We start from the raw sequence: 127,186 nt of genomic DNA on the forward strand, positions 1-127,186 counted from the left end.
GGTGGTCATAGTTTGCCAGTCTGGGTTGTTTTGTTTTCTGAGAGGACAAATCCCCCTGCTGCATGCTAAACACATGTGTGGTCACCGACAGGAACAAGCCTTCAGTGGAAAATATGGACAGTCCCATCAGGAAGAAAAGGGACCGGGTGCTGGTGGCTCACACCCGCCGTCTTATCTGTTCAGGAGGCTGAGATCCGAGGATCAGGGTTTGGAGCCAGCCCAGGCAGGAAAGCCCATGAGACCCTCCAATAAGCCTCCCCCAAACCGGGAGTGCAGCCTAGCGCCTGGGCTCTGACAGCGGTGTGTCCCATGATCCAGGCCCACTGCCTGTGCCAAGAAGATGCACCATAAACACCGGCCTGCAGCGGAAAGGACGTCACCACTGCAACTCCTCGTCTGTTCAGCCATTGCCATCAGCGCCACCTTCCAGTGGAGGGAGCCCTCTGCCCTGCCTGCCCTGCCATGCTGCGCCGGGCCACCCCTGGGTGCACATGCTTCCAGCCCAGAGACACCAGAGACACCAGAAGCAGGTGCCACACACCAGCCTGGGAGTGCGTGGGGCAGGGGGAGTGGGCAGCAGAACTTCCGAAGCCCCTCTCATTCCCTTTGCAAACCCACGCCAGTAGCCCTAGGCTTTCAGGAAGGGGACATGAACCTTCTCTGTCTTCAGCATTGCGACAATAAAAGGTCATTTATTCTTCCTTTCTTCCTTTCTCTTTCTTTCTTTCTTTCTTTCTTTCTTTCTTTCTTTCTTTCTTTCTTTCTTTCTTTCTTTCTTTCTTCTTCTTCTTTAGTACATGTTGCCCCGTTACATGCTTTGAGTCCAGGAACTTCGAGCCCTGCTTCCCGGGATCTGTTTAAGAGGAGCCCAGCAGCAGCTGGCGTGGTGGCTCCCACCGGTCATCCTAGCTTCTCAGGAGGCTGAGATCTGAGGATCATGGTTCAAAGCCAGCTGGGGCACTAAAGACTAGAAAATGGGAAGTGGGGCTGTGGTACCAGCGGTGGGGCGGTAGCCTTGAGCTGAAGAGCTCAGGGACAACACCCATGCCCAGAGTTTAAGCCCCAGGATTCCCTCCTCCCCCCAAAAAAGACTGGAGTTACTGTCTAGGGATGGGAGGCCTCTGGGAGATGGAGGGGTCGGCCCCACAGAGCTGGGGGGGAGATGAACAGCAGTGCTCAGAAATACTGCGCAGTGGCTTGTGTCCCTGGGCAGTAGCCACTGCCACTGGACACTAGCCACTGCGCTGGATGATTCTCTTGGCACCCAGCGCTCCAGCCAGTGCTAAGTGGTAATTCTCACAGTACCCCACACTTAGGCAGGGCCATCAGCCCGTGGTGAATGATACCTCTCACAGTAGCCCCCCCAGAGCCAGTGACAAGGTTCACAGCGCAGGCACAGCCCGCCCTGCAGGCCGCGCCCTGGTCATGGATGACCTCCACAGCTGGCTGCACGCTCTCAGCAAGGCCGCTGCGCGTTCCGCCCTCCAGGCCACTGTGGAGGAGATCCTGGAGCCCCTGTGGGAGGAAGCTCTGTCCCCAGCCTGGGAACAGGCCTCAGCACCCCGCCCGGGCCTGGCCCTGCCTCTTCCCGGAGACAGGAAGTGGGAGACGGGCCGGGACCCGTGAGCCCCAAGGGAGACCACTAAGCTCCTGGAGCCCTGGGTGCTCAGGGGACATCACGCGTGTGCAGAATGGGGCCATGCGATCCGTTCTTGTCCATTACTGTGAGTCAGCCTGGCCTCCTCTTCACTCACTCATTCCCTCCCTCCCTCAGTCCCTCCTTCACTCACTCATTCCCTCACTCACTCATTCCCTCCTTCCCTCCCTCACTCGTTTACTCATTCCCTCACTCCCTCATTCCCTCCTTCACTCACTCATTCATTTATTCACTCACTCATTCCCTCCTTCATTCACTCTCTCATTCATTCACTCACTCCTTCCCTCCCTCACTCGTTTACTCATCCTCTCCCTCCCTCATTCCCTCCTTCACTCACTCACTCGTTTACTCATTCACTCACTCACTCATTCCCTCACTCCCTCATTCCCTCCTTCACTCACTCATTCATTTATTCACTCACTCATTCCCTCCTTCACTCACTCACTCGTTTACTCATTCCCTTACTCCCTCATTCCCTCCTTCACTCACTCATTCATTTATTCACTCACTCATTCCCTCCTTCACTCACTCACTCGTTTACTCATTCACTCCCTCACTCGTTTACTCATTCACTCACTCACTCATTCATTCACTCACTCATTCCCTCCCTCCCTCCCTCACTCATTTACTCATTCACTCACTCACTCATTCATTCACTCACTCTTTATTTATTCACTCACTCATTCATTCACTCACTCATTCCCTCCCTCACTCTCTCGTTTACTCATTCACTCACTCACTCATTCATTCACTCACTCACTCATTTATTCATTCACTCATTCCCTCCCTCACTCATTCCCTCACTCACTCATTCCCTCATTCCCTCCCTCCCTCACTCACTCATTTATTCATTCACTCACTCACTCATTCATTCACTCACTCATTCATTTATTCATTCATTCATTCCCTCACTCACTCATTCCCTCCCTCCCTCACTCATTTATTCATTCCCTCACTCATTCATTCCCTCACTCATTCATTCCCTCACTCACTCATTCCCTCACTCACTCATTCCCTCCCTCCCTCACTCGTTTATTCATTCACTCATTCACTCACTCATTCATTTATTCATTCACTCATTCCCTTATTCATTCCCTCACTCATTCACTCACTCACTCATTCATTCATTCACTCATTTACTCATTCATTCACTCATTCACTCACTCATTCTCTCACTCTTTCATTCACTTATTCATTTATTCACTCATTCCCTCATTCATTCACTCATTCACTCACTCTTTCATTCACTTATTCATTCATTCACTCATTCACTCATTCCCTCATTCCCTCATTCATTCACTCACTCACTCACTCACTCATTCTGAGAGCCGAGCAGGCTACTCAGAGTTGCCCGGAGGCCCACTTCCTGCCTGCTGGCTGGAGTCCTGTCCACAAAAACATCCACACCGACCCCTGGAGCCTGGCATACGCTGTGCAGCAGGGCACAGGGCACTGGGGCAGCTGGGGCACCAGCTTTACCAGGGAATGATGCTGGGTACCCCGTGGTCTTGGGGGCCCCAAAAGTTCAGCTTACGCTTCTGTTCATTCATCTGATGATCTGAAAAATGCTTAATCAGTCCAAAAGCAAAAATAAGAATTACCAGATGCCAGTGGCTTGTGCTTGTAATCCTGGCTACTCAGGAGGCTGAGATCTGAGGAATGAGGGCAAGAAAGTCTGAGATTCTCATCTCCAATTAACTACTGAAAAGGCTGGAAGCAGAGCAGAGACTCAAGTGGTAGAGCACTAATGTTGAGCAAAAAAGCTCAGGCACAGTGCCCAGGCCACAAGTTCAAGATCCAGTACCAATACACACACACACACACACACACACACACACACACACACACTTTATAAATGAAGGCTTGAATGTGTGTGTACGTGCATGTACACATGCACACGCATCCATAGGTGGATGTGATCTGGGAATTTATACTCAGGACACAGCTGGAGGGAACCTGCAATGACCTGGATGCCTGCGTCCCCTCAGTTCCTACGGAGAGGTCAGCCCTTGACCTCTCATGCGATGGCATCTGGCGAAGATGCCTTTGGGGGATAATTAGGTCAGAGAAGGACCGGAAGAGGAGCCTCTCATGGTGGATTAGTACCCTGATAAGAAGAGGAAGTCTCCTCTCCACCTCCTTCAAGATAGCTGGGAGAGATGGTGTGGGCCTAGCAGAAGGGTGTTGGCTGGAAGCCTGGAAGCCTGGAAGCCTGGAAGCTGCCAGACCAGAACCCACCCTGCAGGCCAGTTGACCTAGGCCTCTGGTCTGGGGGGCCAATGTCTTCTGTGGGTTCCACTACCCAGTTCTTGGTACTTTTCACAGCACCCTGAGCAGACCAGATGTGAGCTGGTGTGCCCTTAAGGGAGGCCAAGTTGGCAGTGTCTAACAAGGCCAACTGTCTAGCCTCCAGGCTCAGCAAGGGCCTGCATGAGGGCCTCTACCTGGCATTGTTTACCATAGCCTGACGTGCACACAGCCCATGTTTCTATCCCCAAGGTTTCATGGTACCCATTGCCATGCACAAACCCAGTGCCGATGGCCTGTGACCACGACAGAGAAAAAGGAGGAGGAATCAAGATGGCGGAGTTAAGCAGAGCCCCCTCTGATCAAACAGAAGAAAGGGCCTCTGGCCGAGACCTCCACTTCCAGAGAACACACCAAACAAATGAGGAACCACGAGAGCTTGGTTACTGTCCAAGAAGATTCAAACTAAGCATCTACAAGAGGGGAGAAAGGAGAGGAACTGACGCAGCTCCAGCTCCAGCTCCCGCCCCAGCTGAGACCAGAACAGGCAGCCACAGCAAGGCGTGAGAACCCCATTTCAGAGAGAAAACTCATACAGCAGGTGGAGACACATTGGCCGGGCCTCCAGGCACTACCCCAGGAGCAGATGGTCAGACATGGGGGGCTCTAACTGCTGGCCAATCCCTGACACCAGCACGGATGAACCCCAGAGAGAGAGGAGAGTCCCTGCGGGGCTTGAGCCCAGGAATGGCCTTGTCAAGAAGCTCTCAGTGAGTCCCCAATGCTGGGAGCAGACGTAGGGACTCTAACCTGGGAAGGGGGTGGGTCTCTAATGCTGAGAGCAGATATGTGGGGACTCTAACCTGGGAAGGGGGTGGGTCTCTAATGCTGAGAGCAGATATGTGGGGGCTCTAACCTGGGAAGGGGGTGGATCTCTAATGCTGGGAGCAGATATGGGGCTCTAACCTGGGAATGGGGCCTGCCCATCCCTAATGAGCCAGGAAACAGGGAACGGTTTCTGTGGGGCTTGGGCCTACGAACACCCGTGCCCGGAAGCTCTCTCGGTGGGTCACTGACACTGCAAGCAGACACAGAAGAGGCCAATGCCCCAGAAAGGCCTCAGGGGGACAAGTCGGTGGGACAGATAGGCAAGGGATCTCCATGACAGGACCGCTAACCTCGGAGGAGACACAGCCATACTGCCGATGATGATCTACAAAGTTACCACAGCCCAGACCTCAAGCTCTACTACAGAGCAATGCTACAGACACTGCTTGGACCTGACATAAAACTAGACCTGAAATCAGTGGAACAGAATAGAAGACCCAGAAATAAAGCCAGCTGTTTACAATTAGCCGACATTTGATAAGGAAGCCAAAAATATACAGTGGAAAAATGCTTCTTCAATAATTGGTGTTGTGGGGCTGGGAGTTTAGCCTAGTGGTTAAAGTGCTTGCCTAGCATGCACGAAGACCCGGGTTCGATTCCTCAGTACCACATACATAGAAAAAAGCCGGAAATGGTGCTGAGGCTCAAGTGGTAGAGCTCTAGCCTTGAGAAAGTCCAAGGACAGTGCTCAGGCCCTGAGCTCAAGCCCAGGACTGCCAAAAAAAAAATGGTGTTGGAAAATCTGGGCATCCATGTACAGAAAAGTAGAAGCGGATCCCTGTTTGACACTAACAACTCAAAGCAGATCAAAGACCCCAATGTCAGACCTGAAAGACGGGATAGGAGAAACTTTTAGAACTTAGAGGCATACGCAGAAACTTCTTGAAAAGGTCCAGGGACACCACAGATAGGAGAGTTGAAAATGGGATTACATCAAACTAAAACGTTTCCATACAACAAAGGGCATAGTTACTAAACTAGAAAGACTGCAGACTGTGAGATCTACCAGCAACACATCTGACAAAGGCCTAATGTCCAAATTAAATGACTTGCTGAAGAAAGTAAGCCGCCAAACTAATAAACCAATCACTAACTGAGCAAAGGAGCTTCAGAGAGACTTTTCAGAAGAAAAGGTAAACATGGAAAAGAAGGGGCTGGCTGTGTGGCCTAGTGGTAGAGTGTTCACCTAGCATGCACAAAGCCCTGGGTTTGGTTCCTCGGAACCACAGGCATAGAAAAAAACAGAAGTGGTACTGTGGCTCAAGTGGTAGAGGACTAGCTTTGAGCAAAAAGTGTCCAAGGACAGTGCCTAGGCCCTAAATTCAAGCCCCAGAACAAAAAAAAAGAGGAAATGCTCATCATCCCTGGCCATAAAGGAAATGTAAATCAGAACAACTCTGAGATTCCATCTCACCCATTAGATTGGTCAACATTGCGACGTGGAACAACAAATGTTGGTGGGGATGTGGAGAAAAAGAAACCGTATTGCACTGTTGGTGAGAATGTAAATTAGTACAACTACTCTGGACAGCAGACTGGAGGTTCTTCAAAAAAACTCAACCGAGACCTTCTCTACACCCAGCCACGCCACTCCTGGGAATCTAGCCTGAGCTTCACAAGCCAGGATATGATCTGGACACCTGCACAGCCATGTTCATCACTGCACTATTCACAAGACCCAAGTTCTGGAAACAGCCCAGGTGCCACACAATAGATGGATGGATCTAAAAGAATGCGGTATTTATATACAGTGACATTTTCCGTCATTAGAAAGAATAATATTATATTGTTTGCAGAGAAATGGGTGAACCTAGAACAAATCCAGTACATATAGTCTCTCATATGTGGAAGCTACATCTAACCTTCACAGAGCCATGATGAATTAAGTATACAGGACTCTAGGCATTCATACACAGTGAGACCAACGGCAGACATTCTTAGGGGAGGAGCACAAAGGCACAATGCCTCTGTGCTCCTGATCATATAAAATCGTCTTTAACAAAGTTCACACCAGGAAATGGAAACAAGAAGGTTTTGTACTTTTCTTTTCTTTTGTCTACATCTAGGCTAGCCACAGATCTAGAACACCACCTGGGATCCCTTTTCCTCTCTCTCTCTCTCTCTCTCTCTCTCTCTCTCTCTCTCTTCTCTCTCTCTCTCTCTCTTTCTCTCTCTCTCTCTCTCCTCAGTACCTGAAGCTTTGTCTCATTGGCTAGTGTTCTGCCAACAGAGCCATGCAAACACAGCTTTGGCTATTCCTTTTCTTTTCTTTGTTTTTTCTTCTATGATTGACCTCCCCTCCCCCCCAAAACCTATTATCTTTGTGATTATTGTTCTTAATGTACTATGTGAAGCTATTTCTTTTCTCTCTTTTTTTTCCCCTTTATGGTTTATCTCATGTTGTTAACTGCATCTGACTTTGTTTATTGTATATATGTTTATTTGTTTCTTTGAAATAGGGAAAGGAAAGAGAAAAGCAAGATGATTGGGAGGGGGTGGACGGAGGGAAAGTGGAAGAAAAACAAAAGAAGGGGTATCAATGTTCAAGAAGTAATGCACCTGCTACCTGATGAATGTAACTGAAACCCTCTGTATGTTACCCCAATAATAAAATACACTTTAAATAACCTAAGCCAGCCCCACAAAGAATTCCTGATAGGGATTTTGTACATACATTTGCTGGTACTGGCTCTTGAGCTCAGTTCCTGTGTGCTACCCCTGGGCTAGCACTTTACCACATGAGTCACAGCTCCCCTTTTGTGGGTTTGTTTTTTTTCTGTTTAATTGAAAATAAGATTCTCATAGACTTTCTTGCCCAGGTTGGTTTTGAATCACGATCCTCAGATCTCAGCCTCCTGAGCAGCTAGGATTACAAGTATGAGCCGCCAGTACTGAGCTCAGGAGGAATTTTTTTAACCCTTCTTGAACTAAGATCAGTATCATCACATTCTACGTGCTTCTCTTCCTTTCAGTGAGCCTAGAGACATCAGACAGGACTACCACTCTTATACTCAATCAGGTGGCAAGAACTGGTAGTCCTAGAGTGGAATTTGTATCAGGGGTTCAGGCTCTACTTCCCAGCCTAAGGGCCGGGCCGTGGTCACTTCAGAGCTATCCTGGCTGAGAACTGAGAAGCAAAGCAACGCCAAGGCCCTCACTGGGGCCTGGACACTTCCTTTTCGGGGGCCTCTGACTACGGGAGGGAATGATATTTCTCCTTCCTCCCTCAGCTTCCCTTCCTAGACGAGGCCCTCCAGGGTGTCTGTCGTATGTGTGGCCTTAGGCCCTGGCTCTGTGCCTAGCATCGGTTGCAGGACTTGAACAAGAAAGGGTTACTCCAGTACAGCCAGACCTGAAACCAGGGTGTCTCCCCTCAAGGTGCCCAGGAAGTCTGCTGTCTGTCTGTCTGTCTATCTGTCTGTCTTCAATGGAAAACTGGTGGCTGCTGGTGTCCCTTGGCTCGAGTTTCAGGGCTCCACTTCTGCCTGCAAGGCGGGTCTCCCCCTCTGTGCTCGCCCGGTGCCGTGGCACATCCGTGCCTCTTCCCTCTTCCTAAGAATGCCAGACATACTCCAGTTAAGGCTCAACCCAACACACCAGGTTCTCATTTCAAGTAAAAGACTTGCTTATGCTATTTTTAGGTGCCAGGTGGTCATGAACTTGGGGTCCCATCCTGGGCACCCTTTTTTCATTCAGCCACCCATGCCGACCACCACCCATGAGGGCAGAACCTCAGGGCTTCACCCGGCCACTCTGGCTTGGTAGGAAGAGCAGAGGAACCAAAGTGCACAGGCTGCACCAGTGGCAGGAGGGCTGGCAAGCCCACAACACTGCGCCTGTCCTCTATGGGATGGTCCCTTCCTGCCACCATTCCTGGCATCTCAGCTGATTCAGGACAGGACAAGGAAATTCCTGTGCACCTGGGAACTGCTGGGGTAGGGCCCGGACAGCTCAGCCTGGGGCTGCCCCATGGCGCCGAGTCAGCACAGAGGCTCCTCCCCTTGGTGACGCTCACGGGGGCCCCAGACCCAGGGCGGATGAGCATTTGAGGACTGAAGCACAGGAAGGGGCAGTCCACTTCCTCCTGCCCATTCAGTAACTGACGAAGCCCGCTGACAGAACATTACCTGGAAATATGCCTGTCCTGCAGTGGTGCCCAGTCACTGCCCAACCACAAAGCCCCGATCCCAAGGTCAGGCCCACTCGTGGACCCTTGGACACAGGCAGTCTGGCACAGCCGTCAGCCGCTGTGCGTCCACCTGGGCTCTGATATTTAGCCATTTTAAAGCTATTGTGTCTTAATCAGCCACCAGCTCACACCTACAATTCGACCTACTCAGGAGGCTGAGATCTGAGGCTCCAGGTTCAAAGACAGCCCTCGCAGGAAAGTCTGATGCTCTTACATCCAGTTAACCGGCGAAAAGAAGTAGGAGAGATGCGGCTCAAGGAAGCAGAAAGACCTAAGGGACAGTGCCCAGGCCCTGAGTTCAAGTTCTAGTACTGACACAGAAAGTAAAATCAAGCTGTAGTGCCTTGGAAAAGCCTCATCTACGAGACGGGCACGACAATTTGTTTATTTATTTAGTATTTGCATATAGCATGGGTGGCCACGTGTGGCCCCACCTCGTGGAAGAGGCAGGCTGTGTTCTCAGCCCTGTGTCAGCTGTGGCGGGGCACCCGTCCTCACCCCTGTGAATCACAGGTGCAGTGGCTGGGCCTGGCAGTCCGGGCTGACTTCTGGCTAATCTTCCTGAGAAGCTGGCCTGCTCCCAGTCGTAGTCAAAAGCCCTGGGGTGGCTCAGCCAGAGCCTGCCATGCGGTGCTGGCTTAGCTCCCCATCCCAGGCCAGGGGCGACTCCAAGGCTGTGGGGGCAAAGGCAGAGAGCATTCCTTCCTCTGGACGGTTTTGAGTAGCAGAGGACGGAGGGCTTGAGGTGGCAGCATGTGATCTCAGCACCGCTTCCTAGGGATTTCGGTCCTTGTGCCACTCACCACCCCTGAGTCGTTTCCCCACTCAGAACGATGCCCACAGGGAATCGACGGCAATCTGAAATCACTCTCCTGACAGCTAGATTTTTTTTTTAAGACATTTCATAAATGTTGAACCTTCTAAAAACAAAATCCTTGAATAAACTGTCAAGGTATGGCTCAAGCCAAGATCTGTCTTCCCCTGGGTTGCTGAATGTACTTGGGAGGTTCTTTTCGTGACCCTGTCCCTGGAGTGGTGGGGGCTGGAGGGACTCAGAGGAGGGGAGATGGGGTGGCACCTGCTCTCAGGAAGAGCTAGCTGGGACTGTGGGACACAGACCATAGACTGTGGTCTCATCCTTAACAGCCTGGAGAGCACAAGTTCAAAGTCCAGTGCTGGCCTCTCTCCAGGGTCTGGTGGCATTCAGGGGCTGAGGTCTCACCTCTCCACCCCCTGCTGTCTTCACAGGAGCTTGTCCTCTCTGGGGTCACACTCCTGGGAGGGGGCCCTGCACACCAGGTAACTGAATTATCTTGATCCCATGTCAGCCAAGAATTGCTTCCCAAGTACCAGGATTGTGATTTGAATTGGTCTAGGGTAGGGAGAGCACAACCCAACCCACTGTACTGTCTCAGAGCAAAGCAAGTAAGACGGAAGCAGGGCTGGCATGGGGGTGGGAGGCTCTTGGCCTGTGGGAAATCCAGGAAGAGAGGGGGTGACAGGCCCTGCAGGAGGACATGGCCACTGAACATGTGCACGGTCCCTCTGGGAGGGGCACAGGGTCGTGGTGGGGGACACACTACCTGTGTGAGGGGGGAAACTCAGCCCATTGGGCAGTGAACAGAGACACACCCGGGCACCCTGTGGCCTCCTCTGAGAGTTGCCAAGAATGACTTGAGGGGCCTTCGAGGTGGCAGACAGCAGGTGTCATTCTGCACAGCGGGACAGCCACGGCACCTCACACAAAAGGGGGTCCTGAGATGGCAGAGGCCCAAATAGGGACAGACACCCACAGGACCTGAGGCAGTGGCCCCGGGGACCTCGACCCTCGATGGGGGAGGGGTTCTCTACATTCAGGGGAGTCCAGAACCAGAGGCCTGAATGACTGACTGAGCTTCCGTTCAAGTCTGCCATCATTGCCTCAGACCCACAACCCATTCAGATTTTTCAGAACTAAAATTTATACACTGGGGGGACCCTCCCCCTATGTATCCAATGGAGGACTCACAACCTTGACCCCGGCTACTGAGGAGGTGGAGACTGGGTGGATCTTGGATGAAGCCAGCGTAGGTGTATAGTTAGCAAAGACCCCGCCCCCACCCCACTCCCCCATCTTAAGCTATAAGGTGAGCCTGACAGTAATCGCTTCACAATCCCCCCCACCCCACCAGAAGGAGGCTTCTGGTTCAAAGCTGAACCTGGACACAAACACAAGGCCCTATCTGAAAAAATAACTAAAGCAAAAAGGACTGGGCTTGGCTCAAGTGGTAGAATGACTGACTTGCAAGCATGAGATCCTGACTTCAAATCTCAGTCACACACACACCCACACACACACACACACACACACACACACACAATGACTTATGCATCTTATGCATCTGTTCCTACTTGGATGTGAATCAGTAAGTCATCATAAGAAGTGATGGGCGTTTGGAAATCTGGGCCCCTTCCTCTGCCCTTCCACAGACTGTGTCCTGCTCCTCCCCACTAAACTGATAACTCCCCAGGAACGCTGCAGCGCCAGCTCACTGACTTTCCGGCAAAGGCCTGGTTACTTCAGGCCAGATATGGGTACCCAAGGCTCAGTGGAAGCGATATAGAGGCTGCCTGGTCTGGGAGCAGGGCTGGCTGGACAGCACTGGACAGATCCTGTGTCACTTTTCAGCCTTCACTTGCTGCCTCCAACTAGAACCAGTGGCCCAGCGGCAGCTCGAACTTTGCCCTCGTCCTCCTGCCTGGCTCTCCGGGCTTTAGCAACGGCTCATAAAATCAGGCTCCGCTCTTCCAAATGTCCTAGTTTTGTGCCACTTGTCAGACAAGGGAATAATGACAGCCCTCTGCCCGTGATGAAAGGGACTAGTGAGAGGGCAGGAGAAATGAGGCCACTCAAAGCCCCTGGCAACGTCCAGGTTAGACTCTCCGAAGGACTGCCAGCCTGACTGGTGCCCACTGACCTGAGATGGGGGTGGGATCAAGCAGAGCAGTGGCCTGTTCTCAGCCTGCCGGAGCCCACAAGCACCCCCAGCTCTCTCAGTCACCCTTCTCCCCTGCGGGCCTAGGCGAGCTTGCTCCTTCCCATACTCACCCATTCCTAAGCTTGGCTTCCTTGAGTTTTTTTTTTGTTTTGTTTTGTTTTGTTTTTTGCCAGTCGTGGGCTTGAGCTCAGGGCCTGAGCACTGTCCTTGGATTTTTCTCAAGGCTAGAGCTCTACCACTTGAGCCTCAGCACCACTTCTGGCTTTTTTCTATGTATGTGGTACCAAGGAATTGAACCCGGGTCTTCGTGCATGCTAGGCAAGCACTCTACCACTAGGCCAAACTCCCGGCCCCCTTCTTTGAGCTTTTTATTGAATGACCATTACAAGGAAGCTTTTAGAAGAAATCCAAAATCTTCTTACAGTTTAAAACCCTGTTAGTTTGTCTGCCCATTCATCCATCCATCCATCCATCCATCCATCCATCCATCCATCATTCATTCATCATCTATCCACAACTGATCATTCGTAAATCTACCATCTTCCATCTATAATCCATCCACCACCCATTTACTATCACTTCATCCACCCATCCATCCACCATGCTAATATCACTTATCCACCCATCCACCGTTCATCCGTCCACCCCTCTATTCATCTGCATCATCCCTCTACCATCATCATCCATCCATCCATTCACCATCCACAATTCACTTATCTACCATTATCCACCGCCCCTCACTTCATTCTCTATCCACCCTCCATCTACCATCATTCATTCATTCACCATTCATTCACCCATCCACACATCCATTCATCATGAAGCCACCATCCATCATCTGTTTTCCAACATCGTGTACACATTCACCCACTCAACCATCAGCCATCCACCCTCCGTTACTCATCTATCCACTCACGCACTCATCTTCCATCCACCACCATTCTTCCATCTATACATCGTTCATCACCCATCCACCATCCATCCACCGTTTACTCATCCCCCATTCAGCATCCATCATCCATCTACTGTCATCCATCCATCCACCCATCCATCCATTCATCATCCATCAACCTCCCATCCTCATCTACTCATCCATTCATTACCTACCCCTCTATCCACTATCATCTACCCACTTCCACCGACTCATTATCCAGCCATCTTCCATCTGTCTCAGAAAAGTACTGAGCCCCTGCCAGTGTGCTTGTCCCTGGAGCAGACTCCTTCTAGACCAGAGACTTGTCCTCTGGCACCGTGGGGAAGGGAAAGCCGACAGGGCAGGTTTGTTTATCGTGGGGCCACCAGTACAGTCCCCTGGAGGTCTGCCTCCACGCCCACCCTAGCCCTGCACCCGTTCAGCAGCCCGGGAAGGCTCCTGGGAGCCTGGGAGGGAAGCTCTGGCCTCAGGCTCCCGGATCAGCAGCCTTGTGCCAGTCTCCACAGGTCTTCCCCACCACCACTGAGGATCAAGAATGTGCTGCATTTTTCTTCTTTCAATAAAGGAACAAAGGGCACTTCTGGAGCCAAGAATTCACACCTTGAACTCTCTGGGCCATTCCTGGCTGCTGTGCTGTGGGCTGGGGACGGGTGGGGGTGGACAGTTCTGTTTTATTGGGCAGTTTACCTCTGACTCAGGCCTGAGGAATGCCAAGCTGCCCGCCTCCATCCTGGCCTGTTGAACCCTCAGCCTATGACCCTGGAGCAGGAAGACCTCAGTTAAGGAGCTGCCAGCCTTCAAGGGGTGTGGGGTGAGGAGCAGCCCCCATCCCAGGATCAACTCTGGCCACCCCATCCTGAACCCAGCCTCTCCCAGGTCTCACCTTGATGGACCAGGGGTAGCCTGGCTCCCTGCCGTGTCCCTCAGGCAAGGCTCTGCGCTTCTCTGGGCCTCACCACCTCACTGGTACACAGTGACCATAATAACATGCCTCCTTTCCCCTCCAAGGAATGTCGGCCAGCTCTGGGCACCGGGAGAAAGGCACCGAAGAGCTGCGGGGTGTTATTAGAAGTAATTGGGCCTGCAATCATCGGAAAACCTTCAAAGGATTTGGACTCAGTTTCCCTCTCACCCCTCTCTCTTCCCCCCTCAACCTCGCTCTCATTCTCTGTCTATCCCCACCCCCGCACATTCGCTGGTCTTACCATGAAGTATCAACCTGCTTGGGAAGTAACCCAGTCTTCCCACCCAGGCCTGCATCTTCTCTTTCTTGCTTTTCTTTCTTTCTTTCTTTCTTTCTTTCTTTCTTTCTTTCTTTCTTTCTTTTTTCTTTCTTTTGTCAGTCGTGGGGCTTGAACGCTGGGCCTGGGCGCTGTCCCTGAGCTCTTCAGCTCAAGGCCACTGCCCCACCCCCAGGAGCCACAGCGCCACTTCCCATTTTCTAATGGCTAATTGAAGATAAGAGTCTCACAGACTTTAGTGCCCAGGCTGGCTTTGAACTGCGACCCTCAGATCTCAGCCTCCTGTGCAGTTAGGATTACAGGTGTGAGCCACTACACCCAGCTCTCCTTCCTTTCTTCCTTCCATCCTGAACGCCTGCTGGGCCCAGTGCATGCTCCAGATCCTGCAGAGGGGTCTGCCATGGAGCCACTAGGCCAGGGAAACCTGCACACGCAAGGGAGTGGATCGCACAGGCCAGGTGATGAGCAGCAGGTCCTTGGAAAAACAAAGTTGGAGACAGTGGGTGGTGTGGGGGGAGGGGGAGCGCTGTTATTCATTTGCACTGATTCTGGGGCTTGAACTCAAGGTCTGGGTACTGCCCCTTAGCGTTCACCCAAGGGAGGCCCTTGAGTGAAACTCAACCCAACATTTCACCCCCAAACTTCACATTGAAGCTGTGAAGTCCTGTTCACTCACAGGGCAGCTCTGATTCTGGGGGTGGCAGGGCCGGGAGTTAGATAGGGCAAGGATGGAATCCTGGGTGAGCTCCCGTGAGCAGGAGGGCAGAAAAACATTTTGGAGGGATCTGTCGTGCCATAGAGGAGAATCTATAGTTTCTTCACTTTAGATGAGAGGCCGTGTATGAAGATTCCCAATCCATGAGGCGTGGCAGCTCACGCCTGTAATCCTAGCTGCTCGGGAGTTTGAGTTCTGAGGATCTAGGATTCAGTTGGGGTGGGGTAGTCTTTAATTATCTCTAATTAGCCACAAAAAGCAGGAAGTGGCAGAATACTAACCTTAAGCAAAGGAGCTCAAAGACAGTGCCCAGGCCGCCCCAAGTTCAAGCCCCAGTACTTGCACCAAAAAAAAAAAAAAAAAGAAGAGATTCACATTTTACCATCTAACGCTCCTTAAGCTTCAAAGCTGTGTCTACAAATCAAATCATCTTATTTGTGAAGCCAGAAATCTTTGGCATCACTTTCAGAGGGTCTTAATTTGATTAGTTGGAACAAATGGATTCAAACGGTTGGAAGGACAAGATCAGTCACATTTACAAACCTAATCGGTCAGATTCCCTCTAGCAGATTAAATCGCCTCTTTATCATCGCCCTTGTAGATGACATTGAAGGGCTGTAAGAGGCAGCAACCGCTGGCCTACCGAAGTCCAATTGCTCAGTGGGAGCAATGATGATGGGGCCCGTGTGAATATTAGAGGGCTTTTCAGACCAGGTCCTCATGCTTCTCAGTGCACCGTGAGACTGACTACAAAATCCTTTCCCAAGCCAAACACTGGTGGCTCCCATCTGTGACCGTAGCTGTCAGGAGGCTGAGATCTCAGGACTGACTTTCAAAGCAAGCCTGAGGAGCAAAGATTGTGGGAATCTTATCTCCAAGTAAGGAGCAAAAAGCCAGAACCGGAGCTAGGACCCAAGTGATAGAGCATTAATCTGGAGCAAAAACATCTCATAGACAATACCCAGCCCCTCAGTTCAAGCCCCAATATTGACACACAGACATTAAAAAAAATATTTCCCAAACTCAGAAGGGCCAAAGGATGCTATTGTCTTTGGGGACAAGGGACAGCCTCTGCATGGCCTCACCCGGGGTTAATGTCCTCTGAAGGAGACTCTGTATATCCAGCAAGGGGAAGGGGCATGGACAGCCCACTGGCTGGACTGTGGACTCTTCAGCCAGATGAGTAAGTAAAAGAGCCTGGAATGTACCTTGCTCCTTAGCGTACCTCCAGCTCAGCCCCGAGATGCTGCCCCTGAAGTCCAAGCCAGAGGTGCCTTACACACCAGGGGAAGGTTCTAGAAGGGGCATCCTTTGTCCCATCCTGGAGGCGGGACAAAGAATGGGGGCCTCCCAGGAGCGCCAGCCCCTCCCACCTGCAGCCTTGGCCTCCTCGTGGCACCTTCCCTTCCCTTCAGGATCAGTAAAGGGTCTAAGGGCAGAGCATCTTCCAGGCTCTAGCTGTGGGTAGCTGTGTCACGCTGGCTTTGTGACTGCAGTGAGAGAGCAATGGCAGGTATGGCCCGGGGGTGGTGGGTTGGTTTCGGTAAAATCTCATGTGCAAAGTCGGCCAGTGGCTGTGTGCAAGCAAGTTGGATAGAACCTTCCTTTTAGAATCTGGTGCAACCTGAGTGCCCGTGGCTCCCGCCTGTAATCCTGCCTACTCAGGAGGCTAGGATCTGAGGATCACCGTTTGAAACTAGCCCGGGCAGGGAAGTCTGTGGGACTCTTACGTTCAATGAACCACCAAAAAGTCAGAAATGGAACTGTAGCTCACATGGTAGAGAGCCAGCCTTGAAACAGAAAAAGCTCAGGGACAGTGCCCAGGCCCTGAGTTCAAGCCCTAGGCCTGGCACACATGAAGAGAATCTGATAAGGGTGGAATGGCCCCTCCCCAGCCCCTCCTGGGGCCTCAGGGAGGCCTGTGAGCCAAGGGAAGCCGGGAAGGGAGGGGGAGGGCGGAGGGCTGCGGTCCCAGGCTGGCTCAGTCAGGAGCAGAGTCCTCGAGGCCCGGGTTCAGTATTGAACATTACGGGGTGAAGGAGCCCGGGAACAATTTTGGCTCCAAAGTACAGTTAGCAGAAGGTTAAGAAGTAAGCTGGGCGCAGCCATGCCACTTCCCCACCAGCACATTCCGTGTTGAGCGCAGTGCAGGGGGCAGGGATCCAGGCTTTCCCCTGGGGCTGAGTATGGATGGAGAGGACACAGGAACACGGGGACCTGGCGACCTCAGGCGGAGGCATGTGTGACTCGCTGAGCCAGGGTCATGGGCTAGCGCCACTGTGGTTGGATTCACTCCAAACTGAAGGAACTTGTGTTAAACTGCACCTAGAGGTGATGAAGATAAGATGGAGAGGAGAGGCGGGGTCCACTGGTCTGGAGAGGGGCATTCCCTGGATCTCAGCTGGAGTGGAGGGGAGCAGTAGAGAAGAGGGGCCTTCGTAGAACACAGGAAGGCAGGGCTCTGAATGGGAAGAGGTCCACGGAGGACCCCAGGGGATACCCCAAGACCCAGAGGCACCACCAAACCACCAGCTGGGGACAGAATTACAGTTTCACCCCGCCACATCTGCCCCAGGTGAGTGCCCAGGGTTCCTGCGTGAGGCTCCCCAGACAACCAAGGAGGGTAGCCAGGGGACATTTCCACAAAAATAAATACTTCCAGCAGAGCCCCCACTCAGAGCCTGGCGGGAGGGGAGCGCCAGGAGCTGAGGCTGCAGTGGCAGCCTGGAGCCCTGCAGTCTGCACAGCAGAGCACTACCTGTCTGGTCTTGCCAGGTACCATACCAGCCCTTACCTCAGAGGAGACGCGGGACTCATGACTTACTAATGCAGCTTGGGTGGCCGTGGACCCGGGGACCAGGCCCTTGGTAGGGCTGCCCTGGCCTGTCATGGGCTAACACTGTCCCATGATTCCCCGCAATCCTGAGGGTTTGCTCTGCCACCTGAGTTCTGGCATTGGGACCTGCAGAAGATGCTTTCTCCAGACCCTTCTAGAATATTCTTTTGTTTGGATTTGATTTGTCATTCTCGTGGGGATTGAACTCTGGGCCTGGGTGCCGCCGCTGAGCTCTTCAGCTCAAGGCTACCTCCCTACCCCTTGAGCTACAGCTCCACTTCCAGTTTTCTAGTGATTAATTGCACATTAGAATCTCATGGATGGAGCTGGGAGTGTGGCCTAGTGGTAGAGTGCTTGCCTAGCATGCATGAAGACTTGGGTTCGATTCTTCAGTACCACATACTTAGAAAAAGCCGGAAGTGGTGCTGAGGCTCAAGTGGTAGAGCTCTAGCCTTGAGAAAAATCCAAGGACAGTGCTCAGGCCCTGAGCTTAAGCCCAGGACTGGAAAAAAAAAAAAGAATCTCATGGACTTACTTTTCAGTGCCAGCTCCTGCGCTGGCTTTGAACGGGATCCTCATATCTCAACCTCCTGAGTAGCTAGGATTACAGGCGTGAGCCACCATGCCCGGCTTCCATCTAGAATGTTCTTTACGTTCCGGAATCAAAAAAAAAAGCTGTCAGCGGACTCAGCCAGGGGCCCTGAGGCTCAGCTACCACTCTGCCTAGCTCCAGAAGACGGCATGGCTGGTCTGTGCAGGCCTGTGCTGCAGAGAGTGCACCACGAGATTGAGCCAGAGCCCACGCGTGGAGGCTCCGAGTCCCAGATGCCAGAGGCAGCTCCCCTGAGGCCTCTCTGTGTCTTGCAGAGGGTGTCAGCATCCAGTCATCCCCAGTTTGTCCCTCTTGTCCTCACCTCCTCTCATATAAGGCCCCATTCATGTTGGTGACCTTACTGACCCCTTCTGCTAGGAGGGTCTCTCCAACACAGCCAGCCCTGAGGCACAGGGGCGGGGTGGCTTCAACACAGGAATGAGGGCGCCTGGAGGCTCAGATCCCAGACGACCACGCTCCAGAAAAACCCCACTCACCCTCCAAAGAGAGTCCACTCACTTGTTTGTTTGGAGTTAGATTGATAGTGTTTATGTGTGCGTGCATGTGTGCTGTGACTTGAACTCGGGACTAGGCTCTGGCCCTTAGCTCTGTCACTCTACCACTTACCCACAGCTCCACTTCCAGCCTTGTTCTAGAGTAAGAGTCTATGACCTTTCCTTGTGAGAACTCAATCTTCCCATCTCAGCCTCCTGAGGAGCTTGGATTACAGACGCGAGCTACGGTGCCTGGCTTTCAAGCCCATTTCCTGCAGGAAGGTGACGCTGATCTCCCTGCTTCCTCAGGGAGAGCCCCACTGCCTGGACTGGTCTGGACTGGTGAGGGAGTGGGCAGGACACCTGTCCAGAACCTCTGCTCCAGAGCCCACTCGAGGCCCTTCACCTGTGATCATCTGATCAGCCCAAGGCCGGGAAGCTGCGTGGGGGCTGACGGGGCTGTGCTCGGCCAGGATGGAGGGCCAGGCTGGACGTGTTCTCTCTATGCTGTCTCACGGCATGGGACTGGGGCGCAGAGCTGTCAGGCAGTAGAACTAAAGGCAGCTGGTCTGGTGGGGAGAGCCCAGGCCTCTGCCCAGGGTCAATCTGCCAGGGAAATCCTGGGCAGCGAGTGACCGGCTGGGGCTGGTGGAAGCCACAGCTCCTCCCTGCTGGGCGTCAGAGGTGGAAGAGGGAGGGAGGAAGTACATACCCCCCCCCACGTGAGTGTGGCCGTGGAGAGCCCACCTCCCTGCCCAGGCTGGGGGGCGGGGCCTGGTGGAGGGGCCTTCCTTGTCTTCCTCCCCATCGCTTCCTTTTCCTCTTCCGCAGTCACAGACGGAGGCAGGTCTGCGAGGAGGGCGGCTGCTCCAGGTGAGCGTGGAAGGACGGTAGCTCTTGTCACATGACGGTGCGGGGCTCCCATGTTAGCACCAGATGGCATGGTGAGAGTCCAAAGGCTGGCACAGCTCCCTCTTGAGACTGTCATACTTTGAGATGTCAGCCACACATGCACACCCCAAACAAGGAGGACAAGGAGGCCCAGAACGGGGGGTTATCCCAGTGTGGTGACAGGAAGGCCAAGGCCAAAGGCCAGGCCCGGCCTTGAGAACCATCTAGATGCAGTGCCCATCGCTCCCGGCCCAGACCCCCTCCCTTCTGTCGGGGGCCCCTCATCATTCTGATGGGCCTCTAATTAAGTTTATTGTAATGACAGCTTAGATTTATAGAGTGCCCAGCTCCGTGAAACACTTAGTTCTCACGCCAAATCCTTCTGAGGTTTGGGGAGGAGGCCAGGAAGGATTAATTGGCTATTAGCATTGAGGAAACTGAGGCACGGGTAGGTCTAGAGACTTGCCCAGGGCATGAAGGGGTTAAAGCAGCAAAATGAAAGCAGGTTTGGAGGTGCAGGTATGATCAGATCACTGAACCCCAACTCAGTAGCCACATTCAAAGAGAACCGTAGGAGCCAGGCACCCAGTAACTCGTCTTGTCGTCCCCTCTTCCTCGGGTCTAAGAGCTCAGGGTCATGGCTCAGAGCCAGCCAGGAAAGCACATGAGCCTTTTTTTTTTTTTTTGCCGGTCCTGGGCTTAGGCTCAGGGCCTGAGCACTGTCCTTGGACTTTCTCAAGGCTAGAGCTCTACCACTTGAGCCTCAGCACCACTTCTGGCTTTTTTCTATGTATGTGGTACCGAGGAATTGAACTTGGGTCTTCGTGCATGCAAGGCAAGCACTCTACGACCAGGCCAAACTCCCAGCCCACATGAGCCTTTTATCTCAAGAATAAACCTGGAAATACAGTAGTGGCTCAAGTGGTAGAGCAGCAACCTTGAGTAAAATAACGAGAGGACAGCACCCAGGCCTCCAGGCCTTGAGTTCAAGTCTCAATACTAGGATAACAGAGAAGAGAGAGTGACAGAGAGACAGAGACAGAGAGGGGCAGGGTTTGGAGGCTTGGCTCAGCTGGTAGAATGCCAGGCAATGAGCAAAGCATCAGGTACTGAATCCTGGTCTCACAACAGAGAGGAGTGGAACGGGAGGGAGGGAGGGAGGAAGGGAGGGAGGGAAGGAGGGAGGGAGGGAGGGAGGGGGAGAGAGAGATCTTAAATAATGTGTTCCTGCTCCCCCCCCAGAGGGTATGCTCATGGTGACCCCTACCACCAGCTATCCTCCCCAGGGCCCTTCACCCCCGCAGGCCCCCCCTTTCCATGCCCAGTCTTGGGGGTGGAATGAGGCATCTCAGGCATTGCTGTGAAAGGCAGGGCTCTGTCCTGTGCACTTGGGGCTGAGCTCTTCTTTCAGGGAACCCAGCTGGTGAGTCTGGGAAACAGTGGCAGGCCTGCTGAGAGCACAGGGCTGTGCCAGGCCTCAGAGGGGCATCACTGGGGCATGAAGGAGGTGGCCTGGCCCCAGACCCCACCGCCGATGCCGTTCCAGGGAACCTGCTCTGACACGAAGCCTCTGAGACCACAGCACGCTGACAGCCCCGACGTCATTGGCCACGTGGAAGGCAGAAGATAAGGATCTGTTAAAGAGCCCTGGGCATCCACTTCAAAGCCTCAGTTACCGCCAGGCCTCCAGACCAGCACACTGCTTAGCTGGCACGGGCCAGCGCAAAACCACGCACGCTGGCGCTTCCTATGGATCAAGTATTGCTTCTTAATCTCAGGGCTCTTCTGCAAGCTCGGGTCTGGTCCTGCACTTACAAGATGGAAAAGCAGCTGTTACTACACTGTTTTGGGGAGCAAAGTTTCCTTAGGTACTCAGTGCCAGCCAAATGTGTGTGTTATCAGATGCTTCAAACAGAAAAGCCAATTACGTTAATTTGAATAATGGCTTCATTTTCACCAAGTCATTCAACAAAAGCAAATCTTTTGAACATTAATTCTGTGAAGTGTGTTGTCATTTGTTGTTTTGGAATATGCAATTGGTTCATCTAAATTCACTTAAATATCAGCACTGCTGATGTCATGGTGATTTTCTGGTGATTATATATATTATTATATTATATTATTATACACATTGCATATTATACACATGTAGCATTAGGGTAAAAACATGTTTTCATTAAGTTAAGAATGTATAGGGCAGAAACACAGCTGGGTAAGTTGTAGGAATCAAATAACCCATTGGAAGGGGAGATTTGGCTCAAGTAGTAGAGCACCAGCCTTCAGCAAGTCTGAGGCCCTGAGTTCAAGCCCTAGTACCAGCACAAAAAGAAAGCATACAAACAGATAATTCACAAATGAATCTTAAACTACAACCCACCTATAATGGCAATAAAAGTGGCAAGTATTAGAGCTTATGAATATTTTTTTCTTGTCAGTCCTGAGGTTTGAACTTAGGGCCTGAGTGCTATCCTTGGACTTTCTCAAGGCTAGAGCTCTACCACCTGAGCCACAGCACCACTTCCGGCTTTTTCTATGTATGTGGTACTGAGGAATCAAACCAGGTCTTCGTGCATGCTAGGCAAGCACTCTACCACTAGGCCAGACTCTCCGTCCCATGAATATATTTTTATGTATTACATTGCTGACAGGTCTCATCGTGATCAAGCACTGCATCAGGCAGGTGGATCCTGCCTGTATCCAGAATCAGCCAGAACTTAGAATTGGATGGCCATCATGGAAAAGCTTCTTTGGCTTACCCAATTGTGTGCATGCATGTGTGTGTGTGTGTGTGTGTGTGTGTGTGTGTGTGTGTGTGTGTGTGTGTATGAGAGAGAGAGAGAGTATATGTGCGTGTGTGGGGGGGGGTGTGATCAGTTCTTTTAAACTGTGGATGTATTTTGTTCCCAATTGGAACTTTTTATTTAATTACTGAATTACTGTATATTTGTAGTATAATGGGTGAATGCATTCACCCCCTACCACATCCTGTTCCATTCCTCTCCATTATCTTTCTCCATCAATCAGTGGGTTTCATTAGGCATTTACCTTCTTTTTCTTTTCTTTCCTTTCTTTCTTTTTCTTTTTAAAAAACCTCAAGGCCTGGGCTCTGCTCTTAAGGCTAGTGCTCTGCCACTTTGAGCCACAGCTGCACTCCTGGTTTTCCCGTGGCTAGTTGGAGATAAGATTCTCATGGACTTTCCTGTCTGAGCTGGTTTGGAAGTGTAGTTCTCAGCTTCCTCAATAGCTAGGATTAAGGCACAAGCCACTCGGCAGCATGTACCGTCTTTACCCTTCTAGATCCCTTCCTAAATGGTCCCTTTTCTCCACTGACCCATCTCTGTTACCATCCCCATCATTTCAGGTTCACATTCCACAAAGAGTGAGAAAAGGCAATAGTTGGCTGGTACAGGTTTCACAGATTATTTATCCATTCATCTTTTACTGGGAAAACCTTGGCTGATTCTGCAGTTAGTCTATTGTGAACAGAGCTGCCATAAACATAGTTTTGCTAGTGTCACTCTGGTATATTCATTTTCTTTGTATGTATGCCCAAGAGTGGCATGGCAGGGACATAAGGAAAGTCTAGTAGGGGTGCTGCTTTCATGTATGTTCCCACACAGTGTCTGAGGGTTCTTTTTCTCCACGCCCTCACCAACATCTGCTATTGCTTGTTTTCTTGACAATGGTCTGACCAGAATGAAACGGAGTCAAACTGTAGCTCATGGCTAAGGATGGAGAACATTTCTTTACTCACTTAACCATTTGAGTTTCTTTTCCGAGAATGGTCTGGTCAAGTCGTTTGCCCATTTATTATTATGTCTTCTCTTGCTGCTTAATTTTCTGAGCCTTTGTATATTCTGGATGTTAATCTTTAATCTGTTGAATAACCGGTGAAGATTTTCTCCTACCCTAGGGGTTGTCTCATGGTTCTTGTAATTGTTTTGTTGTGTTTTTTTTTTTTTCTGTACAGAAAAATTTAAAGGTGGTCCTGCTTGGCAACTGGAATCCTTTTCCAGAAATAATTGCCTATGCCAACTCTTCTAGAGTTTTCCCTATGTTTTCCTTTGGTAATTTCACAATCTCAGTTCTTAAACTTAAAATTAGAGCTGACCTTGGTACAGGATAAAATATAGGAATTGAATTTCAGTCTTCTACATGTACATAACTTTTCCCAGCACCATTTGGTGAAAAGACTGTATTTTCTCCAGCGTATGGTTTGGGCTCCTGTGTTAAAACCAATCAACAAACAAAACAAAAAAACTTTATGAGTCTTTTGAACTGTCCTGTTGGTCTTTGGGTCCAGTGTCACGCTGTTCTTGTCGCCGTGGCTCTGTCCTCTGATCTGGCATTGTGATTCCACTCACTCGCTCTCTATCATCAGAACTGCTTTTGCTATCTAGGGTCTTTAACACTTCCCTATACGCTGGGGACGGATTTCTCCATTTCTTTTCTGAATGATGTAGAAGTCTGCCAGGCACTGCACTGAGTCTCTAGGATACTCCCGGTGCCGTGACCATTTTCATGGCATTGATTCTGCCAGTCCATGAGCATGTGGCCAGGGAAGGGTAGAGAGGTCTTCTGCTGTCTTCTTCAATTTCCTACTTCTAGGATTTAAAGTTTTCATTGTAGAGATCCTTCCCTTCCTTGGTTGAGTTTATACATAGTCTAGTCCAAAGAAAACCTGTGAATGGAGTAGTTTTTCTCAGTTCTTTTTCAACCCAAACCATTGGAAATCTTTCACTGAAATTTCTACTTAGAATATTCAACAACAACGACAACAAAAATCAAACCAGCCAGACGCTGGTAGCTCACGCCTGTAATCCTAGCTACTCAGGAGGCTGAGATCTGAGGATTGAGGTTCAAGTCTGGCCTGGGCACAAAAGTCCATGAGAGTTTTATCTCCAATTCACTACTAGAGAACTGGAGGTGGTACCGTCGCTCAAGTGGTAGTGGTAGCCTTGATCTGAAGAGCTCAGGGACAGCGCCCAGGCGGAGTTCAAGCCCCTATAACCCACCAAAAAAAAAAAAAAATAGCCAGTGAAAAAAATTACAGGACTGAAGGCTAGTGGGGAGAGAGCAGCAGCCTAGCATCATGAGGCCCCGAGTTCAACTTCAGTCGTGAAAATCCTCCCAGCTGCTCACAGCTCAGGCTTCCCCTATAGGAGCATGACCCACGTTGGGGTACTACATCCGGTTCAGGAGGGCTGGGAGGGGAACTGCACAGCCCTGGGCTGTAACTCACTGCACACTATCCCTGGGATTTTTGCTCAAGGGTGACCCTCTACCACTCGAGGCACAGTTCCACTTCTGACTCTGTGTATGTGATTAGTTGAAGATAAGAGCCTTACACACATACTTGCCCTGCAAGCTACAGTCCTCAGATCTTGGGCTCCTGAATAGCTAGGATCACAGGTGTGAACCACTGGCACTCAGCCTAGGAAAATACATATGACAATCACGGGCCCTTAGTTGGGGATCGGGCTGTCATTCCTGAGTGGACATAACTTCCTTGGTGTGCCCCACTGCCAAGCCTCCCCAGGGCCTGGGCAGGGGCGGTGCCAAGCCTCACCAGGGCCTGGGCAGGGAGGGAGGAGCAGGGCTGGGGTGGGGGCCTGCAGCTTCTACTGCCGCAGAGTGGCCCTGAGCTCTGGCTGGGAGCAGCAGCAGCTTTCCCCTGCTGCCTCCAGGACAGCCCCGTCCCTTCTCCCCCTCCTCCCGCCCGCTGTGACCGGCCCTGGCTGGCACCCTGGGCCTCAGCTTCCCCCTCTGCCCCGGGGATGAAGTGCAGCGGGCACTCTGACTCCGCCCCCTGGGGGTGGAGCCCCACACCACGCCCCTGGAGTCAGGCCAGGCCTGTGGTCGGCAGCAGCCAATGGGATGGGCGGCCGGTTACATCATGGGGCGGGGCCTGAGGAGGGATGGGCGGGTCCCGGGTCCCGCCCCCAACACCTTCCAGGCCGCAGAGCTGGGCTTCCAGCACCGGCCATAGCCCAGGGCCACCGTGCGCTCCCCACCCAGGCATCTGAGGCCGGGCCTGAGTGCTGTGGAGGAGCGGTTGGAAGGTTGGGCTGACCTGGGTGGGGGAACGCCTGCCCCAGGGGGTCCTGAATGACTGAGTGGACTGGAGGGCAGCTCCTTCTGTGCAGTTCCTCTGGCCCAAGGCAGAATACCAGCAATGGGGTGGAGGTGGAGGAAAGGCGGAGGAGTCTGCTTGCCTTCTCCAGGGAGGAAGGCAGGGAGGAGTGGGAGGAAGAGCTGGGCTGCCAGCCCCCACCCCTGCCTGGTTTCCCTTGTTGAAAGGCATCTGGAGCCCTTCATTTATGTATTTATAGCTTTTCTTCCCCGGCCTTCTGAACAGTATTGACAGGCATGAGCCAGCGGCACTCATCAGCTTTGTGCCTAAAATCAACCAAGAGTCCAAGGCTAAAGCAAAGATACAAGGTCAGCAGAATTTCCACTGCAGCTCTGATCATCTTGGGTTGGGCTGGGTTTTGAGACAAGGTCTCACTGTACTACTACACAGGCTAGACTCAAAACTTCGGGGCCCCAGCAGAAGCCTGTCAGCCAGAGTGCTGGGACTACAGGCTTTGCTCAGTCAGCTCTGAGGCTCCAGGACAGGCTCTGCTTGCTCATTATTTGCAGTTCTCCCTAGAGTCAGCAGGTTCTGGGCTTGTAGAGTTTCTTCTACGCTTCTGGTATTTGACAAAGGGTACCTTAAGCCAGCTCAGAGGTGGTTTGCTCAGAGTCCATGGCTTCACCCAGGATTCTAAGGAGGCTAAGGAGCATCTTGTCACCCTCTACTCACCGGTGTGTGGCACTGTTTCATGCAATGATGGATGCCATACACAGGTGTGGAGCAAAGATGCTGGTGATCTAATGAAACCACCTGTGCCTACATCAGAACCCCCCCCCCCCCTCCGAAGGGTCTTGCCACCGTGTTGAAGACTCCGGTCTCAGGTATCTGCCCCTCAAGCTACAGGTGACATGGCTGGCTAGGGCCTCACTTGGGAACCCTGGTGTCTCTGAACACTTGTGTCCGGCGCCAATGGCCTGGCCCTGGTGCTTTCTGGATATCTGCCCTCAACACCTTGATCTCAACTTCTGGAAAAATGAGAGCTTAGCTGGGCGCTGGTGGCTCCACCTGTAATCTTAGCTACTCAGGAGGCCAGACCTGAGGATTGGGGTTCAAAACCAACCTAGACAGGAAAGTCCATGAGACTCTTACCTCCAACAAACTATTCCTGCCCCCCCCCCCGCCAAAAAAAAAGCCAAAAGCAGAGCTGTGGTTCAAGTGGTAGAGTGCTAGCCTTGCGTGAAAAAGCTAAGAGACTTGATCAAGGCTGAGATCAAGCTTCAATTCCACACAAAACAAAACCTGGACAACCTGAACACCCACGCATACAGTAAATACCACGTGGGTGCTCTTTGGGCCAGGGCCCTGCATTTCTGTCCCTCTCAGCCTCAGTTGCTGAACTAAGGTGGGAACAGCCCTGCTGTACCCAGAGCCTGAGCCCAATGCTAGGACCTCACTGCTGGGCCCAGGTTTGACACTCCTGGATATGCAGATTTGAAGGTCAAATTTAGACTTCCAGCCCAGGACTGGCAGAACCAGCAGATCTGGTTGTGCCTGGAGTAGAGCCCAGGCTGGGTGGGGGGTGGGGAGGGCAGGACAGGAGGGCAGAGAGTGCAGCCTGTTGTTTCCTGAAGAGCCGAGGACCCCCACCCCCACCAACCGCCACCCGAGTCTACCTGCACAGCACAAGTGGGGTACCAGGACCTTCCTGCACGTTCCCCTCATGGATCTCAGTGCAAACCCCACCAGAGCTCCTGGAGAATGCTCTGGAGCGAGTCACATGGCTTAGCACTCACAAGGGGCTCCATCTGGTGATGCCCCCCCCCCGCCCCCTCCAGTCCCACTCCTGACCCTGGGCCCGGTCCACACGGCAGTCACACAGCCGCACCCCACACTCTGGTTCCCTTCTGCTCCTCTTCTCTCTCCAGGAGCTTGGAATAACTGTTTCCTTTCAAGGCTCACTGAGGCTGTGGCCAGGTGATTGTATCCTGTTCCTGAGAGATTCAGAACTATACAGGGCCCTTATCCAACACACACACAGAGGCACATGTGTGCATGGGCACGTGAACCACAAATATCATTCTGTGCCATGAATATACATACCACAAACACACACAGACACACGTGTGGGCCTAAATCCCAAGCCAACAAGCACCCGGGACGCTTACTGTCTTGCTTTAGATGTGCCATGAGAAGGCCTAGGAGAGCTGGCTCAGCCAGCGGCCGGGGAAGCCCCATACCTCTCCCCAGTTGTATTGCCAATGGTTGTGCCAAGCAGGGCTGCTCCTGAGTCTCCTCTCAGCTCCCGGGATTCTTCACCCACCACAACAGGGGCAGAAACAAACTCAAAGGCAGCTGTCAGGCTGGACAGGGCTGAGCTGAGTGCCTGCTGCAGGACAAGTGTGGGGTGCAGTGGGGAGGGGGGGCTGTGGTCTCCTGGGGGCAGTTCTTGATAAATCCCCAGAGCCTCACACAGTGCCTGCTATGGGAGCTGGGGGTGGGGGGGGGGAGATGTAGAAAGGAAAACAAGGTTTCAAATGTCAAGAAACTTAAAACCCACTGCTGTGTGTGCGTGTGTGTGTGTGTGTGTGTGTGTGTGTGTGTGTGTGTGTGTGAGAGAGAGAGAGAGACTCCTTTCCCTCCCCAATTCCTGGGTTGAAATGTGTGAGGTGCAGGGCTTCAAGATGGGGCTAGGGAGGTCTCATGGCTGGAAGGCTCTTGGAAGCTGTTCCCAGACACCAAATCTGCCCAGCTGGCCTGCACAGCTTTGGTGTTTGACTTTGTGTCAGTAGCAGCCATGTCTGAGTCCCCTGGCAGTGGCGTCCCAGATACACCAAAGTGGGACCAGCCCTGAGCAGAGCCCGGGGTGGCGCTCCAGGCTACTCTGCCCTTTGGAAGATAGAGATGATTAAATAGAACGCCAGGCGGACCGGAGGGCAAGCAGAGGGGACATAAATGAAGAAGACACCGGTTTGCAGGGGAGGTTAGTAAGCTACCTGAGGCCATGTAACTAAGAGGACCCACTCTGGTTAGAGAAGAAGGTGCCAAACCCCAGGAGGTGAAGATTCCTCAGCGACCCCTGACCTCCGGGCATTACAACGTTTTCTGCCTTCCCCAAGCAGAGTGGAAGGAGAGGAGAGAGGAAGAGGTGGGAGGGGAAGGACCAGTTTATGATCCCACTTTTCCTGATGAGGGAAGGTGTTGGCACAGAGGAGCCAATTATAGTCCTTACAGGAAGAGTTCGATCCAGGTGCACAAAACCCAGGGCGAAGAAAGCCAAGAAAGCTGGTGGGCAGTTCTCCAATGGACCAGGCCAGTCCCCACAGTCCCTGTGTCCCCATGTCCCCACAGGCCTCTGTCGTTCACCTAACTCCTGAGAGACAAATAAGGAAACTGAGGTGGGAGAGAGGCATACATCCTGAGTTTCCTCTCCTCACTGGGCCTCGGGGAGCTGGCGGTGGTCACCTGCAGGTCACACTGCCTCTCTGGCACCTGTGTCGGGCTCTAAACAGTTTTCCCCGGCCCTGCAGCGCAAGCCCCTTGTGGTGGGGGTTAGGAACTGGCTTCACCTGTCAGGGCCCAGCCCAGCAACACCCAGAGCAGATCTGCTCTGAGACAAAGAATGTGGAGAGGCAGGTTGATCTGGAGGGTGCTGGCCCAGCTGACCCGGGGCGGGTGAGCGAACAGCACATGTTCTCTCACATACACACACGCACTCACACTCACTGCTGCTGCCCAGCTGAGACAAGGGGCCTGACGGATGATGAAAACCTGGACTTCCTGCTGATGGTTGGGCAAGTTTGCCCAGGAGGACCCAGGGGAGCCTGCACAAGTGTGCAATGAACACAAGGCACCCGTGCAAAACCAGTAGTGGAAGACACACGGGACCCCTCGCCCCAGCCTACCTTGCTCCGCTCAGCCACACAGACCTGCAGGGCCAGCTGCTTCCCCTCAGCTTCCTGTTTCCCATCTCCCACGTCCCGGGCTGGCCCAGAGCACAGCCGAGCCAGGAAAAGGGTGAGATTCGGAGTTCAAGGCCCACGCGCCACTTTCGCCCCATGGTGAGTAAGGAGTGGTAAGCTGAGCCATCTCGTCGCAGTGGGCCCACGAGGGGCCTGGTGTCCTCGTCAGGTCCCAGCTGTGTGTTCCAGAGGCAGCTCCAGGCCTCCCAGACACAGGCCATCATCACAAAGCCCGAGGGACCAATTTGGTCTTCTGTCTCAACTGCTGGGCCCGCTGTCCCCAGCCACCCTCATCCGGCCTCTGCATGGGCTCTTCCTTCGCCCCTGTCTGGGTGCCAGCTCCCAGGCCTTAACCAGGAGAGCCCCGTGGCTTCCTCAGGAACCAGATCACCATGCCGTGAAGCCTCTCCCAGCCAGCTGGAGCCCCCTGAACCCCTTCTTCAGTGCAGGGGTCGGGGGGCACCAGCCCAGGTGGAGTGCATTCTAAAGTGGTCCCTGAAAACCATCATGGATCGGTGGCAAGAAAAACAGAAGACCATGAGGCCAACCAGCTGAGTTCTGTTTGGCCAATTTTGTTGTTGTTTGGTTGTTTTTGTTTTTGTTTTAACAATTCTTTTTTTTTCTGTTTGTCAGTCCTGGGCTTGAACTCAGGGCCTGAGCACTGTCCTTGGGCTTTCTCAAGGCTAGAGCTCTACCATTTGAGCCACATTTTCTGCTTTTTCTATGTATATGGTACCAAGGAATTAAACCCAGGTCTTCATGCATGCTAGGCAAGCACTCTACCACTAGGCCAAACTCCCGGCCCCTGGTTTTTTTGTTCCTTTGCATTTTCGGGGTGTTTTTTTTTTTGTTTTTGTTTTTGTTTTGCCAGTCCTGGGGTTTGAACTCAGGGCCTGGACACTGTTCTTGAGCTTTCTCAACATTAGCACTCTACTACTTGAGGCCATAGCACCACTTCCAGTTGTTTTTTTTTTTTTTAGTTTTTGTTTTTGTGCCAGTCCTGAGCTTGAGCTCAGGGACTGAGCCCTGTCCTTGGATTTTCTCAAGGCTAGAGCTTGACCACTTGAGCCACAGCACCACTTCCGGCTTTTTTCTATGTATGTGGTACCGAGGAATCCAACCCGGGTCTTTGTGCATGCTAGGCAAGCACTCTACCTCTAGGCCAAACTCCCAGCCCACACTTCCAGTTTTTCCTGTGTACATTGTACTGAGGAATCAAACCCAGGTCTTCATGCATGCTAGGCAAGGACTCTACTACTAGGCCGAACTCCTGGATATTTTTTTTTTTTAATTTAAAGATGTGGTACTTTAAGCATCTGTAGAAACTTTTTTTTTTATCATAATAAGTCAGGTAATAAGTACATTTTTCTTTCTTTCTTTCTTTTATTCCTGGGTCATGGGAGTTGAACTCTGGGCCTGGGCACTGTCCCTGAGCTCTTCAGCTCAAGGATACCACCTTACCCTTGAGCCACATCCCCAATTCCCATTTTCTAGTAGTTGATTGGAGATAAGAGTTTCACAGTCTTTACTGTCCAGGCTGGCTTTGAACTATGATCCTCAGATCTCAGCCTCCTGAGTATCTAGGATTACAGGCATGAGCCTCTGTGCCCAGCTCAGAGTACATTTCTTTTTGAACAATGTCACCTCTTCCTCTCTCTCCCAGTTTTTCCCTCCTGGGGCCCCACCCCTAGTTGTCTTAGTCTCTAGTGAGTATCCCTGCTGCATTTATTTACCCTTTGTCCCTACTTTTCTGTGCACCCCTTATACTCTCAAAGACATATCAGTGAACAATGAAGAACCTCTTGCCTCCATTTCCTGGATATTACTTTATATAACATGCCCACACAGGCACTGCATCTTTCTGTTCCTCCTCTAAGACTGTCTTCCTTTGGTCTCAGTGTGGGTGAATGCCTACAACTCTATATAACTGATCATTTCCCAGTGTATTTTCCAACCAAGTTCTGCATAGGAGAGAATGAGTGTGCCATTGGTCTACCCTTAACTCTGCACATCTGTCAGCAGAGATGGCTGTGAGAGGACAGGCTAGATTCACTCTTGAGTCAGCTGAGCAGGCGCCTTGGCTGAGATCACAGAGGCCAGCCTTTCACTGCCCTGCCCCACCAGCCCCTTCCATGCCTGAGGGGTGGGCCTAGTCCTGCCAGATGTCCCAGGGTGGTCCACAGCTCCCCCACCAGCAGCAGCATCTGTACTGGGGCTGGATCCGAGACCAACATCAAACACATTCTCAGAGTCAATTCAGGGCACCACCGAGTGACAGTCAGTCCAATTCTGCTTATAGAGAAAAGGGTATGTTTTTTTTTTCCCTGTTTATTTTGGGTTTCAGAATTAAAAATCAAAATGTTTTTCATCTTGTCTTGACTGTACTCAGACCCAGGCCATAGGCTGGAGGGGTGGTGTGGCCTAGCAGTGACAGGGAGAGTGAAGCCCCGTGAAAGGACACTGTGGATGAGATTCAAGGAAGTCCGGTGCCACAGTGCCAAGATCCACACGGGCTCTCTGAGCATGTAAGGGAAGTTCAATACTAAAGTTTAAGTGGGGGCTGGCCAGCTAAGAAACAACGTGTGACACCCCGGGCCTGTGCTAATTCCTGGTGACAAGGCAAAGGCAGCACTGAGAGCTGGCCTGACCCCTCCAGGAACGGGGATTTCCTGGCTCTGGTCTCTCAGCTCACTTTTAGATGTTATGATAAAAAAAAAATGTGCCTCGTGTAGCCACGCTAGGCCCCAGAAGAGCTGGGAGGGGATGAAAGCGCCATGCTGGGACTGGTCAGCTCTTCTCGGGGGGAGGGACAGAAGCCTGAAGCAGGGATCCCCACCAGGGATCTCACCTGGTACTTTTGTGTGACCTCTAGCCTTCCCTCTCTTATCTTTGTTTTTCCTATTTAAAAAGCTCTCTATCTGGGATTTAATGGCAAAGCCACTTGGTAGCCACCGGGCTGCCATCTGTGGCCACACCCAGGTCATTTTAAACCTGGGTCATTCTGAGTTCAGGTCACTGGGCCCAGCCTAATGACCCCGTCCTTTCCTTTGCTCTGCCTTCTTGGTGTCCTATAGGCTGTGCCTGCCCTCGGAAAGCCAGGCCGGGTAGGGGTGGGCTCTGCTCCACTTCCAGCCTGAGGTGAGCTCCAGCCCAATCAAGAACGAGTCACGTCCTCTAGGCCAGGGAGTAGGGATGAACAAAGATGTCCAGGCCATCGGTAAATCCCCTCCACTGCCAGTGAAACGTGGAGTGCCTTGTCCACAAAGAGCCAAACATTTTTTTTTTTTTTTTTTTTTTTTTTTGCCAGTCCTGGGCTTGAGCTCAGGGCCTGAGCACTGTCCTTGGACTTTCTCAAGGCTAGAGCTCTACCACTTGAGCCTCAGCACCACTTCCGGCTTTTTTCTATGTATGTGGTACCGAGGAATCGAACCCGGGTCTTCATGCATGCTAGGCAAGCACGCTACCACTAGGCCAAACTCCCGGCCCCAAGAGCCAAACATTTTTTATCAGCCTGAGACAGTTGTCTACCTCCACCCACTGTGGATAGAGAGCAGGGCCTGTGACCATCTGAGAAAGCCTCATGAACCCTGTACCCCATGACAGGACCCAGAATGCAGGCGGACCCTCCCTCGGCCCTCAGCCTTTGCACATGGAAGACACGGGGGGCGCAGGGCCTCTGTGCGCCTGGGACACCACGTGTGTGCTCAGGCTGGCCTCCGGGCAACGCTTGCTCATGCCTCTGGACTTCGGTACTATCTCCTTCCACGAGCCCATGCTGACGTGATCCCTTGTCATCCTGCTTCCTTCCCGAGAGCTGTCCTGAGACCTGCAGTGCCTGTGCATGCCATGTGCACTCTTCCCCATTCCTTTAGATGTATCTCAGTGTCACCTTCAACTCTTGTCCTGTCTGATGATGGCACCCACACACAGTGACCCCCCCCAAGATGTCCTTGTCCTCGTCTCTGGAAGCTGAGGACTTCATGGGACAGTTCTGGATTATCCAGGTGGCCAGGGGTAAACACAGGGTCCATGGGGAAAGGAGAAGAAAGAAGCCCAGCCAGAGACCATCTGCACCAGAGAAGGTGAGGACGGAGGTCCCTGCAGTGGAGGCAGCCAGCCAACAAACACCTTCAATCTGGCTTCTTCAAGACTCACTGTACATGCCTGATCTTCAGATCTGTAGGAAAATAACTCTGTGTGCTTACAGACCTTTCAACCCACGTCCTGGTTCTCGGTAAATTGAATACTTGAACGTGCTCATTTAATGATTTTCAAATAGTCCCCACTACAGGGGGCAGCAGGGCTCTGAGGTTATTCCTGGGGCTTTCACCCTGTGACTGACAGTCCTCAGTCCCTCCCCTGGTGACCTCTTTGTCCTCCAGGCTCACCCATGGTGCCACAAATGAAGGATTTCTGCCCTGTGGTGGCTGAATAGTATTCCCCTGTGAATATCTACCATACACCATTGGGTCTCCTGGCTATAATAAACAGTATAAATGTCTCTTCGCTGCAATTTTTTTGTTGTTGTTTCCTTTGTGCATACACCCAGAGCTAGTTTTCTGGATCACATGGCAATTTTATGTTTAATATTTTGAGGAAACTAACACTCTTTTTGGTAATTACTACATCTCTAGCTTCTATAAAGCAAAGATAAAACTCAACAGTATGAAGAGACCATCTACAAAATGGGAGAAAATGTGTGTAGACTCTAGATTTGGTAAAGGGATAACATTCAAAACATTCAAGGATCTATAGGAAATACAAACTAATGGCTCAACTAAAAAATAAGCCATCGGGCTGGGAGTTTGGCCTAGTGGTTAAAGTGCTTGCCTAGCATGCACGAAGACCCGGGTTCAATTCCTTGGTACCACATACATAGAAAAAAGCTGGAAGTAGGGCTGAGGCTCGAGTGGTAGAGCTCTAGCCTTGAGAAAGTCCAAGGACACTGCTCAGGCCCTGAGCTCAACCCCAGGCAAAAAAAAAAAAAAAAAGTAAATACCAAAATAACCAATAATCTAATCAGTAATGGATGGGGGATGAACTAAATAGACTCTATTCAAATGAGGAAGTACAAATGGTCAATAAACACTGGAAAAAATGAAGAAATGCTCAAGTACCTTAGTCATCAGGGAAATGCAAACTGAGATTCTATCTCATGCCTCACAATGGCTATCATCAAGAAAACAAACAAGCTGAGTGCCAGGGGCACAAGTCTGTAATTGTAGCTACTCCAGAAGCTGAGATCCGAGGATCTCCATTCAAGGCTGGCTGAGGCATGGAAGTCCAAAAGACTCTTATTTCCAATTAACCACCAGAAAATGAGAAGTGGTGCTGTGGCTCAAGTGGTAGAGCAGTAGCCTTGAGCTGAAGAGCTCGGGGACAGCGCCCAGGCCCAGAGTTCAAGGCCCAGGAGGACTGACAAAAAAGAAAATAAACAACAGGGCTAGGCTAGGTTGTATACACCTGTAATCTCAGTTTGGCAGAAATGAAGGTAGGAGGGTAGGTAAGAGGATGGTTCCCTCTAAGCCTGGCCCCGGGCAAAAAATGTGAGACCCTATCAGACCCTAACTAAAACAGAAAAGGCTGGGGTGTGACCCAAGTAGTAGACCAACTGCCTGGCAAGTACAAGGCTGTGAGTTCAAGTCTAGTACCAGGGAGGAAGGGAGGGCGGAAGGGAAGGAGGGAAAAAGGCTGAAAGGGAGGGGCGGGAGGAAGGAAATAATAAGTGCAGGGAAAAGGGAAAGCTATAAACTGACAGTGGGAATATAAATTAGTGCAGCCACTATGAAATCAGTATGGAGATTCCCAAGAATTAGAATGTCCATGAGCCAACCAGATCAGTTTTGGTATATAGCTAAGTAAGCAAAGTCACTCACTTGTAAGACACCTGCACACACAGGTCTGTGTTCTCACGAGCCAAGTGCAGAATCAGTCCGTCAACATATGAGTGGATACGGGCAAGTGGAAGGAAAGAAGAGCGAGAGAAGGTGGGTAGGACCAAGTTCGAAGCATGTGTGGACACACAGGAAGAAACAGCTCGCCATGGTAACAGGGAAAGAGGCGACAGACCAACAGCCAACGCTCACCTCCCTAGGAACCAGGCAGGCGAGAGAGAGGAAGCCACCGTGAGATGCCTCCTTACCGGAATGGCCATTGTGGGAGAGCTGAAGGAGCACACATGAGGTGAGGGCACACGTAAAGAGCCAAGGACCGACCTACATCCGACAGCTTGGTGCCCCATCCGGGAGACTTGGCAGGGGAGGGAGGGAGGGAGGGAGGGAGGGAGGGGATGGGTGTGTCCCCCCACATTATCCAGCCTGCTTAGAAAGCAACTCCGATCTTTGAAGAACCTTTCGCGTGTTCGTACTCTTTGACCAACTCTGCTCTAGAGTTCTTTCTAAATCAGAAATGTCACCAAAAATCATGAAGGAGAAGGTTTGTTGTCTCATTATTTGTGACAGCAAGTGCTGTCACAGCCTGGATGCCCTCAAACCAAGACACAGGCAGAAAGAGAGTAAGGCGTAAGGGGGAAAAGTTCCAGCAGGCAGAAGAGGGACCCCTTCTGCAGGCCCAGCACAGACCCCAGGAGAGAGGACAAAAGATGCGGCCCTTGGTCCTGGAAAGCTAAACCAAGCGTCCCTGGACAACAGACTGCAGAATCATTTTCATGAGCTGGGTGCTGGATCCGGATCTGTCCAGTGGGGTGGCTCTGTCACCTGGGCCAGGGTCCAGGGGTAAGCGTCCCCTCCCAGCAGCTATCACCTTCCCGGGTAAGGCCACAGCTCTGGGCCAGGGCCCAGCCTGGGAAAAGCATTGGGAAAGTGTTGTCTGCAAGTGCAGTGGGCGCTGGAGAGGGAGGATCAATGGTTCTGTCCTGCCCACACTGGGGAAGGAGGGCGGTGCCGGCCTCTCTGAAGGGCAGAGATAAGAAGAGAGGCCAAGGAGGGGACCTGGAAAGCTGAGAAAGGAAGGTGGAGTGTGCCTTGCGCCTGGGCCGTAGTGCCCGGGGAAGAGAGGCACAGGCAGGTTCTTCCAGCCTTGCCCTGGAGAGCTAGGGTTCTGCCTGGTGATGGGGAGGCAAGCGTGGTCTCACCTAGGAAGAACAAGTGACCCCAGGACTCAGTGAGCAAGGCCCCATCTGAATCGATCCCCGGGCATGGTGGTGTACGGCAGTGATCGCAGCCTCAGGGAAAGAAACACAGTGTGGAGCTGGAACTGGGCAAAAATGTAAAACTCTAGCTGAAGAATAACCAAAACAAACAGAGCTAAGGCTTAGTTCAAATGGTACCGCACCTGCCTGCAAGCAGAGTTCAAATCTTACCTGCTGGCTGGCTGGGGGGGCGGGGGTGCTGTGCCTCTTGTCTAACCAGTCAGCGTGAGCACTGGCTAGGGAGCACAGCATACAGCATGGCACCCACCTTGCCTCCTGCAACCGGGGCGCAGCGACAGAGAGGTGACCTCCTGTTGTGACTTTCCTGGGTGACACACACTCGGTCTGTGGAGGAAATGCTCTTTGAAGTCCATTTGTTCAAGAGCTGCCTGGATTGGTCGAGGCCCACACCCTGCCATGTCAGAAATGACTGCAGAGCCTCAAAGACGGGGAGACCCTCCTGGCCCCCCCAAATCAGGCTCCACTTCTTGAAGATCAGCCCTCTCCCTGCTGGGTTGATCTCTGGATCTCTCCAGGTTCCCGGTCTCCGCACGGTGTGGTCAACTTCCCGACTGTCCTGAGAGGCCAGGCTCCGGCCTGCCTCCTCCTGGGACCTGATTGCCCTCCCCCCAGGACACCTCACCAGCCTCTGCTGGCCCCAGGCCTCAGCTCATGGCCTCTCCTGAATAAGAGGAGCTGCTTGGGTCAGCGTGTGTGTGTGTGTGTGTGTGTGTGTGTGTGTGTGTGTGTGTGTTCATAGAAAGCATGTGCACGTGGAAATGTCTGTACCTCATGTGCAGGAGCAGAGGGGGAACGGGGCGGGGGTTGGGGAGAGGAGAAGCAGCGCTGTGCAGTGACCCCGCGTGTAGATATGGGTTGAGGACACATACTGCCAGCTGCACCAGCTACACCTTCCAAGGAGCCGCCTGCCCTCTTCTCCTTGGTACCTGCTTCTCTAGGGTACTTTAGCTAAAGCTGGTGGAGTGGCTTAGGAGGTAGAGCACCAATTTAGCAAGCAGGAGGTCGTGAGCTCAAACCCTCGTATCACCCCCAAATCCAGTGCAGCACAGTGCAGTACTGCACCTTGTCTGGGAGTGGTCACACACCGAGTCTAGCTGATGGGAAGGCAATGCAGTCACTCAGAGCCTCTGGAGACACAGCATTCAGGGATGAAAGAGGTGCAGGGAGAGAAGCCGCTTTGCTCACAGCCCCTTCCTCCTCTGGAGATTCTACTGAGGTTATGTGATGCCTGGAGGAGCATCTGCAGCCATTTTGACAGTTGAGGGAAGCCAAGAAAAGCTCACCGACTCAAAAAGCTCTGATCTCTGTGATGTAGGCATTGCGTTCGCCTCTGTAACTTAGAAATTCTGTGATTTGTGGCCCAACACATCCTCATGTAGCAATCAGACAGCCATGTTACCCCCGGGCTTGGGGCCAGGAAGCTGGCTTGTACTTTCTGTTCCCTGCACTTAGTCATTCTGCTAGAATTTTTCCTTGGAGACCTGCCGGGACACCTTCATACCAAGGGATTGTCAATGAAAACTTTGCTTCTTGAGATTTCCTCACCCCTCCATTCCCACGGAGCCTCCGTCGTGTATTTGTGAGCCGCTTCGCTGTTGCTATGGAGACCAGACACCTGCAGTGAAAGAGGAATGTTAGGTGGGTCCAGGGTTCAGTCTCCAGGGAAGGGAGTGGGGAGGGCCCACTCCTCTTCCTTCCAGCCACCCCCCCCAAGCCCTAAGTATTATGTTTCTCAAAGAATAGTCTCCTTATGAATCTCAGCCCCAAGGGCTGGAAAAGGACCTGCCTGGGGCCGTCTTCCCTGTCTCCACAAGTCCTGCCCCCACCCCCAGCTCCGCCTCAGCCCTGGGAACCTGGAACAGCTTGTCTCCAGGCAGAGGTGGGGCGCCTGCGACCAGCCTCACCCAACCTCACCCTCCGGGTGCCAAGACTGAAGCCCCAGCTCCGTTTCTAGAATAGACCTGCAGCAGGCAGGCGTGCTGTAGGAATCCATTCCTCTAAGAGCCTCCCCAAAGAGGCTGCACCCCAATCCTGGCCAAGGCTAATACAGCTCCATTAAGGGCTGGAAAGGTGAGGTTATCCCGGGTTATCTGGGGCCTAGAGTGACCTAGGGTTTTCCCCCTCGCAACCCCCGGGAGGGAAACAGAGGAGCAATGAGACCAGATTTGGAGGTCAAAGGTGGAGCTCCTGCAGCCTCTGGGAATTGGAAAAGACAAAAGAGCAGGCTGCACCCTCCAGAGGGGACCAGCGCCACCCGAGCGCAGCTGTGTGCACAGCAGACACAGAAGAGACACAGGGTCCCTCCGGACAGCTCCTCTCCTTGCCCGGGAAGCGTGTGGACAGCACCTGTGGGGTATAATGTGACCCTTCCAGCCTGGAGTCCTGGATGGGGCATACAGCAGCCTGCCTGTCGTCAAGAGGCCATCTATACCTCCCTGGCACCTCACCCCCACTTTTTAAATTTATTTATTTATTTTTTTTTTTAAATTAATTTGCCGGTCCTGGGCTTGGCTTCAGGGCCTGAGCACTGTCCTTGGACTTTCTCAAGGCTGGAGCTCTACCATTTGAGCCTCAGCACCACTTCTGGCTTTTTTTTTTTTTCCTATGTATGTGGTACTGAGGAATCGACCCCAGGTCTTCATAGGTGCTGGGCGAGCAGTCTACCACTAGGCCATGCTCCTGGTCCCCCCATTTTTAAATAAACTTTGCTGCCTCATTGGATGGAGAAAAAGGGGTGGGGCAGGGAAGCCCCATCCTGTGTGCAGGGGCACCTGCATCTGCCTGCGTGCCTCCCTGGATGACAGGCCCCACCGTTCTGTTGAGATGGGGCCTTGCGAACTGTTTCCCTTGAGCCACAGTTGCAAGCAAAGGGGTGACAGCCCGGCCACCATGCTAACGGGAAGCTCTCTGGGGACAAGTGAGGAAGACTGGTGAGCCGTATGCTGTCAGTAAGGAGGGTGGCGAGTCTGGCCCGGACAGGCGGGGTGCTGAGCTCACGTCCTAAATACGGCCTCCTCTACAGCAGGTCACTGGGGTTGTGGCTCTGGGCTGAGGTGCTGAGAGAGCTGTGTTTGTTGCCCCACGTGAGCACAATAGCCCAAGCCACCACCACTCCTCTGCCCCACGCAGCAGTCTGGTTGATGCTGTCCACATGGAGTGGTGTGCCCGCTGAGCTCGTCCTCCTGGGAGCTGACAGTCCCTGCAGCCCGTGGTGGGCATCCGGAGGCTTCCGCGCTGAGGCCGGACCTCTGCACCGTGCCCTCTTCTTCAGATCAATGGCTTTCCCCACTGCTGCAAAAACCTCCAGAAGCTGAGCGCCAGAGACTCCCACCTGAAATCCTGGATACTCAGGAAGCTGAGATCTCAAGGGTCACAGTTCAAGACCAGCCCAGGCAGAAAATTCTAACAAGACTCCATCTCCAAAATAAACAGCAAAAAGCTGGGTTGGAAGTATGGCTCACGTTGTAGATTACTAACTGGGGCCAAAATGTACAGCCCTAGAGACAGAGGGGAGGAGGGGAGAGAGGGAGGGAAAGAGAGAGAGGGAAAGAGAAAGAGGGGGAGGGAGGGAGAGAGAGAGGGAGAGGGAGGGAGGGAGAGGGAGAGAGAGAGAGAGGGAGAAAGGCTGCTCCACGGCATGTAGATGGCTCTTCCTGGAGCAGCTTGAGAGGGCACATGCACAAAATGCCACACACCTCAGAACTGTGCAGCAACCGCCAGGCCTCGCTGGAGGGCTGGGGACACAGAAGACGGAAAGCAGCCACCGCCACACCTGCCCCAGCCTATCGCCTAGAAGCAGAAAGATCTGGGTGGCGCACGGGTGCTGCGGTTCTGGTTTGCCATTTTCGGCTTCTTCTCCTTTTCCTCCAAGTGCCTCCCGTTCTCTGATTGCACAGATAGGCAGTCCTGGCCTGCCATGGGGCCAGCAGGGCTGGGTGTGTTGCAAGTCTCTCTGGGGACCGGGGACCTGTTGGGAGGACACGTCCCTGGGCTCTCCAATGCAAAGCACAGCCTTGTGACCAGAGCATCCTCCACAGCCCCCAGACGTGTCACACCCAGGGTGGCCCGGAGGCTGCTGGCCTGTGCCCCCAAGGAGAGGGACCCCTGTAAGCTGGGGCTGAGGGGGAGGCCTGCAGCGGCTGACTGGAGGGGTCTGTGACAGGCCTGACGGTGGGACCTTGGTCACTTGGGCAAGGGCCCGGGAAGCCATGACCACAGGTTGCTGCAGTAGGGGGCGAGAGCAATGTGGCAGAGGGACCTAGGGGAATGAATGCAGGCCGGGTGCTGGGTTTGGAGGAGGCGGTGGGAGGGCACTTGGTTGAACAGGTGGAAGGAAGACAGGCTGGAGGCAGCCTGGGGCTCAGAGCCTCAGTCTGGAAAGGACGACGTCCTCCTCATTCTTCCCATTGTACCTGGGGCCCCGAGGTGTGGGGGACAGACAGGCAGACAGGGCTCTACACTTTAGCTCCAGCATGAAGGGGTAACCAAACTCTAGGGGCATCCATTAGCAACATGCTAGACTAAAAATTAAAAAAAGGAAAAAAGCAAAACAGCCTGGTGCAAAAAGGCTCACCCCGTCCGTCAGCTCAGTTACACAGAAGGATTGCATTTGCTCTGGCGAGGCCAGGCAGAACAAAGGGCAGGCAAAACGCCCAGCCCCTCATGCCAACAAACGAGCTGGGCATGGTGGTCCACACTCTTCCTCACAGAGGCTGCGGACAGAAGGACTGGTATGGAAGGCCAGACTTAGGAAAAACATGGCACCCTATTGAAAAAGTAACTAAGAGCTAAAAAAGCTGGAGGTGGAACTCAAGTAACAGAGCAACTGTCTAGCAAGCAAAAAGTCTGGCTTACCCCTGGACAGACAGCGGATCCATGAGAGATAATGACAGACAGACAGACAGACAGACATATAGATGCTAGATAGGTGATTGATAGATGACAGATAGACAGATTCACAGGTACAAAGACAGATGATATCTAGATGATTTAGATAGATCCATGATGGATGGATGATAAGTAGATTGCAGACACACAGTCAGCTCTTTCCCCATTAATACCATCTAATAGAGTGAGCTTAAAATGGGAGCCGATCTATGATCTGTACAATTGAAACATAGTCGGATGCCGGGGTTTGACACCCAGGGTGAGGCTGGCTTCTGTCCAGCCTCCAGCTCTGAGGATGGTGAACTGGCTGCCTCCTGGCCCAAGCTCTTACTTCCACCTCCAGGAATTGCTTCCCGGGCGAGAGTGGGATACGACTGCCTAGCAGATCTTCAACATCAGGCTTAGCAGAGGGCCCTGCTGCCCACACACTGGGTCTACCTGCTGCCTGTCCCATTATCAGGCCCCGCCCACGCCACCAGGTCTGCTCACACAGCAAGGTCCCCCCCTACATTCGGGCCCCGCCCACACTGTTAGGCCCCACCCACATTGCCCCCGCCCCCCCCCCCCCCCCCCCCCCCCGCCGCGCCCATACTATCAACCCCTGCCCATATCATCAGGGCTCTGCTTGCATCATTGTCACCTTGCCCACAAGCCTGGCACCCAAGAAGGTACAGGCTTCCTTCCCTCATGCCCGAGGCCCACCCTTCTGAGCCGCCCTGCCTCCATGCTTCCTCCACCCACAGAAAATCCCCATACCCACCACACCCATGGGCCCCGGCTGACACCCATCTCACCAGTTCATCTAGACTCATCAGAAGAGGCAGAAAACACCACCGGGAGAAGCTCTGACCCTGCGTGCCAGATCATAGCCTCTCACCAGAGGCCCAAACCTCCTCCAATCCTGGACAACCTTCAGGGGTTGGCACTCCCTGAGCTGGCTGTGGGGGCAAGAAGGCTGCAGAGGTTTGGCCCCTTGCCTGGGGTTCCTGGCCGGTGGTTGTGGGGCCAGGATGTGCCTGGGGGCCAGCTCCACAGGGAGCAAGTAAGAGCCTGTCATCTGTGTCATGCAGCGACACCCCTCAGCCAACTCATACCTCAATTCAGACATTTAAAAACCCAATTTTATTGGTTCCAAGTGACCAAGCAAAGCCAGGATGATCTCATGAAAACAGAATCGCAGACAACACACAAGGTGCTGCGCTAAATTTGAACGAGAAGTACAACAAAAAGTTATTGGTTTGTTTTTTTTTTTTTCCAGCCAGGAATGGGTGGCTCACACCTATAATCCTAGTTTCTCAGGAGGCTGAGATCTGAAGATCGTGATTCAAAGCCAACACAGGCAGAAAAGTCTGTGAGACTTATCTCCAATTAACCAGCAACAAAAGCCAGAAATGGCAGAATGCCAGCTTTCTGCCATAAAGTTCAGGGATAGTGCTCGGGTACTGAATTCAAGTTCCAGGACTCTTGTGCGTACGTACACACACACACACACACACACACAGACTCATTGATAAGAAAGCCTGACGTGCTATATCTATTTGGTTCCAGCTACATTCTGTAGCTGGTCCCACAGCCTTAGCCTTGGACACACCACCTTGAGGTATGTGAGGAATTATTTTGTTTATACAGTGCCTGTGCAGGCAAAAGCATTCCATGACTAGTTGCCTCAGCACACACAGGTGAGAAATGCCATTCTGGCTTCATTAAAAATGACTCTGAAATTGTACTTATGCCTGGCCATCCAGTCCCACTTTGGTCCCACCAAGAAAAGAAGAATGGTGACTGTCAAACTGAGGTCAGACCAGCAAAACACTTGGCACAGGCCCTCAGGCAGTCTCTCCCTCCTTCCTCCCTCTCCCTCCTTCCTCCCTCTCCCTCCTTCTGACCTCTCCCTCCTTCCGCCCTCTCCCTCCTTCCTTTCTCTCCCTCCTTCCGCCCTCTCCCTTCTTCTGCCCTCTCCCTTCCTCCCCTCCTTTGCCTTTTCTCCCCCTTCCCTCCTCTCCTTCCTTCCTCCTTCCCACTCCCCTTTCCTTCTCCCTTCTCTCTCCCTCCCTTCTCCTCCATCCTCTGCCCTCTCTTTCACTTTCTCTTGTTTTATGGTCAGAGGTAATCATATTGCAAAGGAAAAAAAAAGGCCTCTGGGGTGAGGCTGGGAGCCACGACACTGCGGGGAGATAACTAACTGTACTGTGTTGGCACAGAGGCTAGAGCTGGCTGAGATGGCAGAAAGGAAGGACAGAAAATGGAGGACACATTCTGGTGGGCATTGAGGCCTGGTTGCACGAGGCTAGCGAGAGGCAGGGAGACCCAGGTTCCTAGCGTGGCGTTGGGTAGATGGTGCCTCCGGCAGAGGCAGGCTTGGGGCCTCTCACGCGGATGGTGAGAGGGCTCTGAGCACCAGAGGTGTGCTGTCCCCCGACGCGGCCGGCCTGCAGGAAGTCTCTCCGCACACGCTCCTGTTGGGGCAGCAGGTCTTGAGCAGAGGCCGGGAGAAGGGAGTCCGCTCACACCGGGCTCCCATGGCTGTCCTGGGTCCTGGGCAGGAAGGCTGTCCATGCACGTCCACTCCTGGCTCCCTTCCTGAGTCCTGAGGAGGAGGCCCCCCCACATCTTTCTCCCGAGCCCTGTGTGGAGGGGGAGTCCTCGCGGAGGACAAGGGGGGGCGAGGCACCCACTGCCAGGAAGGGCAGGTGGTGACTTCCGGTGACAGGTCCCAACAGGCCACCGCCGGCCTTGAGAAAGGAAGGGAAAATGTGCAGGCAAGTGGCAGCAGTTTCCAGGGACGTGACAGCCTTGGGGGACGCGGGGTCCCGGTGAAACCTCTTCCTTCCTGAGCACGGCCAAGCCCTCCACAGTGGTCCCCAGCGTCCCCTTTGTCCTCGCCACACTGAGTGGGGATCAGGAGGCTGGTCCAAGTCCAAATAGAAGGAGGGGGCAGAACCCATGCCCAGCACTGACCACCGAGGGAAACCGTGGAAAACAGCAGCGGGCTAAGAGGAGTCCTGGCTGGAGCTCGGGGCTCAGGCGCCGTCCCTGAGCTCTTTTTCTCAGGGCTGTTGTTCTACTTCTTGAACCACTGTTGTACTTCTGGCTTTTTTTGGTAGTTCCCTGGAGTTAAGAAGTTCAGGGACTTTTCTGTCTGGCTGTCTTTGAACCTTGATCCTCAGATCTCAGCCTCCGGAGCAGCTGGAATTATAGGCGTGCGCCCCTGGCACCGAGATTGCTTGTCATTCTTCATTATGTCAGCAGTTTTCCATCAGTCTCAGGATGTGGTCCAGGAGACATTGCCTACTCCACCCCCCTCAGGAATCAGTGTCACAGCCTGGCCACGTCAGGGAGGGCAGTGCCCAGCCCACGACCAACGTGCAGAGGCTGTCCTAGCTAAAAAGGTCCATGGAAGGCGAGGGAAAAAGTGGCATCTCCTCCCTTCCACAGCTGGGGGGCCTTGTCCTGGCCAGCCACAGGCAGTGTTGTCCCAGGTAGAGTCCACCCAGGGTCCAGAGCACCAAGTCAGGGCAGTCAGAAGACGCCTGGTTAGGACCTGGGGGGAGAACAAGGCTGGAACTGCCCTCGGTCTAAGGCCCAGGGCCCAGGTCTTTGCTTCCTTTGGAGCTACTCAGTGTCTGGGTGGAAGGAGAGGAGCAGGGGAAACAGGCTGCCACAGAAGCCTCACCCGCTTACCCAGGGGTGCCAGGGGAAGGAAAGAAGTTCTCAGTGGGCCCCCTCCTCACGGCAGCCTTTGAGGGCTTGGCAGAGAGAATTTGGTCCCTAGCAAAGCCAACTGGCCCCCACTGCAAGTCAGTGGAGCAGTTTGGGTATCTGTCTCCAGTCTAAGGAGACTTGCCTTCCTGTCTTCCCTCATGGGGGCTGTGAGATTCTCCACACTCGGCCAGCACTGGCACTCGGGGGGCCAAAGAAGTGACGGGGATGGTGATGCAAATGATGTGGACACAAGGTAGATGCAGGAAAAGCAGAGGCAGAGGCAGCCCTGGTGGCTCGCGCCTGTGGCCATCCTGGCTACTCCGAGGCTGAGGATTGAGGTTTGAGGCCAGCCGGGGCACAAAAGTTGGTGAGACTCTGATCTCCAGCTAGCTGCGAAAAAGCCAGAGCTAAAGTGAAGAAGGCTGACTGCACTGTGGATGTGGGGGCGGTGTGGTGTCGGGGCGGGGCCGGGCACTCTCCCGACCCTCCCTGCCTATACACAGTGCCCCAGCATCTCGTTTCTTCTGTGACAGTTTATCTGTTTGTTGTTGTTGTTGTTGCCTTTTTCCCACCCCCCACCACCCGGATTAACAAAAGTACACAGTGTAAATGCAGGGCTTTCATGGAGGAAGCAATTAGACAAGTCCCTGGCTGGAATTCTGGCCAGCTCCCACCTGCAGGACCCCAGGCCTTTACCTCTAATGTCCGCCCATCACGTGGTCACCCACTCTGCTGGATGAAAGGTGACCCATCGGCTCTGTTTTTCTATCTTTCTGTCAGTGTGGGGCTTGCATTCAGGACCTGGGTACTGCCCTGAACTTTCTCACGCAAGGCTAGTTAGTGCTCTACCACTTTGAGCCACAGTGCCACAACTCCACTCCTGGTTTTCTGGTGGTTAATTGGAAATAACAATGTCACAGACTTTCCTGCCATGGCTAGCTTGGAACCTTGATTCTCAGATCTCATCCTCCTGAGTAGACAGGATTACAGACAGGAGCCACCAGTACCTGGCAAAGCATTAGTTCTTTCACAGAGGCCACACCCACACCCACACTCACACTCACAGTCTGGCTGTGTCACCGCTGACAATGAAATCCAGATTCACTGCTCATATATCATAATGACCAGTGTCATTACAGACACTCCTTGCCGGCTGATTGGTGGAGTGTTGAACACTAGCTTGGAGAAGACATTCCTGTTTTTCTTTTCTTTCCCTTCTTTTCTTTTCTTTTTGTGCCAGTTCTGGGCTGTGAACTCAGGGCTTGAGTGCTGTCCCTGAGCTTTCCAGCTCAAGGCCAACATTCTACATGAGCCACAGCTTTCCTTTTTCGACTTTATGATGGTTAATTGGGGATAAGAGTTCTCATGGACTTCCCTGTAGACCTTGGCCTCTGGAGTAGGACTACAGGCCTGAGTCTAAGGAGCAAGTATTCTTTATTAGTAATTGAAAATATTCCTAGTGAAGAAACTAGAATGTTGGCCACAATGTGAAAATTACTGTGTGTGTGTCTGCTTGTACTAGTACAGTGGATTGAAGCCAGGCTTGGGCAGTGTCCCTGAACTTCTTTTACTCAAGACTGGTACCTTAACACTCGAGCCACAACTCTACTTGTAGTTTTTTGGCAGTTAATTCAACATAACAGTCTCACAGACTCTCTTGTCCAAGCTGGCTTTGAACCCTGATTCTCAAATCTCAGCCTCCTGAGATTTGACTCACATGGGTACAGATGTGAGTCACTGGTGCCTGGCTTGAGAGTCCGCTAAAAGAACCAACTCAACACAGAGGGCAGAGCAGCATTGAAACCTCCAGGGACCAAAGAAAATCAAAGGCTACCACGGTGGACACTGGCTGGTCCTAGAGTGGTCTGAGGACTGTGCTAGGCTCAGTTCCTGGGAAGCCCACGTAGAAGGGAAGCAAGCAGAAGGGAAAGCCTGCTGTCCAGGCAGGCCGGGTATTGCAAGGGAAATCCTTGAAGGTCCACTGCTGCAGGAAAATACCCACCAGCACAGGGAGCTGAGCAAAAAGCTCATCTATCTCAGCGTGTGGACAGGGGAGGGGCAGGAATCCCTTCAAGAAATTGTATTGGTCACTCCACTCTTCAGCTTTTGAAATTGGGTCTCATTGTAGCCTCGGCTGGCCTGAGCTCGTGATCTTCCTGCCTCGGCTGAGATTATAGTGCCTGTCTCTAGAGATGGCATTTGAATTTGTACTACCTGCACAGTCCGGAACCCACAAAGCTGTGAAAATAGCATATAAACGATCACAGTTCAGCAATACAATGGGGAGTCTGGCAAACACAAAATGTCTGGCTCACAGGATCCCCACAGATAGTGAGTACAATGCTAGAAATGGATGTACAATCTGAAATTAGAGGATGCTCAAGGAAACCATTTGATCAGAGGAATCTGTACACAAAGACCCTCATGTAGTGCCATAATCAGGTGACAGCTTCACTCTGGAATGTTCTCAGCAGACCTAAGTGCTGAGTGCTTGGGAGAACACTAATAGTTCCAGCTGGGTGCTCACTTATTTGTCTTTTGCTTCATTCTGTTGTCTAGAATTCTGATGAATCCGATTCCCTCCCCTCCTGTCCATATCCCACTGTCGTCCCTGTCAAGGTGGGCTTTGGATAAAGGATGCTGTCCCCAAGTCACTCCAGGAGATCAGAGGAGCTGCTACTGTTGGGGTTTGCTTTTTTTTCCCCCCAGTCCAGGGCACTATCCTTGGGCTTTCTCAAAGCTAGAGCTCTACCACTTGAGCCACAGCACCATTTGTTTTTTTTTCTATATATGTGGTACTGAGGAATTGAACCTGGGTCTTCATGCATGCTAGGCAAGCACTCTACCACTAGGCTAAACCCACGGCCCAGAGGAGCTGCTTTCTTAAGAGTGGTACTACGCTCTTCTTTTTCTGTAACTCCTTGGTGTTGAGTTAGTGGATCTTTTGGATTAATTTTCTATATCTTCCTTCTTCCATGTTTCCCTCGTTTTGTCCATTTGCGGTTCCCGTGAAAATTTATCTTTGACTTTCAGACCTTATCTTCTTCCTTGGAGTTTTGTTGCTTTCAAAGTTTGTCTCTAAGTGCTTTCACACACACACACACACACCCCTCTGCTGGTTTTCATTCATTGAAGATATGACACTTGTATCTTTTTCAGTTTTCTCTTGACACACCCCAACTTCTTCGGTTGTCTCTGGTTTCTTACATCCACTGTTGGCCTGGTTAGGAGTCCTGGATTGGTTGTGTCTTCAGGTTGAAAGCAACCGCTGTGAGTAGTCAAGGATGTTTCAGAGCCCAGGATGTGTGCCTTGGATTTAAATAATAAACTGTAAATGTTCTGCCTGGAGGGGCTGGGAGAAAGTGAAGTGACTGCAGAAATGGTACAGGCTGTTGGCACCTTAGCAGTAGCTACTCTACTCCACTTTCTGCCATTGAGCTCCCTCAACCTCTCTCCAGGTGGCCTGGGGTTCTGAGGTCCAGGCACATGTGAGCCTGGGAGGGAGCTCTGGAGTCTGGCTGTTGTGACGGACAATTCTGCCTCTTGGGCAGCTCTGTTCTGCTCTGACCCGTGTCCGGTGCCCCCACCCTTGAAGACATACATAATCAGCAATAATTATCCTGCCATTGTTTTTGTGGGTCACAGGGCTTGAACTCTGGGCCTGAACACTGCTGCTGAGTCCTTCAGCTCAAGGCCACCTCCCTACTCCTTGAACCACAATGCCACTCCCGGTTTTCTAGTGATTAATTGGAGAGAAGAGTCTCATGGACTTTAGTGCCTGGGCTGGCTCTGAACTGCGATCCTCAGATCTCAGCCTCCTGAGTAGCTGGGATGACAGGTGTGGGCCACCATGCCTGGCCAGTGCCTGTTTCCTCTATGTGCATTCTCATGTTCATTTTACGCTGTCTCTGGACAAGGAACAGACAGCTCCCAGAGCCTTGACGACAGCCCAGTGACACCTCTAACCACACGGTCCATACCAGGCCCATGGCTGGTCCACAGGACAAATTCCCAAAGGTAGCCACCTTGCCAATGGAGTCAGTGGGTCCATCAAATTAGCTACCTCTGCCAGCCACGAGGCTCAGAAACCAGCAAACTTCTCTGTGCCATTACTAGGGTGGGCATCTTCCAGTTCCACCCTCAGGATGCAGCCATCCCTCACCATGTTCAACTCCCTCCTTTCCCCAGACCTTGCTCCTCCATCCACCTTTCCTGTCCTGGGAGGACCGATGAGGATACCTACCCCCTGGCCTGCTCTGAGCCCAGAGATGGTGTGCACAGGCTGACCTCTGTCATTGATGGCTTACTTCTTTCCCTTTCCCACTTAAACTCATTTCTCTGTGTCTCCAACTCCCGGAGCTGAGTGTCAGCGTCACCAGGTGCGCCCCGCAGGTGGGGCACCCAAGGGCCGACCCCTTTATTCTTGCTGACTCCCCGTGGGTTCCCGTGTCTCCACTGCTGGCTGATGACCTGGGTGGACTGAGAGTGGGCGGAGGCAGTGTGGAACGTGAGTAAGAGGAGCAGACAAGTGGGCAGTTGGGTGGCCAGGTGGGTAGAGAGGTGCGACGGTGGCTGGGTGGGTGGCCAGTGGCTCTATTTCAATATACAAAGAGGCAACAGAAGGACCAATAAGCACTAAACACAAAGCAAACTCTGGAGCTGAGAACTTGAAACAAGACAGGCTTCCGGTCACTGGGCTGTGCGTGGAAAGGCATGGCTGGGGTGAAGGATGCCCCAGCCTCCTTCTGTTTCTGGCACTGTCTGATCCACGTTCGACTCATTCAGGCCTTGACCACCTTCAGAGAGGCATCTCCAAACCACGCCCTCCTCCCTTACACCTCTGAACTTCCCAGCTTTGTACTACAAAGTCATTTCACCGAGTTGCAAAGGCAGGTGCATACTTTGCTTTATTGACACACGGACCGTGTGGCCTGCCTTCTACAGCAGGAACACGGCACAGCACAGCAAGCACATGGAGGCCTATTAAAACATAGCCAGTTCTACAGTTTGGTATTTTCTGTCATAGAAAAGAAGTACTTGCCCCTAGATCCACATCAACGTACATAGTACGTTAAAATCAATCTGTTTTGCACATGCGTCCACACACACATTTTACACACGAGGTCTTCTACAACAAATGTATACAAGAGTGGGGGGCACCTCTGACCACAAAGCCATGTGACTCTGGGGGCACAGCCCACGTTTCCCAGGGCCCTGGGGCTGCACCCCATTCCGCAGCTCACACGCCCAGGGGGGTCATGAGGGAGCAGGTCGGCAAACCCTAGGACACCCCACGAGTGCCCTGGCATGGGCCACCACCTCGCCAACACCAGACACCCGACCCGTGCGATCTCCACGTCAGGGACACTGCCAACCCCACGCTGAAGCCGTCAGGATTTTGTAAATGACTTCTATCTGTGTTGCTCTGGAGTCCCAAGCGGAAAGAACCCTAGCGAGGGGCAGGCTGGGCCTGGCATGTCTGTCGGGACTGGACACAGCCAGGGGCAAATGCTGCTGCGACTTCCCCTTCCAAGACAATGGTGACGTGAACAGTCACCCTCAGACCAGACTGTCCCAAAGGCGTTTCTAACACAGGAGCCAGTGTGGGGCATGGGCTCCCTTCCTGCTCACTGTGAAGGGGAATGCACGTCCTTGCACACCCCTGGCTGAGCCAGGTGGCTCACTCTCAGATAGAGGTGACATCCTTACCCGGGCTTTTGTCACCAAGGGACCTGTATGAGCGACCTCGTAGGCACACAACAAGATGCCACCTTATCTGACCCTGGGATGCCAGATGCCCTGGCTGTAGGTGGGGCAGCTGCCAAGAGCCTCCCGGATAGCCAGGCACGAAGGGGACAACTGCGTCTCCCGTCGCCAGCCTCCACTCAAGGCCTCGGCCATCGACAGGGTGAGTGGAGCATGCACGCAGCTTCCACTGTTCTGTCCCCGGGGTCCCTCGAGCACACGCTAGGTCTTCTTGCGTCGGAGGAGTGTGGCCGCTGCGCCCGGGCCGCCCTGGAACTTGAGGCTTTGGAGGTTGATGTGGGCTCCGTGCTTGAGCAGCGTCTCCACCGTCTGCGCATGCCTGCCCTGCGCGGCCAGCTGCAGCGCACTGAGGCCCTGCTCGTCCGACAGGTCGATGAGGTCAGGGCTCACCAGCTCCTCTACCACCTCTGAGTGCCCGTGGGCGGCGGCCAGGTGAAGCGAGGTCTGGCTCTGGGGTCCCCGGGCCAGCACGTCAGCCTTCTCCTCCAGGAGAAGCTTCACGGTGGCCAGGTGTCCGTTCCGGGCGGCCAGGTGCAGGGCAGTGCAGCCCTCGGTGGTCACGGCCTCTCTGGCCGCGCCGCGGTGCAGGAGCAGCCTGGCAGTGCTCGTGTGTCCCGTCTCCGCGGCCACGTGCAGGGGCGTCTGCGCCAGCAGGCTGCAGATGTTGACGTCGGAGCACAGGTCTGTGAGCACGCGGGCCACGCGGTAGTGTCCGCGCTGGGCGGCCAGGTGCAGGGGCGTCTTCCCGTCCAGCGTCTGGGCGTTCACGCTCACGCCGGGCTGCCTGGCCAGCAGCTTGACGATGGGCAGGTGGCCCTGCCAGGCGGCGTAGTGCAGAGGCAGCCAGGCGTCCTTCCCCCGCAGGCCCACGTCCACGCCCCGGCGCAGCAGAATCCGCACGATGTTCTCCTGCCCGTGCTGGCAGGCCACGTGCATGGGCGTCCGGCCCTCGAAGTCCACCTCGTGGATGGACGCGTTCTTCTCCAGCAGCTGCCGTGTGCTGGACTCGTCCCCGTTCTGGGCCGCAAAGTGCAGGGCCGTCCACTGGTCCTCATCCTTGGCGTTGACGCCGATCTTCCGGGCCAGCAGGAGCTCCACGACCCCCCGTGCCCTCCGCTCCACGGCCACGTGCAGCGGCGTGGAGCCCTTCCGGTTGGTGAGGTTGGGGTTGGCGTTGTTGAGGAGCAGCCACTTGACGCACTCCTCCTGCCCGGCCTCCACGGCCAGGTGCAGCAGGCTGCCGCCGCCGTCTAACACCAGGTCCACGTCCTGGGGCTGCAGGATCTTCATCAGCCTGCTCGTGTCCCCGGACACGATGGCGTCCACCAGCTTCTTCTTCTGGATGTCCGTCGTGCCCACATCTGCTGGGGAAGGAGAGGGCAGGTCAGGGCACGGCTGTCCACGGCAGGGCCTTGGCTCCTGCAGGCCTGGCCGCTGGAGGGAGGCAGCTCCCACCCCAGGGGGCTCCTGGCAGCCCCACATCCCATCGCCTTATTTATTCTAGAGAGGCCACAGAGGTGAGCCTTTGTCTTGTTGGAAGATAAAACCCCCCAGCCACTCCAGGGGTGGTGGCTAACCATCCTCGGCCCGTGGGGGCAGCAGGACGGATAATGTGTCTGCACTGGAAAGGAGAACAGTGGCCCCGGATGCCCTGGCAGGAGCCTGGCCTCTAAAAGCTTGGCCAACCACCACCTGCCTCTCCAGGGCCGACAGCCCACTAAGTCCTGGAGCCAGGTAGGACCACCCAGCTCCCAGCATGGTCACCCGCTGGTCTTGGGGGACAACACAGGAGTTGCTTTCTAGAATAATCCTCGGAGGACAAGGCCTCTCATCTTAGGACTGCTGGCCCAGCAAACTTGAGGATGACACCTATTCGACGGCCAAACTCAACTATGCTACTCACAGTCCCGCCACAATGAAACTCTCCTCCCTGGCAGCACATTCCCCAGGCGCCAGGGGGAGGGGCTGCCTTCACCGAGGATGCTGGGTTGATCTCGGTATTCTACATGAAACACTCTCCCGCAGGTACCCCCACCCCAACACCTTCCTCCTTCCAGGATCAAAGCCTTTGCACAGCTGTCTGCAGGCTCTGCCTCCTGGATGGATGTGCCATGCTTTCCAGTAAAGCCGCCACCACCACCGCCACCGCCACCACCACCACCCAAGACAGGGCAGGACCAATCTCATCCCCCACAGGCAGCCAAATATGCACCATCCTGAAAACCTGGGGGCAAGGGGAAGGTAACAGCAAGCAAGTGGCTCCCACCTACAGTCTCAGCCCCTCAGGAGGCTGAATGTGAGCAGCGAGCCAAGCCCAAAGCCAGCCCAGGCAGGAATGCCCAGGGGGCCCCTATCTCCAGCTGGCCCACAAACAGCTGAAAGCGAAGGTGTAGCCGAAGTGGTAGAAAGCCAGCCTTCAGTGAAACGCGAAGAGTTCAAACCCTACTGCCAGCACCAACAAACAGAATTCAATCACTAAGGGAGAGCAAAAACCCGAAGTGACGTTATTAAGGCAAGAATCTGGACACCACAAGCTTCTTGCTGCTCACTGGCTCGGCCACAAGTTGCCCACAGCCCGGGGGAAACAGAGGCATCACTCACCGCCCGTGGAAGGCTCTCGATCAAAGGACAGTGACAGGGACCCTCTGGAGGAGAAGGCAGAGTCCACCGAGGACACCCCGGAGAGCCTTTTGCCGCTGCCGCTGGAGGATGGGCGCTTGCACTCGGAGGAGTGGCGGCTGAGCTCCTCGGGGCCGTCGAGGGCCTGGGAAATCCCAGAGTCCAGCTGGGAGAGGAGCTCTGAGAGGCTACAGTCATTATCCAAGGGCGGGGCAGAGGCCCGCTGGAGGCGGGAGGACCCGGTCTGTGAGGACAGGGAGGGGAGATGGTGAGGTTCAGCCTCCTCCAGGGCTCCCGGCACAAACACGGCGCAAGGGAAGAGTGGATTCCGCACCACAGAAACCCCAACATGGAGCCTCTGTGTGTCCCCACCTCCAGGCCGCTCACTGTCCAGGCCAAAGGCAAGTGGCATGGGACAGGCTTAGAAAGGAATCAGAGGAAGGAGGACATTGGGCTGGGGTTCCCGGCCCTGCCTGTGGCCTCTCCTTTGAGCTGCACAGGTACAGCCTAGGGTCTGTGTAGGGGTAAGAGTGGGGTGGTACCTGGCTATGGGGACTGCACACTATCAGGACCGAAGATCACACTAAAGGGGTGGCCCCAGAGGGTCTGGCTTGTGCATGTAACCCAACTGAATGCGATATCCACACACCCTCTGCTGCAGTGACTGGGCAGGCTGACTGCACCTGGCTGCCTTTGTGTGCCTGACCAAGAGGCCAGCTCCACCTCCACCAGCACCTACCAGCACCTTTGTCCTGACTCTCGCCTGAGCCTCAAATGTTTACCCATCTCCTTGGAGAAACTGCCCCATGATGGGTAAGGCCGAGCTGTAAAGCTGACTTATCAGACCTCACGCGCTGCATGCTGCACGTCTGTTCCTCTCCCTGCCTGGATGGCACTCAGCCAGCCTGGCATTTGGAACCTCTTATCACCTCTGAAGTGACCTACATGACACCTGCTGGATACACCCTTTCTGAGCAGTTAAGAGTGACCAGCTTCTCGCAGCAGGGCGCAGAGGGATCAGGAGGTCCCTGGGGCCTGGCTTGTGGGACCTGCATGAGTAATGGAGATGGGCACAGTTCTACTGTCAAAAGCCCCTACCTCACTCCCGGGCTCCAGGGAGCTTTTCCCGCTCATCTCTGGAGTGGCGTCCTGCACCTCCTCGTCGGGCTTTTCGCACAGGTCCTCCGTCTCAGAGGTAATCTCTTCAGGGGGAGGAAACAAGAAGCAGAAGCAGGTGTCACTTTGATAATTACGTCAGTACAATTCTGTGGTGACAGAAGACGCCAGAGCCTAAAACCTGGAAGCAGCAGGCAGCACTGCCACTTCCGGGCAGGCTCCAGGACTGCGATTGGGAGCCACCGCCAGCCTCGTGCTGAGGGGCCGCCCATCTGCAGGGGGTGCTCGGACTCCGAAGGCACCTTCCGCAGTCATCCACTGCCACCCAGCCCCTTCGTGTCATGTGTTTACAATGTAATCTCCACAGGGACAGTCCCTCCAAATGACCCAGGAGACATGACAGGAAGGCTGCAGGCTGCCAGCCAGACCTCTCCCGAAAGATGCCCCGCTGCACTGGACTTGAACTTGGGTGTGTTGAGCTCCCTGGGCTCCGCTGGGCAGCAAACGCAGTCCAGGCTGGGAGACAGGGCAGAGACGACTGGAGCTGAGCACGGCTCCCAGCCACCCAGCCCAGCACTGCACAGTGTTCACATGACCCCGGCCACGTGGCCAGCTCACCTTGGAAGGTGGGCCTCTCTCGAGGGTCCTCGCGCCAGCACCTCTGCATGAGGTGGATCAGGTTGCTGCAGGCCCGGGGCCGGGGCCTGCAGACGGGCGGGAGCTCGGGGCGGAGGCCCTTCACCACCTTGACCATGATGTGTAGGATGTTTTTCTCATCTGCAAGGAGAGAAAGACACGTGGGACCAGCGAGGCCCATCTCCTGGGTTTTAAAAACAGCCTATCTCAACCTCGCTACCCCGGAGGCTGAGATCTGGATTGTGACTGGAAGCCAACCTAGGCAGGAAGTTCTGTGAGACTCTCAATTAATCTCAATCACAAACAAATTAATCTCCAATTAATCCCAAAAAAAAAAAAAGCCAGAAGTGGAGCTCTGGCTCAAGTAGCAGAGCGCCAGCTCTGAGTGAAAAGGCTAAGGGACAGTGCCCGGGACCTGAGCTCAAGCCCTGTTCCAGCTCACAGAAACGAATGCTACCTCTCTCTGGAACCAGAGCAACGCAGGCTCTGTCATTACCGCTATCATCTGGGTTCGGCTGTCGTTACTGTTGCGACTCTGGCTCGGTTCTGTGGGAAGGAGCCCAGGCGACCCTGAGGGAGCCAGATTTGTTTCCTGATCTACATAAACCATGGGGTCCATGGAGCCGCTTTGGCTCTCCCCAAGCCTCCTGTTCCCGCAGCCCTCGCCACCCCTACAGTTCCAAACACGCCCTCTGCAGAGGCAGGTGTGGAAAACTGGCCAGCATCTCGGGCCGCGGGCCGAGCTCTGTACTGACTCCATCCTGCTTTCCCGTTAAGTCTTGTGCAACAGCTCTGTTCAGTCCCTGCAGGTTATTTCCATCCCCTCATAGTCTTTCCCAAGCGCGACAGGCCCATGAACCTAATGAAAGTGAAGGGAGCACCCGGAAGATTTCTGCGCCAAGTGTGGGCTGAACAGGCCTGTGGGGCACCTGGTGCCCTGCACGCGGAGGCCGAGAGCCCGCTGTCTAGGAGGCAATGCAACCAACAGAGCCTCGGTCGTCAGCGCTGATAGCACGGAGCCGGCTCCGACGTCACTGTTATGGGACAGCTTAACACCCAACTGGCAGGCCAGCGCAGGCAAGAACCCGGAGATGGTGTTCCACAGGGCACCCCATTAAGGTGACAGGCACTGGGCAAGGAGACAGCACGGATGCAAGCACTCAGAAAAGGACGTGTCTGAGTCTGGGTTTTAACGAGTCCCCAAGACGCTAAATCCAGTCCCAGTCGCAGGGTCTTGGCTTGGCCCCTACACTGTACTTGAGCCAGCTCCCTGGCCTGCGGCCGTGTGCGGCTCCCCTCCTTGGGCCTTGGCGTGTAAGCAAAATCTGTATTTCCAGTTCTTGGGCTGCCCACACAACACAAGGCCAGGGAAGGAAGAATCACTCCCCAGTGCAGCTAGAAGCCACTTAGCGGTCACAGTCACCCAAGTCAAGGTACTCAGATTCTAAGGGTGCCTGAGAGATGCCAGGCTCTGGACGGCATCATGGTCTGCGTGGAGACCTGTGCTCCCTCGCCAGAACACACGCACTCTCTGTGCTCACCGTGGTGCCTTTACCGTGACTGCTCCTTGCTGTGCTTTTTGCTTTTCTTTCTTTCTTTGTCAGTCGTGGTTCTTGAACTTTGGGCCTGGGTGCTGTCCCTGAGCTCTTCAGCTCAAGGCTATTACCCTATCCCAGATGTGGAGCCACAGCCCCACTTCTGGTTTTCTGGCGGTTAATTGGAGATAAGAGTCTCAGGTCCTTTTGTGCCTGGGCAGGCTTTGAACCTTGATCCTGAGATCTCAGCCTCCTGAGTAGCTAGGGTGACAGGCGTGAGCCACCACACCCAGCTTTCATGTGTATTTTTTTTTTTTTTTTGCCAGTCCTGGGCTTGAACTCAAGTCTTGAGCACTGTCCTTGGGCTTTCTCAAGGCTAGAGCTCTACCACTTGAGCCTCAGCACCACTTCTGGCTTTTTTCTATGTATGTGGTACCGAGGAACCGAACCGAGGTCTTATGTATGTTAGGTAAGCACTCCACCACTAGGCCACACTCCCGGGCCCTGGCCTGCCTTCTAGCTGGGGTCTTTGGATCTCTGAATAGCTAGTGTTACAGGTGTGAGCCACTGATGCCTGAATGGTTTGTTTGTAACCAAGAGGAGAAGGGAAAGGAACTATCTGGAAATGTCAGGTAGAGGCAAATCCACAGAGACAGAAAGCAGACTCTTCACCGTGGGGAGCTGGGAGGAGCAGGATTAAGAACAGACTTCCGGAGAGATGAGAATCTTCTAGAACCAGATAGTGGTGTTGCTTGGCTTACTGCATGTCACAGAAATGTACATTTTAAATGGTAAAAATTAGAACATTTTAGGTGAGTTTTACTACCACTCCTGGGGGGGGGGGAGAAGATTAGCACATAACAAGCGCTCCTTGTCCTGCGTGTAAAAGTGCTCTGTCAGCGGGGAGAATTCTGAGCCTGCAATGAGCTGGCTCCACGCCCTGTGAGCAGGACAGGGCAGGCCCCACCCTCAGGACAGCTTAGGTGGCACAGCCCCGGAGCTGGGGCCACCACAGCAGGCTGAGAAGGCACAGGAAGTATGTCCCCACCATTTCAGGCAAGATAGGGTGCTATACCTCAGGCAGGGGCACTCACCTGAAAACGGCTTCTTTTGTGTCAGCACACCCCAAATCACAATGGCAAAGCTGAAAGGGACACAAGGATGTTAGTTCACCTGCGAGCTGGCGCTTCCAGTAAGACCTGGGGCACTTGTACACCACCACAAAGGAAAGGGGGGACCTGCTCCTGCACTTCCAGAAGGGGACACGCGAGGAATCACGTGGTTTGTAGCTCAGATGCCGGGCACTTGAGCCTCTGCCAGCGGAGCTATGGCCTCAGACAGCAGCAGGGTTCCCGGGGACGCTCTGTAGCTGGGCTCTGGGCTCTCAGGAAGAGCATTCCCAGCCTAGGCAGGAGATGTGAAATGGGGACTGGGAAGGGGGCTTTGTGATAGAGTGTCTGTCTCGCATGCATGAAGCCCTGGGTGCGATTCCTCAATATCACATACACAAAAAAGGCCAGAAGTGGTGTGTGGCTCAAGTGAGTGCTAGCCTTGAGCAAAAAAAGAAACTCAGGGACAGTGCCCAGCCAGTCCCTGAGTTCAAGCCCCAGGACTGGCAAAAAAAAAAAAAAAAAAACCTAACTAAATATAAATTGCTCTAGATATACCAAAGATGGGCTGGTAAAACTTTTAAAAACCAGAGACAAAAACATGAAAACCTTGAGTCCCATGCTCCAAGGCCTGCATGGTTCGTGGCTGTTTACAGAGACCCAAGACTTGACTTTCCATTGAAAATCCACTGCTTTTTGCAGGCTCCCAAGCTGAAACCCAACTCTAGAGCAACACAGCACCCCTTGGGCCGCGCGCTCCACACAAGCTGTGACTAGCACCCACGGGGCCATTCCCAGGGGATGCACTGCGGGAGGCACAATGTGGCTTTGTCAAACCAGTCTGCCAGGAAGAGACAGTGGCAATGGCGAGGGGTGGGGCCGGATGCTGGGGCCGCCCAGGCTTCAGCGAGCACCTGCTCTCCCCCTCCCTTCCTTCTCCAAGAAGGCGGCCCTGGGCCAGAGGCTGCACCATATGCGGAGGGCAGGGAAGAGGGGGCTGGGTCCCGTGGATGGGGCTTGGCTGGTGTCCCCGGGCACGGGGAGCTAGCAGGATGTGCAGCTCACTCCACACTGGTCCACAGCCACAGGAAACAGCAGGCGCTTCCAACAGACAAGCCATAAAACCCACGTCCCACATAAACGCCAAAGCGTGTGCATGGGGGAGCTGGCAGCTGCTTACCCCCTCCACCTGGCATTACCCAGAACCTCCTCCTCCTCAGCCAGCACTGCCCACGGTGCCCAGGTAGCCTGTATTCAGCAGGCAAAACCATGAGCCAAACAGGCACGTCCACTCCCTCGCGTGCAGACTGAGCCCAGGGCTGAGAGGCACCAGGGTCTTTCAGGAAGCTGCTGTTCAGGGCACACGCAGGCAAGCCGGCCTTCGCCAGAGCACAAGGCTCATACCTGTAGACGTCGTGCTTGGTGTCGAAGAGCCGGCTCTTCTCCCTGATGCGCTCCGGGGGGAGGTAGGCGATGGTGCCAAACAGGCCGTCCATGCTGAGGTCGTGAGTGTGCGACAGCCCGTTGACCTTGGCTAGTCCAAAGTCGGAAATCTGCAACACAGCAGTGGGGAGGGGACCTAGTCTTCCACGGAGCCCTGCCAGGCCAGGCTCTGAGAACTCAGGCGGGTTGGTGGTGTCTCCCCTCTGTGATGGCAGATGGCCCAGCCCCAGCCCCAGCATTCCCACCCCGTCGGGCCGTGCTTGCTCTTAGAGCTCTCCCGGCCTCTCCACGTCCTCCCACCTCCAGGCCGAAGCTGCCACAGAGCCAAAGCTGGGGGCTTCACGAGCTGAGACCTTGGACTTGATGGAGGGGGGAAATACTGTGCTTGAAAGGAGGAAATTGATTTTAAGGGACGGAAGAACAGTCTTCTTGAAGGAATGCAAATGTAGCCTGGGAGAAATGCAGCCTTCAGTGTTCAGGCAAAATGGGCACGTGACAAAGCCTGGGCATCCGGTTATGCAACCTTCCAGCTCGGGAGGCCACAAGTGGCAGCACGTCCTTTAAAGCGCAACACACCTTCAGAAGGCTTTAAAGAGCCAAGCACACACCTGGCACTCCTCCTGGGCTCCCGGCCTCCGTCCTGTGATCACCACGACACTCTCGCTGAGTCCTCCACACACTCAGAGGCAGCCTTTTTCTGCAATGCCCCTTGCCACCGTGCCCAGAGCCCTCAAAGGCAGCTATGCCTGCCCCCTAAGTCTGTGGTGGAGGCAGGTCTCCTGGGCAAAAGGCCTCTGTGGAGAAGGTGCCCTGTCTCCAGTAGGTACCACAGGGCAGAGGGGGCAGGCCTCTTCGGGGAGGGCGTCTTACCCCGGTAGAGACCAGCCTTTATGCAGCTCCCTGAGATTAAAGCACTTGTGGACCTCCTGAAGACCCGGAACAGCCCCTTTCTTTCCCCTTTCAAGGCTGATGTATTTTTAAGCCTTTTCATTTGCTCCTGGGTGCCTCCTCAGACACACCCAAGCAGTGAGAGGCAATAGCTGAGTCAGGGCTTTACCACTGCCAGGCTGGCCGTGCCCACAGGGCCCCATGGGCCTCAGTCTCTAACAGCTTCACAGCAGGAAGAGCTTAAGCCAGTAGGTGAGCTGCTCTTCCAGTGATCCCTGCGCACAGGGGAAGACAGGGTGGGGGAGGACAACCCTCAGGACTGGACGAGCTGTCAGGGCTCACCTGACCCAACACCAATCTCAAGCCCCCTTGGTTCTGTTGGCTCCACAAGGCCTGGGGAGAGACCCCTGCCCAGGAGCTCTGGGAAGAAATCTGTCAAGTCTCTAGGATAAAGCCACCAAACTGTTCAGCAGACCCTCAAGGAGAACGTTGAACCCCTAAGAACAGGTCTGGAGAGAAGTGCCAGCAACCGGCAAGGTTTTAAACTCAGGAAAGAAGGTACTCGAGAACTTGACCTCAGGGCTTCCCGCTTCCGTTCTTCCTGTCACTGTCAGAGACCTCCAAAATACACTTGGTGATGAGAAAGTCACATCATCCTCTGAGATCTGACGTCACGTGCACACTGCAGGAGAAGACGGCCTTCCCCACTCACTCTGAGCTCATGGCGACAGGCAGAAAACGCCTCATGATTCACAAACCCGCTCTCCAGCTGGCATGACTCAGTATCCCCAGGAGCTCAAGGCACACAGGAATACCCAAGAGCAAAATCCCTCCTCTTCATGTCTGGAGGGAGGGGACCAGGCTAGCAGCCAGCCTTACAGAGAGAGGCACAGCAGACTCAGCGGGTTACACCCTCCTGGGCTTTGCCCAGAGCCCGGTGGGGACCAGCTGGGTGGAAGAATGTGGCCTGAGAACCAAACCCTAGTATTTCACTGGTTCCCAGCCCCAACACAGACAGGAATAATAATAATACTAGGAAGTAAAAACTTGAAGTACATCTGATATACTTGGCAGAGGGGTGACTGCTGTGGAATTTCAGCCCCACTCGGCCACCTACATGTAGCATGACATGGGGCACGAGGGGGTGGAATGGCAGAAAGGTGAGCTCCTACTTCCAGATTCCAGAACAGAAGCCGAGGAGCAGTGCACTGAAAACTGCCCAGAAATCTAAGGGCCAATCAATACAAAGCCTGGGCACAATGTCACCTCCTGGGAAAGGCCTCTCCAATGGGGCTCTGCTTGCACCTTCCCAGCCTCTCCCGCTGGCTGCTCAGGACTCCTCACTAACAACCAGAGCAGCCACCGACCCCTCAAAGCCAGATGAGTCTAGGGAGGGGACACAAACCCAAGCTCCTGGAGACAAGGCCCTGTGAGCTGCAGAAAGGCCAGCCAGTGCCTGTCCAGGGCAGCCCTCACTGCCCCCCTGGGTGGGGATCCAGAGCCTGCTGTGTGCCGGTGCTCAGCGTGCAAGCAATACCTGGGCCTGTAACAAGAGCGCAGCGCCAGTGTGAGGCCTGCGTGGCATTCCCAGGGCAGGCGCCTGGCGAGCCCCCCATGCCAGGCTCCCCAATGACACCAGAAAGCAGACATCACTGTCCTCTGGGGTGCATCTCCTCTGCTCACCCCAAATGCCCACATGGCAGCGGAGAGAGGCTGGGTAGCATGCAGGGATGGAGAACAATCACCCCACCATGCTGAGGGATACTGTGAAGACCCTGGGAGTAGTCACCGCGGGACCCCGGCCACAGGGGCAACTGAGTAGGACAGCACTGGGGTTGGCAGCTCCCACCTTGCCGTCCTTAAGCCCCCTCACCTGCATGCCCCACAGCCTGCCTGTCTGAAGGCCTGGCTCCAGGAACAACCACGGAAGTCTGCAGCCCTCCCATCCCCACACCAACTGCAGGTGCCAGGCAGTGGATCCCCAACCGCTTTCCAAGCGCAAGCAGGCAGGGAAGCACTTGGTTCTGACCCCTGCTGCAGGATCCTGGTGCGAATTGAACCAAAGCTCAGCTTGGCAGGTGACCACCATGCCTAAAGGAAAGGGAGGACTGCAGGCAGAAGCCAGCAGTGGGCTGGGGCCTGCGGGTATTTTTCTTGTTTTCAAAGGGAACATGTACTTTCCCCTGGACCCACAGGACTACCCTGCCCAGGAGAACTGGAGCTGAGCCCTGCCAGCCAGTAGGAAATAAGAGTCAGAGGCCCAATGTGGGCAGATACTGAAGAATGTGAGCAGATGCGATACAAGCCTCCTCCACCCCACTGCCTCTGCACTCTGCAGGAAGCCGGGTCCAAACTCCCACTGAGCACGGCCTCCAGAGGCGACTCCTTAGAACTACTGTCCAGGGGAAAACTGACTTCTCCACCTGGCCAGCCCTGGGTATGGGGTGCAGCCGTGGGCAGGCCAGAGACAAAGAGAAGTGGAGTCCTGAGTTCAGGTCCCTAAAGGCCAGGCCAGCGTGAGGAGGGGCGGACATGGAGTGCTGCACAACCAGGAAGAGCCGAGCGCCAGGGCACACGGCCAGGACTCAGCCTGCTTCGGGCCTGGGCTCTCGGCGGGTCCCCTCAGAGCCCTCTGGGTTTTGTGGGGGAAAGAGGCTGCACCTGCCTTGGTGTGGGCTATGTGCCACCACAGAGGGGTCAAGTGGGATGGCAGACGCCCATGGGGAAGGTGCCCCCGTGACCAGAGGAACACAACCTGAGACAGAGATGGCAAATAACAGCCCGGCTTCTGAGTGCCGACCTCCGCCACCACAGCCTTCTCACTGCTGTGTTTCACAAACTTCCCGACATTAAACAAAGCAAAACACCTGGCAGCCCCCACATCAAAGCTGCACAGCACACATCACAGGCGGGGGAAGGGAAGACAGGTGAGCAGGAGCCCAGGTCCGGGAACGGCCAGGAAAGGGTGTCTTCACTGGAAACCTGAGCCACAGGCAGCTCCCTAAGCCCACCGGGAGTCCCAGCGTCAAGCTGACGCCAAGTCCATAGTCGGCTTCAAAGGTGCTCAGAATTGAGGCCAGGGCCAGGGCGCAGGGGAGAGGATGCTGTGTTCTTCCAGTGCCATGTCATGTGGTGCTTACAGCAGCAGGGGAAGGCTGGGCCCCCCCGCAACCCCTCGCTTCAAGTTTTCCACCCCAGGAAGGACCAACCCGCCCCGACGTCCAGCTCCACTCCTGAATCCCAGATGTCCCCGCCCCGAGCCGCCCTCACCTTCACGTGGTAGTGGGCGTCCAGCAGGATGTTGGCGGGCTTCAGGTCCAGGTGCAGCAGGGGTGGGGACATGCAGTGCAGGAAGTTCATCCCCACGGCTGTCTCGTGCACAATGCGAAAGCGCAGGTCCCAGGGCAGCGGCTGGGCGGCCAGCAGCTTCTCCAGGGAGCCCGTCTCCATGTACTCCATGACCAGGCCCACGGGCTCCCGGCAAATGCCGTACACAGGCAGGACGTAGCGGAACTTGGCCATCTCCATCTTCTTGGCCTCTTCTAGAAGCTCCATGCGCTCCCTGAGAAAGATAAAGCTGTGAGGGGCAGGTAGCAGGCAGTCCCCGAGCTATGAACCCAGAGCTACCGGCCAGGCTTCAGCCAGCTGGAGACAGAAGCCCAGTCTCCCGGGGTCTCCAGCCTTACCTGTTCAAACCCGGCTCTACCTGGGGTCACTGTAAGGCGGAGCCTGGTGTGTTGGGGGCCCTGAGGATGATGGAGGAGCCATGAAGGTTTGATGGACAGCTGCTAATTACCCACCGGGGGAACCCCATTCAGGTCCCCTGTGTGAGCCCAATCAGTTCAGGATCTAAACCCCCACTGGGACGAACAGAAAAGCATTAGCCTGCAGCAGGGACACTAAAGCATAAACAACAAGCCGGGCACTGGAGGCTCCCACCTGTGAGCCTAGCTACTCAGGAGGCTGAGATCTGAGGTCACAGTTTCAGCCAGCTGGGCAGGAAAGTCCACCAGACTCCTATCTCCAATTAATCGCAGAAAAACGCAGGCAGTGGTGCTGCAGCTAAAGGGGTAGAGCACTACCTTGAGCAAAAGGAGCTTAGGGGATAGCACCCAGGCCCAGAGTTCAAGACCCAGGACTGGCAAGACAAAGAAAAAATACGTAAATAATGCGCATGTGTCATTTCAACAGTGTACATACGTCCACAGTGTGGTAGCCCACACCCAGAACTCATCTGGCCCACAAAATACGAACCCATAAGACACAAAGGCCCACACTCCAACCCCACCCTTCATTCCAGATCAGGGCAACCAGTTGCTCCTTCTGTCTATAATCTAGGCACCTCATGAGTGGAATCTTTTTTTTTTTTTTTTAAATCAAGATAGACATTTATTTCTCTTTCATACAAGTTACAATATGGTGGTCTTGTTTTGATAAGCACTCAGCTCAAAGTTGAGCCTAGACATTGATGGCCTGCCATTTTTTTATTAAAGAATTTATTAACATTGATTTTTACATCATATTTCAAATGACATGTTTAACAAACAAGAGTTCAAGAAGGGAATCTATAAACAATCACTGGCACTTAGTTTTTAGAACATAATCAAAATTAGGATAAGGGTTTATATATCATAGATACATAGTAATTTATGAAATAAAACATTATGTCTATAGAGTCATAGGTTTTTAAGTCTATGTGGCTGTGTTTATATTTCCAATACCATGTCCATAGCATTGAGTCCTCGCTCTTGTACTGTTTGGATCTAATAGCCACATATTAAGGATACCATGCGCCTTCTGTTCCTTTGGTCTTGATTTGTCTCATGAGTGTATCATAACTGTATCTGCTTTGTGCCTGGTTATTCTACAACACAATGTATCATTTTATAACAGAAGTTTATAGTGGAAGTTCATTTTCCTCTTGGAGAGGCTGAGATCTGAGCCAGCCCAGGAAGGGAAGTCCAACTGGACTCTTATCTCCAATTAATCAGCATAAAAGCTGGAAGTGGATTTGCAGCTCAAGTGACAAACATCAGTTTTTGAGCAAAAAAAGCTAAGGGACAGTGTCTAGGCCCTGAGATCAAGACCATGTACCAGCATTTACACGAAGTTCATTTGTATAGCTAATATTTCAGTACACGAATACTCATTTACTCATGTATTCATTCATGTACAGTCACCTGCTTTTGTCAAGGAATTCTTACCAGGGACGTAGCCCCCTGCATCGACACACAGGCTGTGGAGGTGAGAAGCTGCAACACAGGCCTGTGGCTTTCAGAGCCTGAACATTTGCCCTCCAGCACTGCAGAGAGAACATTGGGTAACTCCAGGGCTGAGGCCATTTCCCTGGTATTTTTACAGAGATTCCTGGGTTGTTATTTTTTTGGTCAGGGCAGGGGTCAAAAGTCAGCATTCACTGAAAGGAAAGGGCTGCATGCCTGAGGCTGCAGCCATCCAGGTTCATATTTCTCCAATGCAGACACAGGAAGCGCTGAGGAGGTGGCCTTAGTCCTGGAAAATCAGCTCTCTAGTAACAGCAAGCTCCCAGAGGAAGTCACTGGAGCTGGGAACAGGGCAGGGTCGGACAGGATGCAGGGCCCAGCACAAGCCCCATGGTAACTTTAGACACTGCTGGGGCTCTGCCCTATACCTGCTTCCAGCCTGACCTACTGGAGGGCCTGAATCCAGGAGCGTGAGACCTGCCCCCCCACCCCAGCACTGAAAGAATGTAGTGGGCAGGGCCCCCTAGGGTCCCGTGCTACCAGACAACAGCAGCATAGAGGTCTCTGGCTGAGCATCTGCAGGGAACTCCCCATAATGCAGTGGGATGGGGGGATAGCTCAGGCTGTGGGCACACCCCCAAGGTCTCAGGGAGCAGACAGACTCCTGGCCTCAGGAATGAGTGGAACAGATGTCAGGGATGGACCCCTAAATGACTACAAAACAAGGTCCAATATGACATGTTTCCTTACACGACAGCCAAAAGGTAGGATGCTCCCAGGGGGGCAGAGCCAGTGTATGGGGTGCCCGGCTGGGTGGCAAAGCTGCCCCCTGAGCAAGGTTCCAGTACATACTCTCCCTTCCCTCCAGAGTCTGGTGCCTGGCCCAGGATAGCCACCCCTGCAGCTGGAGACCACCAGGGCCACCTCTGGCTTGGTGACCGGCACAGTCCAGACCCCAACCCGACTCTTGAACCACAAGCATTCGAGGAAAAGGTAGATCAGGGTTTAAGGTCAAGGATCACTGAGAGGAAGCTGAGGGGGGGGTGGTGGAGGGGAGGACATCTTGGGCTGGGTTCCTTTCTCCTCTTGGCTGGTTGGTTAAACTAGTCCCTGGGGGCCTATGGACATGTATAGCAACATGAGACCAAGAGTTCAAGCCCTAGGATGGCAAAAATGTCCTCAGTTCAAGGCCCAAGGACCATCTCTGATGACTAACTCCACTTACTGTGTCACAATAGAACTTGTTGCCGTGTCTTGCCTGTCATGTTCAGAATGAAAGTTATGGCTTTTTCTTTCTGTTTCTATTTTCTTTTAAAAATTGGTCAGAGAGCTGGGCACCAGTGGCTCATGCCTATAATCTTAACTGCTCAGGAATTTGAGATCTGACGATCATGGTTCAAAGTCAGCCTGAGCAGAAAAACCCATGAGACTCTTACCTCCAATTAACCACCAGAAAACCGGAAGTGGCACTGTGGCTCAACTGGTAGAGTGCTAGCCCTGAGGTGAAGAGCTCAGGGACAGTGCCCAAACTCAGAGTTCAAGCCCCATGATCAACAACAACAAAAAAAATTGATCAGAGTCGGTGTTGGTAGCTCACATCTGTAATCCCAGCTACTCAGGAGGCTAAGATGTGAGGATCGTGGAAAGCCAGTGCAGGCAGGGAAGTCCATGTAACTCTTACCTCCGGAAGTGGCTCTATGTCTGTCTCAAAGTAGTAAGGCGTAGTCATAAGTGAAAATGCTCAGAGACAGCACCCGGACCCTGAGGTTCAAGTCCCAAGACTGACAACACAAAAAGTAGTCATGTTTATATTCTGCCCTGCGGGTGGCCCATCCTGCTAGGTGGCACTGGTAGAATTTTAAGACCCTATCTTCAAAGTGACTGAGCAGGGCCAGGAACCTGTGGCTCAAACCCATACCCCAGGAAGCTGATGCCTGAGGAGTGCAGTTCAAAGTGAGCCCAGACAGGAAAGCCCGGGAGACTCATTATTTTCTTCAATTAAACACTACAAACGTGGAAAGCAGAACTGCAGGTCCAGGGGGTGGAGTGCTAGCTTTGAGGAAGAAGTTCAGGGATGGCACCTCGGAGCTGATTTCAAGCACCAGGACCAAACAATATATATAACTCAGCAGCCAAGTGGCAGGGCACGCCCTCCAGTCAGCGGGGCTGGAGGCAAGGACCAGCTAGTATTTATTTCTAAGCCAGCCACTGGTAAGTAACCTCTTGACAGTGCGACCCCCCCTTCAGCTTGACGGATCACAAGTACGTATTTCAAGACAAAGTCAACTCAATAATGAACATCTTGTTAGAGGAAGCTTTGAGCTGTTCCTCTGGAAGGACTAGACCTGCACAAGTCAGGGACTTGGGTTGTAATGGTCAATAGAGGCCGGCAACCATCACATCTGCCCCCCTTTCCACTGCACTGAGTTTAGCAAGTTCTCGCAGCCCCAGGGCCTTTCCAGAACACAGACACCGTTTAAAAGGATTTTCTGTGCTCGACTGCAGTGCAAAGCCAATCCCCACTCGAGTCAGCTAAGGGAGTGCACAGGGCTTGCTTAGAGGAAGCTTTGGGCGACTGCCGTCCCCCCTTCCCCCCCCCGCCCCACCCCATTGCGTCCCTGTCCTGTCCCAGCCACACAAATACCTGCCCCAGGGACAAAATCAGAAAAACCTCAGGGCACACAGGGCTGGCTGAAGAAGGCATGATGCCAGCCTCAATTCAGAGTAAAAGGTCTACACATGTACAGAAAATTTGCATACCCTACGTCACCAGCTATCCTCCAAGCCAAAATACCTAAGAACTCACCCTGCAATCTTTCCTGAGGTTCCCAGGGTACCCAGCAGGCTGAGACTAGATGGCTACACCCGTTCCCCCCAAGTTGTAGCCTGCAGGGCTTTCTGCAACTCAATAAGCCTGAGAGGTGCCATGCTATGTCCCCAGCCCCCAAAGAAGCCATCACTGCTTCCAGGGAGAGGGTGTTTCTATGGTGATTACTATGTAAAATACACCCCCAGTTGTGTTGACCACTGCCCAAGTAGCTTCCATGATCCCAGAGGGTGGGCACCATGTTCTTATCTCCTTGGCCCCAGGTGAAGGGGAATGAACCTGGCTTCAGAGCAAGAACAGAGAGAGTACTCTTCATGCCCCCAGTCCCATTCTGATTCTAAATGGAAAATCGAGGATTCCATTATATATATATATATATATATATACATATACACATACACACACACATTTTGGGGGGGGGGTCTGTCATGGGACTTGAACTCAATCTGGGCACTTTCCCTGAGCTCTTCAGCTCAAAGCGATCGCTCTACCACCTGAGCCACAGCACCACTTCTGAGACTCCACATTTTAAAGATATCCCTTCTCACTAGATTCACTGTTATCCTCATTTGTAGTTAGCAAAGTGTACCCCCATTCCAAGAGAACCCGAAAGTAAGAAATATCAAGAACAGTTTGTGCTGATCACTTCAAAAGGAACTTTCTACAGAATTGCAGAGGGAGAGGAGAAGATTCAGCTAACTCAGAGATTCCAGAGCCAGAAACCTTGGGATCCGCACACAAGCCCAGGTCCCCTGTGCTGCATCCTTGTTTCTGTGAAAACGGGGTCCTGGGACGGGGAAGAACTGAAGCACATGGGGAGAGTGAGAGGTGATGGGCCAGGGCACAGGCCTCTGGAAAGCACCTTGGGAGAAGCAGGGGAGGATGAGGCCCGGCCAGGCCTCAGCACACCAACCCAATTACATTCCCAGGGAGCCTCGGAGGGGTTCCCACACAGCTATTTTTAAAACTGACAAGAATCAGGCTTGTCCAATTGTCAGCACTGTGCCTACAAACCCGGGGTTTGCTCGGGCTCGCCCCGACTAGCCAGGGCCCAATTCTGCATTAGCAGTTCCTGGCGGCAGGCACACCAGGCACTTTGATTCTGTGCTTCCTCTTGGCTAGGAGTATGGGGTGGGGGGAGGAACAGAGCCTTTGGGGGTCACTCTGTTCTCTCCAGACTGGTAAGTGTGCCAGTCCAGACCATGCCGGGGACCTAGATAAGAGACAGTCGGAGAGGCCTTAGATCTCAGGGCCATGACCCTCCTAAGGCAGCTGGCTCCAGAAATAAGAGAAACTTTTGCAGTGACCCACCCCAAAGTGCTCCCTAGACATACTTTTCTTCCCTAAGAGGCCTGGGTGAGGGTCTTGGTCACCATGAGCCTGGGACAAGCTTCTCCTGCATACTCATAAGGCCTGATATCAGCTAAGCCCAAAGTGAATAATAGCTGGGGCTAGGGAAGCCACCAGGAGCCAAGAGCCCCCACCCCATGCAAATAGCCCTGGCCAATAAAATGGGCCGCATCCTTGCCTGTACCCAGGAAGGGTCCCTAAGGGAACAGGTGGAAAAAGACAGAGATGACATCAGTTATGGCGGGGGGGGGAGGCAGACCAAGTGGCCTCAAGATAAGACTTAGCTGGGAGGGCTGAGGGACCCCAAGGGAATCCCACTCCTTTCTCGGGGTAATGAAGGGTGGACAGCATATCAAAAAAGCACTGGGGCAAAACCACAACTGCTTCAAGGTTTAGAAGCAAGCTGGTCAGGCCAAGAAGCAACCAATCCCTCAGGTACCACCCGCTGATGACAGAGGTAAATTCTTTTTTTTTTTTTTTTTGCCAGTCCTGGGCTTGAGCTCAGGGCCTGAGCACTGTCCTTGGACTTTCTCAAGGCTAGAGCTCTACCACTTGAGCCTCAGCACCACTTCTGGCTTTTTTTCTATATGTGGTACCGAGGAATCGAACCCGGGTCTTCATGCATGCTAGGCAAGCACTTTAACCACTAGGCAAAACTCCCGGCTCCAGAGGTATATTCTTAAGCCCAGTTTCATGCCAGCTGAGCAGTGAACCACTAACCTACCTACACAGCAGGGACCTCAACGGCTCAGCTACTGAGGGCAACCCAGCTGCAAAGCCACCAGTCCAGCCCGTACAACCCCAAGGCCAAGTGCAGGAAACAAAATTCTTCTGACCTTGACTTAGCCACAGACATGCTACCACTTGCCTGGTTGGGCAGAACAGGAAAGACTTCCAGTTAAAGGACAAACACTTTTCAATCAAGACACGCAACATCCTAAGGATTGCCTGAGGTGGAGAAGCCTGTGACTAGGTGGCCCAGGAAATATGGGCCAGGACCCAGCCCACTCCGGGTGGTGCTTGTTTACATACTTTCCAATACAAGAAAATATTCGCTAGTGAACAAAGCTTGCTGGGCCTAGAAAACCGTAGCACGTCCACATCCCAACACGTCCACATCCCAAAGGCATAAAAATGCCTGGGTCCGTGAAGTCTTACCTTAAAGAATCTACCTGTTGGCTGCGGATACTCAAGATGGTTTAGATTTCATCAAAGTAACCGCAGCGCCAGAGAGGGGAGAAGGGTTTTTAACCACACAGCCTGCTGAACTTCAAGCTGGCGGTGACACCTGAAAGGGAACCTTCCCAGGAACACAGGGCTTGTGGGTGACGGGAGGAAGCCACCAATGGCTCTGTGATGGGTCTGCGGGTGACACGAGGAGGCAGCGGGCTGGGGCTCTCCTCCTCAGAGCACATTGACCACCATCACCCTCTGCCAACCAGCACAAAACTGTGGCTTGAGCCCGGCAAGATCCTAGCCAGCACATCCGGGTCCAACGGTGGGGACGTAGGGGTTAAAGGATGGTGTTCCTGTCCAGTGCAGCTCTGACTTCCACGCAGAAGTGAACTTCACGGCAGGACGAGGTGTCTCAGTGGTGCCCAGGGGTGAAGGGCCGACGTGAAATCCAGGAGGGATGAAGCCGCTTTTCAGTAGCGCTCCCCGTCCTGGTCCCCACGCCCCCCCCCGCCCCGCCTTTCCCATCAGTCGCCTTCCGCCGTGGGCCGGGGCGCAGCGAGGCGCGGCGGCGGCCAGGACGCGGGCCGCGCACGGCTTCCCGGGGCCCCGCGAGCGCGACGCGGAGCTCCCCAGACGGCCGCCGCCGGCCGGAATAATTACGGGCTTTCACCAATTTGTGCTCCGCCGTAAATTACCGAGCGAGCCCCACGCAGGGAGCGACTCACAAAGCCCCGGCGCCCACACGCCAATTGCGCTAAGCCGGCGCCGACCGCAGCAGCGCCCGGCGGGACCCACAGCCGGCCGGACCCCGCCCCGCGCCGCCCCGCCCGAGGGGGCGCCCGGGGAAGCGGAGCCGAGCCCGCCGGGGCTCCCCGCGCGGCCGGCCCCGGCCAGCGGGCGCCCGGGGCTGGGTCGCCGCCCGCCCGCCCGCCCGCCCGCGCTCCGCCCGCCCGCCCGCGCTCCGCCCGCCCGCCCGCGCTCCGCGGCCCCCCGGGGCTCCCGAGCCCGCGCTCCGCCCGCCCGCCCGCGGACCCCGCGGCCCCCCGCGGCTCCCCGCCCGCCCCGCCCGGGCGCTGACCTGTCGTCGACGTGCAGGCTCGGGGAGCACTTGATGGCCAACCACGTCTTCCAGTGGACGTGGCGCACCTTGTACACCTGCCCGAAGCCCCCGGAGCCGACCTTCTCCCAGCCCGCGAACTCGCCCGCCTCGAAGGTGCGCAGCAGCCCCAGAGCCCACGGGCCCCGACCGTCGCCCTCCATCGCGCGCGTCCAGCCGCCGCCCGGCGCCGCCGCGGCCGCCCAGGTGCCCAGGTGCGCGCCCGCCCCATGACGTCACGTCCGCCGCGGGCCGGTGGGCTCCGCCCCTGTCGGCAGGCCCCGCCCCTCGGGCCCCGCCCCTGCCCCGCAGGCCCCGCCCCCGGCAGATCGATCCCAGTGTCTGTCTGTCCAGGGGCTCTGACCTCCCCGAGAGAAAACGGGAGGAAGACGGGGGTGTGGATCCGGGGATAGAGCGGCAGCCTGGAGGGGAGGCACCCCGAGGACAAGGCTCGGGGCCCACGGGAGGGAGGGAGGCGGGAAAGGTGTCTCTTCCACCTTCAGGAGGGAATTGTCCCAGCCTTGGCAGCATATGTGGGTCAGGGGAAGGTGTCCGCCACCCCCCACGGACGACTCATTTGTGCGCTCGTGTCCCCTCAGAGGGCTGAATGAGGACGGAGCTTGCCCTGAGAGGGAGCACTTCCCGGCTCGGCAGTGGGGAAGCCCCTCGTGTCACAGCCAGCGCCTGAGTCCCTCCTCCCACTGCCGCCTCGCCTGCCACCGGCTCTGGCCTGGCCCGACAGGGCAGCTCCCGCTTTCTGTCCACCCAGAAGACTCAGTGTTCAGCTAACGCTGGCCAGGGGAGCAAACGGTTGTTTTCAAATCCACGTCTACCACGATCACGTTAAGAACAACTGAGGTCTGGATATGGGAAGGTAACTTGAAGTAAACAGCACAGAATTTTGGTGGAGGGAAGATGGATCGACTAGAAAGTGAGTCATGCCCATTTCCGGGGTTCAGCTCCTGGTGCCTTTCTCCCCAAGGCTTCTGGGCTGGCCCGCACAGGGCTCTGCAGCCCGTGACTAACCCAGGAGTCGAGCAATAAAACACTCCAATTTCGTTTATTTAATCATCTGTGCTTCACTCAGCAAATATTTATGGAGTGTCTGCTGCAGGCTCAGGATGGGGTTTCTGCGTCCAGGCCCCAGAGCCCAAGGGGCAAAAGCAGTCCGTCCCTAGGCTTTAGGGACCAAGTGTGGGCCTGGCGAGGGACAGGCACTTGCTAATCAGTGAAGAGGGCTGGGAAGGCTCCTCTAGCCACCGTGGCGAGGCAAGGGACATTGCTATTATTTTGTTCATGGTCTGCAGTCACTGGCACGTGTCCTTAATGTTTCCAAGCATAAAAGTGACAGTTCTGCTTCAGATCCCCAGCAGGTCAAAGAAGGACGGAGTGACTTGAGGGAAGCAGGAAGTAAACAACAACGCACGCTTTCCAGCTTGGATGTGGAGGGCGGCTGCCCACAGCACGAACGGACCTGAGGAGGAGCTGCGCGGTCAGCTTCTCCCTGTGGGCTGCCGGAAGTCAGGAAGCCAGAGGCTGGCTGGGGACAGAGGGGGGCTGCCAGCCGCCCCAGCAGGCCCCATCCTGCCCTCACCTCTGAGCCCACTTCAACCCCACTCTCCCCCACGTCCTCAGTAGCTCATCTGTACCAAGGCCACAGGTGCCACCGGCAGACTCCACCAGGCCAGCAAAGGAAGGGCCGGGGACTGGCTCTGAGGTCCAACCGTGGGGAGCAGATGTGCCTTCCAGACAGAGGAGGGGGTGCAGAGCTCCTGGAGAGCCAGCCGTCTGGAGTGGGGGGTCCCAGGGCCAGGGTCTCAGGATGTACCTGCTTCTCCACGTCCCCACACGGTGCTGTGAGGAGACAATGTGCATGCCACAATGATGATGTGTCAGGTAGGGGGGGCCTTTACTACTCTCCACCAAGGGGCTATACACGGAGGCATTGTCCCCCTGTCCTCTTCCGGGTCTGTGGAGTGACCCTAACCCTAGACAGCAGGCTCAGTTCATCTCGACTGAGGGGGCTGTCTCCATCTCCTGCCACCATGCCCTTGTGCAACAACTCCTGCCATAACTTGCATGCCATCTCTGCAAATTCCCGGTGTGTTTTGAGTGTTAGTTCTAGGAGAAGAGAAGTTGCTCACCTCCGGGATTCTGACATTCCGAAGTCCAAAGAAGAGTTTTGGGAGTGGTGAGTGGTGGGAAAACGGCCCCTCCCAGGCCCCACTTTTCTCATGCAAATACTCTTTATTTACACAAACTCTCGCTTGTGTAAGACGGGAGACACCACCTCTTAGGCTGGAGTTCTGGATCTGCCTTTCCCACGGTCTTCCAGGAGGCTCTTCATTCATCTCGTGCCCTGGGGACACAGAGAAGGCAGCTGCCTGCAAAAGGGATCCTGCAGGGCGAACCACCAGGCTCTCCACACCTCACTCCCTTCCCGTACAGTCTATCTGTGGGGTCCCCCTCATCCCTCCCGCCTCAGCTCCCATCCACCCCCAAATGCTGACATGGTGTCTGCACAGGGGTCTAAGTCACCTCGGCAAGTCTGTGGTGGCCTGTGTTTCCTGACTCGGGAAAGAGTCTCCATGGTGTGAAGGTGGGGTGCAGTAGCTCCTCCCCGCCCCTCTTGCAGGGCTCCTGCACAGGAGACACAGCCCTGCAGGGTGTCTGAACCTGGACAGAAGGAACCTTGCACAAGCTAACCTCCCCAGCTGTCCCTTTCTGCACCTGCCCAGGGCCAGCAGTGACGGGGACACCTCTTGGTTTGTTAAACGCATGTTTTGGTACTGCCATTCACACTCAAGGCCTGGGCTCCGTTCCTTGTTTTTTCCAGGTCTGGTACTTGACCATTTGAGCCACAGCTTCTCCTGTGGCTTTCTGCTGGTTAAGTGGGGATTAGCATCTCAGGGACTTTTCTGCCCCGATGGCTTTGAGCCGTTATCCTTAGCTCTCTGCCTCCTAAGCAACTAGGATTATGGGTGTGAGCCATAGCGCCAGACCTGAACTCACTTGACGCAGTGGCTTGTGCCAGGGCCACTGTCATATCCTTTCTCTCTGCCCAGAATTGCCTCTCAGCCTCTGTCCTTTCCATCCCTCCCCGGACAGCAGGAGTCCTGAGGATAGACCCGCCTTCTCTTCAGGTGGGCATGGACCTGCTTTCTCTTCTCTTCTCTGTTCTTCTCTTCTCTCTTCTCGTGGGCATGGACCTGCCTCTGGCTTCAGCCAATAGACTCTGTTGCCTCATCTTCCCTGACCTTCACCTGCCAGGCTCCTCTCTAGCCCTGGAAAGCTGGCCTACTAAGAGCTCCCCCTCTCCTCACGGCCAGCTGGTATCTGGTGTCTCCCCTGAGCGTGAAATGCCATGACATTCTTCAGCCACGAGCACTGTTCTATGGCCTGGTGTGTCACTGTGCGTACATGGAGTCTGATGGATTGATCCGTGACTCCTCCACGGTAGGATCCAGTGTAGGTGGGGGGAGGAAGAAGGGGGGGCTCTGCCCCTCTCATAGTGGTATGCTTAGCTGGTCCCACTCCTCCTCTCCCCATCCCCCATCCAGCCACTAACACAGACACCGGCTCCCTCACTCCCCTCCCTTTCTGAGGTCCTCCGACCTCCTCTCCCCTCCCCACTGCCTCCCCCTTCACCGCCTCTATTGCCCCCAGTCAGATGCCATCCAATCCGAGTTGGGAGGGGGTGCACTGGTGTCTCTCAGCTGCACCTACCTCATGACTGGCTCTCCGAGGTAAGTCTGGCTCTAGTCACCTCCAGAGTGCCCCCGACGGTGTGCAGGAGGCACTGCAGCTACGCCAGACTCCAGAGATCCCCAAACGTGCTGTGTCCATCTTTGTATCACATTCTCTGTCCAAGGGTCAGCTGGACGTGATGGCTCACGCCCGAAATCCCAGCCAGCTACCCAGGAGACAGCCCTCACGAGGAGCAAGACTCTAGGCTGGGGAGGGGGGAGTTCATGAGACCCGATTTAAGGCATAAAAGGCTGGGTGGGGTGGTACGTGCCTGTCATCTAGCTACTCTGGAAGTCTAACTAGGGTAAAAACACAGACCGGGGGAAAACACAAATTGCTGTTGGAAAAATAACTAAAGCCAAAGGATCTGGGAAGTGGCTCAAGAGGTAGAGTGCCTGCCTGGCAAACACGGGCTCTGAGTTCAAACCCCAGTACTGCCATAAAACCGTGGCTAAGCCCCAGTCACAAGACTGGCGCTGCTGTTCAAGGGCAGCCAAGTGAACAGAGGAGAGGGGAAACAGCCCTGCCTGTCTGGACCGGTCCTCTGACCAGAGGCAGCGGGCAGGAGTGCGGGCACCTCCTCTCAAGGCCAGCCCTCTGCGGCACAGCAGTGCCAGGTGCGGGCAGCGGGGACTGGAGAGGGGAGCTGGGAGGCTGCCTCCACCTGCCCGGCCGTGAGTCACCAGGCTGAGCCCCGCGGGCCCCGGCTCTGCCTGCAGGGTCTCCTATCTGCACTGGAGATCAGACTTCTGCAGCCAGAGCGCGTGGTGAAGGGGTCTGTCTGGGTTGTTTCTCACGGAGGCCCCGCACTGCACTGCCAGACACCCAAGCGCTTCCATGCGGTGCCCCCTGCAGGCCAGACTGAGAACAGCAGCTCCGGCTACCCAGCATTTCAGGGCCTGTGGTTGGAGGAGCCAGTCTCACAGGGGCTCCCTCACCCCACAGCTACTCCTGTGCTGGGCTGGGCCCTTCTGCATCCACGACAGAGGACAGTGGCCTGGTATCTGCTACTGGGTGCTGCCCAGACACAGGGATCTGGCTGGGTGCAGTCCCTGAGTACGCACTCAGGAGCGGGGAGGGCTATGTTGTCTATCTGTTTCCCCCTAGGAGTCTGGGCTCTGCAGAGCTTTAAAGGTAAAGTGGGGAGCTTGTGCGGCATCTTGGCAGCAGCCAACCCTCTTTCCTGGGCTGCTTTGGGGCTCCCTGTGATGCCCAGAGGTGTCTCTGCTGCCATTCTTCCAGGCTACATTCCCATCTCAGATGCTCTTATCTCTGTGTCTCAGTTTAGGTCTGTAAAACAAAGCATGTCTGTTCCACTTCTCAGGCATACCAGATCCAGTTCCCTCCCTTACACCTTGCTCTGGGAACCCGGAGAGCTCTGTGGGTTTCAGCTCATTGGCTTTCTCCTTGGGGCTGTCTCCTTCTCCCCTTCATGCCTGCCAGGCCTGGCAAATATTACTTAGTTGGGTCCTGTATCTTTTCTATGGACTCTTGATGGGGTGAGGAGGAGGGAGAGGGGAGGGGAATCCTGCTGTTCCTCCCGTTCTGTGTGTGTGTGTGTGTGTGTGTGCACGCGCGCACGCGTGCGCGCACCCCCCCCCCAGTAAACTGCCCATGCTTACATGCTGTGAGGCATCATAGCACAAATCCACATGAGGATTTGAGGATCTCCACCTTCCTTTTCTATCCTTTATGCCGACCTTTTCATACAACAGCTAAAAGGAAGACATTTCTACCACTGTGAGCAGTTTCATTAGGAAGCAAGGAGATGACTGATGGCTTTCTCTCTCTGTGTGTGTGTGTGTGTGTGTGTGTGTGTGTGTGTGTGTGTGTGTTATGTGGGTGTGCTGGTCCTGGGGCTTGAACTCAGGACTTAGGCACTGTCCTTGAGCTTTCTACCACTTTGAACCCCAGCGCCATTCCTGGCTTTTTGGTGGTATGTGTATAGGATGTGTGCATGCCTGTTTCGTGTACAGGTTGGTTTTGAACTGCATTCTCAGATCTCAGTCTCCAGTATAGCTAGGATTACAGGAATGAGCCACTAATGTCCCGTGAATAGTTATTTTTAAAAGTTTTCTTAGCAGCCAGGAAGTATGTGTCATGGTAGAAAACTTCCCGAGGAAGTGCAAAGTCCTGGGTTTAATCCCCAGCACTGCGAAGAATAAAGTTTATTTACAACTTACGTAAACGAGCATTCTCTCCTTTATACTGAGGAGTTACTTCTATCCATAAGCAATGGTAAGATTATCTGTTTTTTAAATTCATTGCTGTTAATTTTGGTCAGGTTCCAGGTGCCATTTTAGAAGGACACACAACGACAGCCCCACACACAGCATGAATAACTGGAGAAATTCCCTCACGAGGGTTATGGTTATGGTTATGACTGCTGCATCTACTGCTGGAATGTGTCCAGAGAGAAGACGGGGGAGCTCTCACCACACCCCGCCAAGGACACAGTACATAAAACGTGCATGCAGAGTACCCGTGCACACACAATGACACAATACACACATCGTACACAGAAGGACACAGTACACAAAATATCCACGCACAGTACACATGCACACACCGTGTACACACCCCACCCACAGAACGACGTCTGGGCGCTGATGGCTCACACCTGTAATCCTAGCTACTCAGGAGGCTGAGCTAAGTCCATGAGACTCTTCAGTGAACCACCAGAACACTGGAAGTGGAGTTATAGCTCAATGTAGTACAGTGCTAGTCTTGAATGAAAAAGCTCTGGAATAAGTGCACCCAGGCCCTGAGTTTAAGCCCTACCACCAACCCCAAACAAAACAAAACTATGACATAATACACCTAACACACACACAGAAGGATACCATACACACAGTGACACAATGCACACACACGCACACACACACGCACGCACGCACGCATGCACACACTACACATTTGCAGGTTGACTGGAGAGACTGATTTATCCGTTGTGATTAATTCACCAAGAACAAGTATCAGGAGCCTCTACTGTACACCTTAAGCACATGATGCTTTTGTTTTTCTAAAATAAAAACATTTTGCTGACTAGAAATAATCACGCAAATCGTTTTAAAAATATATTTAGGAGGAAAAAATATAAAGACAGAAGTTATAAAACAGCATCAAGGCCAAGCTGTGTGTGTAACTCAGGAAGTAAGTTCTTCAGAAATCAGCCTTTGGTGCAGCCTCTGCCTGAGAGCTGGAGCTGGGGAGGTCCCCCCACCCCAGCCTGTCCTTGGGGACCGGCCACATGTCCCCAGGTGCGTGGATGACCTCCGAAGCCCCACGTGAAAGGGATCTTGATTCACCTAATCCTTAAATTATGTTTGAGCACCCCTCCGCTTTGTGACTGAAACGTAAAGTTTCATTATGTGAGTGATTAATGTGTTGAAAGCAAAGTCACTATTTATCACTGCGCAGAGCTCAGGCAGAAGCCCTGTCTGGTGCAGGGGATCTGCGACTCCAGTGCAGAACACAGGGGCGTTGTGAGGAGGGGTGGGGGAGTTCTGAGGCAGGGAGGTCAGGCTGGCTTAGAACCTCCGTCTTCCTGCTGGTCCTGCCTCTGCCTTGAGTGCTAGGATTGTACGTCTGGTTTGTGCTTTGTGTTTGTGAACACACTGATTCCCATACCAGGGCCTAGAGAACATTCCAGCATGGCTCCCGTCTCTCAGCACTGTCCACCAGCTTCACCCAACACTCACCACCAGCCGGGAAGACCCATCCGCTGTGCATGCCAGTTCTGGGGTCCCTAGAGGACCCTGGCTCTGCCTATACTTGAGGGCCTTCAGGACTGCGGATAACAGAGAGACAGCTCAGAGACAGGGGAGTCCTGAACAGATGCCCTCAGCAAAATGAGAGCTTGTATTCACCTGTGGATTAAGAGAAACCCATCCATCAGCCGGCAGGATGAGGAAGAGGGCACCAGAGCCCCAAAGAACTCATAGAAATGAAAAGAGCCGAAGACATCTTCCAGAAGCTTCCGCAGAAGGCAGGGAGTTCTGAGATCAGGACAAAAGGAAAGTGGGTCAACAGAGGAGGTTCGGAGGGCACCCTCAGGAATCCCACAGGAAGAGGGCAGTCGTGGTCAGAGGAAGGAGAAAGGTGTCCCACAGGCAGGCAGCCTTGGCGCTCTGGTCAGGCCCGGGACTCTTTGAGGCACTCAGCCCTCCTCTCTCCATCCCGGACAGGTCACCTGCCCTGACACAGCTGTGCTATTATGGCCCATTTGTTACCAGGATAACCCCAAACTCTTACTAACCAACATTTCAAACTGACATGTCAATCAAACTGACAGTCATGCTTAGATTGACCAAACAGTTATTTACTTGTTACATTTTGTGTCAGTACTGGAGCTTGAACTCAGGGCCTAGACACTGCTCAAGGCTAGCACTCTACCACCCGAGCCACTGCTCTAATTCTGGCTTTTTAGTGGTTAATTAGAGATTAGAGTCTCACAGACTTTTCCTGTCTGAGCTGCTTTCCAACAGTGATTCTTAGATTTCAGCTTCCAGAGGAGCTAGGACGACAGGTGGATGCCCCAGTGTGCTGAGCTGTAACCAAGCATTTATAATGTTTTTTCATTTTCTTCATGTTTTTAGAGCTCTGTTGAAGACATACTTTCTTGGGAAATATTTGTTTGCCAGCAAGAAGGCAGGCAGGGTCCAGGTACCAGGCCAGGCTGCCCCGCAGGCATGCGCAAGCAGGCACCGGCTGCATAAACGTGGATTGACAGCCTGGCGCTGGTTGGGTCTGGCTCCTGGGAGAGAAGGTGCCCTCTGCGACCTCCCAGTGCAGGGTGGGGCTGGATGTGTCTGCTAGGGGATCCCGTGTCTGGCGGAAGGTGTCCTCTAGTCTAGTCCATTAAAAACAAAAAACAAAATAAAAAACTGCCCATTTTTCTCCGAGAGCCAGGAGATTCACGTTGTCTATGACAGCTGCTGCATGTATGTTTCTAAGGCTTACTGCCAAGTGGTAACGATAAATGCTTCCTGATGCCAACCAACCTTAGTGACATCTGTCCGTCTGCTTTCTGGTATCACAGAAATCCTCAGGGAGAGTCACTTGGTGCAGAGATGAGACCTTTGTACAAACTGCGCTGACTGGGGACAGCTGCTGTGGGTAACTACAAAGGAAGCACAGTCTAAGCATTTTCTTTCTCTTTAATTTTTTAAATTATCATTTGGCTGGGCATTTATGGCTCAAGTCTGTAATCCTAGCTATTCAGGTAGCTGAGATCTGAAGATTGTGGTTCAAGGTTAGCTTGGGCAGAAACAGCCATAAGACTCTTAACCTCCAATTAACTACCAAAAGGCTAAAAGTAGAGCTGTGGCTCAAGAGAGCTCCAGCTTGGTGCAGAAAAACTAAGACAGTCCTCAGGTCCTAAGTTCAAGCACCAGGACAGGTACATGTACACACACACACACACACACACACACACAAATATATATATATATATATATACATAAATATATACATATATTACTTTCCCCTCAAACATAAATCTATGAAGTAAATAACCAAGTCACATAAAGAGAAAGAGGTAAAGGTAGAAAATACATGGTTAAAATTGCAAGAATGAGTCAGCAAATGCTGTGACCAGGCTTCAACCTCTACTCCAGTTTACCGACAGTATTTATCCCAAAGACAAATAAAACGAGTTTCAACGATAACAATCTCTTCTGAAACATTAGCTGGAGATCCTGAAGTTGAGCTATCTAAATTTGAGGATTCTCTCTCCCTTTCCCTCACCTTCTCTCTGTCTGTCTGTCAGTGATTTCACAGAATTTCTTACTTCTACCACCAATTCATATAAGAACTTCCTTCCTTCCTTCCTTCCTTCTCTTTCTTTTCTTGCTGGTCTTGGGTCTTGAACTCAGGGCCTGGGTGCTGTCCCTGAGCTTCTTTGTGCCCAAAGCCAGTGTTCTACCATTAGAGCCACAGCACCACTTCTGGTGTTTTCTGAGTAGTTTATCGGAGATAAGAATCTCATGGACTTTTCTGCCTGGGCTGGCTGTGAACCACGATCCTTGGATCTCAGTCTCTGGAGTAGCTGGGTTTACAGGTGTGAGCCACTGGTGCCCAGATGAAAATGATTTTCTGACATGGGGCTATAGATCTGAGGAACCTGAGTGAGCCAAGAACAGGCGCACTCTGGGCAGGGAACCTTCACACAAAGCCTGTCCTCCTGGTGTGTCACATGTCTGTCATCACACTCAGAAAAAGAAACCAAGGCCAGGCTGGTCCATTCTCATTCTGTAGAACTATCTGGGAGCCACAGGCTTTGATGTTTTAAGGTGAAGTCTCTGAATACCCATATCCTAGAGAATCCAGACAGTTCCTATGATTGCAGAATCTGGATTTGCCCTAAATTTGTCACCCCAGATAAATTTTGTGTGTCCACTAGTGACACAAAGGTATATTAAGATATGAAAATAAACATCTTTAAAGAACCCTATGTTTTCTGTAACCTATCTTTTCGTAGCCTAATATCCAGATAAAGCTCTTCAACAACAAAAAGAAGTAAGTTTAGGAGTTTTGGGTGACCACAGGGCCTTTCATTGGCTATAGATCCAAAAGGAACGCTTCTCACGGCTCAAGATGTCTAAAAAGATGTACCTTTTTTATGGAAAAATATGGCCCTCTCTTGAAAAAAATCAAGTCATGTTTAAAACTTCTGATTTTCAAACCTCTATATTTTTATTCCTGTCTTAATGATACATAAGTATAGTGTGCCAGACACTGTATCACCCCAGCTATTCAGAGGACAGAGGCAGAAAATCTATGGCCCAAGGCCAGCCTTGGCAACGCTAGTGTGAGATTCTATCTGAACAACCAACCAAAGGCAAGTGGACTGGAGGTGTGGCTCAAATAGTAGAATGTTTTGCCTAATAAGTGCATGGCCCCAAGTTCATTTCCCAGTAGGAGGGGGGAAAAGCTGGGAATATTGGTTTAAGCTTCTGATCCTAGCTAATCTGAAAACTGAGATCTGTGAGGTTCAAAGCCAGCTGAGCAGAGAAGTCCGTAAGACTCTTGTCTCCAATGAACCAGCAAAAAGTAATAAGTGCAGTTGTGGCTCAAGTAGTAAAGCACCAACCTTGAACAAGAAAACCAAGGGACAGCACCCTGGCCCTCAGTTCAAGTCCCAGACCCTAGGAACTGCAATAAGTAGTCACCTCCATCCATCTGTCCTGATAGTTATCTGTCCTTTTATTCACATCATCACATCCCCACTTCAGATTCAAAGGAAAATGCAGGGGTTCTGTGCATGCCTTGTGCTTCTTGAACCTCCATAGCTCCTGTTCCAATAGATTTTTTTCTGTGAGAACATGCAAAATAGCACTGGGAGACTTTAAACCACCATTTGAAATCCGTGAAACTTCCTGGGAAAGCAAAGAGGAGAAAGTATCTGGAAACAACTCTGGAAGATCAGATCTGCTAAGCAGTTAGTTCACAGGCACAGGGAGGGAAAGGGTGAGGCAGAGGCTGCATCAGTCCCCTTGACCTGACCTTAGATGGGAACAGAAGGAAAACAGGTCCTCAGTTACCGGCCCCTGTGCTGTGTACAGTTGTGAAATCTCCCCGGCCCTCCTTTCTAATACAATAATAAATCATGTCTGGGGAGTTCAGCCCTGTTCCTGTTCTTGGCTTGAGATAATGGCCCTCAACTTGCAGCCGAGGGCTATAAAACTTGATTCAGCTCTGAGCCGAAGACCAAGACGCTGCCGGCTGGGCTGTGAGTCACTGGGCCCTGACGGCGTCCACCGCAGCAATTCCCACAGCACTCGAAGCCCAGGGAGTCACAAGTCTGACTTCGGTGGGTGAATAATCTTCTGAAAAAGTTCAGCTTTGACTCCACCCTATGGCAGGGGTGGGGGTTGGGGGGCGGCAGGACCTCAGGCTGTCAGGGACAAAACCAGCAGTGCTGCCGCGCGCGCGTGTGTGTGTGTGTGTGTGTGTGTGTGTGTGTGTGTGTGTGTGTGTGTGTGTGTGTGTCTGTCCTGAGGCTTAAACTCAAGGCCTAGATGCCACCCCTGAGCCTTTTTTCTCAAGGCTAGCCCTCTACTTGAACCACAGCTCCACGTCCAGCCTTTTGCTGGTGAATTGGAGATGAGTCTCATGGACTTTCCTGCCTGGGTCCTCAGGTCCTCAGGATCCTCAGATCTGAGTTTCCAGAGCAGCTAGGACGACAGTCTTGAGCCGCCCTCGTCTGGCTGCTTTCCTGTTTCTGTTTGGATCTTTTGAAGTCTATGCTCCACTTGTGCCCCAGCACAATTTCTGGAACCTTCTGGTGCATCCTGGTGGGACGGGTCACAGGATGTTTGGAAGCTCTCCCACTGTGCCATCACTCCCTCCGGGGCCTGTTTAGCTGGAGCAGGTCTGGGCAGTCCATCAGTGTCCAGTGGCTCATGCCTGTAATCCCAGCTACTCAAGAAGCTGCTAGCTGAGGGTCTGCTTCAAAGACAGCCTGGACATGAAAGTCCATGAGACTCTTATCTCCAATTACCCAGTAAAAAGCCAGACCGCCCAGGCCCTAAGTTCAATCCCCAGTACTGACGCACACAGGCAGAGATGCGTGCATAAACACACACACACACACACACACACAGTCTCTCCAAAATGCAATGACCTAAACACAAGCAGAAACATTTTCAATTATGTTCTTTTGTGTGCCAGTTGTGGGCTGGATCTTGAAGCCCGGGTACTGTCCCTGAGTTGTTTTTACCCAAGGCTAGTAGCGCTCTACCATTTTAAGCCATAATGCCATAGCCAGCTTTCTGAAGTTGCCAGCCCTGAGTTGAGTGGTGTCCTCTGGTGCACAGGACCAGGATGTGCCCCCGACCACAGGCCTAAAAGCCAGAGGCCCACTGGACTGCACTGCAGACTGGAACCTCAGGGGTGTGAGCCAGTTTCTAAGTCGTCCCTCTCAGGAACTTGTTACAGTGCTAGCGCTGCACAACACAGGCTGTGCTACCACTTTGCTTAGTGCTCCTCCTGATGTAGCTGGTTACAAATCCCCCACGGACCTGCTCTGCCCCCCAGTTCCTTCTTCCTCTTTCAGCTTCCTCATTAAGCAAGCATTTCTTCCGATTCCACGGCATCGCCTCCTTGGTCTCTGATTTTAGCTATGCACTAACTTATTCCCATCAGCCTTCTGGTGATCTTCTCTCCACATGCAGCAGACGCTCTCCTCCACTCCCTCTCCTGGCCTTAGGGCTGCTGTCGTTGTGACTTTCTACCCACATACCCAGCTGAACAGTGCTCAGAGACAAGGGTGCGTTTGGATGTGCATGACTGGCATTCTGTCAACATCAGAGTACATTCACCCGAACCCCGGCGGCTGTGACACGGCTGGGCCATCTGGCTCAGGACCACCGCACCACACGTGGTGTTAGGACGTGACTCTGTCCTAAGTGCCACAAAACGTGGATGCCCTGGATGCCTACTGCCTCCAGGCCAGGCTGAAGCAGTGGCCCTGTTTGCTGCGGAAGCAGGTATTAGCAACACGCTTGTGCTCTCCTACTACAGAACTAAGCAAGGCCCTCCCAGTGCAGGGGCGTCGCAGTCTTGACGCATAAAGCAGTGCTCCTTGCCAGAACTGCCCGCGGAATGACCTGCTTGCTTACAGAAGAGCAGGTAGCTACCAGATGCTTTCTCAACACTTACTGCTGGTCCCTGCTGGCTCACGCCGTCCTCCTGGCTATTCAGGAGGCTGAGATCTGAGAGTCACAGTTTGAGGCCAGCCTGGACAGGAAAGGCCACGAGATTCTTATCTCCAATTAACCAGCAGAAAGCTGGAATTGGAGCTGTGGCTCAAGTGGTAGGGTGTCAATAGAATAAAAATGCTAAGGGACAGCACACAGCCCTGAGTTCAAGCTCCAGCACTGGCAAAACAAACTACCTAAGATGTATTGTCCTAGTTCAAATATTTAGAGAGGAGTGGAGGGCTGAGAGTTTGGCCTAGTGGTAGAGTGCTTGGGTTTGGTTCCTCAGTATCACATACGTAGAAAAAGCTGGAAGTGGTGCTGTGGCTCAAGTGGTAGGGGGTCTAGCCTTGAGAAAAAAACAAAACAAAAAAACCCAAGGACAGTGCTCAGGCCCTGAGCTCAAGCCCAGGACTGGCAAAAAAAAAAAAAAAAAAAAGAGTGAACATTTAAGGCGTTTACCGCCTGAAAAGCATAGCCCCTAACAGAGGAGCAGGGGCAATTCACAGTCACTAAAAGCCAGGGACCACTCCAGAGCAGGAACAGGAGGAGCAGGAGGATCTAGTATTTCCTTCAGACCTGCTGGCTGCTCCCTCATCTCAGCTTCAGCGAGACCTCGTGCCTTTTTCTTTGTTGTCTTTTACTTTTCTAACTCCTAATAAAAATTCCTGGTGCCTCAGTTTTCCTTTCTTTTTTATGGTTACTGGGTTTTGCACTCAGGGTCACGTGCTTACTAGCCGTGTAGGTACTCACCTCTTGAGCATGGCCCCTGCACTCTGTTCCAGGCGTTTTTGAATAGCTCACGTTTACACCCAGGCTGCTGTAAGGATCCTGGCCACGAGACTTGTGATTTCTGCTGTCCAAGTAGCTAGAGTTACAGCCATGAGTCACTGCGTCCGTCTCTTCTCTGGTGTTTGAGTGTCTCGGTCAGTGTTTACAATGATCAAACACGGAGCAGAACTGGGGGAAATCAAGATGTCCCAGCACAAGGACGGAACCACTCTCAAAGTCAAAATGGAGCAGCTTTTCATCACAGGCAGGGGAGCTGAGGGCCAGCAGCTGCACGCAGGTCACAGCACCTTTACTGCACCCATACCCAAGGCAACGTAACAGGAACACCCTCCGTGTCACAGGACAGTTTCAACTCTCCTGAGATCCCTTGGGAGCCCCGGATGCCACCATCAGCAGTGACACCGGAGCCCCTACCTTTGGACACCCAATGGGAAAACAGGGAAGGAAGTCGGCCCGGCCTCTCGTGTGGAATCCTCCAGGGTGGCTTCATGCTAGACACAGAGAGGAGGCGCTTGGCACAAAACGCTTTCCAGAGAGCACACACCCCACTCTGGCACTGTCCCAGAGGCAGGGGCAGAGGACTCCTCAAGCTGGAGCCCAGTTACCACCCGTAGCCATGCCTGTGCCAAGTGTCACGTGTGTGTGACGTCGTGTTGCCACCGTTCACAGGTCAAAAATACATTCTTATGCCTTCTTAGTTTATAACCAAGATGGAGTCACCTGGCTTAGTGGTCACATGCCTCAGTCTACCTTCTTTTTTGTTTGTCTGGGTCTTGAAGTTAGGGTCTGGGTGTTGTCCTCAAGCTGCTTTTGCTTAAGGCTAGTGCTCTACCACTTGAGCCACATCACTTCTGGCTTTTTCCGAGTAGTTGATTGGAGATCAGAGTCTCACAGGCTTTCCTGCCTGGGCTGGCTTCAAGCCAGGCGCCTCAGAACTCAGCCTCCAGCACAGCGAGGTCAGCAGGCGCGAGCTACTGGCGCCCACTCACTCTACCTTCCTGGATGCGCATCTCGGATAAGCTAAAGACTTACAAGACTTTATTCCACCATAACAATGGATCTCTGCAGAACATGCACTGCCAGGCTCCTGGCGGTGTTTCCATATGCAAAGCATAGTCCTGCCCCGCCTCAATGGCCGTAGGAAAACCACGTCTACAGAAACCTTGGGAAAAGTTGGCTTTTATTTGCGTTTTCACTTATTACGCCAAGAAGTGGACACCTCTGTGTATTTCAACAAATAATGGCCATACGTGGGGCCGTGCCACCTAAAAGAACTCCTTTAAATACATAAATGCTGTCTTATGGAGTGGAGGCACAAAACAGATCTTTTAAAAAATAAAAATGTAACATTTGAAAGCCTTTATTGCATAAGGAAGAGGAATAAAAGACAGAGGCTGTCGGACGTGTAACCATGGGGTCGAGGCCCGGGGGATTCTCTGCTAGGTCACGTGGCCTCGAGATTCTGCAAATGTGCAGACACGGTCACTGGTTTTAGAAAACACTTAGGGGCTTGGATCTCTCTGCTGGATTCCTGGTATTTGGGGAACGAAGACAGCACTTTAGAAAAGAATTCACCTCTAGCCCAAGTTCACTTGATGAAGATACTGCTTATAAAGCAGTTAATTATATACATAAATAACATAAAATAATCATCATAAATTAAAGTCAACTGATCTCGCACTCTGCATCCCACCGAGAGGTGGAACTGGCCTGCAGACACAGAGGGGCAGACTGAGCTCTGGGTCCTGTGGCTGCAGAGCAGGACCAGGACCGCCCTGTTTGCACAGGGTGGGCCCTGCTCATCAGCTCTCGCCGGCCTCACGAGCCTGCTATTTGGAATGAAGCCAGCCATTCTCGGCCGCTGGCCATCCCAGGCTCACAGGACTTTACCCAGTGTCTCTGCAGGGCGGCTCCCCCCCCCCCCCCCCCCCCCCCCCGTCAGCATCACCTCTGGGGAGAAGAGTAACTAAAGCCGAGGGAAAGTGTGTTCATGCCGGGTAGCATTACACAGGGGAGGAAAAGCAAACCACATCTTTCCCCGTGTCTCTTTACCAACTCAAGGTGACACTGCATGGGACAGCCGGGCCTCTGGTGGATGGCCGCAGGTCCCTTCCAGCTGTCAGGAAGTGCATGCACGCACACATGCATGCACACACACACACCCCCGGGGTGTACACAGAAGAAAAGCGCATCTCCCTTCCCTGCTCTTCCACTGCTGGGGAGGGGTGCAGGGGAGGGGAGGGGGGAGGGCTGGGCTGAACTTCCGCCACAATAAACACACTGGATGGCAGAATCCTGAGACGGCCCTGCAGAGGCCCCCCCCGCCCCGCCCTCGCCAGCACCTCACCCACTGCACGCCTCTGCACCCCCAGTGGGTGCCAAGCTGACTGAGGGGTCTACAGTGTAAACGACTCCATGTTAACATAAAATAAAGCACAACAATATCGGCCACAAGAGGGTCTGAAATACATACGATCTGCCGGAATAAAATAAAAAGCAACATAAAAAAACCACCCTGTACTGTGAGCTGGCTGATGGCTACACCGAGATGCCGTGGTGGCCGAGCTGGCGTCACCCCACCTGCTCGCAGTGACCTTGAGGCCCAGGGATGGCACATTCCACATGGGGCCTCTGTCCCCAGCTCTGACACCTGGCTCCATGAACTCGGACTTTAAAGGGACTGCAAACTAAGTTCTAGCGGCGTGCTTGGTGGAAACGCCAGGCGCGGGGAGCACTGTGGTTCACTGTGACCACACCCAAGGCCTGGGTTTTAGAGCAACTGAGCTGAAAAGAAAACCAACGAACCCCTGGGCTCTAGGGTCCTCCTTCTCCCCAAGCCCCGTGGCAGTGAGACCTGAGTGCGGAGCGGGGTTGCACTACCTGGCTAAGGCTCGTGGTGCGTGGAGCCCCACCCGGCTCCCAGCAAACACCCGGCAGCCCGGCCTCTCCAGCAGCACGGGGCCGGCGCCGGCAGGGCCGCCTGCAGAGCCTGGCCAGCCCACTGGCCCGGCACGGCGCCCTCCTCCTGTCTGGCCCCCAGCACACAAATCCTCGCGGTCCTCGGGCTCAAGGACTCAGTAGCTGAACATCTGCGCCTGCTCGGGCTGCACCTGGGGCTGCGAGGCCTGCTGCGGGGCGGCGGGGGGCCGCGGGGGCTGCAGGGCCTCGGCCTGGGGCACCGCCCGCCAGGTGAGCGGGGGCTGCTCGCTGAGCTGGCTCCCCAGCGGCGTGATGGAGTTCACCAGGGTGGTGAGGTTGATGAAGTGGGCCACCGGCTGCCCGCCGGGGGCCTCGGGCTGCGGGTGGAGCTGCACGTCGCTCCCCCGGTTGTGCAGCATGGCAGAGCCGCTGACCGTGTCGAAGGTCACGGTCAGGATGGAGTTGTCCAGCTGGAGCTGGCGCTCGGGGTTGGTGAGGGGCCCCACAGCCACTGGCTGAAGGCTGGTAAACTGAGTCCCAGGCGCAGCGGTGACAGGTGTGACAGTGATGTTAGTCAGGCCGACAGAGCTGGGCGGGGCAGTCACGTTGGGGTCCCCCAGGGTCACCACCACCTGCAAGAGCCACAGGCAGTGTGAGATGTGAACTGGTTCTGCACACGGGAAAGAGCAGGGGCTTCCCGGGGCCGGGGGCCGGGGGTGCAGGCGCCTGGGGACAAGGGGAAATGTAGTGGGGCGCCAGAGGCTCACCCCTGTAATCCTAACCGCGGAGGATCGCGGTTCAAAGCCAGCCCGGGCAGCAAAGTCTGCGAAGCTCTTATCTCCACTTAACCACCAAAAAGCCACAAGTGGAGCGCAAGTGCTAGAGTGCAGTCTTGAGTGAAAAAGCTTGGATCCAGTGCCTGGCCCCGAGTTCAAGCCCCAGCACTGGCTTGATACACACTGCCGGTGGCCTGGTGAGCTGGCCCAGCAGAGCCACCAGCACCGGAAGCTCCTAGGCTGGACAAGGCAGGCGCCAGCCACGGAAAGCAGGAGCGGCCTCTCCTCCGCTCCTCCTCCACCACGCCTTGCCAGGGGAAAGTGGAAATCTGACCCCAACTGTGTGGCTGGGAACGGCGGCCACTGCCCGTTGGGAACCCTAGTCTGTGCCAGGCTCCGTGCCAGGCTCCGTGAGGTTGGGGATGAGGGCCGTTAGGGGAGGGGGAGCAGCATACGCTGTGCTAAATGAGCAGAGCAGGCATGTCTGCAACTGGGTTCCAGCTCCACGCAGATTGGGAGCCTTGAAGAGGAAAGCAAGGCAGAGGAGCAGGCTGGAGCAAGCGGGCGGCTGCCTCCGCCCCTGCCCTCCGCCTCCGTGAGGGGTCTCGGCGGGCAGGTCCGCTCACTGGCAGCGGTGGCCTAGGGCTGTGGTCCTGCACTGAACGCTCTCTGGCCAGCCAATCTCCCAAGCCCTGAGCTGCCCACCAAGAGCTCCCGTTCACACACTACTAACCATGACATGAGCCGTCTGGCCAGTGGGCAGTGCGTGGAAGCACCGGGCATAGGAAGAGGAGGCCGTGTGGACGCTGGTGGGGACAGTGGCGGGGAAGGCCGCACGCACTCCGCGCCGGCACCGCAGTGGAGAAACCACCTCACCTGCTGAATGCTCTGCACAGCCGAGCTGGTCTCGTCACCCACGCCACTCGTGAACTCAGGTTCCTTCTCCGTGTACTCCCCGAAGGCGGCCTCCTCGGGCACCGGGGTCCCCACCTCCTCCTCTGGCTTCCGCTTCCGCTTGTGGCTGCGCTTGGCCGTCTTTCCATGCTTCCCTTCCGCCAGCTCCTCCTGCTCCAGGCCCAGCTCAGGCTGTGGGGGGATCGGGTTCAGCTACTGACCGTCTGGGTGGGGAGGGGTTGCTCCTCACTCCCTCGGACATACAGCGAGGGGCGGGGGCTGCCACAGGAAGCTGGTGGCTACACCTGGGCTCAGCTGCAAGTATCTTTCAGAGCTAAGTTGGAAAGCCACTGCCTGCTAGCCTCAAGGCAAGATCCTGCTCTCCAGTTCAGCTCTGCTCCGCCAGGCGGAGCCAATGCAAACCATCTTGTATTCAGACAGGTTTAATCACACAGCCACACAAACAGTGACACTCTGGGTGGAGGGACAGTGAAGCAAGGCCATGGCAGCCCACGTGTGCCTCAGGACCCAGGGCAAGGTGAGCTGGGATCAGGTCTTCAGAGGCAGCAGGCACGGTGCCGGACCCACCTGGGGCAGGGGCCCACCAGCATCTGGTGGGATTCTGTCATGGCAAGCCCCCCTCCCCACCACTGCACCACGCTGTGACACGTCGGGGCACAGATGGTTCATGGGAGTCTGGGAGGGAGTAGGCCTTCTACCTGGTCCTTCTGCACAACCTAACACCTTATGCCATGCTGGCCTGCAAGCACCACTTCCCAACAGTGGGACTGCTTCTGAGGACTCCACAACATGACATACTGCCTTGTGACCCAACAAAATCATTAAAAGGAATTGACTGAAACTTCCTTTCAAACTTTAGGTTATCTGGTACTTCCTTAGTTCAACAGACACTGCTTTCTCAAAGCACCACATTCCACAAAGAAAGTTGTATTAGCACAAGCACCTGAACACAGACCCTGGGCAGAAAGGTCCTAGAAGGCAAAGGACTAGACAAGCCTTGGGGCCGCCTGCGTGCTGAGGGCCCGCCCCGCAGGCCTGCGGTCAGTCCCCCGCTCGCTCACTCACCTGGACGATGCCGATGGAGGAGGCGTCAATGGTGGAGGTCTCTGGCAGGTGTTCCAGGTCGTCAATCCGCACAGCCAGGACCTGCACAGGGCGCAGGGCAGCAAGTGGGGACGCTGCGCCCCCCGGTGGCCGCTTGCCGCACACGTAGGGACCCAATGCACTGCCCGGGCCACCGGGCACTGCCCTCCTCACCGGCACAGCGTGGCAGATGCTGGGACTGGCCGGGTGGGTCTCATTCCAGCTCGTGTTACAGGGTGACCCACAATCCCCCCCCAGCCTGATTTTGCTCATCCCTTATTACTCTGACAACTTGTTGTCATAGGTAAGACAACAGAGTGCAAGTCTGGGGGAGAAGTGGCAGGAAGGGGAGCCAGCGGTGGAAAGCCAACACTGCACCCAGGCGCTGGCACTCATGCCGCAGTCCCAGCCAGTCCATGGGGCTTGAAATCTAGGCCTGGGTGCTGTCCCAGGCCCTACCTCTGAGCCCCAGTCCCACTTCTAATAGTTAATTGGAGATAAGAGTCTCCTGGACTTTCATGCCTAGACAGCTTTGAAGCTTGATCCTTAGATCTCAGCCTCCTGAGTAGCTAGATTACAGGTGTGAGCCACCGCGCCCGGCTCCCTTGACACTTTCATCTCCAGTTAACCACCAAGACACTGGAGTGGAGCTGCAGTTCAAGTGGTTGACTGCCAACCTTGAGTAAAATATCTCGGACAGCACCCAAGTTCAAGCCCAGTACCAGTACAGGCACACGCTCATCTTGAGTGCAGTGGATGTCAGAGACAAAGCTGGCATTAAAGGCCCGCCTGAAAGGCTTTGAAGCCAGGTGAGGCAGCAGGAAGCCAGGGGCTCTGCCACACCACGGCTTGTGTGGGGCCCTGTGAGCCCTCCCCGTCCTCCCTCGTGCCTGTTTGCTCTGTGAACTCTCCACAGCGTGCGCATGTGACTTCAGCTAACGACGGCGAAGGCTGTCTTCGGCCAGACTTTGCTATTTTTTCCAGCCTAACGCATTGGGTCACATACAGTGATTTGCCCAGGATTCCTTACAAGAAACCAAAATGACAAAGCCTCTGCTTCAGGGACCTGGGAGTATTTACTGCATTTCTTCCTTGGCACACACCACGCTGTGTCTTTCTTTTAGAGGGTGCTTTCGGGACAACCATGCTCCCAGCCTGTATCCGCTCCTCCTCTGGGTCCCAGTGGGGTCCCCCAGTGCCCCGTGGGGACTCTGCTTTGTGTATTAGTCACTTTGTGGGGAATGGGGCAAGGCTGTGTTGGCACTCAGTGGGCGCTGCAGGGAGACTACAACTCACGGCCGTTCTTTATACTCTCCCGTCCACACCGAGTGTCTCTTTGTGGCTGAGAACAACCAGAGGGATGGGAGGAGTCCTGCCTCAGGGAACTCGCCAGCGCACCTCGAGCAAGACAGGCACCCCAGGACCCCAGGGTAGGGTGGGCACAGCGGCAGCAGGGGTGGGGGGCGGGTGGAGGGGGAGGGCGCAGCAGGCAGGAGGGCAGGCTGGCCTCGGGGTGGGGGCAGGTGGAGGGGGGGGGAGAGGGCGCAGCAGGCAGGAGGGTAGGCTGGCCTCGGGGTGGGGGCAGGTAGAGGGGGCGGGAGAGAGGGCGCAGCAGGCAGGAGGGCAGGCTGGCCTCGGGGTGGGGGCAGGTAGAGGGGGTGGGGGAGAGTGTGCAGCAGGCAGGGGGGCGGGCAGCTTGCCTCAGGGTGCTTGCGCCGCATGTGTCTGCTCATGGAGGCCCGGGTGGACACCTTGGTACCACACAGCTGGCAGCTCTGCGCCTCCACCTTGTCGTGGGTGAGCTGCATGTGCTTCTGCAGCATGTACTCGGTGACGTACTTCTTGTCGCACACGGAGCACGTCCACTGCTTGCCCACTGCGCACACATGCATGCGGGGTGGGGGGGAGAAGCAGGAGTCACCGGGACCACCTTGGTCCCCAGCCCCCCCACAGGCCGCCGTCTCAGCTTCTGCCCCTCCTGGGAGAGCCCCCGACCGCCAGCAACTACCCGAGCAAGGGCCTGCCTGCCTTGCAGAGTCTTATCACCAGGCCAATATGGACACCCAAGCCGGGCGCGGTGGACACACCTGCAATCCCAGCTACTCGGGAGGCTGAGATCTGAGGATCACAGCTCAAAGCCAGCCCAGGCACAAAAGACCGTGAGACTCTTATCTCCAATTAATCACTAGAAAACGGGAAGTGGTGCTGTGGCTCCAGGGGTAGGGTGGTAGCCTTGAGCTGAAGAGCTCAGGGACAGCGCCCTGGCCCAGAGTTCAAGCCCCAGGACCCACAAAAACATCCAAATGAATGGACACCCAAAAGTGGTGGTGGGTGTGACCACATGAAGCCAAGGCGGCGCTGCATTGGGCGCAGTGGCTCTTCCCTCTGCACGTGACTTGCCCACCTGTGTGGATGAGCTTGTGGGTCTCCATCGTGTTGCGCTCGCTGAACGTCTTCCCACACAGCTCACACATGAAGTCTTTGATCCCTGCAGAGAAAGGCTTAATCTCAGCGCTTCAAGTGTTTTGACCCCACTGCTCACGCAGGAGCTGTAAATGACCAGAAGATGTAAACGAAGTCCACCCCAAACTTAGCTGGAAAACCTAGGCCTAAAATTTACTCCTCTGTGGTGACATTTCATATCTTAAAAATAAGGAGGAGTAAGTAGGAAGGCTTGTTTGAAAACACAGATGTGGAGTAAAACATACAAGGGAGAACAACAATTTCTTTGGGAGCATTAATTTATCAACACCTACTGTAGACAGACACCCACTGCACACATACGATGGTACAAAATAATAAATAATAAGCCAAGACCAAATGCAAAGAGAACATAAATATGCTTTGATGGAGATAGCAGAACTACCAGGATCACAAAATGCTTGAAAAAAATTATTTTGACTATCAACAACACATCAAAAATATCATTTCAACATGGCCAAGTTGGGCTTATAAAGAAAAAGAAAGGGTAGTTCAAGGTATGCAAATCAATGACATTAACATGTCCCATCAACAGCACAGAGGAGGAAAATCACATGTTCATCTCAACAGACACAGGGAAAACATTGAAGCGGGGCACTGGTGGCTCACCCCTGTAATCCTAGCCACTCAGGAGGCTGAGGTCTGAGGATCGTAGTTTGAAGCCAGCCCAATGAACCAACAGAAAATCGGGAGTGGAGCTGTGGCTCAAAGTGGCAGAGCACTAGCCTTGAGCAGAAAAGCGCAGGACAGCGCCCAGGTCCTGAGTTCAAGCCACAGGACCACCACAACAACAAAAGAAGCATTTAACAAAGGTCAACATCCCTTCAAAAAAAAAAAAAAAAAAAAAAACCTTAAGAAATTAGGTATGGAAGAATCACACACCAACATAGTAAAGGTTACACAGAGTGAACAGCACAAAAGCTGAGGGCACTTCTATCAAGATCTGGAAAACAAAAGAGCCCTCTCACTATTCCTTTTCAGTAGAGTATTGCCATTAAACATACAAAGAAGAAGGGGAAACCAAATTATCCAGGACGGACAACATGTTTCTATATCGAAGGAAAAGCTAAAGACTCTTAATACTGAAAAACCTGGTAAAGTTGCAGGATATAAAAGGCAACATGATGAGGGGTGGGGTGGGGGGAGGGAAATGGGGACCAAGACATGTGAAAGGGTATCAATGTATAGGAATTAATGCACCATCTATCTGGCAAATATCATATAACCCTTCTATTAATTACAATAAAAGAAATGGTAACGAATCACAAAAAATAAAATAAAAGCCAACATAGAAGAATTTAAACACCAACAACTAATTTTCTGAGAAACAAATCATGACAACCATTAAACATCTAGAAATAAATATAACCAAAGTGAAAAGACCTTTGTAATGAAAAGTGCAAAACCCTGGTGAAAGAAACAATCGCCACATAAAGAAACAGAAAAGCGACTTACATTCAAGAACCTGAAGACTAATATTGGTAAAAATCCATACTAGCCAAATGAGGTGGTACTCACTGATAATCCCCGCACACAGCAGACAGAAGCAAGAGAACGGGGAGTGAGAGGTCACACTCAGCTGCAGAACGTGCTTCAGGCTAGCCTGGGCTATATAGAGAGACCCTGTCTAGAAACAACCACCTCCAAACAGCCATGTCACCGACATGCTGTACCCATGACCTTCTCACAGAACTAAGAAAAACAAACCTAAAAGACTCAGCAGAGCCAAACAATCCTGAGCTTTAGGAACACAGCTGGCGACCTCAACCCCACTCGACTCCAAGACCTACAGTCATACGACCCAACACACTGGCCTTGGCATAAAAACAGACACACAGGCCAGTGTTACAGAGCAGAGATCCAAGAAGTAAACACACACATCAAAAGCCATCCAGTTCCCAACGCATCTGCCCCAAACATGTGCGGGGACTCTGGAGTCACTTGCAGGAGCCTGGAACCGACACCCGCCTCTACTCTGCACAAAAGTCCACTCAAAGGGCAAGAAACAGGAAACACTTCCAGATGTTAGTTCAGGTAGTGGCTTTGGGTATGATTCAAAGCACAAGACACAAGGGAATCCTAAGAGAAATGGTGTGGCATCAAACTAAGATGTGAGAGCTGCGGAGCAAGCAGTGTGAGTGAAGAGGCTGGCTGGAGAACAGCCGCCTCTGCCTTCTGGTAAAGAGTAACTTCCAGAACCTGGAGGAACTCAACGGACAGATGAAGGACAACAGACTCAGTGTATGGAGAAACGCTTAGTGTTCTTGGCCAGCAGGGAACTTCAAAACCACCAGGAGGGGCTGGTGACAGTTCACACCCTGTAATCCCAGCTGTGCAGAAGGTGAGATCTGAGGACCATGGTTTAATACCAGGCTGCAAGGAACGCCTATGAGACTCTTAGCTCCAGTTAACCAGCAAAAGCCAGACGTGAGGTGTCAGTCAAGTGGCAGAGCTCTCGCCTTGATGTAAAGATAATGGGCAGCACTCAGGCCCTGCATCCAAGCCCCGGTACCCACAGGCACATATAGAGAAAACCCACAATGAGGTATCACCTCGCCCAACTGCAATGGCTCTTCCCGGAGACCACAGCGCAGCAAGTGGCGGGCAGGGTGTGGAGAGAGCGCACGCGCTGGGGGATTGGATGTCTGAACTTCTGGGGCCCCGAGAAGTGATCAGTGCTTCCAGGTCCAGCGGGGAGAGTAAAGGCATGGGGTCTAGACACATCTCAAACCCCGCAGGGCTGCACGTGGAAGGAAGTGCGAGGAACAAGACAGCCGAGCCCGGGGAGCCTGGGGCCGCTGGAAGAGAGCCCTGTGGATGGCTCCCTGCGAGGCTGGCTTGGCGGCAGCGGGGGCCAGAGCACGCACCCGTGTGTCGCTTGTAGTGCTTGAGCATGTTGACCTTCTGCGCGAACTTGCGGTGGCACTCCTTGCACTCGTACTCCTTGATGCCCTTGTGCAGCTTCATGTGGTGGCGGAGCGCATGCTTGGTCTTCATGCCTGGGGACGGGGGCAGGTCAGCGCATGCCAGGGCCCTCGAGGCCTGCGGGGCCACGCTCTGAAGTCACCACCCCAGACCACGGCCGCCCTCCCGGGAGGCCGCAGAGTGACTCTGAGCAGGAACTGCATGGTGTTCAGGGCTGGTGAAGCTTTTGTGTTGGTCAGTTGTGGGGCTTGAACTCAGGGCCTGGGTTCTCTTATCACTTGAGCCACAAGTCCACTTTTGCCTTTTTGCCGGTTCACTAGAGGTAACATCTCATGGACTTTCCGTCTAGGCTGGCTTCAAACCGCAGTCCTGAGTCTCAGCCTCGTGTGCAGCGAGGATTACAGGTGTGAGCCACCAGCTCAAGACCCTTTGGTAACTTAACACTGACAACCTGAAGAAGGCAAAGTAAGCCCCAGCCTCTCAAACGCAGGCCAATGGGGAAAGAATGCCTGCGTGCAAGAGTAAAGTCGGCGGCAGCCAAGAGTCTTAGCCGGCCACGTGGGAGGCCCCAGGGGTAACTGCAGGGGCTCAGCTCTCCCCCGGTGCCCACAGCACAAAGCAGATAACCCTGACTGCTGGAGGCACTCGGCCGGCACTGCTGGCTCCTGGAGAATAAGACCCAGGGGCCCTGCCCGCCCAGGGGCAGCCGGCAAAGGAGGGCAGCTGGCAAAGGAGGGCAGCTGCGTCTGTACATGGCCCACTGTCAGCTGGCAAATGGCCTGATCTGCTCCTCCACCTCCTCATGTCACCCCCGCTCCATGCACAGAGCGCTGATGCAGCTAGCTGCAGTTCCAGAATCCTAACCAGGGGCAGGTAGCCTTCCACAGCAGGAGCCGGGGGCTGCTCCATAAGGAAGTGGGTTCGAGGGCACCTTTGCCAACTCTGGAGGAGCCTTGACCTTGGGAAATGACCCTTAATCTTTTGATTTAAAAAGTCACACATGCAGGTGGCGAGAGACTGGGTTAGAAAGGCCACGCTGCAGCTGGCTCGTTAGGTGACCTGCAGGTGGCTGGGCTCTGGCCCTGCCTCACAGAATGTCCTCACTCAGCCTGTGAGGGCCACAGTGTTGACAGTGCCACGTGTGACAGTGCTGCCGGGAGGTGTCACTCCTGCTGAGGGCATTGGTGCAGGATCCCCTTCTCCCCCCGCCCCATTCACACTGATTTTTAACAGCTGGATTCCATTTGTGGGTCTCATTTGCTCCTTCAAACACGACTCATTCTGCAGGGCCGGGGGCCAGGGCTCGGGCCTGCCGATCCTGCAGCTCAGGAGGCTGAGCTCTTAGGACCCCTGTCTGAAGCCAGCCTGAGGAGGAAAATCCACGACTTTTAACTCCAGTTAACCACAGAACGCTGAGAGGAGTGCCGTGACTCACGTGGCAGAGTGCTAACCTTGAGCACAGAAAGCACTCAGGGCCGGGTGTCTGTAATCCTAGCTACTCGGGAGGCTGAGATCTGAGACTCTCCAATTATCCACAAAAGGAAGGCGATCTATGGCTCAAATGGAAGAGCACTAGCCTTGAGCACAAAAGCTCAGAAAGAGTGCCTAGGGCCCGATTCAAGCCTCAGGACCAGCGAAGAGTTCAAGCCCCAGTACTAGCGCGTGTGCACAGGCACACACACACTCGCACCCACACATTAACTTGTGCTGGGGTTATCCTCTTGTCACGGACGTGGGGTGACTTGCTAGAGGGTCAGAACAGTATTTCTTTGTCTCATGTTACTGCGATGGACCAGAGTGGCCAAGGCCTCCACCCTGCAGCAGTGCCCTGGGGGACCTGGCCCCTGTGCTCTTCCACGCAGGCTCTGTCTCCTTTGGGAGGAGTTGCCGGTGCCTTGAGGGTTGTTGTGCGGTCCTATCTTTTGGACCACCTTGTGTTTCTGCTAGAATCTTCCTGAGTTCTGTGCTCAGGCCTTCTCTCCTTCCTGCCACCTAGGTCTGTGGGTCTCCCTGCCACCCGCCACGTGGGCATCTGCCGATGCCTGCTGCCACCTCCTTGTAGGAGGCAAGTGGCACATGCAGCCACTTGTCAGCAGCAGGGCCCACAACACAGCTGCTCCGTGACTCTGTGGCTCTGATGGCCGGACCCTAAGTAGGGCCGGCACCCGCCCTCCCCGCACTGACCTTTCTCAGCACCCACCTTTCCTGGCACCCGCCCTTCCCCAGCACCTGCCTTCCCTGGCACCCACCCTCCCGGCACCCGCCCTCCTGGCACCCACCTTTCCTGGCACCCGCCCCTCCCTGGCACCTGCCTTCCCCGGCACCCACCCCTCCCGGCACCCACCTTTCCCGCACTCTGCGCACAAGTACTCTCGGATGTTGTCGTGCACGCGCATGTGCTCCTTCAGCATGTCCTTTCTGGCGAAGGACTTCCCGCACTGCTCACAAGCGTGGCTCTTCACACCTGCAAGCCAACAGCCACACTGCAAAGCTATGGTCGGTGGAGGGCAAGGAGGCCAGGGCTGAGGCCGTCACGGCTTCACGGCGTCCTCGGGGCTCCCCTGGGTGCCGGCACGAGAAGGCCCTTGAGGACCTGAGTGTCACAGACCTGGGCACTGCATGGGGAGGGGCGGGAGAGAGGCAGGAGGAAAGGGCGGCCCGGTGGCCCCTCCTGCAGTGCCCGCCAGCTCCACATGGTCAAATCCCACCCGCTACCTGTGTGGATGAGCTTGTGGCGCTCCAGGTTCCCGATGCTGTTGAAAATGCGCCCGCAGATCTCGCAGGGGTGAATGTACCTGCAGGCAGAGACAAGCCCCAGTCCAGCAGCCTCGGCACCGGACTCTCCTGTGCTCCCCAATCCTCCCTGGAGGCCGCAGCCCCACTGCCTCCAGGGAAGACATTTCCAGGGGTGACCAAAGTCAAACGAGGCCATCCACGGCCACGATTCAACCTGTGTCCTTGTCAGAGGCCAGGACAGACACAGAGCGGCAGGCCCGAGGACCCTGGAGGAGACGCCCCCAGAAGCCAGCCTGGAGGATGCAATGCTTGGCTCTGGTGTCTGAGCCCTGGTCCGTGTGCTGGCTCACAGCCTCTAAAGCAAACCTCGCTGGCTGGCTCCCACACGACACTGGAGCTAGCTCTACTGACACCAGACCCTGTGGGCAAAGGGTACCTGGGGTCCCTCACACGGGCAGAGAGCTTTGCCATGTGAGAGGGTGAGGGGTGAGGCCTGGAAGGAGGCTGTCAGGAGGAACAAGCCAGGCGTCCCGAGGCCCTATGTGGGGAGGGTCCTTGGATGGGCCAAGCACCACCTCTGTACACTGCTCCTCTCCCCACACCGCCCCTCCCCTTACCCCGTGTCCGCCCTTCCCACCCTCCCCACATGCCAGGCCTTGCTGCCCCCTGCCCGCCACCTTCCTGTGCCTGCCCTCACCACCCTCCCCCCACACCAGGCCTCACCGCCTCCCCCCGCCCCCCACCTTCCTGTGCCCACCCTCACCACCCTCCTCCCATGCCAGGCTTCACCACTCCCCCCTCGCCTTCTGGGCCCACCCTCACCACCCTCCCCCCACGCCAGGCCTCACCGCCTCCCCCTGCTCCCCCCCCCCCCCGCCCCGTGCCGGGCCTCACTTCTGCACGTTGGGGTCAGGCAGGTTTTCGCGGTGGATGACCATGTGGGCGTGGTAGGTGGCCTTGAGTGCGAAGCGCCGGTGGCAGATGCTACAGCCGTGGCCCTTCTCCTTGTGCACCTCCATGATGTGCTTCAGGTACTCCTTCCCACGGCCGAAGGTGAGCTGCGGGCAGGGGGGGCGGCGACCATGACCCCCACTGCGCCTCGGCGCCAAACCAGTGCCTGCCCAGGAGAACGCGACGCCCATGGCGGGCAAGGGGCTCCCGGGAAGCCACACCCTCGGGGACGCCCAGAAACGAGGGGAGGCCCAGTGGGCAGCCCTCTCTCAGGGACAGCCCAGCCCAACCCTGCTCCACGCGCGTGCCTGGTGACAGGAGGCTGGTGAGCAGCTCCCATCCCCACGCCCAGGTGACACGGACAGCCCGGTGTGGAGGGCACAGCCGGGTCACAGCGCCCTTCCAGGCACGGGCAGCGCAGAGGGCAGGCGGGCGGGCGGCGCACCTGGCAGCGCTTGCAGCTGTACTTGTGGGGCTCCGAGTCCGCGCTCTCGTCCGAGTGGTCGTCGTTCTCCTCGGAGGAGATCCCGATCTTGCCGATGAACTCCTCCCGCTGGTGCTCGTCCATCAGGGCGATGTCCTGTGGGGGGTCATGGCCTCAGCCCGGCCTGGCCCGGCCCTCCACCCCACTCCACAGGGCAGCCCTGCCCTCCCTCCACTCCACCCCACTCCACAGGGCAGCCCTGCCCTCCCTCCACTCCACCCCACTCCACAGGGCGGCCCATCACCTGGGCAGACAAGTCACTCTGGCTGTTTCTGGGGATGGTGAGGGGTCTGGAGACCATTGCCACACCTCCCAATCTGCCCTGATCTCCCTCCTGCCTGCTCAGCAAAACCCCACCTGTCAGGGCAGGCTGCCTCATCCCTCTCCTGCCCTTCACCTGTCACCCGTCACTCCCAACTCCTCCTGGCTCCCACTGTCCCAAAGGCAGGAGAGGCAGAGCTGGGCTCTGCCCAGGAAGGGCTGGGAATCTCATTTTTTTTTTTTTTTTGGTTGGTCCAAGCTGCACCACATGTGCTAAGCAGCTGCAGACATAAAAGCTTCCTTGGAGAGGTCAACCACGGCCATGCTGACAACTACTTCAGGGTGTGGCGGTGGTCGGCAAGCCTGGGCCCCCGGGGTTCACTCAAGGTGATGGTGTGGAGCTGGGGTCAGGAGGGCGGCCCTGGCAGACAGCTTAGTTCTCTAAAAATGGGCCTCTGGCATGCTCCACCTCTACCCTTGGGGACCCAACAGGAAGGCAGGGGAAGCCCACGCCAGTGTGGAACCTGCCTGAGATGCCACGCTGCATTCCAGATCTAGGAGGCACATTTCTGTGGCTGCAGCACCATCAGGACCACGCAGCTGAGGCCGACGTGGCTCAGGAGCTGTGGGCCCCAGTGCTGCCTGGGGAAGCAGGGAGGGGGGACACGCACCTTGAAGTGGACGTGGATGTGGTCCCTGAGCACGTCCACCCGGAAGAACTTGCGCCCGCAGATCTCACAGGTGTACTTCTTGTCACCATGGGTGAGCAGGTGCTTGTTCATGTTGCTGCGGCAGGAGAACACCTGGGGGCAGGAGAATGGCACAGAGAGGGCTGCGGAGAGGCCCGGCCGAACACACAGAAGCCCAACTGGACAAGAAGCCCGGCTGGACTTGGAGACGCTTGACTAGACATGGAGAAGCTCTGGACATGGAGAGGCCCTCTGCGGTTCACAGGGTGTGCGTGACCAGGCACAGGAGCACAGTGATTTCCCCCGGCCTCTCAGTGACCCACAGTGCTGGCCTGGGACAACCTGTTGGCGTGTGCTCAGGTCACAGTGTGCGAACGGCACCTCAGGATGCTTAGCCCACTTATTGCTCAGGGGTGGAGCCTCCCGGGGCCACTCAGAAACACCAGCAGTCTTCTGAACACAGATGTAGGTGGCCCGTGCTCAAGTGCAGCCTGAGCGGGCTGCTCCCACCGACTTTGACGCCCTTGTGCCTCTGGCTAGAGGAAGGGGAGACTCCCTCGGGATCCCCCCCTCATCCTTGAGGCCACCTGTGCAGCTGGCACTAGGCTTGGGGCTGGGGTAGACACTGTGTCTGTGGCTCAGGTGAGACCCCTGTGCCCACCTGCCCAGAGTGGTGGACGAGGCAGACAGACGGACTCCTCTAGGGCTTGGGAGCACTGATGGGGGGGGCATTCCTCCTGATGGCCTGCCCTGTGGCCAGGACTTGGGTACTGGCATCTGGAGCTTGCCTGGCTGCTCAGCCACCTTCCTAGCTCTGCATCCGCCCATCCTGGCCTCCAGCTCCAGCCCGCAGCTCCAGGTTAGAGCTGCTGACCCAGGGCCTTGGCTTGCTTAGAGGTTTGAAAAGAAATCACCAAGTATTAGATAAAAGTACAGATTTCTGTTTCTTCAGTCTGGCAGCGCTGCCCTGTGCTGACACGGCTGGCCGGAGTTGGCCTGGCGTTCCTGGACATGAGACGTTGCTCTAGGGTACCAGCGGCTCACATGAACTGTGTGGAGGTGTGACGGGCAGCTAGATCTTCTCCCCTCCCCCCCTCCGCCCGGGGACTCCCAAGGCTGCCTGAGCCACGGGCAGAGGTGCCGGCTGAGGCCACAGGAGCTTGGCAACCTGCAGCATGTACACGGCAAGGACCATGCCACCTAGCCCTCTATGGGCACAGCTGGCATCTGCCGGCAACCCACACGGTGAGAGGTGAGTCGACCTCAGTCTGGACAGGTGGTGAAAGAATAGGGCTCTGTGGCCTGGCGCTGGTGGCTCCCTGCAATCTTGGCTACACAATAATATGAGATGCAGAGGATTACAGTTCAAAGCCAGTCTGAAAAGCAGAGAAGCCTTAGAAACTTCATCTCCAATTAGCCAGCAAAGAGCTGTGCTAGAGGCAGGGATCAAGCGGCTAGAGCATGATCCTCAGCAAGCAAGCCGAGTTAAGAGCATGAGACCCTGAGTTCAAGCCCTGGTACTGGCTCCCCAAAAGAGAAAGGAACCTGGTATAGACATACACAGCAGCAAAGCCAGGACAGGCCGATAGCCAAGGCCATCCGAACACTTAGGGCATCGTGTCAGTAGTGTTCAGGACAGACAGATGTTTGTCCACCTGCCTCTGCGTGGCCTGAGGGCCACAGTCCTGCAGGGCGGGCAGCGGGCTTTGCTCACAGGGCACACTGGATGCCCAGCCTCCGGAGCTGACCACGAGCGCACGGCTGGGGTTGCCTCACACAGGGGAGGGGGCTGGCCATAGCGGTGGTCAGCCCTGGCAGGTGAGGACCCCAGGCCCGGGGCTCCCAGCCTCCACCAAAGGGCAAAGTTCAAAGATGCTCAGCCCGAGTGCCCAGCCAGGCTGGCAGAAAGGGGGACGCTGCTGAGGAAAAACTGAATTTCTCTCAAGAGGTTCACTGGAAACCCAACTCAGGTGGCAAGGAAACCCAAGGACAATATGTGACGGATGTGCAGAGCTGAGCACAGCCGCCAGTCCCCAGGTCTCTGCGAGAAGCCCGTGTGCACGCACGCACAAGTGTGCACGGCCGGCTGGAATCTGGGCCCTCCACACCCATCCCCACACGGAGTGTTACCTTGCCACACACTGGGCATCCAGAAGGTTCCTTCTTATAGCGGACCAGGCTCTCCCCGCTGGCCTCCAGGTCCTCTCTCTTCACCCGCCGTACTCCTGAAAGCCCACACCCAGGAAGAGTGAGGACAGGGAGGGGCCAGCGCCAGCCGCCAGCCCCGCTGGACGCGCAGCACACTTGCTCTCCACCTGTGGGGGCCTCTAGAGCCCCCTCTCTGGCGTTAGCTGCTCTGCAGATAGGATCTCCCGCTTGCTCAGGCCGGCCTCGGCTGGTGAGCGTGTTGGTCCCAGGGGCTGGGATAACAGGCACGGAGCACCACACTTCTGCTTTTGAAATAAGGCCTCACTGGTTTTGTGCCCAGGCTGGCTTCAAATCACAATTCTCCGGTCTCTGCTTCCTGAATAGCTGGGATTACAGGAGTAAGCCACTACACTCACCTTTGAAAAAAGACCCAAGTTCCCCCCGGGAACTCTCAGGCACGCAGGAGGCTGAGAAGGAGGCTGATCCGGGGTCAGTACAGCCAACACAGAGAGATTTTTTTTTTTAAACATAAAAGTGCATGTGAAGGCCAGGTGCAGTAGCTCACACCTGTCATCCTAGCTACTCAGGAGGCTGAGATCTGAGGATCACAGTTCAAACCCAGCACGGGCACTGAAGTCTGTGAGACTCCAATCAATCACTAAAAAACGGGACAGTACCCGGGCCTAGAGTTCAAGCTCCAAGACCAACACACACACACACACACACACACACAGCGCACGTGAAACAAGTAATCTCTACAATTTACAAGAAGGAGATGTGTGAACAGTGCTGGGTGCTTCATGCCAGGGTCTGCCCCACCCCTGACGCGGGAGGGGGGTCACCCCCATGCGATAGGCAAGGAATAGGCACAGACCCGTCCTCACCCCATGGCAGCGTGGTGGGTGTCTCTGTAGCCCGGGCCAGGGAAAGAGAAAAGTGCAGCGTCTGCATAGGAGATGCGATCCTGGTCTAGTGTTTCAAAGGCTGAGACAATTTCAGTGAAGTGATTTTCCCCCAAAGTTAGTAAAAGGGCAGTGGGCTCCGCTTGCTGAGGGCTGGTGGCAGGGGCAGGAGGTCAGTGTGGAAAATCAGATCCCAGGGAGGTGCTTCCTGGAAGAGCACGCCGCTCCCAGGCGGCTCCTGTCCACGCCCAGTGACTGCAGTCACACTGGGGCCTGAGCACAGCTTGGGCCGTGTCCTCCACTTCAGCCGTCTCCTTCTTAGTTCACCTTGCTCTACCTCACGTGTCCAGACTGCATGGACCCCGCCATCCAGGTCTCTGTGGCCTCTTGAACTCTGGGTGGCTAGGCAGTCCCCGGGCCTTCCACACAGCTCCATCACTGGGGCCCTGGGACCCCATGGAGGATGGGGGGGGGGCACTGGGGCCTCCCTGACAGTGCTCTGCCTGCCTGGGGCTGAGCTACTCCACTCCCGGGTCCACACCAGCCTCCCTACCTCTTGCAGGAAATAGTTTTTCATGGCATGAAAAGTATCTCTTTCAAGTGCTTTTAGCCAGAAACGGGTGACTCATGCCCGTTGTCCTAGCTACTCAACACCCTCGTGATCTGAGGACAGCAGTTCAAAGCCAGCCTGGGTAGAAAAGCTTCATGAGATTCTTAGAACCATAAGTGGAGCTGCAGCTCAAGCGGTAGCCTGTCAGCCTCGAGCAAAAAAGCACAAGGACAGTGCCCAGGCCCCGAGTTCAAGCCACAGTACTGGTCCGTACGTTAAAACTAAAATTCATCGAGTGACTGCGTGCTATGCAGTCCTGGCATGGCCTGCGCCCGACCCCGCCATTTCCAAGACCCACCCTGGCCCCCAGCGCCAGGCAGTGCAGATGGTGGCACAGCCGTTTTCTAAGGGCCACGCCTTGTGACACAGCACCCTGTGCTGCCTGCCCAGATCCCCCCTCCCTCCTCCCCCCCCCGCCTCTCACCCTCCAGGTGCCGCCGCTGGTGGTCCAGCATGACGTCCTTGCGGTAGAACAGCTTGCTGCAGACCTCGCAGGCGAACTTCTTGTCCCCGTGCTTCTTCTTGTGCTTGGAGAGGTTGCTGTTGGTGGAGAAGAACCTGAGGCACAGCTCACACCGGAACGTCTTGTCGTCTGTGCAGGGAGCAAGCGCGCACGTGGTGTGAATAACCCAACGCAGTGCTGGCTAGCACAGGTGCGGGGGGACGGTGAGGGGGGAAATTCGGGCACGCGGCCAGGCGTGTCATAGCTGCCCTTCCCTCCCATGCGAGCCCCTCACAGCCCCTCCTGCTGGGCAGCACACCCCAAGTTCTCCACCTTCCTGTGTACCCCCATTCCCTCAGCACGGCACACACCGTGCACATAAATGCACACTCCACAAAGCTTCTGGAAGAATCCACATCCCTGAGTCTGGGCCTGTGTCCAGTCCTCCCTGGAAGGCAGCTGGTTCCCACCCACCCTGTGCTGGCACCCACAGCCCATCTCGGGTCCACTGGGCCTCTGGAGCCGCTCCTTCCAGAGCCACCGATGAGGGTGACGTGGGTCCGACCCCTTGGAGCAGCCTCGTTTCTAGGCCTCTGGACTCCAGGGCACCGACTGGACCCAACTCAGACCCATCTGCCCACCACCTGCGGGCTTCTCGCCTGTGCGTTGAGCGCACTTCAGGGCTCGGCTGTGCAGATGCAGGGTGCTGACACCTGGGCTGGGTCCCCCTCTGCGGGGTGCTGCCCTGGGTCCTGTGGCATTCAGCCGCCTCCCTGGCCTCTACCCACTAGAAGCTAACAGTGGCCCTCATCCCAGCCAGCTGTGGCTGTCAAAACACTGCCAGATGGAGGGAGGGGCCGGCCATGCACAGGGGTTCTAGGGGTCCTGGAGAGGGCAAGCACAAGGTTGACAGTGACTCTCAGCACTCCTGCGGGCAGGTGACAGTGACGCCAGTGCTACCGTGGGCCACAGCCGTTGGCCTCCACAGCATAGCATGGCTGCAAGCCAGGGAAGCAGGGCTCCCCACTCCATATGCAAGGCCTCTGGGCTCAGGGAACAGCAGTGGGACAGGACGGGGGTGTCTCTGGGCCTCCCTGCTGCAAGCATCTGTGTGCTAGCTACACAGGAAAGGCCGCTTTCCTTCCCTTTGGAGACTGGCGGGCTCGGGACGGTGGTTGCAGGGTGCCGGCAGGCACGCGGGGAGGGGAGGCTGATGGAGGACAAAGCTTGATAAGCAACAAGCAAGGGCAGTGTCACTTCTCCAGGCCTGACTCTTCTTCCCACCATCTCACACTGTCCTAGAGCAAGCAGCATGCCACAGGAAGTGAGGTGGGACCCACAAGCAGCTCTGGGATAGCAGATGTGCAGGGGGCTGTCTGCTCAGGAGAATCCTCTGCTTCCTCAGGCCGCGCAGCCTCCGTCCTGTGGCCTGGAGCGGGGCCGGGCGGCGTGGAGGCCTGGTGGTGTGGCTGGACAGAGCATGGCGGTGCAGCCGGCCTCACCTGTCCTGCAGTTGTGGAACTCCAGCGCGCTCTCCATGCGGAAGGTCTTCCCGCAGCTGCCACAGCGGTACTGGTACTCGCTGTCCACCTGGCCAAGCAGACACACGTCAGCCAGACGGCCCCGCAACCTCGGCCCCTGGGGCTCTCCTGCAGCTCCCGTGGCGGCTGGGCCATGCTGCTTCTCGCTTGTTGTCGATACTGCGGCCTGAACTTAGGGCTGGACAATGTTGCCTAGCTTTTCTGCTGGCATGTACCACGTGAGCCAAACTTCTGGTTTTCGCTGGTTAAGTGGCGACATGAGTCTTATGGACTTTTCTGCCTGGGCTGGCTTTGAACTGTGATCCTCAGCTCTCAGCCTCTGGGGATGACAGCTGTGAGCCACCGGTGCCTGACTTGAAACAGTTTAACTCTTGTTGATCAACTGCTCAGAGTCTCACACGAGCTGCCATACTGCCCACGCCAACATGCACGTGCCGCTAGGAGCCGCCATGGGTGGGGCAGGCCAGGTAGGGACCCCCTGAAAGGACACGCTGGGACGTCTGCCCTCAGAGGCTCGGATGCGCTGACTGCTGGGTGTACTCAGGACAGAGGCCTCCTTCCCCACCCCCAGGTTCCACACACCTCATTCCTACTGTGCTTGTAGGAAACGTGCTGCTTTAGGCTCTCCTTACGGCTGAAGAGTTTTGCACACTCTTCACACTTAAACAGCTTGTCACCTAAGGAACCAACCAATAGAAAGCTGCTCTCACTCCTTCAGGCCTTCACCCAGAGAGGTGCCCCCTGCCCCCTCCGCCCCACCGCAGCCGGACCAACAGGGAGGGCAGGGTCAGGGCCGGGCAGGCAGGCAGGCAGGCAGGCAGGCAGGCAGGTAGGCAGGCAGGCTGGCAGGCTAGCAGGTAGGCTGGCAGGCAGGCAAGCCAGCCGGCAGGGCTCACCCACCGTGTGAGCGCACGTGGCGGCTGAGGTTGCTGCTGTTCTGGAACACCTTGCTGCAGGTGCTGCACTGGTGGACCCGCTTGTGCTCCCCCAGCTGCCGTGCCAGCCTGCGCCGCGCTCCGTGTCTGCTGGCCAGAACCAAGCCCCGCTTGAGGGCCAGGGTGCCGCTCCCGTGATGCGTGAACCTGCACAGAGACCAGAGAGACACGCATCAGAGCACAGCACTGGGCCGGCCCGAGGGACAGCTTCCACCCCAGGAGTCCATGAGGCAGGGCTTGGGGATGCTCGCTGGTGCGGGGCCTTTCCTGGGGGCCTCTCCTCCGGGCCTCTCTTGGGCTGCACTTCAGCTCTGGCCTCAGCGCCCTGTCTGTGTTCTCTGGGGCTCTCTGTCTGGACTACCGAATTATGCAAAAGCTGAACTCGACTTTTCCTCCTCTTGGATGTGATAAGCACTGGAAATAGTCCAGGCACCAGAAATGATAAGAGACAGCCCTGAGGGAGAGGTACCAGCATTTTCGATGGTGCTTCAGGCTTTGTTTCTGGTATTTCCAGAGACACAGTGCAGATTCCGGCCCTCCGAAGTGGCCTTAGCCTACTCAGGGCAAAAACTCACCCAGGAATCACAACTTAAATATAATATTATATGGTTCACAAAAAGGAAGAAGGAAACAGAGCCCAACAGTAGATTTAGACAAATCCAATGTAAGACTGCTTAATAGACATTATTCCTGGTAGCCAGCAATCTAAGCTGTGTGTAGACGAATGGATAAGCAGAGTGGACACACACACACCAAAGGCGTATTCTACAGCCAGGAAAAGGAAGGAAGTTCTGACAGCTCGACAGGGATGAGCTTCAGAGCCCTGTGTACACATCACAAAAAGAGAGACCCTGGGCAGACAGAGTCAGAGACCAAGGCAGAAGGTGCCAGAGCTCGGAGCCACCAGCCAGCCGCAGAACAGACCTTGTGCTTGGGATGATGGGAGGTCCTAGAGATAGACAACTTTTGGTGGGTGGTGGGGTTTGAACTCTGGGCCTGGGCAATGTCCCTGAGCTCTTCAGCTCAAGGCTACCACCCTACCCCCTGAGCCACAGCACCACTTGCAGTTTTCTAGTGATTAGGAGATAGGAGTCTCACAGTCTTTAGTGCCTGGGCTGGGTTTGAACCGTGATCCTCAGATCTCAGCCTCCTGAGATTACAGGCATGAGCGCCTGGCTCTGGCAGACAACATTTTAAAAGACAGCTTTTTAAATTTTCATGGTGGACAACCCACTAAACTTCTGAGTTCTAGAACATTCCAGAGGCTCCCGCAGCATATGTAAATCTAGCAGTGAGTGGTAAGTCAGTCAGGATTCCTCAGAGGGAGGTGCCTTCCTTCCCTCAGCACCCATCCCCACCGCCCGCGGCTCCCTGTCCCCTAGGAGGAGGCACTTACTTGGGCACGGAGCCGATGTCGTTTGTGGAGGTGGTCAGCTTCCCCAAGACCAGCTCCATGATCCGCTCGTCGGGCGCTGCGCTCCCGGGCTCCTCTGGCAAGACCTCAGTGATGGTCTCTGCCACCGGCTCTGTGCAGGGGGTGGAAGGGGGCCATGCCAAGTCGCCACGGGCCACAACAGAACATCACCGCCAGAACACACCGCCTCGGGCACTGTGGCCACTGGACGGGGTAACTGGCAGACTTTATGCCGAGAAAGACTAGCATAGTTTAGAACCACATCCTTATCTGTGTAGAAAGCAAAGCAAGCTGGGCACGAGAGCTCACACCTGTAATCCTAGCTACTTGTAAGGCAGAGATTCGGAGGACTGAGGCCAGCCTGGGCAGAAAGGTCACAAGACTGCATCTCAACCACTAAAAAGCTGGCAAGTGTCACGTGTCTGTCATCTCAACGATGTGGCAATTATTAAATAGAGGATCATGGTTCGTGCTGGCCTAGGCAGAAACACAAGATCCTTCCTCAAAAAACACAAAACAAAAACCAAGGCAAGCCAGCGCTGGTGGCTCGTGTGGCTCATGCCTATAATCCTGGCTGCTTGGAGGCTGAGAGCCGAAGATTGAGGTTTGAAGTCCATCCGAGCAGAAGACTGTAGGACTTCTTACCCCCGACTAATGAGGAAAAACAAAACAAATCTGGAAGTGTGGCTCAAGAAGAACACCAGCCCTGAGCAAAAAAGCCAACTCTAACAGCACGTCCCTGAGTTCAGGCCCCACCACCGGCACGCAAACACACAGAAGCCAAGCCAAAAGTCCTCTCCAGGTGTGGCTCAGGTGGTTAAGCACAAGGCCCTAAGTTCAAACCCCAGTACTGCAAAAGAAAACACTTTCCTTAACTCACATTGAAGTTAAGATTTGGGATTCAAAAAAATACATGTGGTGTTACAACATCACTGCAATCTTCATACCAAACAAAAACCACTTTAGATACATAGTGGTCTGATAATTTACATCAAATGAGCACAACACAGGCTGAGGCCAGAAAGCTCTGATGAAGGTTTGCCACGAGAGGAGCGACGATTTCTCTGTGTGTATGGGGGAGGGATGGCTGTGCCAGGACACACCCCATCATGCTTTTCCCATGGTCACAGAAGACAGCCTGGAAAACCAGAGAGGGCAGAGACAGCGTGCCCAGGGCCAGGTGTACAGATGGGAGCGGCGGACAGGACGGGCACGGAGCCTGTGGGGTGAACACACTGAGCTTTCCCTCTTCAAGCCCAACAGAGGATTCGGCCAGACCCAGCCAGGCTGGGGGTCAGCTCTGTGTTGGCTGCCAAGGAGCAGCAGGCCCGACCTCTCTGTGCCCAGGGCAGACCCTGGCACCAGCCCCTCACCTGCAGACTCCTTTTCCTCAGGAATGGCCAGAGGCTGCTCAGTTTTTGCTGCTTTGGGCTTTCTCCCTCTTCGAGGCTTTTTCTTTGGCTCTTTGGTGGTCCCCACACTCTGGACGCTGGCACTCTCGGGCAGGGCAGACGGCTCCCCTCCAGCTGTGTCAGGCTCCTTCTCAGGAGCCACCTCCGGCTGGCTGCCTGACGGAAGGCTTTTGGCTTGTTCCAAGTGGCCCACAAGATGCTCTGGAAGGCAAGAGTGGTGACGATGGCGCGGGCTTTGAAAACAAATCCATTTCTAGGGCCCCGAACAACTCCAGGCCGAGGGTCCCTTATTTGAAACTAGTGAGGCCAGAAGAGCCTGGGATTTCAGAGCGCTATGAATTTTAGAGTTTAGAATGCAAGAGCACTTCACTTCAGGTCCTGGATTTCAGATTCTGGGTTTTCAACTGGTACTTGCTAAAAGTAACTCAAATGATAAAGGCAGGGCAGGCCTGCCCCAAAAGCAGATGGGAAAAACTACAAGCACAGGAAAACCTACGCAGAAGAAACCGGGGAGGGCTCCTCAAAAAAAGTGGGTTTCTCCTTACGCCAAAACCGTGAGCCATTTTAGTTTTATTTAAGCATATGTGTATTTATATATATAAGTATATAGACGTTGTTGCTGCAATAACATGTCTTCTAGAAAGGCAGCATCTATAGAGGCCTACTAAGAAAATTTTAACTTGCAATAAGCAACATCTCAAAACATTGCATGAAAGCAAAACATGTTTGCTTATGTCCCACAGGAAGAAGCTCTCAGAGACCACCGTCTCATCCTAGGTGGGGAGAAGAGGTGAGGTGCGTGGTAGATGAGGCGGAGCAGAGGGGCTGGCAGTGGCTGGGACCTTAGGGCCACCCATGGGGTGTGGTGTGACAGTGGGGCGGGAAGGGAGCCTGAGCAGCTGATCTGCGGGCTGCAGGGCAGACAGGACGGAGCCCCAGACACCCCTGGCCCCAGGCAGCCCCAGGTGAAGGGAAGCCTGCCGTGGCCCTTACCATTGAGCAGCTGCAGCTCAAAGAAGGAACTGGAGCACACCTTGCATGCCCACTGGCCACGCTCGGGCTCTGGGGGGGCGCTGGACTCAGGGGGTCCTGCTGCTGCAAGAAACAAGAAAGGAGCAAGGGGCTCGTGAGCAGGCTCCAGGGGGGCCCTGCCGGGGGACCGTGGCCTGGCCCCACGGATAGCACAAACCTCGGTCACTGGAAACCCAGCAGAAATCTGCAGGGAAGGTGTGCACTTCAAGGAAGCATGGGTTCCCCCACTGCCCAGGGCCAAGGCACAGCAAGGCCAGGAGGGTCTCGCTCGCCCCTCCAGGGTGGCTGTGCTCCAGGAGCGCCGCAGCTGGTGACTGCGGCTGAGTAGCGCAGGGCCACCCATGCAAGTCCAGCCTGGGGCTGACGCCAGCCTGGCAGCCACTTCCTACATATTCCTCAACTCTCTGGAGGTCTCATCATCCACTGCGTCTCTAAGATGGGCGCGGGGCTGGTCTCCAGTGCTCAGCTTCGGGTGGGTGAGGCCTCCAGGTGAGAACCCAGGAAACTCAGAACAACAGTGCCCCACTGTGCCTGGAGGGCAAGGACTCCGGGGGATGAGGAACAAGAGAGGAGCCAGGGAAGGGGCTGTGTGGAGGGGGAGGCAGGGGGAAGTGGCCGTGCCATGTTAGCGAGCATCAGGGACGCTCAGAGAGAAGTGTCAGCAGGGGCCGGGCCTGGACAGCCAGGCAATGTCACGCAGGCGGGGATGACACAAGAGGCCAGGTGGCTGACGAGATCAGTGACTTTCACCCCTGCCGGCTGACTGTCCCCCCACACACAGCAAACCCATGACAGTGCTTCTGAAATCTCCAAGACCTGAAGTGGCTTATGGATTTTTCCCAGTTGAAAAATGTATTCCGCTGGGCACCAGTGGCTCACCCCTATAATCCTAGCCACTCAGGAAGCTGAAATCTGAGGATCACAGTTCAAAGCCAGCCTCAACGAAGTCTATAAACATCTTATCTTTCATTAACCAGCAAAAAGCCAGAAACAGAGCGGCACCCATCCCTGAGGTCAAGGTTCAGTACTGGACAAAAACAAAAAGCCAACAACTTCCCACCCCAAATCGTCAGGAGACAAGAGGATCTCCAGGTCCAGGCAAGTCTGGGCTATGCAGACAGCACAGCCTCAAACAAAACAAACTTCCAAATTCACTTAGGTGTCGGTTAAAACCCATAATGAATCTCTGTCATTGCGGAAGGCATCTGTGAGTTGGTTTTCTATCACCAACAAAATTCTAACAAGGTGCCCTAAAAGAAGATTTCTCTTAGACCATGGTCTCATCACCTTCAGCATGGCAGCAGAACCTGGGGCCCACCTCCGTGCACCCCACTCCTCTACCTCCCACCACATGCCCAGGCCCTGAGCCTCACGGCAGGGGCAGGCGGCCCCAGCCTGGACTTACCCTGGGCACTGGCACAGGCCTGCCTCAGCATGGGCTTTTCCATCTTCTTGGCATAAAAGGCGGCGTACCACACGCGCAGCTCCGTGCCGGGCGGTATGTCCTTGGAGGTGGTAAAGTACACGTCGCTGCCATGCTGGTAGGCCGTCAGGTTCTGGTGGCCGGGCTCCACCGCTGGCCGGACCAGCATCATCCAGTTGCAGTCGTCCTCGTTGGAGGTGTCAAAGCACACGGGGTGCCCGTCCTTCTGGAACACCTGGGGAGGAGGGGTGCTGGCTGCCTCCTGAAGGCCTCTCACCATGTCCTGGGCGCTGCTGCCCTCGAAGGTGGCAGGAGAATGGCCCCATAGCCGTCCAGGCCAGGCCAGCAGAGCTCAGACAGCTAAGCACACCCCACTCTCCATGGACTCTGTCTTTCAAATCACAAAGACTAACTGCCGTGTTCTTATGGCACACCAAACCGAAGAGGACATGTTTTCTGCAGCTGCTCGTGAGCCATTTACAGTGGTCCGCAGCCCAGATCTGTGGAGGGCTGATGCCCTGCCCCGAGCAGCCCCTCACCTTCAGTGGAAATGCACACTCCTTCTCCCACTTGGCAACCCTCCTGGACTCAAAGGGGCCAAACTGCGTTCGCTTGACCAGCTGTGTGACGGCAAACACGCCCTCGGCCCCATCGTCCAGGCGCCTGATCTCCAAGTTGGAGGGAAGGGAGGACCTGGAAAGGAAGGGAAGGCCTCTGAGGCTGCCTCTCCAGGGGCCAGGGGCCAGCGCAGTATCCACAAGGCCCTCTAAGGGGACACCTTGGCTTCTGAGACACAGTTCTCCAAGGCCTGCTATATCGCCAGCAGGACATGTCCAGAGCCATGGCAGACAGGGGGCCATTTACTGGACGCAGCTGAAGTCTCCAGGGAGGAAGAGCAGCCAGTGCAGTCACTATACTCAATAGACTTTATATAAAAATCGAGCTAGGCAACCGGAGGGTAGAGATGGGAAAGGGGACACTGGGGGGAAATAGAAGAGGTGACAGTGACTAAGATGCATTGAACTCATAGTCCTATTTATGGGATGGAAACTTCTTTGCCAAACAACTTAACAATAAAATTGAAAAAATAAAAAGCCTCTTGGCATACAGTGCTGAGTGCTGCAGGACCAGAGCTGAGGCAGCCCAGGCTGTCACTGTCACCGCCACGGCAAGTCTCTGGAGGGACAGACACTCCTCGGTGAAGTGCCACATGCTCGATAGGGCAGGAAAAGGGCTTCACGAAGGACATGGCCACTCAAGTAGGCCAAGGACAGGGACAAGAGAGGAGAGGAGGAGAGCCCAGAGCTGGAACTCAGCATGGGGTGATGCATGGCCTGCCCCCGAGCCTTCAAGGGCCCACGGACCCCTCGAGGCTGGGAGGGCCCCACTGAGTGGGGAGGACCCGTCGCAGAGGGCCCACGGCATCTACGCACCTCCAGGGGCATCAACACAGTTTTCAGGGACAACAGGCAGCCCTGAAGGTGCCGGGTGGAAGAGAGTGGAACAGCTCTCTACTGCAGACAAAACCCCCATCTTTTAGTTTGAGTAGAATAAGACACGGAGACAAAGTAAATAGGTGGTGAAAGGCCAATTGGGAAGCTTCTAGAAACTAAGAGAATGACCATGGGGCTAGGAGTGCAGCCTCCCAGTCTGTCACTCGGCTGCAGAGCTCTGAGCACCGCCAGCGGGCGCAGTCCTGTCCTGCAGGCCACTGCGAGGGCGGCTCCGTGCGCTCACCTTGCTCTGCTCAGCACAAAGGAGTCTTTAACCATGACCACAGGGCCCAACTCAGGACACTCAGAGTCGTGGTACTGACTGCAGTCTTCACACCCTGCAAGACATGGAGAGTCAGAGGGGACAGCACCCAGGGAGACAAACACAGAGCCTGGGACCCTGGATACGGGGAAGTGCCAGAGAGCGGCAGCCCACAGTCACAAGTCATGTGCCCAAACCAACACCACGGAGCCACCATCAGTGCCCCCCAAAACAGTAGGAAGACAGGACCCTCCTCCAAGAGCTTCAGCCCCCAAACATCTCAAGTTCCAGTCACCCCTATGGGGGCCAAGGTCAAGATGTCCCCCTCAGAATGAGAGTCAAGTAATGCTAAGTCTTCTGTCTTCCTAAGCCCTGGGTGACTTTTCTCACTCAAGGCCACCCTGCTGAGAGTCGCTGGCCAGGTTCAGGACAGTCCTGTGAAGACCCCAGCCTGGCAGGACATGGTTTCGGGGTCAGGTCTCTCAAAGCAAGTCATCATTTCAGTCTTAAAAAGAACAGCTTTGTGCTGGGCGAGGTGGCTCACGCCTGCAGTCCTAGCTACTCAGGAGGCTGAGATCAGAGGATCACAGTTCAAAGCCAGCTGGGGCATGAAAGAACAAGAGACTCTTATCTCCAAATAATCACTGAAAAAATAGAACAGGAAGAGGGGCTGTGGCTCGAGGGTAGGGCAGTAGCCTTGGGCTGAAGAGCTTAGGGACAGTGCCCAGGTCCAGATCTCAAGCCCCATGACAAAAAGGAACAGCTTTGCTGTAATACAAAGCAAAAGGTGGACACAGCTTTCCCCAGACCGCCGGCGTCAGGCCCCCAGGTCACTCACAGACGAACATGATCTCCTCGCTGCCATCTTCAGCCATCGCTGCCACCTGTCAGGACAAGAAAGCCATATTAACCATAGTGAACTTTACCAGAGCTATTTTTTCTTTTTATTTTTCTCTCCAGGCCTGGACGTGTACAGGAGGGGTGCGACTGTGCTTTCAAGAGAGGCAGCAGAGGAGCGGGGTCTGCTCATGGCAGGTCATCTGAAACATGGTTATTCATCCCGGGTCATACTGTCCTTAACTAAATGCAAGGCAGATCCATGGCCTCATGCCTACGAAGTCCTGTGGGCCTGGACTTCCACCTTCTCATATTGGAGCCATTGGGCTCCATTTGTGAACTATACATCAGTTACGAAATAAAACCAGTGCCCACTCTGCCATAACTGTCTTGTCCCTCAGTCTCCCAGGGCCATCTCATCTAACACACCTGTAGCGCCCAGTATGCTTCCTTCCCAGGAAGGAAACTGCTCCCAGCAGGTCTACCCCAGCTTCTGGCGCCGTGTGTGACCGTGGGGTGCGCGTGGGAAGCCTCTCCCAATCCCATATAAACACTTTGGCAGATACCATCCCTTCTACCCCCGTACATCCTGGGACGCTCAGCTCCACGCCCACTCCCACAGTGGGCAGCTGGGTACAGGGTGACCTGACCCCCCCCATACAAACACAGTTACATGACATTCATTCTGGAACACCAGCATCTTAAACTAGAAAATGGGAATGAAAATGCCCACCCCATGCTGCTGTGGGAGGAGGGTGACATGGGATGCACAAAGCAGATGCCACCAAATAACCAAGCCCCCTGCGTCCTTCTGTGTACCTCTCCTTGCCCTGCTCCACCTGGCCTCCACGGCCAGGCGTGTTTTAGGAAAGGAGGTGTGCAGTGTGTGTTTCGGGAATGTTAATCCCATTTGTTCTATATATCATCCAATCCACAGCAGCCTGAAGACTGAAAAGCAGAAAACACAAAACCCGCCTGCATAGTTAGATTCACTGAAGGTCTGTGTTTGTAAGCTGAGAAGAGAAGTGGGATGAAAACATCATGGTGGCAGAGTGAACTCCCACCAGGAGAGGTGGATTTCCAAGTTGTCTTGAAATGTAAGAATTAGCTGGGTGCCTGGGGCTCCCATCTGTAAGCCTAGTTGCTCAGGAGGCTGAGATCTGAGGACTGTGGTTCAAAGCCAGCCCAGGCAGGAAAGTCGATGAGATTCTTACCTCCAATTAACCATGAAAAAAGCCATAAGTGGAGCTGTAGCTCAAGAGGTAGAGTACTAGCCTGGAGTCCAAAAGCTGAGCAACAGTGCCCAGGCCCTGAGTTTGAGCCCTAGGTCTGGGACACACACACATGTGCACACGTGCACACACACACACACTCGCTCTCTCTTTAGAATTAACCAGGGCCTGCTGCTCCCCACAGATGTAACCCAGCTTCTGGCCTCAGCCTCGCCTCGACAGACTCCCTGGTTGCTGGTTACCATGTGTGAGTGGAGACCAGTCTGGACTGGGACCAGCAGGAGGTGAAGAGAGACAAAGCATCAGTCAGCTTTCTGCTGCTGTGACAAAACACTACCGGAGCTACACAACTTAAAGATGGAAAGGCTTCTTTTGCTCCTGGTTCAAGAGGTTTGAGTCCACGGTCACTTGGCTCTGCTGCCCCTGGCTGGGGTGAGCAAGATGTCACAGTGGGGGCACTGTTCGAGAGCAAAGCGCCCACTTCGTGGTCTTGGGGAAAGAGAGGAAGGGGAAGGTCAGGTCCAAATACCCCTTTTATGAGCGCAGCCAGGGGTCTACCTTCTCCAGCTAGGCCCCACCTCATAAATGGTCCACACCGCCCAGCAGTGCCATCTGCTGGGAGAAGCCTACAACCCAGGAGCCTTGGGGGAACACTGAGGGCCGAGGGCATGAACAGAGCACCAGGTGGGTGGGGGCTGCTTTGAAGACCCCCCCCATGTCACTGAAGCCTGAGGACCTCCGTACCACAGCAAGAACCCACCTTCCTGGCTGGCTCTGTCCAGGCCAGGGGGGATTGCAGTCAAAATAAGAAGCCACACACACTGTAGACAGAGCCTGTCAGGGTCAGAGCCGGGGAGTCTGCTGGCCTCTGGGCCCCCCGAGGCATCTTCAATGTCTCTGCCATGGTGATGAATGCCAACCCTCTGATGCCCTCTGTGGACGGGAAATCCAGCCCCTAGCTGGAACGCTGTGAGATGGGCACCGTGGCTCACAATCTCTAGTCTCCACTGGCTCCCCAATGTCATCCTCGCTACCCAGGGGGCTGAGATCTGAGGATCACTGTTCAAAGCCAGCCCGCATAGCAAAAGTCCACGAGAGGCTTACCTCCAATTAACCACCAAAAAAACTGAAGTGGCGCAGCGGCTCCAAGTGGTAGAGTGCTGGCCTTGAGTGAAAAAGCTCAGAGACAGGGCCTAGCCCCTGAGTTCAAGCCCCGTAACCGACAAAAACAACAAACACTGGTGAAGGAAGATCACTGTCCTGAACTGCGTTTCAAGCCCGTCTCCCAAACGTCCTCTTCTCGCCCCTGACAAAGAAAAATGACAATAAAAGATGCCAGGCACCACAATCCTCACTACTCAGCAGGCTGAGCTCAGGAGCACTGAGGGTCCAGCTCAGCCTGGGTAGAAAAGTTCACGAGAATGTATCTCAACAGAAAAATGCTAAACATGGTGGCACACGCCTGTCACTCCAGGTACAGAAGATACAAATGAGAACTGTGGTTAGACTATCCAGGCAACAATCTATCTCAAAAATAACCAGAGAATGGGCCAGGAGTGTGGCCTAGTGGTAGAGTGCTCGCCTACCATGCACGAAGCCCTGGGGTCAATTCTTTGGTACCACATATATAGAAAAAGCTGGAAATGGGGCTGCTGCTCAAAGGCAGTGTCCAGGCCCTGAGTTCAAGCCCCAGGACTGGAAAAAATAATAATAATAACCAGAGCAAACTGGGAGGTTGCTAGGGAAGAGGTAACACTAGCTAAAGAGAAATGCACTGTTTACCAGACTTATATAACTGTAACGGCTCTGCACATCACCTGGATAATAACAGTAATTTTTTTTTTTTTGGTGGGTCATGGGGCTTGAACTCGGTCTGGGTGCTGTTCCTGAGCTCTTCAGCTCAAGGCTACCACCCTACCCTTGAGCCAAGCCCCACTTCCCGTTTTCTAGATGTTAATTGGAGATAAGAGTCTCAGGTCCTTTTGTGCCTGGGCTGGCTTTGAACCTTGATCCTCAGATCTGAGAGCCTCCTGAGTAGCTAGGATTACAGGTGAGAGTCACTGCACCCGGCTATAACAGTATTTTTTTTTTTTTTTTTTTGCCAGTCCTGGGCTTGAGCTCAGGGCCTGAGCACTGTCCTTGGACTTTCTCAAGGCTAGAGCTCTATCACTTGAGCCTCAGCGCCACTTCCAGCTTTTTTCTATGTATGTGGTACCGAGGAATCGAACCTGGGTCTTTGTGCATGCTAGGCAAGCACTCTACCACTAGGCCAAACTCCCGGCCCCCAATTTTTTAAATTTAAAGAAAAACAGAGTTTAACAGGGGAGGCATGGATCACATAATGCCCCTATCTACCAAGCATGAAGCCCGACTACCACCAAAACCCAAGCCAACGCCACTAATGTTCAATCACTACTACTAACGTCTAAACACAGGTGTGGGATGAGCGACTGCAGGACAGCAGTGCGAGCTCCAGCTCCATTACGAGAAAGAGAGGGGGAAGAGGGAGGGGGGGTAAGGAGAGGTGGGTGAGCCACAGAGCTCAGTGGAGTGGAGTAGAGAACACAAGCAGACTCATGGCCAGGCCCAGCTGACCTCTGACAAGGCAACGACAACGAACTCAGTGGAAGAAGACAGGCCTTCTCAACAACTCCACAGACAAACCACAAACTGTAAGCTCATGGTTCATAAACTCAGGCCATGCACGACCACACCCATCTGTAATCCCAGCCTGGGAAGCGAAGGCAGGATGGGCTAGGCTGCACGGTGAGAGGCAACCTCTGGGTGCAGCAGCGAGCGCCTGCGCAGATCAGAACTCGGGCCTCCGGCCTCACATGTGTGCCTCTGGCCACATCACTCTGCCAGAGCTTCCAGTTATCCACACACTTGCTCTGCACCGGGAACCGTGCCGAGATCTGGACCATGGGCTCAATACACATCAGGCCACCTGGGTGACACCAGGACAGCGTGCACCTCAGGCAGAGAGGCAGCGCCTTCAGAGGCCCAGGCTCTCTGGGAGCAGCTGTGCTCGTTAAAGGCCGCAGAGGATGGCAGGTCACTGGGTGGGCTGGGGGATACGGGGCAGCTGGGCCAGCAGAGCCAGGCTTGCTAGGCCAGGGGCTCAGCAGGCCCCACCCCCGGGCCCTGCCCTGCATCCCGGGCACCTCCCCTCCCCACCCCACTTTCTCTCCCGTAACTGCTGTGGTGCATATGTGGCCTCCAGAACTCAGTCTGGGATTTGGTGGTCAGATGAGCTGACAGGTGACCGCCCTCAGGCCCCCCTCCACTCCGTTCCTCAAGGCAGACAGCACCCCAGGCTTCGGCACCATGAGACACCCTCCGCTGTACCAGCTGACGAGGCCCTGGCCACCCTGGGCGTCTCAGCCTGGACTCCCCAGCCTCCAGGCTACAAGAAATAACTTCCACCACAGAAAACAGGGCCCCCCACTCCCTGCTGCCCTCTCGACCCCCACGGGATGGCACCCACTCTTCCTTTATCCACCTCCCCTCCACTCAAGGACTTCCCCAGTTCACACACAGAAGCTAATGACAAAGAGGGGGTTGTCACTTGTAAGCCCCCCCCACCAGGTGGTTTCCCTCGGGCTCCCTGCATTGGCACCACTGAGTACATAGTGACAGGGTCTGGGTTTTTGTTGTGCTTTGTTTTTGAGAAATAATCGTCTTAAGCCGGGTCTGGTGGCTCAAGTCTGTAACCCCGGCTACTGAGGAGGAAGAGGTCAAGCCTGGTACCAGCACCGCACCTAAGTCATCATTCTGGAGAAAAGCTGGGCTAGGGCAGGGGGCAGATCGTCTGTGCCCCACATGTTCACCCCTGGGGACAGCCGTGCACCTTGGCAAGTTTCCTTCCCAGCGCCAGGGAAGACCAGGCCAGAGGCACAGCCAGCCAAGCTGGGATGGTAGTGGATGTCTCCTTAAGACAGAAGGCACAAGGCAGGCCTGTGGTACTCAGAGGGGCAGCCAGAGGGTCATCACCTGGCAGGCGTGGCTGTCAAACCCTGTTTTGTAAAAATGCTTAACCTGCTTGCCCGCCTGCGTGTGGTCCCACCCTTGTGGTTTCTGACGGTGGGCATCCTAAGGTGATGTCTTCCGGTGATGGTGACCTGAGGGTGGCGTTTACCTTTAAAAGCTCAGCCTCAGGGCCTTGAGTTTGGCCTAGTGGTAGAGTGCTTGCCTAGCATGCATAAAGACCAGGGTTCGATTCCTTGGTGCCACATATTTAGAAAAAGCCAGAAGTGGTGCTGTGGCTCAAGTGGTAGAGCTCTAGGCTTGAGAAAGCCCAGGGACAGTGCTCAGGCCCCTCAAAGCCCCAGGACTGGCTTAAAAAAAAGCTCAGCCCCACTGGAGCCGGGGGCTGCTATTAGCCCGAAGGTGGAGAGTAGTTGCTGAGTTATTAAATTGATTCCTAGCTCAGTTCACCGACTGCTGGGGGGTTCAGGTCCCCCAAGTGGCTGGAATATTACAGGTCCTCCCCAGGACCTCAGCAGGCAGCGCCCAGGGATTCTGGGCCATCCTATGGCGCCCAGACTGCACAGCCAGCCTGCCGTCTCTGCACACTGGCTCCTCCCATGCTGACACCCACAGGTTGTTCCCTCCAGGCTGCACCTGGGACCAGCTCATACTGATCACATCTTGTCCCCCCACTGCCCCCCCAGACCCCCCCCTTCTGAATGGCTGCATTTCCAGGTGTCCCACCCCAGCAGCTTCAAGTCCTTCTCCCTCCCTTCCACTTCTTGCCTAAGGATTTCATGGCTGCAGTACACACTGCTTCTCCCACCTGCTAGGACTTGAGGTCCAGCCGGGCCCCCTCCGTGCAGCAAACGTGACAGGGGCTCTGTGCATGTTTACTTCATGGATGTGGATGTGCACCTGTAAGGCGTGCTGACAGCCTGGTCCACACTTGGCAAGGGAGGGGCTGAGCGTGAGAAGCGCTGAGACGCAGTTTTCAAGCTCCCTCAATGGCGGCAGTGTCTTCCCTGGCCTTGGGCATGGATACCACTGCTGAAAATGACAGGAGAGCCACTACCTAGCATACAAGTCTGTCAGAAGCAAGCTAGATGCTGCTGTTGCTGGGCCCATAAATTGGCTAAAAGCAGGGCAGAAGCTGGGACCCCGAGCTCCCCCATGCTGACCTGGCATCTGAGCTCTTTGGAGACAGACATTCTCTCCTGTGGTAACTTTGCAATCATCTCCAGGAAGGACAGGATTTACCAATCAGCAACTGTGACAAAAGGCAAAACTGCCCCTTGTACAGGCAATGCCATCTCTCACCATCTGTGGCAAAAGGGCGAAACTTTTCCAAAGAACAGTCAAGAACTTAGGGCGGACCACCTGTCAGCGACTGAGAGGAACTCAGTCACCAAGTGGTGAGGGGGAACTGCTTCAGAACCCCACCCCAGGCCGGCCTGGAGCTCTCCATCCTCTTATCTCAACCTTTGGAGTACTAGATCATAAACATACCCGACACCTAGCTTTGCTTGAATTTCTTTTTCCTGAAAGGTTAACTGTCTTTTCAGCTTCCCAAACTGATCCTGTTACTATAGTGTTTGCAACTTTTTTTTTTTCAAAAACATTATAGATGAGAAAAGCCAACCAATCCTATGAAGGCTAGATATTCAAAACCTATAAAATGGAGTGTGTCTCCCTTTGGAAACCCAAAACTTGAGTTCCGTTATTTCTTCATTGTTTGCTGTGAGTGAGTGATTTCTAGGAACTCTGGGAAGGAGAGAGAAGCAGGGAAAATGTGGAGAACTCGAAACCACCCAGGTTTAAAACAAAATGCGGTTGGGGTGTGTGGGGATTTGCCGGTCCCTATGAAAGCCAAGTGTGTGCATCCCGGCCCTCCCCAGGGAGCACTGTTCGCAGGGGAGCACCGCCCCCGGGGGGCACCATCCCCCGGGAAGCACCGTTCCCTGGGGAGCACCGTCCCCCGGGAACACCGTTCCCCGGGGAGCACTATCCCCCCGGGGAGCACCGTCCTCCGGGGAGCACCGTCCTCTGGGGAGCACCGTTCCCCAGGGAGCACCATCCCCCCGGGGAGCACCGTCCCCCGGGGAGCACCGTCCCCCGGGGAGCACCGTCCCCTGGGGAGCACCGTCCCCTGGATCCCTCCAGGTTTATTCAAGCCAGGCGTGCTCCCACGGGCACCCTAGACTTCCAGACCCCAGCCGGGCTTCCGCACATGCGCCCCCGGCCCGGGTGCGTGCGTGCGTGCGTGCGTGCGGGGCACGGGGGCGGTGGCGGCGCCCCGCACATGCCCGGGTCCACGTGCCTCGGGATCCCGCCCGTGTCTCTCCCACGGCAGCCCGAGCATGTGTGCAGGGCCCCGCTGGCTCCGCGCGCCGGGGCGCCGGGGCGCACGGAGGTGAGCGCGCGCTCCCCACGCGCCAGACTCGGGATCGGCCTCCCCACGGCCCGCGCCCGGCTCCCCGGGGGGCGGGGGTCCCCGGCGGGCCACCAAAGGCGCCAGGAAGGCCACGCCGGGGCCTGGGCGCCGGAGGACCCCGGGGACCCCGGCTCTCGGAGGCGGGCCGGGCCCTCCGCGCTCCCTCGGGGTCTTTCCCGCCCCGGGGAGGGCGGTGGGCGTCGGGCGCAGGGCGCGGCGGGCCGGGCCCGGGGCGGTTGGGCTCGCCGGGCCCCGGGTGGACGGTTGGCGGGGGCCCGCGGTGGGCGGAGGCCCGGGCGGGCGCGCGGGGCGATCCCGGAGCGGCTCCGGAAATCCAGCCGGGTTTTGACTCCGATCGCCCGCGGCGCCCGCGGCCGGCGAATGTAACAAAGAACAGTCGGCATGGCGGCTGGACCGGGGCGGGCGCGGCGGGCGGCGGGGCGGGCGCGGCGGGGCGGCGGCGGGCCGGGCGGGCCCGGGGCGGGCGGCCGGGCGCGGGCCGGGCCGGGGGGCGCGCGGCGGGGCGGGCGGCGGGCGCGGCCCGGGGCTTTACCTGCCTTTGGAATGTGCCGAGCGGGGTCGGATCCGGACTCCGGGTTGCGATCCGCTCCGGAAACTGCGCAGCACCGGAAGCCGCGGGGCGGCGGCGGGGCATCCTGGGAGTTGTAGTCCGAGGGGCGGGGCGGGTCAGGGAGGGTCGGGGGAGGGCGGGCCGGCCGCTCCCTCCCCCGCCCCCCTGCCCCCCTCCCGCGGGCCCCGGGCCTCGGGGGTCCCCGGGCTCCACCCCTCGCAGGCACGGCGCGGAGGCCGGGACGGTGGACCGTCTGCGGCTGGACAATCGCGATGCTTCCCGGCTGTCCCGGGGCGAAGTGTGGAGGGGAGCCGGCCGCAGGAGCCTGCAGGAACCACGGCTCAGCCACCCCAGAACCCCCTCCTGACCACCGCGGAGCCGTCCCCGAACCACGGCGCCGCCACCGGAAAACCACCCCGTGACCCCCAGAAAACCCTCCCGCCGCCACCCCAGAACCACCCCACAGACACCCCATAGACACCTCAGAACCACCCCACAGACACCCCACAGACACCCCAGAACCACCCCACAGACACCCCACAGACAACCCAGAACCACCCCACAGACACCCCACAGACAACCCAGAACCACCCCACAGACACCCCATAGCCACCCCACAGATACCCCAGAACCACCCCACAGACAACCCACAGACACCCCACAGACAACCCAGAACCACCCCACAGCCACCCCAGAACCACCCCACAGACACCCCACAGCCACCCCAGAACCACCCCACAGACACCCCAGAACCACCCCACAGACACCCCACAGACACCCCACAGACAACCCAGAACCACCCCACAGACAACCCAGAACCCTCCCACAGCCACCCCAGAACCACCCCACAGACACCCCACCACCACCCCATAGCCACCCCAGACACCCCAGAACCACCCCACAGACACCCCACCACCACCCCAGAACCACCCCAGACACCCCAGAACCACCCCACAGACACCCCACTACCACCCAAGAACCACCCCACAGCCACGCCAGAATCACCCCAGAACCACCCGACAGCCACCCCACAGCCACCCCAGAACCACCCCACCACCACCCCACAGCCATCCCAGAACCAACCCACAGCCACCCCACAGCCATCCCAGAACCAACTCACAGCCACCCCACCACCACCCCAGAACCACCTCACAGCCACCCCCCCACCACCCCATAGCCACCCCACAGCCACCCCAGAACCCTCCCACAGCCACCCCAGAACCACCTCACAGACACCCCAGAATCCTCCCACAGACACCCCAGAACCACCCCACAGCCACCCCACCGCCACCCCAGAACCACCCCACAGACACCCCAGAACCCTCCCACAGCCACCCCAGAACCACCCCACAGACACCCCAGAATCCTCCCACAGCCACCCCACCGCCACCCCAGAACCACCCCACAGACACCCCAGAACCCTCCCACAGCCACCCAGAACCACCCCACAGACACCCCAGAATCCTCCCACAGCCACCCCAGAACCACCCCACAGCCACCCCACAGACACCCCAGAACCACCCCAGAACCCTCCCACAGCCACCCTACCACCACCCCATAGCCACCCCAGAACCACCCCACAGCCACCCCACCACCACCCCATAGCCACCCCAGAACCCTCCCACAGCCACCCCATAGCCACCCCAGAACCACCCCAGAATCCTCCCACAGCCACCCAGAACCACCCCAGAACCACCCCACAGACACCCCAGAACCACCCCAGAACCACCCCAGAACCCTCCCCCAGCCACCCAGAACCACCCCAGAACCACCCCACAGACACCCCAGAACCACCCCAGAACCACCCCAGAACCACCCCACAGACACCC

At 55.0% G+C, this 127,186-nt stretch overlaps 2 protein-coding genes across 2 annotated transcripts; both read right to left on the reverse strand.

Annotated features, from left to right (window-relative positions):
• Positions 1-50,346: 50,346 nt before the first annotated feature.
• On the reverse strand, positions 50,347-72,430 carry Ripk4 (receptor interacting serine/threonine kinase 4). Its single transcript, XM_090349579.1, has 8 exons — positions 72,223-72,430; positions 63,840-64,131; positions 59,643-59,791; positions 58,224-58,273; positions 55,577-55,735; positions 54,941-55,044; positions 53,825-54,086; positions 50,347-52,584 (listed from the first exon to the last, which is right to left on the reverse strand). The coding sequence occupies exons 1-8, from the start codon at positions 72,402-72,404 to the stop codon at positions 51,425-51,427; spliced, it is 2,358 nt and encodes a 785-aa protein (XP_090205705.1). The 5' UTR covers positions 72,405-72,430; the 3' UTR covers positions 50,347-51,424.
• A 15,986-nt stretch (positions 72,431-88,416) lies between these two features.
• Positions 88,417-117,449, reverse strand: Prdm15 (PR/SET domain 15). The gene is made up of 23 exons (XM_090349591.1): positions 117,153-117,449; positions 116,297-116,390; positions 115,099-115,252; positions 114,542-114,794; positions 113,098-113,199; positions 112,066-112,305; positions 110,675-110,804; positions 109,244-109,425; positions 108,926-109,020; positions 108,305-108,392; positions 106,785-106,952; positions 104,831-104,925; positions 102,683-102,814; positions 101,712-101,846; positions 101,210-101,373; positions 100,295-100,374; positions 99,924-100,043; positions 97,522-97,653; positions 94,578-94,661; positions 93,874-94,049; positions 92,156-92,236; positions 91,052-91,261; positions 88,417-90,031 (listed from the first exon to the last, which is right to left on the reverse strand). The coding sequence occupies exons 1-23, from the start codon at positions 117,187-117,189 to the stop codon at positions 89,555-89,557; spliced, it is 3,429 nt and encodes a 1,142-aa protein (XP_090205717.1). The 5' UTR covers positions 117,190-117,449; the 3' UTR covers positions 88,417-89,554.
• Between the last annotated feature and the right edge of the window lie 9,737 nt (positions 117,450-127,186).

Source organism: Megascapheus bottae, chromosome 1 (assembly GCF_031878675.1).
Source record: "Megascapheus bottae isolate mThoBot1 chromosome 1, mThoBot2.hap1, whole genome shotgun sequence".
NCBI classification, from domain to species: domain Eukaryota; kingdom Metazoa; phylum Chordata; class Mammalia; order Rodentia; family Geomyidae; genus Megascapheus; species Megascapheus bottae.

What these genes read in the sequence shown, in the direction of transcription:
- Prdm15 (XM_090349591.1), bottom strand. Translation starts at nt 117,189, where the DNA reads ATGGCTGAAGATGGCAGCGAGGAGATCATGTTCGTCT. An exon ending in CCACAAGCTCATCCACACAG is followed by an intron (nt 94,050 to 94,577) that starts GTGGGCAAGTCA and finishes ATGTGTGCGCAG; the next exon opens with TGGGCAAGCAGTGGACGTGC. An exon ending in TGCGGCGCAAGCACCCTGAG is followed by an intron (nt 92,237 to 93,873) that starts GCAAGCTGCCCG and finishes CGCCCTGTGCAG; the next exon opens with GTCCTGGCTGTGCGGATTGA.
- Ripk4 (XM_090349579.1), bottom strand. Translation starts at nt 72,404, where the DNA reads ATGGAGGGCGACGGTCGGGGCCCGTGGGCTCTGGGGCTGCTGCGCACC. An exon ending in AGAGAGGCCCACCTTCCAAG is followed by an intron (nt 55,045 to 55,576) that starts GTGAGCTGGCCA and finishes CTCCCCCTGAAG; the next exon opens with AGATTACCTCTGAGACGGAG. An exon ending in TCGAGAGCCTTCCACGGGCG is followed by an intron (nt 52,585 to 53,824) that starts GTGAGTGATGCC and finishes CTTCCCCAGCAG; the next exon opens with ATGTGGGCACGACGGACATC.